This window comes from Erinaceus europaeus, chromosome 6 (assembly GCF_950295315.1).
Source record: "Erinaceus europaeus chromosome 6, mEriEur2.1, whole genome shotgun sequence".
NCBI lineage: Eukaryota > Metazoa > Chordata > Mammalia > Eulipotyphla > Erinaceidae > Erinaceus > Erinaceus europaeus.
In genome coordinates, this window is record NC_080167.1 from 2,595,813 (window position 1) to 2,722,218 (window position 126,406).

The 126,406-nt window shown below is 52.2% G+C and overlaps 2 protein-coding genes and 1 long non-coding RNA gene across 16 annotated transcripts in view; all 3 read right to left on the reverse strand.

Annotated features, from left to right (window-relative positions):
* Positions 1-30,659, reverse strand: part of EMID1 (EMI domain containing 1) — a 47,144-nt gene extending 16,485 nt beyond the window's left edge. The window contains exons 1-12 of one of the 13 annotated variants that reach the window (XM_060192888.1): positions 30,164-30,596; positions 20,077-20,190; positions 19,524-19,621; positions 11,555-11,638; positions 9,150-9,211; positions 6,179-6,299; positions 5,896-5,985; positions 4,696-4,842; positions 3,726-3,815; positions 3,554-3,606; positions 3,089-3,151; positions 2,939-2,983 (exon numbers count right to left, since the gene is read on the reverse strand). In XM_060192888.1, coding sequence (XP_060048871.1) covers positions 2,939-2,983; positions 3,089-3,151; positions 3,554-3,606; positions 3,726-3,815; positions 4,696-4,842; positions 5,896-5,985; positions 6,179-6,299; positions 9,150-9,211; positions 11,555-11,638; positions 19,524-19,621; positions 20,077-20,190; positions 30,164-30,258 — 1,062 coding nt within the window. In that variant the 5' untranslated portion in view covers positions 30,259-30,596. Of the gene's footprint in view, positions 1-2,938; positions 2,984-3,088; positions 3,152-3,553; positions 3,607-3,725; positions 3,816-4,695; positions 4,843-5,895; positions 5,986-6,178; positions 6,300-9,149; positions 9,212-11,554; positions 11,639-19,523; positions 19,628-20,076; positions 20,191-30,163 lie in introns of all 13 variants that reach the window. The other 12 variants (XM_060192887.1, XM_060192886.1, XM_060192899.1 and 9 more) reach the window with 12 other exon arrangements.
* An 8,892-nt stretch (positions 30,660-39,551) lies between these two features.
* On the reverse strand, positions 39,552-45,968 carry LOC132539068 (uncharacterized). The gene is made up of 3 exons (XR_009550364.1): positions 45,881-45,968; positions 43,492-43,581; positions 39,552-39,844 (listed from the first exon to the last, which is right to left on the reverse strand). It is a non-coding gene; the product is annotated as an uncharacterized LOC132539068 (long non-coding RNA).
* A 5,172-nt stretch (positions 45,969-51,140) lies between these two features.
* KREMEN1 (kringle containing transmembrane protein 1) lies at positions 51,141-118,642 on the reverse strand. 2 transcript variants are annotated; one of them, XM_060192911.1, is made up of 11 exons: positions 118,421-118,642; positions 97,712-97,874; positions 92,733-92,824; positions 76,713-76,837; positions 71,860-72,013; positions 69,744-70,076; positions 68,453-68,611; positions 68,103-68,250; positions 65,031-65,187; positions 54,353-54,469; positions 51,141-51,289 (listed from the first exon to the last, which is right to left on the reverse strand). In XM_060192911.1, the coding sequence occupies exons 1-11, from the start codon at positions 118,521-118,523 to the stop codon at positions 51,266-51,268; spliced, it is 1,575 nt and encodes a 524-aa protein (XP_060048894.1). In that variant the 5' UTR covers positions 118,524-118,642; the 3' UTR covers positions 51,141-51,265. The 2 variants fall into 2 exon arrangements, with proteins under 2 accessions (XP_060048894.1, XP_060048895.1); XM_060192912.1 differs by lacking the exons at positions 51,141-51,289; positions 54,353-54,469 and having other exon boundaries at positions 61,305-65,187; positions 68,103-68,187; positions 118,421-118,641.
* Between the last annotated feature and the right edge of the window lie 7,764 nt (positions 118,643-126,406).

Sequence of the window (126,406 nt, forward strand, 5' to 3'; positions counted from 1 at the left end):
ATAGTGCGAGGACCTGCGGGGTGGGCGTGGGCGGAGGCAGTTCACACGCGGTGAAACAGGCCTGCGAGTGTCTTTCCTCTTCCTCTTTATCCATCCCCTCCTCAATTTCTCTCTGTTCTATCCAATAAAGAAAGAGAGAGAGAGACAGAGACAGAGAGAGGAGGAAGGGAAGGAAGGAGGGAGGGAAGGAAGGAGAAAAGAAGGAAGAAAAGAAAGGGAGAAAGAAAGAAAGGGGGAAAGAAAGAGAAAGAAAGGGAGTCAGGCTGTAGCGCAGCGGGTTAAGCGCAGGTGGCGCAAAGCGCAAGGACCGGCATAAGGGTCCCGGTTCGAGCCCCCGGCTCCCCACCTGCAGGGGAGTCGCTTCACAGGCGGTGAAGCAGGTCTGCAGGTGTCTGTCTTTCTCTCCCCCTCTCTGTCTTCCCCTCCTCTCTCCATTTCTCTCTGTCCTAGCCAACAACAACGTCAATCATAACTACAACAATAAAACAAGGGCAACAAAAGGGAATAAATAATAAATATTATTAAAAAAAAGAAAGAGAAAGAAAGAAAGAAAGAAAGAAAGAAAGAAAGAAAGAAAGAAAGAAAGAGGGAAAGAGGGGGCTGGGCAGTAGCACAGAGGGTTAAGCACACACGGTGCAAAGCACAAGGACTGGAGTAAGGATCCGGGTTCGAGCCCCCGGCTCCCCACCTGCAGGGGAGTCGCTTCACAGGCAGTGAAGCAGGTCTGCAGGTGTCTGTCTTTCTCTTCCCCTCTCTGTCTTCCCCTCCTCTCTCCATTTCTCTCTGTCCTATCCAGTAATAACAAAAGCTATAACAAAAAACAATAAAAGCCACAAGAAGGGCAACAACAACAACAAAAGGGGAAAACGGCCTCCAGGAGCAGTGGATTTGTAGTGTTGGCACTGAGCCCCAGCGACAACCCTGGAGGCAAAAAAAAAAAAAAGAAAAAGAAAAAGAAAAAGAAAAAATGTCTATGGGGGGGCAGGGGGTAGCTACGGGAGGCTGGGTGGTGGTGCACCGGGTTAAACGCACAGAGTACTAAGTGTAAAAACCCACGTAAGGATCCAGTTTGAGACTCAAACTCCCCACCTGCGGGGGGTGGGGGGGGGAGGAGGAAGGAAGAGAGACTCGCTTCACAAGCGGTGAAGCAGGTCTGCAGGTGTCTACCTTTCTCCCTCTCTCTTTTTTAAAAAATTATCTTTATTTATTGAATAGTGACAGCCAGAAATGGAGAAGGGAAAGGGGTGACAGAGAGGGAGAGAGACAGAGAGACACCTACAGCACTGCTTCGCCACTTGCAAAGCCTTCCCCCTGCAGGTGGGAATATTCACCACAGAAGAGATCAGAAAGGTCGACAAACATATGAAAAAATTGCTCCAAGTCACTGATTGCCAGAGAAATGCAAATAAAGACACAGTGAGATACCACTTCACTCCTGTGAGAATGTCACACATCAGAAAAGGTAGCAGAGAGGTTGTGGGGACAAAGGAACCCTCCTGCACAGCTGGTGGGAATGTAAATTGGTCCAACCCCTGTGGAGAACAGTCTGGGGAACTCGCAGAAGTCTGGGGGGTTGGACAAAAACAAACAAAACACTCATAGCAATGAAGCACCCTTCAGTAAATTGAGGGCCAAGCTCAGGCAGTGACTTTCAGAGACAAGAGGCAAAAGCACAGTCCAAGAAAGAAGTAATGCACAGACTAGACTTGGTCAAAAATTTGCTCTATGAAAGAAGACGTCTACAAGGAGTAGACTGGGAGGACACACCTGGTAAAGATGTGCTATCCCAAATGCACAAGAGATTCTTTTTAAAAATATATTTATTTATTTATTCCCTTTCGTTGCCCTTGTTTCTTTTTTTTATTGTTGTACTAATTATTGTTGTTGTTATTGATGTCGTTGTTGTTGGACAGGACAGAGAGAAATGGAGAGAGGAGGGGAGACAGAGAGGGGGAGAGAAAGACAGACACCTGCAGACCTGCTTCACCGCCTGTGAAGCGACTCCTCTGCGGGTGGGGAGCCGGGGGCTCGAACCGGGATTCTTGAGCCGGTCCTTGTGCTTTGTGCTGCCTGCGCTTAACTTACCATCTGACTCCCGCACTCCGCACTGCTGAATCTTAGATTCCTAAGATTCAGCAGTGAGAAACTAAATAGCCCAACTTCATTATCTGGCATGACAAAGAAGCCATCAACAAAATGAAAAGAATGAGAGGAAGACTTGAAACCACATATCAAATAAGAGGCTACTATCCAAAATACACAAGGAACTCACACAATTCAATAGCAAAAACAACAAACATGCAAACAAACAAACACCAAGCCCGATTTGGCTATTTTAATATCAACACAGAATTCAAAACAAATGGTATCACCAGAGAGAAAGATATTCATTTTATAAAGGGCCCAAGCACGTTACAATCCTGTGTGTGTGTGTACCTGATAACAAGGTTTTGAAGTAGGCCAAGCAAAAACCAGCCAACCTCTAGGGAGAAACAGACAAATCTGTGATTTCAGTTGGAGAGACAGAAATACAATGTTAGGGAGCCGGCCGGTGGCACAGCGGGTTAAGTGTACATGGTGCGAAGCGCAAGGACCGGCATAAGGATCCCAGTTCGAGCCCCCGGCTCCCCATCTGCATGGGGAGTCTCTTCACAGGCAGTGAAACAGGTCTCAGGTGTCTATCTTTCTCTCCCCCTCTCTGTCTTCCCCTCCTCTCTCCATTTTTCTCTGTTCTATCCAACAACAATGACAGTAACAACAGCAACAATGATAACAGCAACGACAATGATAAACAACAAGGGCAACAAAGGGGAAAAAAAAAAAAAAGAAATACGGTGTCAGAAGGAAAGAGACCCAGAGGGAAAGAGACAGACTGTGGTGCAGACATCTCTGCTTCTGGGTAGCAGAGAGTGACTGCGGTGGCGGGCGGTATCCTCACCTGTTGCCCCATGGAGCCTTGGGGGCCAGGTTCCCCACGAAGCCCCTGTGTGGGATGGAGGACAGGATGGGGAGTCAGGGCTTGGAGCTCTGAACCAGGCCCCCAGGGACTTCCCAGATCCCCCACACTGTAGGGCACCCCAGTACTCACTTTCTCACCCTTCTCTCCTGGGTTGCCAGAGATTCCTTTGGGTCCAGTGGGGCCTGGGGGTCCCTGGGCAACAAGACAGGGCCCCAGCCTTGTGTTAGGACAGGGACTTGGAGGGGGGCTAGCTTGACCTGGGCCTCTGGGCAGTGCACACAGCTCAGAGCCATGGCTCTGGCATTAGACCGTCTCCATCTGGGTCTGGAAGTTGTCACATGCTAGTCACAGACCAAGGGCGAGAATCTCCACCTTTCTTGGTCTCAGCGGAAGGATACTTGTGCTGAATGAGAAGAGTTGCTGGAAATCCATCTGCATACTAATGCTTGAGTGAATGAGTGAAGGAATGGTGGATAGACGGATGGATAAGTGGGGGGGCGGGGTAATCAGTGGATGGATGTATCGATTGATAGGTAGTGGAGTAGGTGGCTGGGTGGATGAACAGAAGTGGAGGCATCGGCGAAAACTACTCACCGTGTGTCCAGGACTCCCAGGGAGGCCCATAGGCCCAGGGGGGCCCGGAGGACCTGGAATAAGACACAGTAACCTCAGGACCCACAGAAGACCACACTCAGCTTCCCCCACTAAACAGTCCCTCTGCCAACCTCCACCTGCTCCCTCTGCCCTAGACCTAGACTCAACTTACCCACGGGTCCTGGGGGGCCTGGAGGGCCAGCAGATCCCTGGGGCCAGTGGCTGCTGGTCTCAGTGAAGGTGTTGGACAGCAAGGGGTCTCCTGTGGCAGGGGGGTGGGGAAGAGGGTGAGACTGGGTGGAGTGGGAAGGTCAGGCTTCACGTTCCACCCCGCTCTGTGGGACGTCCCACTGTGCAGACTCATTCAGGCTGTCTCGCCGCTAAGTCTGCATGGTCACACGGCGGAAGGGGTGATAATAAAAGCCATGACTTATTGATAGCTCCTCTTCTGTGAGTCGGTGTCATGGAGCTGTGGGAGGCCACACTATCACTTTCTCCAGGACACACAGGAAGATCCAAGGCTCGTGGAGCTGAACTCAAACCCTGGCAGCACCCATCTGGGTCTGGTCAGGGAGGAGATGAGGGGCTTGTATCAGGGTCCAGCTGGGCAGGGGGCCGGGGCCTCTCTGAGTACAGGGCCAGGCCATGGCTGTGGAGGTCCAGGGCTGTGAACTTGTGGGGCCTCTGAGGAGCAGGCTCTGGCTGGCTCCCAGCTTGCTGGGAAGGTGATGCCAGTGGTTCTGAGCAGCCTTGGGAGGTGGTGCGGTTTGCTCTGGTCCTGTGACCTCCCCCTCTGCCCTCAGTTCTCCTCATCTGATCACACAGGGGCCTGGGTGACATCCGGCAGACAAAGCCCAGCTCCAGGTGTACCTGGCAGATGGTGCGGGCACTGTGTGCTGTCTTTGCTAGTCATCTTTATTTCATTTACTCTTAAAAAAAAAACTTACTGGAGATAGAGAAGTTAAGAGGGGAGAGGAGCAGAGAGGGGAGAGAGACCTGCAGCACTGCTTCATTAGTCATGAAGCTTCCCCTGTAGGTGGGGACCAGGGGCTTGAACCCTGGCCCTCGCACACTGCACCATGCACTCAACCGGGCTGACTGTCAGTCTTATCCACCCCCCCGCCAGGGCCCTGGGGGCTCACCATGCTGAGAGATCCTCTGATGAGGAGGCCCAACGGGTGCCGGGGGGCCAGGAGGGCCTGGAGGTCCTGGGGGGCCTGGAGGGCCCCTCTCTCCAGGGGCTCCCACAGTTCCAGCCTGGCCAGGGCTCCCTGGGGGGCCCTGGGGACCTGCAAAGGAACCGCGGGTGGGGGCTGGGCGGGCACACCGGAAGCAGGAGGACCACGGCAGACCCAGGGCCAGGTGCTACAAGAGGGAGTCGGGTGGCAGCGCAGCGGGTTAAGCACACATGGCACAAAGTGCAAGGACTGGCGTAAGGATCTCAGTTCAAGCCCCTGGCTCTCCAGCTGCAAGGAGGAAAGTTGCCTCACTGGTGGTAAGGCAGGTCTGCAGGTGTCTATCTTTCTCTCCCCCTCTCTGTCTTCCCCTCCTATCTTCATTTCTCTCTGTCCTATCCAACAACAACATAAACTATAACTACAACAATAAAACAACAAGGACAATAAAAGGGAATAAATAATAAATATTAAAAAAAAAGACAGAGAGGAAATGGAGAGAGGAGGGGAAGACAGGAGAAGAGAAAGACAGACACCTGCAGACCTGCTTCACCACCTGTGAAGTGACTCTCCTGCAGGTGGGGAGCCGGGGGCTTGAACCAGGATCCTTAGGCCGGTCCTTGCACTTTGTGCCACCTGCGCTTAACCCGCTGTGCTGCTGCCCGGCTCCTGGCCTCATACATTTTTACGAGCAAGTGAGTGAGCCAGAGCAGGGCCGCTGCTCCACCCTCCATGGAGCTCCACCTGCCTATCTGTGGTGCTGGGGCTTGAACCCAAAGCCTCCTGCATGGGAGGCATGCCCTCTCCCCTCTGGGTCCCCTCCCTGCCCCGCTTTCCAGGCTTCTGTAGGAGCTACGTCCTATCTATCTGCTCTGGGTCTGGGCCTCCTTCCTCAGGACTCCCACACCTGCAACACCCCCACTGCCAGGCTTTCTCACATGGGGTGCTATCTCCCTTCTACCTGCACCCCTCTGGTCTGGGGACTCCAGGAGGCCGGGTCTGGCATGACCTCCCGAGAGCTCAGAGCCAGCGGAGCAGATGCAAAGGAGCTACATGCAGGCGGGCCAGGCCACCGTGGGCGGGGTGACATCAGGGCCAGGGAGGAAGGCCACAACCGGGGCGTCCTGGCAGGGGAGCTGGGTGCCCGGCAGGGCTGTGGGCACTCACCTGGTGGGCCTCTTGTGACTGCTGGGCCTTGGTTTCCGGTGTCTCCCTTGGGACCTGTGGGGCCGGGGAGACCCCAGGCACCGACCTGATCTGGGGAGAGAACACACCAGCTCTGTGTCTCTGGCTCCCGGGAGCCCTGTGGCAGGAGGGCAGGCAGGGGTCAGCCAGGCAGGGTCTGTGGTCTCCCAGAGCTCTAGGGCTCAGGGCCTGGAGACTGGCTGGGACTGGACTCTCCCTCCCACTCACCCCCCACCCCCCCTGCTTCTCTGTGCCCTACACTCACCTCGGAGGCCTCCATCCCCGAGGCTGCCCTGGGCAGCAGGGGAGCCCCAGAGTGGGGCCGGGTCCTTGAAGGACTCTGGAGACAGGGGCACCGTCCGCTCTGGGACAGTCAGCACTGCCACCTGTGAGAAAGAGGGAGGTGGCACGGGGCAGGGCTGGGCGGCCTAGGAGCCCTGTGTGAGAAGCCAGCAGAGCCTAGAGCGGGAACCTGGGCGCAGGGGTGTGGCGCTCACTCAGATGCCACTGGAGTTTACTCTGCCCGCCTCATCACTGTGCACACCACCACGGCTGCTGAGCGGGGTTGTGGCGGGCATACGGGGGCTGGGCCACGTTTGCCCACACTTGTCTGTAGCCACAGCAGGAGCCTCTCAGTCTGCTACAGCAACGTGGGGTTATGGCTTCAGGGACTGTCACTAGTTGCCCTGAGTTGTTAATTAAGGATGATTTAATTTTATTATTATTATTATTATTATTTGCGATTCTACCACTCCTAGGTCAACTTTTCATACTTTAAAAAATATTTTCTTTACTGAATCAAAATAGAAGTTGAGAAGGAAGGGAAAGATGGAGAGGGGGAGAGACAGAGAGCAGGCCTGCTTCACCACTTGTGAAACTTTCCCCCTGCAGGTGGAGACTGGGGGTTTGAACCCAGGTCCTTGTGCACTGTAACATGTGCGCTCAACTGTGTGATTCACCATCCAGCCCCCATACTTTTAAATTTACTTATCTTTTTTTTTTTTTTTTTTTTGCTTCCAAGGTTATTGCTGGGGCACCTCTGTTACCCTTGTTGTTTATCGTTGTTGTTATTATTATGGCTGTCATCGTTGTTGGATAGGACAGAGAGAAATGGAGAGAGGAGGGGAAGACAGAGAAGGGGAGAGAAAGATAGACACCGCAGACCTGCTTCACCGCTTGTGAAGCGACTCCCCTGCAGGTGGGGAGCTGAGGGCTCGAACCAGGATTCTTATGCTGGTCTTTGCGCTTCGTGCCATGTGTGCTTGACCCTCTGTGCGACCTTCCGCCCCCCCCCCCCTTTTTTTTTCACTAGAGCACTGGTCAGCTCTGGCTTATGGTGGTGCTAGGGATTGAACTCGGGATCTACAAGTCTCAGACTTGAGAGTTTGTTAGCATAACCATTATCTCCCCTATCCACACCATACTTTAAAAAATTTTATTTTATTTTTTACCTCCAGGGTTGTTGCCGGGGCTCAGTGCTGGCACTGTGAATCCACTGCTCCTGGAGGCTATCCCCCCCCATTTTTGTTGTCCTTGTTGTTATTGATGTCATTGTTGTTGGATAAGACAGGGAGAAATCGAGAGAGGAGGGGAAGACAGAAATGGGGACAGAAAGATAGACACCTGCAGACCTGCTTCACCACTTGTAAAGTGACCCCTCTGCAGGTGGGGAGTCGGGGGCTCAAACCGGGATGCTTAAGCTGGTCCTTGCACTTTGCGCCACGTGCACTTAACCCGCTGCGCTACCGCCCAACTCCCTCCACACCATACTTTTAAGTTTAGGTAAAGAGAGAGACACACACACTACTCTTCCCATGGAGCCATGGTGCTCCCATGTGGCATGGGCCCTACTCCATGAGCTATCTCTGGACCGTGTGGAATAAACAGAAGTCAGAATGCTCACTGTCCGCAGGAAAGTCCAAATTTGGGGGCAGCACTGGAACTGATTGCTCTGGCCAGACCCCAGATCCCGGATGGAACAGTTCCTCAGGCTGGCTCCTCCAGAGAAGGGCTGGGCGTGGGGTGGGGGAATGTGGACCTGCCAGGGCTCAGAATGGGTTCCTGTATGGACTGCTTCGAGGACTGAAACCCCTGGGCATCTTTCCTGATGGGGACAGAGCTGCTGGCATGGGGAGGCAGCTCACCAGGGTAGGCACATGGCCTGGCACCAGCCCCAACTCCACACGAAAAGGTGGTTGTGATGCAGCTAGCTGCCTCTCCTGGGGCTGGTTCCCAGCTTCCCCCACCAAAAGTTGACCCTTGGATGAATGTCTTCACATCTAACCTCTTTGAGGTGAAGTCCCAGAGGAGAGAACAAAGAACAGCAGTTAGAGATGCTCGAGGTGTCTGTGTGAACTTAGACAATCTGACATAAAAGACGTTTAAATGTTCCAGGCAGGGTCTGAGAGGCAGCTTACTTGACAGAGTGCATGTCTTACTGTGTGCGAGGCCCCGGCCGCCACTGGGGACACTGTGCAGAGCGCTTCTGTGGTGTCTCTTCCCCTCTCTGTCGCTCTTGCTCTCAGTATCTGATACTAAACAGAAAACAGTCTCCTGGGGGGAACTGGGTGGTGGCGCACCTGGTTGAGCACACATGGTACAGAGCACAAGGACCCAGGTTCGAGCCCCCGGTCCCCACCTGCAGGGGGAAAGATTTGCAAGTGATGAAGCAGGGCTACAGGTGTCTCCCTGTTTTTTCTCCCTATCACCCCCCTCCCCTCTTGATTTCTGTCTGTATCTAATAAATAAATAAAAATTTAAAAAAGTCTGCTGGGAGCAGTAAAACCACACAGGCACAAAAAGCCCTGGTGGTGAAAGAATAATAATAATAATAATAATAGTAATAATAATAATAATAAATGTTATGTGGAGAGGCTCTCTGGGCCGGACCCTGTTGGGATTTCCACATTTCTGAGCTGTGTATGCTTCACAATTGTCAAAGACCTTTTTGTCTTGAAGTAATTTGAGATGTGCAATAGATATTTTGCTTTTGGAAGTGGGAAGAGGGAAGATAGCAGTGTGGGAGAAGGGGTGGAGAACAGAAGTGACAGGCAGGGACAGGTCTGCCTTGAATTCCCAGGCTCCTGCCCACTGCAGGCAGGCCCAGGAGGACAGCCAGGGCAGGCGGAGGGTGGTGGAGGGTGGTGCCTGCGGGGGAGGCTGCCGGGGAGGGGGAGGGGGCCGAGCATAGGGGTGCAGGCAGGAGTGGGGTCGAGGAAGGGCATCGGTTCTCCCACCTTGGCCTCCAGCACCTTCAGCCGCTCTGTCAGCTCTGACACCTTGCTGCAGTTGAGACAACCTGTGAGAAAGCAAGGCTGGGGAGTGGGCTGAGGGGGTCCCAGGTCCCCCAGGAGTGGGGTGGAGGGAGGCGGACAGACACCTAGTGACCCGGACCATGAGGCGGCCCAGCTCTGGGAAGAGTGACCCAAACCCTCTGGGTCTCCTGTGAAGTGGCCACTTCTGTCAGGGCAGGACCAGGGGCCCCCATGGCTGCCACCTCTGTACCTGTACCAAGAGCACCCCCTCCTGGGGGCAGAGTGGGACTCCTGCTGCTTTCCATCTGGGCTTGAGGTTCTGGGGACTGAGACTAAGCAGTTTCCACCCTTCCTGTGGAGGCCCAGGCCAGCACCCGTGGGGCTCCTCTGGGTCACCCAGAGCCGGGCTGGGCACCGGGCTCCCCAGAGCCACCAGGACCCACGTCACCCCGAGTCCACACTGGAGGACGTGAATCTTAGGCCCTGGGGCAGAGCCCCAGTACTGCCCCTTCCTGGTGGCAGGGCCGTCCCCCCTCTGAGGGCCAGCTTCCTCCTCTGATGCCTTCCTGGGGAGCAGGGACAGCCCAGAGCTTCCAACAAGCCAATGACAGCACCTGGCATGGTGCCTCCCGTGGAGCAGGGCACTTGAAAAAAGGGGTTTAGAATTGTTGCGGTGAGGGAGCTGGCATAAGGGTTATGCAAACAGACTCTCCTGCCTGAGGCTCAGAGGTCCCAGGTTCAATCCCTCACACCACCATAAACCAGAGCTGAGTGGGGATCAGGAAAAAAAAAAAAAAAACCCTGAATGTATAATTTTACAGGCAAATAAGAAAAGGAAAGGCTCAGATTTTCCAGAAAGTGTTGCATTCCCTTGTCTCAAGTTATAATTTTAGGGCCTAGGTGGTGGTGCACCTGGTTAAACCTATACATTACAGTGCACAAGGACCCGGGTTCAAGCCCCGGGTCCCCACCTACAGGGGGAAAATTTCAAGAGTGATGAAGCTGCAGGTGTCTCTCTGTCTCTTTACCTTTCTATCTCCCCTCTTCTCAATTTATCTCTGTTTCTGTGTAATAAATGAATAGATAATGGTCCGGGAGATGGCGCCGTGGATAAAGCACTCAACTCTCAAGCATGAGGTCCTGAGTTCAATCCCTGGCAGCACATGTACCAGAGTGATGTCTGGTTCTTTCTCTCTCACCTATCATTTCTCATGAATCAGTAAATAAAATCTTTTAAAAAATTTTAAAAATAAAGCAAATGAATAAATAAACAAAACCTTTCAGGATGGGGAAAGGCATCAAATAGTTCTGCAGAGAGACTCTCCTGCCTGAGGCTCCAAAGTCCCAGGTTCAATCCCCTGCACCACCACAAGCCAGAGTTGAGCAGAGCTCTGGTAAATAAGTAAATAAATTGTTATATAGTGCCAGGGAGAGAACCCAGGGTCTCACATGCATGACACCACAACTGAGTGGCCTCTGCTACCCCCAATTTTTCTTTACTTGGGGGCAAAGGGGAAGGAGAGACATCAGGCACCTCAGCTCCATCTGTGGAGGTCCCTTGGGGCTGCCCATGGTGCTCCCATGAGGTGCTGGGTTCCAAACTCAGGGCCCCATGCACAATAAGGCATGCCCCCTACTGGCTTGGAAAATGGAAGATTTTATTTTCCTTTTTGCCTCCAGGGTTATTGCTAGGGCCAGGATGAATCCACTGCTCCCAGAGGCTATTTTTTAAAAAATTTATTTATTTATTCATGAGAAAGAACCAGATATCACTCTGGTACATGTGCTGCTGGGGATCAAAATCAGGACCTCATGGTTGAGAATCCAATGTTTTATCCACTGCGCCACATCCCAGACCACGGGAGGCTATTTTTTTTCCCTTTTGTTGCCCTTGTTTTATCTTTGTTGTTATTATTGATGTCATTGTTGTTGGATAAGACAGAGAGAAATGGAGAGAGGAGGGGAAGACAGAGAGGGGGCAGAGAAACAGAGACACCTGCAGACCTCCTTCACCGCCTGTGAATCGACCCCCTTGCAGGTGGGGAGGCAGGGGTTCGAACCGGGATCCTTGCACCGGTCCTTGCACCTCAAGCCATGTGCGGTTAACCTGCTGCGTTACCACCCGACCCCCAAAATGGCAGATTTTTAAAAAGGCAACCATCGAGGTTGCCTGAGCCAGCGCCTGCCAGGTCCTGGGGGTTGTGAGTCTTGGGTGCCTGGGCCCAGTTCAGACTGACCCTGGGGGCTTCCTCTCCCACTTGCAGCATGGTCAAGGGCAGGGGGCAATCCTTGACCCAGCTAGCTTTTTGGACAGTCCCCATGCTGCCTGACTCCCTCCAGACCCCAGCCCAAAAGGATCCTTCCCCTGAGGTCATCCCAGGACACACCTGTGAAGGCCGTGGGTCGCAGTGCCATCCGCCGCACGGGGGTGCTCGACCAACCGGGCTCCACAAAGCCAGAGAGGCCTGCAACTGAAGGATGTGCGGCGTGAGGACCTGCCATGCCCCTGCCACTGCAGCCAGAGGAGCAGCAGGAGACTGAGGCTGAGTGTGTCTCACAGCACGGCCTGGAACAACACTGACCACTAGGCAGGGCTGGGGACCGGAGCTGGCTATGAGGGGCCTGAGGTGTCCTGGGAGGACCCCAGCAAGCTGCCTGGGTGCAGGGCTTAGAAGCCACAGGGTCTCAACCCTGGCCCTTGATGACTTGTCTGTGACTTGTCTTCTGAGTCTCCAAATCTGCCTTTAACTTTTAAAAATTTTATTTTTGTTGCTATTATTGTCACCAAGGTTATCGATGGGGCTTGGTGCCGGCACTACGAATCCACAACTCCTGGTGGCCATTTCCCACCCCCCCCTTTTTCTTTTTCTTTCTATTTTCTTTTCTTTGATAGGACAGAGAGAAATTGAGAGGGGAGGGAGAGGTAGAGAGGGAGGAAAACAGAGAGACACCTGCAGATCTACTTCACCTGTCATGAAAACTTCCCCCTACAGGTGGGGAGCGGGGGTTTGAACCCAGGTCCTTGTGCCTGGTAACGTGTGCACTTTACCGGGTGTGCCACTGCCTGGCCCCCTGCCTTTAACTTTAAAACATTAATTTTTAGGGAGTCGGGTGGAAGCGCAGCGGGTTAAGTGCAGGTGGTGCTAAGCATGGACCGACTAAGGATCCCGGTTCGAGCCCCTATCTCCCCACCTGCAGGGGGGGTCGCTTCACAGGCGGTGAAGCAGGTCTGCAGGTGTCTGTCTTTCTCTCCTCCTCTGTCTTCCCCTCCTCTCTCCATTTCTCTCTGTCCTATCCAACAACAACGACATCAATAATAACTGCAACAGTAATAACTACAACAATAATAAAAACAACAAGGGCAACAAAAAGGAAAATAAATAAGTAAAAAATGAAAACCATTAATTTTTAGGAGAGTGAGAGACCAGAGCACCCTGGGCTCTGGCACATGCAAAGCTGGCCCCAGGACAGGTGGGTGTAGCTCCAGCAGTGGCTTCACTGTCTGTGGTTATAAAGGAGAACCAGCAGGAAGCCGGCTGACTGCCTGTGGGAGGTGTCTCCCCTGGCTGCCCTGGCTGGTGTGGCTTTGGGGTCTGGCTTCTCTGCAGCTGGAGGGCAGGCCAAGGCAGAGGCAGGGGTGCAGCTGGAGGGCAGGCCAAGGCAGAGGCAGGGGTGCGGCTGTAAAGTCTCTGGTGCCAGCAGGCCCCCTCCCCCCTCAGCTGGCCTTTTAAGGCCACAAAGTATCTGCTGGGGGGAGAGGAGACCCAAATAAGGCAGGGGTCTGGCAGCTCCACATCAGGCTGTGGGCTGGTGCAGGGAACCAAGAGGCGCCAGAAATTCAAACCAGACGGGTCCTGGGCCAGCCCCCAGAGGAGGCCGCCAGCCCGCGGCGCAGCCCCTGCCCAGCCCCAGCTAAGGCCTGTGTGCAGGCTGGGCCTGGCCTGGGTGGAGGGTGGGGGGTGGGGGGCAGTCACACCCAGGACAGAGGAAGGTCTGGCCAGGGGAGGGAGGGCTAGGGGCTCTGGAGGTTCTGGGGGCTGAGGGAGGGGGTACCACTGAGCTGTGCCCAAGGCTGTATGCCTAGCCTTGCTCCGGCCTACATGGCATGGCCTACCGTGCCAGCTGGGATCCACATTTCATGTGCAGAATCTTTTTTTTTTTTAATTTATTTATTTTCCCTTTTGTTGCCCTTGTTTTTTTATTGTTGTAGTTCTTATTGTTGTTATTGATGTCGTCGTTGTTAGATAGGACAGAGAGAAATGGAGAGAGGAGGGGAAGACAGAGAGGGGGAGAGAAAGACAGACACCTGCAGACCTGCTTCACCGCCTGGGAAGCGACTCCCCTGCAGGTGGGGAGCCGGGGGCTCGAACCGGGATCCTTATGCCGGTCCTTGCGCTTTGCGCCACCTGCGCTTAGCCCTCTGCGCTACCGCCCGACAGACAGGGAGTGAAAGAGACCACAGCACTGAGGCGTCCTTGAAGGCAGTGGGGGCCTGGCTGGAGCCTGGGTCACGCACGTAACAAAGCAGCACCAACCAGGTGAACTATGTCACTGGCCCAATAAGTCAACCTCCAAACACAAAGAAGGGTGGGGGCTGCATGGTGGCTCTCCTGGCTAAGTGAGCAAAGACTTGGGTTCAAGGCCCTGGTCCCCACCTGCAGGGGGAAGCATGACAAGTGGTGAAACAGTGCCGCAGGTATCTCTCTGTCTCTGTCTCTCCTTCTCTCCTTCCCTCTCAATTTCTCTCTATCTTATAAAGTAAGTAAAGTGGGCGGTAGTGCAGCAGGTTAAACGCACGTGGCGCAAAGCGCAAGGACCGGCGTAAGGATCCCAGTTCGAACCCCTGGCTCCCAACCTGCAGAGGAGTCGCCTCACAGGCGGTAAAGCAGGTCTACAGATGTCTGTCTTTCTCTCTCCCTCTCTGTCTTCCCTTCCTCTCTCCATTTCTCTCTGCCTTATCCAACAACAATACTAATAACAACAACAATGATAAACAACAAGGGAAAAAAATAGCCTCTGGGAGCAGTGGATTCATAGTGAGCCCCAGCAATAACCCTGGAGGCAAAAAAAAAAAAAAGGAAGGAAGGGATGAAGGGAGGGGAGGAAGGATAAAGTCAAATGCTATAGTATTCCTCTTTTCAGTGGGCCCCCCATGCCCACCCCCCCAGGGTCATGGGGAAGGCTGGGCTTCCTCGGGCTGAAGTACTGGCTTCCTGCTACCCACTTCCTTTATTTCCATGGTGCTAGGCACCCTCTGGCATCCACTGACAGTGCCAGCTCCCAAGCTCATGGCTGGCTTCTGAGTGACCTACAAAACTGCGAGGCGCTCAGCAGGGCCTCGGCAGCCTCCACGTCTCTGCTGTGGGTGAGAGTTCAGAGCAGACAAAGCCAGAGGCAGAGTCACGCAGACGCACACATGTTGCCCTGTCACACACAGTGTCTGTCCCCAAGTTATTCATCTGTGAACTTGCGGTTGGAAATTCCGTTTCAACCAATTTGCTCCTGGACGGTCCACCAGGAGCCAAAGAGAATTAGGTAAACAAACGAAAACATGGCCTGATCATCAGAAAAGACGCTGTAAGTTCAAACACAAAGCAAAGGGGCCCTGGCGGTGATGGTGATGCAACTGGTTGAGTGCACACATTACCGTGCACAAGGACCTGGGCTCAATCCCCACCTGCAGGGGGAAAGCTTCAAGACTGCTGAAGCAGGTCTGCAGGTGTCTATCTTTCTCTCTCTTAAAAATTTTTTTTTTTAAGATAGGAGGAGAGAGAGGGGAAAAAAGGACCAGACATCACTCTGGTACATGTGCTGCCAGGGATTGAACTCAGGACTTCATGCTTGAGAGTCCAATGTTTTATTCACTGTGCCACCTCCCAGAACCACTCTCTCTCCCTCTCTCCTCTTAATTTCTTTTTTTAAAAAATATTTATTTATTTATTCCCTTTTGTTGCCCTTGTTTTATTGTTGTAGTTATTATTTTGTTGTTATTGATGTCGTCATTGTTGGATAGGACAAAGAGAAATGGAGAGAGGAGGGGAAGACAGAGAGGGGGAGAGAAAGACAGACACCTGCAGATCTACTTCACCGCCTGTGAAGTGACCCCCCTGCAGGTGGGGAGCCGGGAGCCTGAACTGGGATCCTTGTGTTTTGCGCCACCTGCACTTAACCCGCTGCGCTACTGCCTGACTCCCTCTCCTCTCAATTTCTATCTGTACTATCAAATAAAAAAGAGAGAGGGGAAAAAGATGAAGGGGTAGATGTCACAATGGTTATGCAAAGTGACTCTTATTCCTGAGGCTCCAAAGTCTCAGGTTCATGGTGAATTCATCTTGGATGGAGCTTGAAGATACCATGTCAAATGAGATCAGTCAGAAACAGAAGGATGACTATGGGATGATCTCACTCACAGGCAGAAGCTGAGAAACAAGATCAGAAGGGAAAACTCTAAACAGAACGTGAACTGGAGTTGGTGTATTGCACCAAAGTAAAAGACTCTGGGGTGTGTGTGTGGGAGGTTTAGATTCTAGAACAGGATGGCAGAGGAGGACCTAGTGGGGGTTGTATTGTTATGTGGAAAACTGGGAAATGTTACACATGTACAAACTACTGTATTTTACTGTTGACTGTAAACTACTAATCCCCAATAAAGAAATTAAAAAAAAAAAAGGAAGAAAAAAAAAAAAAAAAGAAAGAAGAGGAAAAAAAATGGCCACTGGGGAGTTGGGTGGTAATATAGCTGGTTAAGCGCACATGGCGCAAAGCGCAAGGACCAGCATAAGGATCCCAGTTCGAGCCCCCGGCTCCCCACCTGCAGGGGAGTCGCTTCACAGGCGGTGAAGCAGGTCTGCAGGTGTCTATCTTTCTCTCCCCCTCTCTGTCTTCCCCTCCTCTCTCCATTTCTCTCTGTCCTATCCAACAATGACAGCAATAACAACAACAATAATAACAACAATGATAAACAAGGGAATAATAGCCCCCAGGAGCAGTGGATTCGTAGTGCAGGCACCAAGTCCCAGCAATAACCCTGGAGGCAAAAAAAAAAAAAAAATCAAAACAAAAAAACTGAGTTTAAAGAAATAATGAAATTGGGGGTAGACCGCATAGTGGTTAGGCAAAGAGATTCTCATGCCTAAGGCTCTAAAGTCCCAAGTTCAATCCTCTACACCACCATAAGCCAGGGCTAAGCAGTACTCTGGCAAATAAAAAAATAATAATAATGATAATAATGAAATTCACACAAACAGAGTGTGAATTGTTGGTTCTGAATTCACAAAAATTACCCTGAAATCCATAAGCCTTCTAAGTGACAAGCCAGGATATAAGTGGCCGTGAACACATAGACTCCCAGTGAGGAAAGAAAGAGCTTCAGACTGTGGCAGGTCTCCTGCAGGACAAAAATGTCACCTCCTGGGCCCAGAGAGGCACCTGATCAAGGAGGGCAAGTGGGGGTACGAGCCCCCATGGCACGTGGGGATGCCTTGACACTGGGGCAAGCTCTGGGGCTCTCTGGCCAACAGTGGCCTGGAGGCATGGGAGAAAGCATAGTGGTTGTGGAAGGACTTCCACACCTGACCTGGGAGAGGAGAAACTGCCCGCCGTGCGCAAGATCCTGGCCCCCAAAGAAGAAAAAAATGTCACCTCTCTCCCACTGAAGCAGGCCTGGGGGACTTCGAGACCTTGCCCCAACCAGGTGGCCCATCCTGAAAGGTCCCTCCCAGGACCACAGACTCCAGATCCATCCAGAAGCCCTTCTTGGGTGACTTACCAACACTTGGGATGCCCTCCCCTCCCCTCCACCCCTCCGCACAGCTGCTGTCCCCACATCACCTCTTCCAGGAAGCCTTCCTGGACAGACCAGGGCATCATCAAAGGCCCTCTTGGAACTCTCACTGCTCCCTATCCTGAGCTCTGCAAGGCTGGAGCCATGTGAATTTCTGGTCGTGTGACCACCAGCTGCCCACCTCTGCTGGGGCCTGGGGCCTCTTTCAGGTCTGTAGGTCTAAGCTCCCCAGCCCCAGACTAGGTCCCCTCCTGGGAATTTACTTTGCAAATGTAAATATTTGCTGTTGTGGGCCTGAGCCAGGGCCTGGGGTCACAGCTGGGGCTGGGGAGCCTGAGACTGTTCCCACTCACTTCCTGGGCTCCCACTTCATAGAGAAGCGGCAAGAGGCCGAGGATGGGCACCTCAGTCCTGGAGGTTTGCGGGGTGATGTCAGGCAAGCTTCCACCCTGGCTGGCTTCCCATCATGGAAGCTGGAAAGACAGGTGGGGCCAGCACCGAGACCTCGCCCAGGCCAGATCAGAGGGCTCTGAGTTAGCTCTGAGTCAGCTGTGAGCTCTTCCCGCCTCCATTTCCACATCTGCAACTCCTGTTAACGGCACAGGGCTGGTGAGTCACTGGTCCAGGTGTCAGATGGAGATGCTGTCACCTTTGCTATGTCCCAGGTGGGGAACGACGCTTACACACCACGTGAACCTGTGTGAACCTCGTTCTCACTATCTGGGCAACGGGCTGCATGTCTACAGTAAATCAGTAAGTCAGTAAATCCCAGCTGACTCAGGTCACAGCAGCTCAGGCCACTGGGGGCAGAGGGGACCCAGGCCACTGGGGAGGGAAGGTGGAGAGGCTAGTACCTCCCAGCTCTTCCCCACCACGGTGGACAGCCAGGGAGCAGGGAGCAGGCAGCCAAGCCCCTTCCTGAGGGCCAGCTGTAGCTTTTGGGGCCCAGAGGCACTTGGCCAGGCAGGTGCCAGTGTGGTTCTCACTGGCTCGGTGCCTGCAGGTCAGCCCTTCACCTCTGGCCTCCAGCTTCCCCTGTGTAAGGCTCCTTCAACACAGGATGCTGAAAACATGCAAGTCGGTTCTGTGATTCTCCGGCGCATCTGCAGGTGAGCAAACACTCGGTGAACATCACAAGCTGGAGGCTGAGGAGCTGGCTGTGCAGTGGGTCTCAGATGGTCCCCAGGAACCGCTCAGCATCCCCCGACTCCTCCAGCTCTCCTAGGGGTGCCCCCACACACATACACAAAGTGAAGGGAGGCATTTGACCAGGTTCTGAGAGGGGAAGTGACTTGTCTGGGGTCACACAGCAGGGCCGAGCTGGCCCAGGGCGTTCCCTCTCTCTCTTCGGCCAGCCCCAGGCTTCTGGGAGCTGTTGCCCCTGGCAGTGCAGCTCTGTGGCTGCAGGGTCAGGTCACAGCCCTGGGCAAACTGGAGGACAGTCACCAGTAGGGGAAATAGCCGGGGGCCCAGCCTCAACTGTCAGAGGAAGGGCAGGGCTGGGGCTACCGGCAATGGGTTCCAACGTCCCCTCCTCTCTCCAGGGTCCTGGTGTTGTTTTCCAGAGTGTCCTAGGCCTCTCGAGGCTTAGGTGTGGGGGAGCCACATACAGCAGCTCCACAGAACCCAGCCTGGCGCCCTTGCACACAGGTAGGCAAGTCCCTGGTTCAAGGCCACACAGCTGCATGGTCCCTGGAACCCTGGACATCCTGTCTCCCAGCTGAGCCCTACAGAGGAAGCTGGCTGATGTCTGGGTGGGCCTGGCCCCACCTATCCTGTCCCACCTCGCACCCCCCATCACACTGCCAGCAAGGCCCCAGCCCTTCTCCCGCAACTGGTCTCAAGGGCAGAGGCACTGCTCCCACCTGCCGCTGTCCTCCCCCGCTCTGTGCCCTTGGGAGGGGCGCCAGGGACAGAGTGGCCTTTGTCTGGGGCAGGCCCTCTCCCAGCCGCCCCCCCCCCCCCCATCACGCCTCCACTAGCTCCTCTGTGGCCCCCTTGGCAGCAGGCTGCTGGCTCTCCTCCTGACCCTGGGGCCTTCCCCCCGAGTAGGCGGGGAGTGCTCCCCTTCACACCTGTCCCCCACCCCCTCCCCGACCCCTGTGCAGGAGCCCTACAGGGTGCTGGCAGCTCTGTCTGTCCTCCTCCTCCTCAGCTTTGGTGGGACCCCCCCATATCCAAGCAGCCAGGCCCCACCACTAGGCACAGAGCTCCACAGATGTACAGGCGGCCAGCTCTCCCTCTCTGTGAAGGGGGCTGTCCGTGGGCTGTCAGAGAGGCGGTGGGTCGACCTCCAAGCCCCCCATGAGTGCTGACTTCTGCAGGGTCTTGTTCCCAACCTCCACACTGGTAGTTCTGGGGTCATATCTCAGGACTGGTGTTCACACGGGCAGCGTGCGGGACCCCGCGAGCGAGGGGACGGACCCAGGTTTGATCTCCAGCACCGCGTGTACCAGCTGAGTTACTCCAGCAGCGCCCGCGAATGGAGTCTCTCCAGGACCGCCGGCCGGCCCCACTCTGCGGCCTGGTCCCCATCCTCCTGCCTCCCAGGCTCAGGCTACGGCCAGTCCTACCTTCCTCACAGCTGGCTCCCGCATGCCCAGGGCAGCACCTCCACTCTCGGGCCGTCACCATCTTGTACATCACCTTGTATGTGGGTCTCACCACGGTTCTGTAGCTTGAAGTGTGCGGGGGGGGGGGGGGGGGGGACGAGGAGGGGGCTGGCTCAGACGGGGGCTCCCACAGCCTCTCCCACTGCTGGTGGGAGGCCAGCACCTCCAGGCCTCTGACACCCCCAGGACCCGGTCTGAGTCTCTCTCCTACATTCTGGGAATCGGCCCCTCTGCACCCCCAGGCTCCCATCAGAGGGAGACAGGAAGCCTCCACAAACTGGGTCAGCCTTCCTCCAGCAGTTAGTGTTGGCTGAGAGAAGGCCTGTGGGTGAAGGTGGAATCCCTCCTCCAGGAGGCCCTCCAGGATGCAAGAGCACCAGGGCTGGTGGGCAGAGGGTCAGGGCTCCCTTCACTCTGCACACCCTGGCATCCATGCTCCCTGCACCACAGCTCCTGGGCCTGTTCTGTGCCCGTGTGGAGTACCACTTGCTCCCGCTCCCACGGCTTCACTTACCCGCTCCCTGGACAGGTCATGGGCCAGGGGCAGCTCTGCAGCACGCGCTGGAGGAAGGTGCCATTCTGCACGTGGCACGAGACAGTGCGGGTCACCACGTACGAGCACCAGTTTCTGAAAGAGACGCGGAGGAAGCTCAGATGCCCAAGGCCCAGATCCCCCATGTCTCCAGGCCAGCAGACCCTCTGAACTCTCAGTCTTGAGGGCCCCGGTGGGAGTCTCTGCTGTCATGCTGGCTGAAGGGTGAATTTCCTGCCCCGGAGGGGGCGACCATGCAGAGAATGCTCACAATGTCCTGGGAAGTGGGCTGAGGGGGCAGGGTGGGAACAGGATAGGCGTCTCCCACGGGGTTCTCCCTCCTCATGTCTTCACTCCATACATGGCTACCCAGGCCTCTGGGACCTCCTGCCACCATCAAGGAACAACTGCAGAACTTGTCCTCCCTAAAGAGAGTATCCTCACGGAAGCCTGTCTGTTCCCCTCCCATCCTGCAGCTACCTATTCTCCCTGCTCTCAGACCCCCGTGCCCTCACCTGCTCTCAGACCCCCGTGCCCTCACCTGCTCTCAGACCCCCGTGCCCTCACCTGCTCTCAGACCCCCGTGCCCTCACCTGCTCTCAGACCCCCGTGCCCTCACCTGCTCTCAGACCCCCGTGCCCTCACCTGCTCTCAGACCCCCGTGCCCTCACCTGCTCTCAGACCCCCGTGCCCTCACCTGCTCTCAGACCCCCGTGCCCTCACCTGCTCTCAGACCCCCGTGCCCTCACCTGCTCTCAGACCCCCGTGCCCTCACCTGCTCTCAGACCCCCGTGCCCTCACCTGCTCTCAGACCCCTGTGCCCTCACCTGCTCTCAGACCCCCATGCCCTCACCTACTCTCAGACCCACATGCCCTCACCTGCTCTCAGACTCCTGTGCCCACACCTGCTCTCAGACCCACATGCCCTCACCTGCTGTCAGGCCTATGCCCTCACCTGCTGTCAGGCCTATGCCCTCACCTGCTCTCAGACCCTCATGCCCTCACCTGCTCTCAGACTCCTGTGCCCTTGCCTGCTCTCAGACCCACATGCCCTCACCTGCTCTCAGACCCCCATGCCCTCACCTGCTCTCAGACCCCTGTGCCCACACCTCCTGCTGCCTTCTCACCCCCTGGCTCTGCTCCTGCTGGCCTGCTGCCCCCTCTCTACTTGGCATCTCCTCCTTCCAGTGCCTGCTGCACTGCCACCTCTTCCCTCATCTGTTCCACCCACCGAGCCGCATGCATGGCTCCCAGGCCTGGGCGCATCGTGTGTTCTCTGCTCCTGCTGGGCTTCACGTCTGCCCCCATGCTCCCTGACAAGCAAGGAGAAACCTGCTTTTAGTGTCACAACCCCCATGACAGCCAGGATGGTGGAGAGGCACGGCGGGTGGCCCGTGTGCAAGGCTGGTTTCCCCAAATGCCAGCCAACAGTCACACTGCTCTGCACAGACAGAGAGCCTGCTGTGTGCTGGGGGCGTTCCGCCATCTTCTCTCGGTGGGCCAGGCCCATCCCCCCCTCAGGAGTGAAGGATTGGGGAGACAGCATAATGGTTCTGCAAAACACTTTCAAGCTTAAGACTCTGAAGTCCCAGGTTCAATCCCCAGCACTACCATAAGCCAAAACTAAGCAGGACTCTGGTCTGTCTCTCATGAAAATAAATAACCATGCGTTCAAGGGAGAGAGATGAGGCTGGGAGCGGGGGAGTCAGAAGACCACTCCAGAACGTGCGGTGCTGGGGACGGAACTGGGATCCTCAGGCGTGAAGTCCTGGGCTACTGCCCCCATTTAGGAGGGGAAACTGAGGCCCATGGAGGAACCTGGAAGACTGCTCAGCTGGGGCGTGGCATGGTGGAGCCAGCCAGATCTGAACCCTGGAACGCGGATGGTCCAGCCTGCCCCCCACTCCTTCGCACAGCCTCCGCTCCCAGATCCTCCCACCTCCTGAGCTGTGGCCCATGACTCTGTGAAGGTACCAAGACCCCTGAAGGGCTGGGGCACCTCCCTCAGCCTGGGAACCTGCTGACCGGGGGGGTTTGAGACCACAGAGGGAGTTTCAGGCTGGGAAGGTCACCTGAAACGGCTTCTCCTCCCCCCACAAAGCATGCGGGGCCCGTGACCCCGAGCAGGGCTGAGGGCCACTGAGCACTTGGAATGCCCCGGCCGTCACAGAGGCCCACCTCCCCTTTAGGTAGGCTCCTCAGCAGCTGCCCAAGGGAGAAGGCCGGGCCTGGGACCCCGGGCTGAACAGGCTGCTGGGAAGCCAGGAGCAGGCGGCTTGGCCCTGCTCACAGAGCCCCACGTGACCAGGGCCTGTGGTAGCACTGTGAGGAAGGAGGGGACACTCTCAACAGCGGTGGGACCACTCGTCACAGGAAACCAGATGCTGTGACAGGACCTCAGGTTTCCATGCTCAGGTCACCACACCTGGTTCAGGGGGAAAGCAGGTGCAGAGACATCAACGGAGCCCGGTGGGAGGCCGTTAAACAGGAGAGGGCGTGCACACACCTACACATCTAGCCACATCTGTGGAGTCCAGACGGACTGCATACGAACACCAGAGCTCCCTGGGCGTGTAGAGGAGCTCTCGCCATCAGTCGCTGCCCTCCCAGCAGCCTCTGCTGCATGCCAGGACCCGGCCCAGGCCTCCTTGCACCCAACCGTGGGCGCCACTGTATGGAGGGCAGGGCAGAGTCAGCACTGGATCCCGGCCCCTCTGACCCCAGGGTCTCCATTTCCCGCCCACTCATCCACTCCTCTCTCTCCTCCCTGGTCTCCTTCCCACCGCTGAGATCCCTGTAGACTCCCTGTCTGCATGCTCCCACTCAATCTCTGGGTCTCAGTACCGAGATGTCTGAGAGGCTGGAGCACCTCCCAAGGGACCTGTTGGGGGAAGGGAAATGGCCCCTTTGGGACCCTGATGTAAGCTGTGAGTACATTCTAGAAAAAAGGCACAACATGAGGGCCTCGGTCTTGCCTGGGCCACCAGGTTCCAGATGCTACCATGATGCCAACTGGACCTCCCTGGACAGATGACCCCACCAATGTGTCCTGGAGCCCTGCTTCCTCAGAACCCTGCTCCACTAGGGAAAGAGAGAGACAGGCTGGGAGTATGGATTGACCTGCCAACGCCCATGTGCAGCGGGGAAGCAATGACAGAAGCCAGAACACCTACTGTACTCCATAATGACCCTGGGTCCATGCTCCCAGAGGGATAAAAAATAGGAAAGCTGTCAGGGGAGGGGATGGGATACAGAGCTCTGGTGGTAGGAACTGTACCCCTTTTATTCTATGGTCTTGTCAGTGTTTCTATTTTATAAATAAAAAAAAATTTAAAGGCATATTTCAGGTGTGAGCATCATTGACAGTCGCTACAGAGTGGAAACAACTTAGCTACCTGTTGACAGATGACTGGATAAAGAAGTGATGGGGGCAGTGGGAGGATGCTTCTTGAGTGGTAAAGCAGGTCTGCAAGTGTCTCCCTTTTTCTCTCTCTGTCTGTCTCCTCCTCCCCTCTCTCTGTCCTACCCAATAAGACAGAAGAAGGAAGGAAGGAAGAAAGAAGGAAGCTACGGGATATATACTCCATGGACTACTACCCTGAATCAAAAAAAGCTGATATCATGTCCTTTGGGACTGAATGGATGGAAATGGAGATGATGAAGTAAGGAGATAAAGACGCTCAATATCTTCACTCAAATGTGGAATCTAGAGCTCTGGAACACACAAGCTTGCCAATAACAAACAAACCCCAAACCATACCACAACGCAGAGCACTAACCACTATACGATCACGGCGCCCCAAACCATATCGAATTAAATAACAACAACAGGGAGTCGGGCGGTAGCGCAGCAGCAGGTTAAGCGCAGGTGGCGCAAAGTGCAGGGACCGGCGTAAGGATCCCGGTTCAAGCCCCCGGATCCCCACCTGCAGGGGAGTCGCTTCACAGGCGGTGAAGCAGGTCTGCAGGTGTCTGTCTTTCTCTCCTCCTCTCTGCCTTCCCCTCCTCTCTCTATTTCTCTCTGTCTTATTCAACAACAACCTCAATAACAACAACAATAATAACTAAAACAATAAAACAAGGGCAACAAAAGTGAATAGATAAATAAACAATTAAAAAAAACAGAAGAAGTGAATTTTGAGACTTGTGAGAAGAAGTCTTTGAGACTTGTGAGAAGTATGGTGCTGTGGCTGGGAGGGTGGGGGCACAGGATTCAGGTGTGGAATGACACCCTGTGATCTTACAATCTTGTAAACCACCATTAAATCACTAATACAATTTAAAAAAACTAGCGGGGGAGATAGCCTAGTGTTTATGAAAACAGACTTTTTTTTTTTTTTTCCTCCTCCAGGGTTATTGCTGGGCTCGGTGCCTGCACCATGAATCCACCGCTCCTGGAGGCCTTTTTTTTTTTTTTTTCCCTTTTTGTTGCCTTTGTTGTAGCTTCGTTGTGGTTATTATTATTGCCCTTGTTGACGCAATTCATTGTTGGATAGGACAGAGAGAAATGGAGAGAGGAGGAGAAGACAGAGAAGGGGAGAGAAAGATAGACACCTGCAGACCTGCTTCACCGCCTGTGAAGTGACTCCCCTGCAGGTGGGGAGCCGGGGGCTCGAACCGGGATCCTTACGCCGGTCCCTGCGCTTTGCGCCACATGCGCTTAACCCACTGCGCCACCGCCCGACCCCCGAAAACAGACTCTTATGCCTGAGGCTCCCAGGTTCAATCCCCTGCACCACCATAAACCAGAGCTGAATAGTGCTCTGGTAAAAAAAAAAAAGGGGGGGGGGTGGGTACGCAGCAGGTTAAGCGCACGTGGTGCAAAGCGCAGGGACCGGTGTAAGGATCCCAGTTCGAGCCCCCGGCTCCCCACCTTCAGGGGAGTCACTTCACAGGCGGTGAAGCAGGTCTGCAGGTGTCTGTCTTTCTCTCCCCCTCTGTCTTCCCCTCCTCTCTCCGTTTCTCTCTGTCCTATCCAACAATGACAGCAATATCAACAATAATAACAACAATGACAAACAACAAGGGCAACAAAACAAGGAAAAATGGCCTCCAGGAGCAGTGGATTCCTGGTGTAGGCATCCAGCCCCAGCAATAACCCTGGAGGGAAAAAAAGAAAAAGACAATTTTAGAAAACCAAACAAAACTTCAGGGATGAGGTCAGGGGACCTAGAGGTGCTCTGCAGCCAGTGTGACAGTGCCCCTGCCGGCCCAGGGCTCTGTGAGCAGAGGAAGGAGCCACCCGGGCAGGCAGGGGACAGTCAGAAACTCTGGACACAGGCATGAAGACCCGATGCGGGGACTCCCACCGCTGCACATACTCAAGAGTGTGTCCCATGCGTGTACGTGTGAGCGCACGCATGTACAGATGTCCGGCAGCACACATGCACACGGGCGAACACACACACTTGGGCACACGGTTAGACGGCACATCTGTCAGGACATCGTCTGGTTGTGGGCTCACACCTGCCCTGGACCTACACATAGCCTGGGGACACCCCCACATGCAGCCCCTCACTAGGGCTCTCCTATTTACCTGAACTACCCTTTGCCCCATTCTTCTTGGGGCGTTTACCTCCACCCCACCCTGCCTGGGTCTCTGGCTCCTGCGAGCTGGGGTTTGCCCGACCCCCCTGCTCAGAGGCAGAGCGGATAGCTGCTAGCCAGCCTTTTCAGACAGGCGGGCTCAAGGTCAGATCCTATCCCTCCCCGGGGGTCACCCACAACCGCATCCACTTGCCCCCCTGGCCTCGAAGAGGCAGGTCCAGCGGAAGCACAGACCCTCCTGCAGGTCCCAGCCTGGGCCTACTGCTCTCCTAGCCTCGTGTCCACTTTCCGCACACTCATGCCACTCCTCTCCCCCTTCCTGAGATCTCTTTAATGAATGAGGGAGCAGAGCTGTGGTCTCTCTTTCTCCTTCCTTTCTCCCTCCCTCCCTCCTTCCCTCCCTCCCTCCTTTCTTTTCTCCCTCCCTTCCTTCCTTCCATCCAACCAGAGCACTGCTCAGCTCTGGCTTATGGTGGTGCAGGGGAGTGAACCTGGGACTTTGGAGCCTTCATCCTGAGAGTCTCTTTGCAGAACCATTATGCTGTCTACCCTTGTGCCTTTCTGAGGTCTCTAGACACTCCTCATCTGCTTGACCCCTTCAATCTCTGGGTCTCAGTACCGAGACCTCAGGAGGATTGGAGCACCTCCAGGGCACTGAGCTCCCCTCCACTGCAGGTCTGCAGAAAGACGAGTGACGGACCAGACAGGGCCCTGGGCCCAGTAGGAGTCAGAGATCTGAGAGGGGCAGCCAGAGGCTCCACCCTGCCTCTGTCCTGCTGCTCCCAAGCACCCCTTCCTGAGGTGTGACTGGTGCTCCACTGTCCAGGGCCAGGATCTGGGGCGATGGTGGGGGCCGGAAGGCAGCACTTCCCCCCTGGGTCCTCACTTCTACCCACTCAGCACATCCGGGGCCCCCAGGGGCTCTGAGAGGAGAGAAAACAGGCCAGACCAGCTCAGCCTGGCACGGGCTCCCCCCAGGAGGCCCCCCACTTGCCCTCCAGCCCTCCAGCCCTTGTGCAAAGGGCCCAAGGGACTTTGTCTCCCAGAGCCCAGGGCTGTGATCCGGAACAGTGATAGGGGTTAATTGCAGGAGGCAGCCAAGCGGGCCAGGGGCCAAGGCCGTTACGAAAAGGAGAGGAAAGAAAGGAGACCGGGGGTGGGGGGGGTGGGGAAGGGGGGGTGGGGGTGGCGCTGCCAGTACCCCATCTGGAGGTGACATTCCCGCCAGCTGCCCTTCCACAGGTGGGAAACAGAGTCGCCTCTGATGGGGAGGGCTACACACACAGCGCCCAGCACAACGCCCAGCACAACGCCGGCTAGCCCAGCACTCAAGGTCTCTGCTATAGGTGGCTGGGGCCCTGGGGTTTAGGGGTGCAAGCAGGGACCATTAGCATGAGATCCTTCCCTGCTTGGTAGGCCAGGGCTTACTGCGTTCCACATTTCCCAGTCTCCTGGGAAGACCTGGGATTGAGCTCGTGAGAGAGGCCAGGGCAGGGGCTCCCTCTGAGAATCCCCCGCACTCTCGACCCTGACCCTGTGTGACTGGCTCAGAGTAAGCCAGGTCTGCAGGGGGAAGGTACTAGGCAGGTGGTCATGGTTTCAGTCACAGCACTGAGCCAGAGCGAGCAAGGAAAGAGGATTCTGGTTGGAAGGGGCCGTGCAGAAAACCACCCGACGGGGAGTCAGGGGTGGACAGGCACAGGTGAGCCGGGCCCTTTAGTGGAACCCCTGGCACCCTGTTTCCGGAGGGTCTCAGTCTTGTTCCATACCTAGGGGTGGGGGTGGCACCCTGGATGCCTTCCCGGGCCGCCCCCCACCCAGACACAAAGCCTCTTTTCTGTCTCTGGTCCTCTGGCTGCCAAGGGGTGCCCAGGGTGCTGGGCAGGGGGCAGAGGGAGAGCTGATGGGGAGTGACACCCCTCAGCTATCACCAAGTCAGCTGGGCAGGCGTGAAGGGTGGCCCTGGTGGTGGAGGTCAGAATCCTCAGACGGGGGTCTCTGCCCCCGTGGTGCTAGGGGAGCAGAAACAGGCCCTGTTCTGGACGGCCTTCCCTCTGTGGACTGTCCACTCTCAGAGCAAGCCTGGGTGAGGAAGGAAAGAGGAGCCAGGCCCCAGGGATGGCAAGTGACCTGCCACTGGGCAGGAGTGAAGCCACACTCTGCCCAAGGCTACGGTGCCAACTCCCAGGCATGACAGCACACCTTCTCCAGACCTCCCACCCCGGCTCGGCTAATAGTCCTCTTCCTCCTCCAGGAGGGCCGCTGGGGTTTGGGCACTGGTTGGAGAGTCAGTTCCTCTTAACCATCTTCCTTCCGTGTTATCACTATTTCTCCTCCTCCTCCTATTATTTTGTGGTAGCAGGACCTTGTGCATGAAGAACTTCACCACTCCCAAGCTGACTTTCTCCCTCTCTGACACACACACACACACACACACACACACACACACACACACACACACACACACGACGGAGGGACAGCCCTAGAGTTTCCTGAGGTGCTGTGGTGCTCCTCTGTAGTGCCAGGGTTTGCATCTGGGCCTCGCACATGGAAAGACAGGAGCCCCCCCGCCAGGTGAGTTATCTCCCAGCCTCTATTATTATTATTTTTTGCCTCCAGGGTTATTGCTGGGGCTCACTGCCTGCACCATGAATCCACTGCTCCTGGAGGCCATCCCCCCCCACATTTTGTTGCCCTTGTTGTAGCCTTGTTGTGGTTATTGCTGTTGATGTCATTCATTGTTGGATAGGAAAGAGAGAAATGGAGAGAGGAGGGGAAGACAGAGAGGGGGAGAGAAAGACAGACACCTGCAGACCTGCTTCACCGCTTGTGAAGTGATTCCCCTGAAGGTGGGGAGCCGGGGCTCGAACCGGGATCCTTATGCCAGGTCCTAGCGCTTTGCGCCATGTGCGCTTAACCCGCTGCGCTACCGCCCGACTCCCTTTTTATTGATTTTTATGAGACAGAGAATGGGAGAGGGAGAGGGAGAGAGCAGAACACTGCTCAGTTCTGCCATATGGGGGTGTCAGTGTCTTGAGGAGGGAGCATGTCAGACACGTTCCCTAACGCTGAGCTATCTATCCTCTTTTTAAAAAAATTTAATTTATTTTTGAGAGAGATGCAGAAAGAGAGACACACACAGAGAAACACCAGAGCACTGCTCAGCTCTGGTTTATGGTGGTGTGGGGGATTGAACCAGGGACTTAGAAACCTCAGGCATGAGAGTCTGTTTGCATAACCATTATGCTGTCTCCCCCGCCTGATACCTATCCTCTTGCCCTCAACCCCCACCCTCACCCCGCCGCGCCTTAAGTCGCCACTGGAATTCCAAATTCAGAGTCTGGTCTTAGCAGCTGGGGTGCTGGGACTCACACTCAGGTCCAGGGTAGGTCCTCCACCCTTCTGAGGCTTCAGCTTCCCTCTGTGACACGGAGCAGGTAGGTGCCAGCTGCCTCCCAAGCACAGGCACAACTGCCCCCCTGGCCTCTGCCGCCTCTGCCTTGCTGCCCTCCAGCCTGTCCATGTCACCTACTCTTCTAAGCCAGTGGGGACATGCTGGCCCCCCAACCACTGGGAAAGGGGGCTTTCTGAAAAGAATGAAAAGGCGACTGCCATAGGGGTGGGGCCGGGCAGGCCTGTGAATGAGATGAAAAGCCCGAGAGGCCTGACCCCTCTTGGGGCATTGTCTGTGGACAACGGGCACTGGCCCTTGAGGGGACACAGGCCTCTGGGCAGCGGGAACAGACGCTGTCCCCAGAGTGAGAAAGACACAGACCCACGTGCCAGCCTGGGAATGGCGGTGCAGCCAGAAGGCTGCAGACTCTGGGGCCTCGGTGAGCCCATCCACCAAGTGGGAGCACACGGGCCTGGGGGCGCCCATCAGGGCGGGAGAAGCGGCAGGAAGACCAGCACTCCCTCCCTCCCTCCATGGCGAATGCCAGGTCCCGGGGGACCAACGCTGATCCTTCTCTTCTCCCTCCCTGGGGAATGAATGGCTGGGGGACTAAAAAAAAAGCCTGGAGCAGGGAAAGGGGGGCGGGTGTCCCCCTAAGGGGTGTCCCTGGCAGAGGGCGCCTGGTTTGGGGGGGGGGCGCCTGGTTAGGGGGCTGGGGGTCCCCTTCCCCGGAGGCTCTGGGTGAGGCGGTCGGGGCAGAGGCGGCTGGAGAGTGGGGGACCCGCGAGGGCACCGGGATCCCAGGCTGGGGGAGCCTGCGGGGTGCGGGTGCGGGGTGGGGGTGCGGGTGCTGGGTGCGAGATGCGGAGTAGGGTGCAGGGTGGGGGTGCTGGGTTAGGTTTGCGGGGTGGGGGGTGAGGGATGCGGAGTGAGGGTGCGGGGTGGGGGTGCGCATGCGGGGTGTTGGGTGCTGGGTCGGGGTGCGGGATGCGGAATGGGGGTGCGGGGTGGGGGTGCTGGGTGCGATTCGGGGTGCAGGGTGCTGGGTGCGGGATGGAATGCGGGGTGCGGGTGCTGGGTGCAGGGTGCAGGGTCCCGCCCGTGCAGAGGTGGAAGGGGCGGCCGTACCTGCGTCCGGAGAAGGGTGCTCCGCCGAGGCTCCACGCGGCGCCGCCCCGGAGCAGCAGCGCCCAGAGCAGCGCCCAGGCCCGCGGGCCGCCCATGCTGCGCCTCGCGCCCCGCACCCCGCGCCCCGCGCCCCGCGCCCGACGCGCTGAGCGGCTCCCGGCGGGCGGCTGGCGGCGGAGGCGGCGGAGGCGGGCGGAGGCGGAGGCGGAGGCGGGCCTCGGCCTGGGCCAGGGCGCTCTCCGGGCCGCACCGCCCCCCGCCCCCCGCGCGCCGCCGCCAACCCGGAAGGAGCCGGGGGCCGCCCCCGCAGCCCCGCCAGGTGCCCACCTGCCCGCCGGTGTCCGCCACGCGCTGCGGCGCCGCAGGGACTCGAACCCGCCGCAGGCAGCGCGACCTCGTCTCCACCTGCCGTCACGGGGCGGCCCCACCCGCGGCGGCTCAGAGAGCGGGCACCCACGCTCAGCGCCCTCTCGGATGCAGAAACAGTCACCAGGGGCCCCGTGCAGCAGCGAGCACTCGGCTGGCGGCTGGAAGAATCGGGTTCGAAACCAGACCTGCCTTGGGGGGAGACCAAATGTGGGTGGCCCCTGGGGCAAGGAGGAGAATGTCACAGGCATGGGATGGGGACGCTTCCTGGGGGACACACTGAGCCTGCACCCACACAGGTGTGTGGGGGGGGGAGGGAGAGGGAGAGAGAGAGAGAGAGAGTCAGAGAGAGAGAGAGAGGAGGAGAAGGAGTCAGAGAGAAGAGAGGAGAGAGAGAGGGAGAGAATCAGAAAAGAGAAGGAGAGAAGAGAGGAGAGGGAAGGAGAAGGGAGAGCGGGAGGGGGAAAGAGAGGAGAGAGGAGAGAATCAGAGAGAGAGAGAATCAGAGACAATCAGATAGAGAGTGAGCACGCCAGCTGGTGGTGCACCAGGCTAAGCACGCAAGGACCCTCAAGGATCCCCACCTGCAGGGGGAGATCGATTCACAGGCAGTGAAGCAGGTCTGCAGGTAGGTGTCTGTCTTTCTCTCTCCCTGTCTTCCCTCCTCTCTCAATCTCTCTCTGTCCTGTCCAATAAAAAGGGGAAAAGTGGCCGCTAGGAGCCTTGGTTTCATAGTGCCAGCACCAAGCCCCAGTGACAACCCTGGAGGCAAAAGAGAGAGGGGGAGAGAGAGAGAGAGAGGGGGAGAGAAGGCGCACGAGTACTAGGGGAGTGGTGTGTTGCAGGAGTGTGCCTCTGCTGTGTCTCATTTATGGGGCAGCCCAGCCCTTATCAGAGGGGCCCAGGACACCCCCACCCTTTCCCGTGAGCCAGTGGCAGGTATGTGTGGGCCCAGGCCGGGAGGCCGCTGGGCTGCGAGCAGGCCTGCCCACAGGGTCCCACTGTGCTCACAAGCACAGGACAGGAACTGCTGCACTTCTGACTCCTGGGTCTGCCTGGCCTGGCCTCCCCAGGCCGGGCAGCGCCAGATCCTGGGTCCGAGGCAGGCTGGAAGGCTGAAGGCAGAGGAGGGCCTGACTTTCTAAATTAGCCAGGGCAAACCCTGCTTCCTCTCAAACTCAGCTTCTCTTAGGAAGGAAGACAGATGCATGTCCGTGTGGGGGTGTAGTTTCGATGGAACCAACACCGGTTTCAGGCACTTCCCTCTCCCATGTCCTCTGATGCTGTCATGGCATTGGATCTCCCTGTTTAATGTGGGGGCACCGACTGAGTGCTTTCTGACCCCCACCACTAGAGGAGCCCTCTGGCTAGCTCTTGTTCGTGACACAGTTGGTGACTTTGCCCCGTGGATGACTCGTCACACCCAAGGGGCCATGTCCCGACAGCATTCCAGACCCATGGGGATCCCCAACAAGTGTCTGGGATTGAAAACCATCACCCAACAACAATAACAACGAAAGGGCCGCACAAATAGGAGAAATGGCCTCCAGGAGCAAGAGATACGCAGTGTAGGCACCGAGCCCCAGTCATAACCCTGGAGGCCAAAGGGGGGGGGGTTGGGGTGGGGACGGGCGGTAGCGCAAAGCGCAAGGACCAGCGTAAGGATCCCGGTTCAAGCCCCTGGCTCCCCACCTGCAGGGGAGTCGCTTCACAGGCGGTGAAGCAGGTCTGCAGGTGTCTGTCTTTCTCTCCCCCTCTCTGCCTTCCCCTCCTCTCTCTATTTCTCTCTGTCCTAGCCAGCAACAACAATAATAGTAACAACAACACCGATAAACAACAAGGGCAACAAAAGGGAAAAAAATGGCTTCCAGGAGCGGTGGATTTGTGGTGCAGGCACTGAGCCCCAGAGATAACCCTGGAGGCAAAAGAGAGAGAGAAAAAAAACTTCACTCCAAAGCCTATGCAGCAGTTTAGGAAGGGCACAGGCAGGGACTTCTGTCCTGGGGATGTCTGGGACCCCCAGTAAGTGTGAGGTCAGTGGCAGCATGTTCCAGATGTTTCTGTGATCAGAGGACAGCATCCTGGGAGCTGCGGTCCATTGTGGACTTTCTCCCGCAAGGGACCACCTCAGGAAGAGCTGCGTCAGCATTTGACATCAGAGGGGACCAGGTCCCTCTGCTACAGCCAATCCCAGGCAGGGCAGCCCAGTGGTCCATGCAGAGGCTCAGCACCCCATGGTTCCAGGTGTCAACCCTAGGGCAAGCCATCCCCAGGGAGCTGTGTGGCCCTGGACAATACACTTTCCCTCTCTGAGTCTCTCTTCCTTGCCTGGAAAATCAAGCCATCTTTTAAAACACCCTGGCTCACCAGTCTGTGCTTCTGAGAACACAGGGAAGCTTCAGGTCTCCAGGCAGCGGTCCTGGGGAGCATGCAGCCTGAGGCCCCCTTTCCAGGGAGCGCTTCCTGGGAGCCAGTCTGTCTTCCTCCTTGAACAAGAAGGAAAGCACATGTAGGGGCCTAGGTCTCGACCATTTGAGGTTTCACTGTGGATCCAGATCATCAGTCTGTCCCTGTAGGCAGGGCCCCTCCCGGGGGGCCTGAGTCTCTCCCCTGCCATCACCAGACCACAAGAGCCAGTAATGACAGGAGCTTCCGTTCCCAGCGCTGACCGCTGACTGCTGACCGCGGGCCAGGACTGAGCTCAGCATTTTGCTCTGGTCTCCTGGCTGCCATGCACGGCCTCATCTCTCCAGGTGTGAGGGGCTGGGGGCACTCCTGCCTCGGGCCCTTCCCTCTGGGACCCAGGGAAGCCTCCCCTCCTAGGGGAGAGGTCTGGACTCCCATCTGGGAGCTGGCATGGGGAGAGAGCAAGTGGGCACACACATGTGGACCACACAGAGACAGGGACACACACAGACCCTCCCAGAGCAGCCTGGAGCCGGGAAACAGCCCTTCTGGTGTGGACTCACTGCCATGACCCCCGGGCCTAGTCCAAACAGGAAATGCTGGTCTCCTGCAAACACGCCTGGCTCACAGCCCCCTTCCCTGTGTCCTCTCCCTGGGGCTTCGCCAGGGCCGCCTTCCCCAATCTGGCTCTCTCCCCAGCTTCCCTGGTACTGGGGTGGCAGAGTCTCAGTCCCATCTGATCACCGTCTTGAAGGAGCCCAGGCACACCGTCTGGTCGGAACCCGGAACGTGCCTGTCCTGTAGCCTGAGCTTGTGACAGTCAGTTGCAGAAGCCTGGCCAGCCTGGATGTCACCATGAGAGGGAAGTGACCATGTAAACAGACGTGGCCTTCGGCAGCCTCTGCCCAGACAGAAGGCAGGAAAGGACGCCTGCTCTCCTGCCTTTGATTCCCAGGCCCCACTGCCCCTCAGCCCTAGAGCACAGGGCACCCAGAGAGCCTGCAGCAGCTGCCTGCTGAGTTACTCTTCTCCGTGGAGCTGGCCTTCTCACCCAGCTCATTCCTCCCTCTTGGAGCTGGGGCTGGGAGAGAGTGATGGCAGGAAGGAAGTTGTCGGAAAATCATAAATTAGGCGTCCCAGAGGGCCCTCTCACCCTCCTCAGGAATCCTTGGGGGAGGGCCTTGGGGGTGGGGGTGCTGGAGGCTGGGGAACAGAGACAGTGCATTGGGAGCTGGTGTTGGACCCAGCGTTCCCAGCTGTTCAGGACATCCCCGGGTTGGGCTGGTGGGGGGGGGCGGGCACAAGAAGCTGAAGTTGGTTTTCCCTCCCCTGATCCCAGGAAGGGAGGCAGAGGACGAGTGGGGCAGGAAAGACACAGTGCTAGAGAGAGCGAGAGAGAGAGAGCGAGAGAGAGAGAGAGAGAGAGAGAGAGAGGGAGAGAGAGCAGGATATGGGGGATATGAGAGTGCGTGTGTCAGAGCAGGAAAGACAGCAGTGCTAGAGAGAGCGAGTGAGCGAGAGAGAGAGAGACTGAGAGAGAGAGAGAGAGAAAGAGGGAGAGAGAGAGAAGGATATGGGGGACATGAGAGAGCCTGTGTCAGATCAGGAAAGACAGCAGTGCTAGAGAGAGCGAGTGAGCGAGAGAGAGAGAGACTGAGAGAGAGAGAGAGAGAAGGATATGGGGGATATGAGAGAGCCTGTGTCAGAGCAGGAGAGAAACATACAGAGAAGCTGGAGAGAAACACACAGAGAAGCAGAGTAGGCCTAGCATCAGCGCAGGAGGGCCAGGCTTGCCACAAGGGGCTCAGGTGTGTCAAATAGCTGAGGCCCAGGTGGAGAGGACAGACACCAAGGAGGATGGGGCTCCAGGGGGACGAGGGGCCGGCACTGACCTGCAGACAGGTGCCGTGAGGAGTGGCCATGTGCAGGGCAGGGAGTTTGGGGCAGCCGGGAAGCTGCACAGCCAGCAGAAATGGAGTGGGGCTCCACACTTGGCCGAGGGTCCTGGAGGAGGTCCCAGCTCCAGTGGGACGTTCTCGGGGCTGCAGCGGAGGTGCTTGGACTCCACAGCCAGAAAGGTAACCTGGTGTGAGGAAGGGGCCCAGCACAGGGCTCAGTGTGTGGGGTCCACAGGTCCAAGTTGGCCTGCAGGGGGCTTCAGTTCCACCTGCGTCTTCCTCACTGTGTGGCCTTGGCCGAGTCACTGTATTCTCTCTGAACTTCAATATTTCTCACCTGGAAAATGGAGGTAGCTCAGAGAACATGTGCCTTACCATACACCAGGCCTTGGGTTCTAGCTCTGGGAGCACTGTGAACAGCGTCAGGGGTCTTCCTGGATGGCAAGGCAGTGCTGTGGGATATTCGGCTCCCCCTACCCTTATCTCTAAAGTGAAGAATGAAAAAAATTGACTTGGGGAGGCTGTTCAGTGGTGGTGCCACTCATGCATGGCCTCAGCGCCACATAGAAATGCATGTATTTGAGAGTCGGGCAGTAGCGCAGTGAGCTAAGCGCACATGGCGCAAAGTGAAAGGATGGGCATAGGGATCCCGGTTCAAGCCCCCAGCTCCCCACCTGCAGGGGAGTCACCTCACAGGTGGTGAAGCAGGTCTGCCAGGTGTCTTTCTCTTCCCCCTCTCTGTCTTCCCCTCCTCTCTCCATTTCTCTCTATCCTAACAACAACGACATCAGTAACAACAATAAGTACAACAATAATAAAAAGACAACAAGGGAAACAAAAGGGAAAATAAATAAAATAAAAAAGAAAGTCTTTAAAATAATAATAATAATAATAATAATAATAACAACAAGGGCAACAAAATGGGGAAAATGGCCTCCAGGAGCAATGGATTCATAGTGCAGGCACTGAGCCCCAGCGATAACCCTGGAGGTAAAAAAAAAAAAAAAGATAAAGGAAGGAAGAAATGCATATATATGTTCTTATGAGGGACAGACAGACCAGAGCAAATAGTGGCAGGGCCTTGGGCCTGCAGGTGCTGGTTCTAACAGCACTGAGCTGGCTCCCGGGGCTGCTAGGAGGAGCCTTCAGGTGAGCCCTTTGCCCAGCGCCTCACCCTGCTCAGGAGTGGTGTCTGTGCTGAGTCCAGAGCACATTACCTGCACTTGTGGGATGACAGTTCTGGGAGTCTGGGGACCTGAGGCTTGAGACAGACGAAGGGGTCAGGCATTGGCAAACATTACTGGGGAAGAGTCGGGGGCTTCCTAAGGGCCTCTGCTGCAACTGACTGTCACCTGCAGTGCTGCTCTCGGCCAACGTCTTGGGTTACAGCAAAGAAAACCCATGATGCAATTCAAATTCTTCAGTAGGAAGGTGGAATGTTGTGTTCCTGCGAAACTAGACGGTGTCACTCATCCAGGGCTGCTCTGCTTGGCCTCCTGGATTCAGAGAACCAGTGCTACTTCTCGGGGTTCTGCCTGCAATTAGGGGACCCTGCCAGCAGATGGTGTCTTGGGCTTGTACCGGCACCAAAAGTGTGTGTGTGTGTGTGTGTGTATGTGTGTGTGTGTGTGTGTGGTGGCACTCTGATGTACCCCTGGGAGCAGTCTTTTCAAAAGTCTAAAGGAGAGTAGGGCAGTAGCACAGCAGGTAAGGAACTTGGGACCTCACGGTTGAGAGTCCAATGCTTTATCCACTGCGCCACCTCCTGGACCACAATATCATTCTTTTTCATCAGTGATCCCTCAGAATCTCTTAGAATTTTCTTAGTGGGGAGTTGGGCTGTAGCGCAGTGGGTTAAGCGCAGGTGGCGCAAAACACAAGGACCGGCATAAGGATCCCGGTTCGAACCCCGGCTCCCCACCTGCAGGGGAGTCGCTTCACAGGCAGTGAAGCAGGTCTATCCTATCTCTGTCCTATCCAACAATGACGACAACAACAATAATAACTACAACAATAAAATAAGGGCAACAAAAGTGAATAAATAAATAAAATAAAATATTAAAAAAATTAAAAGAATTTTCTTAGTGATAAAACTTTATCCTTTTTATAATAAAATTTTAAAAAAACTTTATATCTTTTTAAATATTTTATTTTATTTTTATTTATTTATTCCCTTTTGTTGCCCTTGTTGTTTTATTGTTGTAGTTATTGTTGTTGTTATTGATGTCATCGTTGTTAGATAGGACAGACAGAAATGGAGAGAGGAAGGGAAGACAGAGAGGGGGAGAGAAAGACAGACACCTGCAGACCTGCTTCACTGCCTGTGAAGCAACTCCCCTGCAGGTGGGGAGCCGGGGGCTCGAACCAGGATCCTTAGTCGGTCCATGCTTAGCGCCACCTGAACTTAACCCACTGCGCTACCACCCGACTCCCTAAAAATTAATGTTTTAAAGGTAAAGGCAGGGGCCCAGACAGTGGCACACCCAGTAAAATGCACACGTTACCAGGCACAAGGACCTGGGTTCAAACCCCTGCTCTCCACCTGTAGGGGGAAGTTTCATGACAGGTGAAGTAGATCTGCAGGTGTCTCTCTGTTTTCCTCCCTCTCTATCTCTCCCTCCCCTCTCAATTTCTCTCTGTCCTATCAAATAAAATAGAAAGAAAAAGAAGAAAAAAAAAAAGGAAAAATGGCCACCAGGAGTTGTGGATTCATAGTGCCAGCACCAAGCCCCAGCGATAACCCTGGAGGCAAAAAAAAAAAAAAAAGAAAGGGGGGTCGGGCGGTGGCGCAGTGGGTGAAGCGCATGTGGCGCAAAGCGCAGGGACCGGCGTAAGGATCCCGGTTCGAGCCCCCGGCTCCCCACCTGCAGGGGAGTCGCTTCACGGGCGGTGAAGCAGGTCTGCAGGTGTCTGTCTTTCTCTCCTCCTCTCTGTCTTCCCCTCCTCTCTCCATTTCTCTCTGTCCTATCCAACAACGAATTGCGTCAACAAGGGCAATAATAATAATAACCACAACGAAGCTACAAAAAGGGCAACAAAAGGGGGAAAAAAATGGCCTCCAGGAGCGGTGGATTCATGGTGCAGGCACCGAGCCCAGCAATAACCCTGGAGGAGGAAAAAAAAAGAAAGAAAGAAAAGAAAAGTAAGGAGAAGACGTCAACTAAACCTTCACCAAGGAAGAGATCCAGAGGCCCGACAGACATGAAAAAAATGCTCCAAGTCAGATTGCCAGAGAACTACATATTGGCCTCCCAAATAAAAGGATCGTAAAAACAGAAAGAGAGGGAGGGAGAAAGCAAATAGGAGAGAGAAGAGACACCACGGCATGCCTCCACCATCCACGGACCTCCTCTCCGTGCTGTCTTGGTGCCAGGCACTGAGCCCAGGGCCTCACACACAGGAGGCTGTGTTCTACTCACTGGGTATCTTCCAGCCCCACAGACAATACATTTCTGTTGCTTAAGCCACCCAGTTTGTGGCTTCTGTCGGAACAGCCCCAGAGGTGACTATATTCAGGAATAAGCTGAGCCTCTCGGGCTCAGGAAGCTGCGGTTTCAGGGCCTGTAGACACCTGGGGGTCATGCCAGGCTATGGCCACTCACAGTTACTTCCAGGCCTGTGTTCACTGCCGCCCCGGCAGGGCAGTCTGTGGTGCAGATGGACATTGTGGCAGAGGGGTTTAAAGTTCGCTCCCTCCCGATTGGGAGGTGGGATTGCCATCTGGGTCCTGTTTGTTGACTCCTGGCAGGGGGATGTGAGCACAATTGTGGAAAGTGGTTCGGGGGCAGGGGTGCAAAGCGCAAGGACCGGCGTGAGGACCCCGGTTCGAGCCCCCGGCTCCCCACCTGCAGGGGAGTCGCTTCACAGGCGGTGAAGCAGGTCTGCAGGTGTCTGTCTTTCTCTCCCCCTCTCTGTCTTCCTCTCCTCTCTCCATTTCTCTCTGTCCTATCCAACAACGACAGCATCAATAATAACTATAACAATAAAACAACAAGGGCAACAAAAGGGAAGAAAGAAAGAAAGAAAGAAAGACAGACAGACAGAAAGAAAGAAAGGAAGAAAGAAAGAAAGAAAAAGGAAAAATGATGGAGTTAATTCTTCACAGTGATCTTTGTTCTCCAGGGAGAAAGGAGCACAGGGGGAGGAGAACCAAGCATGGGGTCCTCTGACCTGAAAAGGACGTGTCTCCTCCCTTCACCAGCCTAGTCACCTGAGGGTAGACAGGGCTGGGCAGGTGTCTGGAACTCAGCCTGGGCCCTGCGCCCGGTGGTTGGACAGTCCTCTTGCCTTGAGGAGAGGAAAGGGCCTGGACTGGTTTATGCATCAAGACTTCCCCTGGAATGTTTTCTTTCTTTCTTTCTTTCTTTCTTTCTTTCTTTCTTTCTTTCTTTCTTTCTTTCCTTCTTTCTTTCTTTCTTTCTTTCTTTTTTTTTGGATGCATCAGTTCACTTTCAAACCACTGGCCTCTTGTCAAAGTTGCACACAGATAAAAGGTCCCAGTTAATGAGGATTCTGGTTAAAGTTTTAAAATTCACAGCAAGCCCACTCCGCATAATAATGTGTCAGAAACACAACAATCCTTTAATCTGGGAGGAATTAATTGCTGGGCCCAGAAATTCAGGGCACACTGACAGCATCCTTAATTTCTGGAGTCGACAGTTTCAGAGAGCAACTGATTTGAGACTGGCTTTTCTCTATACGTCTAAGACTCCCACAGATCTGACAAAGGGTGAGATTGTCTTGATGTCTTTACTCACTGAGAGTCATGCACGTGGGGCCTGAATTCATGTCAGCTCTGAATTTTTCCTGCTGGGCGGAACGTGGCAGGTCTGAATCCCCGGACTGGAGAATGTGAATCCTCAATGCCGGCACTGTGGTCGCGCATGCCAGGCCCTGCACGGGGGTAATGTCCTCACTTGTCCCACACGCGTATGCCGAGCGCCCACGCGGAGCCCAAGCTCAGGTCGGGTGTTGGCAAGACAGGACTGGGTAGGGCATCTGCAATGGCAGACTGCAGATAAACCAGAGGTCAGGACATGAGAGTGTTTGCTGCGGTCAAGAGATGGCAGGAAAGACGGAGACGGTGGCGTGTGAGAGAGAGATTGAGGCGGCTCTGAAAGTCTTGTGAGCCTCAAGTCAGCCAGTGAGAGCAGAGGGACTGGGCGCTGGCTGGGGAAATGGCCTGTGCAAAGGCCCTGAGATTACAGGAGTCAGGAGCTGTCGGTCACCGGAAATGCTTCCTCTGGCTCCTGTGTCCTGCAGTTCTGTGCCTGGGGAGGTGGGTTTCAGGGTGCTGTCTCCCTGACTCACTGTGTTTCTCCCCCAGTCTCTCTGGAAGCAGTGGCAGCAGGCCTGGGCTCTGGCACATGAAGCTGGACAGGCAGCTGGAGGTTCGAGGTCTTCCCTTCTAGTCCCCAGCCCCAGCAGAACCCTGAGTTATGAGGCCACGGAGAGTGTGGGCAGCACAGCTGACCTCCCCCGGCCGGAGCGCTGGCTGCGAGACGTGTCTGAGTGACCAGAGGCTGGGCTGGTAACAGCAAACTTGTGCTCCAGAGGCTCATCTCAGAGCCCTCGCCCCTGGGAGGCAGGCACTGTGGGCCTGCTCTACAGAGGGGACACACAGCCACAGTCAGTGTGTGGCAGGACTCCCACGCACACCCAGGGGGCCAGAGTCCCCAACGAGCAGCAGTGTCAGGACCCGAGAGATGGGCGGAGCCTGGCTTTGGGATACGTAGGCAGCATCTGGCTAGAGGGTCTGGAGAGATGTGATTTCAATTATGTCTAATTGGCTGCAGGGAGGGGCAGCGCCGTGCCATTCTGTCTCCTAAAGTCTCAGCCGGCTGTGCCCAGAGCCACTGTCCTCAAGCGTTTTGTTACGCCCACCCCAGAGTTCCTGCTGTGTTATCACTAAACCAAATGACCCTCAGGACTTCTGCAGCTTCTTAGGGCAGCAGAGTGTCAGCAAGGCCATCACCCATGGGCGGTAACTTTACTTTTAAGTGGAACCTTGCTCAGCTCTGGCTTATGGTGTTACTGGGGATCGAACCTGGGGCCTTGGAACCTCATGTATGGAAAGTCTTTTGAAGAACCACCATGCTATCTCCATGGACTAATTTATTTATTATTTATATTTATATTTTACTTATTATATTTATTTATTTATATTTAATTTATTTATTGTCATTCCACTGCTCCTGGGAGGCCATTTTCCCCATTTTTGTTGTCCTCATTGTTGCCATTATTGTTATTCTTGTTGTTGTTGGATAGGACAGAAAGAATGGAGAGAGGAGGGGAAGACAGAGAGGGGGAGAGAAAGACAGACACCTGCAGACCTGCTTCACCGCCTGTGCAGCGACTCCCCTGCAGGGGGGGAGTTGGGGGCTCGAACCGGGAACCTTATGCCGGTCCTTGAGCTTTGCGCCATGTGCGCTTATCCCACTGCATCACCGCTTGACTCCCCTCATTTACTTACTTTTAATTTTTTTAGATATCTATTTATTCATTCCCTTTTGTTGCTCTTGTTTTTATTGTTGTAGTTATTGATGTCATTGATGTTGTTGGATAGGACAGACAGAAACGGAGAGAGGAGGGGAAGACAGAAGCAACTCCCCTGCAGGTGGGGATCCAGGGGCTCGAACCGGGATCCTTACGCTGGTTCTCGGACTTTGTGCCACCTGCTCTTAACCCGCTGCGCTACCGCCCAGCTCCCTCATTTACTTATTTTTTAACGAGGGAACATCTCTGTTCTGGCTTATGGTGATGCCGGGGATTAAACCTGGGCCCTCTGGTACCTTATGCATGACAGCCTTGAGCTACTGCTAGTGCTGCCTCTCAGCTCCAGGGGTGGTTGATGATTCGTGATTGTAACAAAACCAAAAATGTTCTATAGATGTGAAGTCAGATTCCACGTGGCAATTCACTGTTGAGAAGTTATCACTTTCGGGGGCCGGGCAGTAGCACAGTGGGTTAAGCACACGTGGCACGAAGCTGAAGGACGGGCGTAAGGATCTTGGTTTGAGCCCCCGGCTCCCCACCTGCAGGGGAGTCGCTTCACAGGTGGTGAAGTAGGTCTGCAGGTGTCTGTCTTTCTCTCCCCCTCTCTGTCTTCCCTTCCTCTCTCAATTTCTGTCTGTCAACAATAGCTTCCAGGAGCAGTGGATTTGTAGTGCAGGCAGAGAGCCCCAACAATAACCCTGGAGGAAAAAAAAAAGAAGTTACTGGGGGCTGGCTGGTAGCGCAGTGGGTTAAGCACACGTGGTCCAAAGCACAAAGACCAGTGTCAGGATCCTGGTTTGATCCCCGGTTCCCCACCTGCAGGGGGCCCACTTCACAGGCAGTGAGGCAGGTCTACAGGTGTCTGTCTTTCTCTCTGCCTCCCTGAGGGGTGGTAGGCAGGTCCTCCTGACCTCGTGAATTGATGATGGATGTTCCTTTTCAGACTGGGTGCTTTCCTGCACATGCTCCCTCATTCCTTTTTTTAAAAAAAATATTTTTGATATTTTATTTATTTATTTATTTCCTTTTGTTGCCCTTGTTGTTTTATTGTTGTAGTTATTGTTATTGTTGTCATCATTGTTGGATAGGACAGAGAGAAATAGAGAGAGGAGGGAAGACAGAGAGGGGGAGAGAAAGACAGACACCTGCAGACCTGCTTCACCGCCTGTGAAGCGACTCCCCTGCAGGTGGGGAGCCGGGGGCTCAAACCGGGATCCTTACGCCGGTCCTTGTGCTTTGCGCCATGTGCGCTCAACCCGCTGCGCTACCACCCAACTCTCCCCTCATTCCCTTCGAACAAAGGCCATGAATTACTGTGTATGGCCAACCTGAAACCCGCCGCAAATATCCTGGCTTTGCTCAACTGCTCCCTTTGCCCCTTGCTTGAGGTGCTTGTAATTTACCCTTAGAGAAAAAGGCCTGCCTCGGCATTGTGAGCTCATGACCAGACCTTATACGGTAACTTTCTAGTTGGTGGTAGGTCCAGATGTAACTCTGCATCGTGTGTAGATTAATGATGACCCTTTTTTTTTTTTGCCTCCAGGATTATTGCTGGGGTTTAGTGCCCGCACTACAAATCCACTGCTCCTAGAGGATATTGTTCCCGTTTTTTTGCTCATCGTTATTATTATTGTTGTCATAGTTGTTGGATAGGATGGAGAGAAATGGAGAGGGGGGGAAGACAGAGAGGGGGAGAGAAAGAAAGACACCTGCAGACCTGCTTCACCGCGTGTGAAGTGACCCCCCTACAAGTGGGGAGCCAGGGACTAGAACCGGGATCCCTACTCCGGTCCTTTTGCTTGTCATGTGCACTTAACATGCTGCGCCACCGCCAAGCACCCAAACCTCAACCTTCTCTCTGAACCTTGGGTGTATCGACTTGCTTGTATCCTTTAATAGGCGAGTTGCCCATGAGGCTTCTCCCGGAGCTGGTCCTGTGTTTCCATCCTCTCTGCGCACTCTACCCTCGTCGCCAGGGCCCCCCTAGGCCCCCCAGGGGCCACCCGGTCTCTGCCGCCAGTGGCCAGGGAGGCGGAGAGCCTCGCCCGGGACGACATGCACTGCACCTGCATGCCGAGGTCCCAGGCCTTTCATAAAACAAACCAACAAGCACACAACTCGGTAGTTAAAGGCGGAATGTTCTTCCTAGTTCCACCGTCATACCTTTGAGGTGGTTTCTTCACACACTTCAACTGAAGACACATCTCACAGCGGACAATCACAAGAGCAGCCAGGAGACGCCGGCTCTCTCTTCTGGAATCCGCCAAACATGGAAAGAGTCATGAAACGCTGAAAACAAACAAGTCTGTCTTTGAAAGATACACAGTTACTTTATATATCTTGACGCTATAAAGGAATGTGTTTCCTCAGTTGGGTGGTAGCGCAGCAGGTTAAGCACAGGTGGTGCGAAGTGTAAGGATCCCGGTTCGAGCCCCGGCTCCCCACCTGCAGGGGAGTCGCTTCCCAGGCAGTGAAGCAGGTCTGCAGATGTCTGTCTTTCTCTCCCCCTCTCTGTCTTCCCCTCCTCTCTCCCTTTCTCTCTGTCCTATCCGACAACAATGACATCATCAACAACAACAACTACAATAACAATAAAAACCAACGAGGGCAACAAAAGGGAAAATACATATTTAAATAAAAGAAATGTGCTTCATGTTATTTTATATTTACTGTCACGGCTGAGACTTCATCACTTCCCACTAGGAGAGGCTGAATCACACGTCTGCCAAAGGATCCAGGTGAACTATCGTTTTTGTATGTTTGTTTTGTTTGTCTATATTGCCACCAAGGTTATTGCTGGGGTTGAGTACCCCACACGATAGTTGACAACTTCCTTCCTTCTTTCTCTCACTCCCTCCACTTTTTAATTTGATAGGACAGAGAGAAATTGAGGGGAAACAGGAGGTAGAGAGGGAAAGAGAAGCACCTGCAACCCTGCTTCAGTGCTCATGAAGCTTCTCCCCTGCAGGTGGGGCCTGGAGCCTTGGGCCTGGCGCTTGTGCGCACTGATGTGTGAGCTCAGCTGAGTGGCCACCACCACTCCACACCCCCAGGTAAGCCAACTCGCTGATGCTTCTGAGAGCTGCCTGCCCAGAATGTTATGGTGCCTGCGTCCACAGAAAGGACCTGGACTATCAGTTCAGATGGTTTGAAAAATCCACGTTCTTTCTGGGTTGGGAATTTACGTTGCTTTGTCCTGCTGACGTAGGAAGGTGTCTGTGGGGTGGGGGAGATAGCATAACGGTTATGTAAAAAAACTTTCTTGCCTGAGGCTTCAAAGTCCTAGGTTCAGTCCCCCACACCACCACAAAAACAGAGCTGAGCAGTGCTCTACTAAAAACAAAATAGGAAAATAAAATTTAAAGGGAGTCAGGTGGTAGCACAGCGGGTTAAGCGCACGTGGCACGAAGCGCAAGGACTGGCGGAAGGATCCCGGTTCGAGCTCCTGGCTCCCCACCTGCAGGGGAGCTGATTCACAGGCAGGTCTGCAGGTGTCTGTCTTTCTCTCCCCGTCTTCCCCTCCTCTCTCCACTTCTCTTTGTCCTATCTAACAAAGATGACATCAATCACAACAACAATAATAACAAGGGCAACAAAAGGAAATAAATGAATACATTTTTTTAAAAAAGCAAAGAAAATTAAAAAAATAAATAAAAAAGGAAGGTGTCTGTACCCCTAGAGACCCAGGCCCACCTGGTATGCAGGTGGAGTGACCAGCCTCCCTCAGCGCCCAGTAAGATGTACGAGGGTCATGAGTCTCTCTCTCAGGCGCTGCTCACATGGGCCCACCCCCAGGCATGTGCTCCCATGCACCCGCCTTGTCTCCTGCTGGGCCTTGTGCCCCTCCTGGTGCCAGAGGCTTGTGGGTGATGTCATGGTCAGTGGTCGCCAGGGCTGGTGTCCAGCTGAAGCCCCAGGAAAGCTGAAACCCTGCTTTCCTTGAGGTTCTGCAGAAAGAGAAGAGCTGGGGAGATGGGAGTCAGGTGGTGGCGCAGTGGGTTAAGCGCACGTGGCGCAAAGCACAAGGACCGGCATAAGGATCCCGGTTCGAGCCCCCGGCTCCTCACCGACAGGGGAGTCGCTTCACAGGTGGTGAAGCAGGTCTACAGGTGTCTGTCTTTCTCTCCCCCTCTCTGTCTTCCCCTCCTCTCTCCATTTCTCTCTGTCCTATTCAACAACGACGACGACATGAATAACAACAACGTTAAACAACAAGGGCAACAAAAGGGAAAGTAAAATAAATAAATAAATAAAAACAAAAAAAGAAGAAGAAGAAGAGCTTGGGAGGCCAAACCCAGTTTGCCTCCAGGGCTGTCAGAGAAGCCTGCAAGGGGCGTGGGGACCTTTGACGTCACCCAGTGACCAGCCCTCCCCTGGGACTAGCTGATGTGAGGAAGCCACATGACTGACTGTGCCCTCCCCCGTGACAGAGCACGTTGCAGCCACGGCTGACAGACCCTGTGAAACCCCCCCCCCCCCTTCCTCTCTGGGTTGTGGCTTTTTTTTTTTTTTTTTTCTGTGTGTTCTTTTGAGAGAACAAAGTAGGACTCACCCGCTGGGGTCCCAGATGAGCTGAGAAAACCCTCTGTCTCCAGTGAGCTTAGCAGCTGCAACTGGCTGTGCTGCCCCCACCTCCGTTTCTGCTTGAGGAGCCTTTGACATTGCGCCAGTTGTGAGAACCTGAGCTAAGGAAGTCCCAGCGCTGGCCGCTGCCTGAGTCAGGAAGTCCCATGGCTGGCAGAAGGCAGGCAACACACACACACAACAACAACCAACCAAACAACAACAAAAAACCTTTCTTTCTTTCTTTTTTTTTTTTTTTTTTTTTTTGGTGTATTGCACCAAAGTAAAAGACTCTGGGGAGGAGTCGGGTGGTAGCGCAGCGGGTTAAGCGCACGCGGCGAGAAGCGCAAGGACCAGAGGAAGGATCCCGGTTCGAGCCCCCGGCTCCCCACCTGCAGGGGAGTCGCTTCACAGGCGGTGAAGCAGGTCTGTAGGTGTCTGTCTTTCTCTCCCCGTCTCTGTCTTCCCCTCCTTTCTACATTTCTCCATTTGTTGCCCTATCCAACAACAACAATAACTACAATTACAACAACAATAAAAAACAATAAGGGCAACAAAAAGGAAAATAAATAAATAATTAAATATAAAAAATATATTTTAAAAAAAAGACTGGGGTGGGAGAGGGCTCAGGCCCTGAAACAGGATGGCAGAGGAGGACCTAGTGAGGGTTGAATTGTTATGTGGAAAACTGGGAAATGTTACACATGTACAAACTACTGTATTTTATAGTCGACTATAAACCATTAATCCCCAGGTTCAATCTCCAGCACTGCCATCAGCCAGAGCTGAACTGGTATCTGTCTGTCTGTCTGTCTCACTCTGATCTCTAACATTAAAATATTAAAAAAAATAAATGTAAATTAAAACTATACTGACGCATGTGGCGCAAAGCGCAAGGACTGGCAGAAGGATCCCAGTTCAAGCCCCCGGCTCCCCACCTGCAGGGGAGTCGCTTCACAGGCGGTGAAGCAGGTCAGCAGGTGTCTGTCTTTCTCTCCCCCTCTCTGTCTTCCCCTCCTCTCTCCATTTCTCTCTGTCCTATCCAACATCGATGACATCAATAGCAACAGTAATAACTACAACAATAAAACAACAAGGGCAACAAAAGGGAATAAATAAATAAATAAATAAATAAATATTTTAAAAAACTATACTGAGATATCATCTCACGCCTTTAGGGAATGGTTTACATCAATAAATCAGGAAATGACAGGTGTTGGGGAGGTCGTGGAGGAAAAGGGAGTCTGCTCCACTATGGCTGGGAATGCAGGCAGCTGCCACCCCTTGGGAAGATGGTAGAAGTCCTTAAACAAATAAGACACTCAGACACCGATTCAAAAGGGCACTCGCAGCCCTGTGTTCATACTACGTTACTCAGAGCAGCCAAAGAGTAGAAGCAGCCTCTGCCATTATCTGATGGCTGGCTAGAGAAGTGATGAGATATATAGCATGTGGAATACTACTCTGCAGTCAAAAAAGATGATATTGTATCCTTTGGGACAAAATGGATGGAACTGGAGGTGATTATGCTTAATGAAATAAGCACATGAATTTGAAAAAAAAAAACAGAAGCAAGCAAACTGTTTCTAAGACTTGTAAGAACTGTGGTGGTTATCTTTGGGAGGGTGAAGGGTGGGGACACAGAGCTGTTAGTGGATGTGGAATTATACACCGTAATCGTAAATCTTGTAACCTACTGTTAATCATACATAAAATTAAATTAAAAGAAAAGGAACAAAAAGAAAGAGAGAGAAAAAGGAAGAAAGAGAGAAAGGAAGAAAGAAAGAAAAGGTGGGGGTAGATAGCATAATGGTTATGCAAACAGACTCTCATGCCTGAGGCTCGGAAGTCCCTGGTTCAATCCCCCACACCACCATAAGCCACAGCTGATTGGTGCTCTGATAAATAATAATAATAATTATAACTGTTTTGAAAGAAAGGAGAGAGGCTTGGAAATTTGAGAGGATGCATGTGCAAACGCTTTTTTTGGCTCCACCAAATATAAATATTGATCAGTCTGTTCTTTGACCAAATCTACCCTGTCTTGATTCACTGTAACTTTGTGTAAGTATTTTTTTTTTCCTCCAGGGTTATTGCTGGGTTTGGTGCCTGCACCATGAATCCACTGCTCCTGGAGGCCATTTCCCTCCCCCCTTTTTGTTGCCTTTGTTGTTGTAGCCTCGCTGTGGTCATTATTATTGCCATTGTTGATGTTGTTTTTTGTTGGATAGGACAGAGAGAAATGGAGAGAGGAGGGGAAGACAGAGGGGGAGAGAGAGACAGACACCTGCAGACCTGCTTCACTGCCGTGAAGCGACTCCCCTGCAGGTGGGGAGCCGGGGTCTCGAACCAGGATCCTTACACTGGTCCCTGCGCTTTGCGCCACGTGTGCTTAACCCGCTGCGCCACCGCCCAACCCCCTGTGTAAGTCTTGACGTCAGGTAGCCCCGATCCCCCAGCTCTGGTCTTCTCTCAGTACTGAACTGGCTATGCTGAGTCTTCCATCTCTCCACATACACTTTAGAATCAGCCTGTCAGTCTCCACAAGGTAGCCTGGTGGACCTCGATGGGGACTGCATTAAATCTGCAGACTTGTTTGAGAGGAACCAACACCTGAGCTTGTGCTATTAGGTGTCCCTGGGCCTGGCGGGTGGGAGTGCAGACAGTTGCAGCCCTGTACTCTGCAGCGTCTCGTTCCTCTCCTGACACGGCAGGCCCGATGTAGGTGTGTGAACTACACAGAGCTTAACTGCAAAGCTGTGTCCTCACCAAACAGACTGATGGGGGACAGTGGATGTGACTTTTGAAGTCTGGAAGATGTAGGTTTCGCCTCAGCTTTTGCTGAAGCTCACAGTTTGAAGACCTCAGGAAAGGGCGCTTCCCACCTGCAGAGAATCTATCCAGTCAGGAGTTTTGTCTAACACTGTGAAGTGTGACTATAGCCCACCAGAACCGCCTGGGGGGGCTATTGGGAGGGTCAGGTGGAATACCGCACACTTGGGGTTCTTAGCACTTAACGCTAAGAACCTCGTCGACAGGGCTAAGTCCCCGCAGTTCAGCAAAGGTTGGCTCTGTGGCACACCTGTCCCCTTCCCGCTCTGTGTGCAACCTACCGCCAGGGTTCTTGCCCAGAGTGGTCTAAACGCTGCTTGCGATCCTTCCCCTCGAGTGGGCACGGGGGGCTTCCTGGAGGTAGGTCCCTAGCATCTGACTCAGAATCTTAAAGATGTAGTTGGCAGGCATCCTTTCTGGAGAGCATCCCTAAGCCTTGAAGGCCCATCAAACACAAAGTTATCGCACAACCCCAGATCAAAATCCAGCCTCCACCCCCACCCCAACCTGCTGCAGAACCACTGGCGGGAGATCAGACGCCCCGCTGCTGAGGGCTAATTGCGACTTGGCGCCCCTCTGCTCAGGGAGGACTCGCAAGAGCCTTTTTTCTCTTTCCAAAGGCATAAACATTGGTGTAGCAAGTGGCCCTGGGGCCTGGAGATGTTTGCTTTGTAGTTAACAAAGAGAGTGACCTTTCTCTGTCCTGCTGGCCCCAGGGAGAACCCTTTAGGAAGGTCTCTGCTACAGGCCAGGTGGTGGCACACCTGGTTGAGCACACACTACAGTGCTCAAGGCCCCAGGTTCAAGCCCCCAGCCCCCACCTGCAGGAGGAAAGCTTCATGAGTGGTGAAGCAGGGCTGCAGGTGTCTCTCTGTCTCTCTCCCTCTCTCCCTCCCCCCTACCCTCTTGATTTCGGACGGTTTCTATGCAGGGCTGCAGGTGTCTCTCTGTCTCTCTCCCTCTCTCCCTCCCCCCTACCCTCTTGATTTCTGATGGTTTCTATGCAGGGCTGCAGGTATCTCTCTGTCTCTCTCCCTCTCTCTCTCCCCCCTACCCTCTTGATTTCGGACGGTTTCTATGCAGGGCTGCAGGTGTCTCTCTGTCTCTCTCCCTCTCTCTCTCCCCCCTACCCTCTTGATTTCGGACGGTTTCTATCCAATAAATAAAGATAATAAAAAAAATTTTTTAAAGGTCTCTGCCCTAGCAGGAGTCTCTAGGGATGTGTGAGTGTGAAATGGGGCACCAGGTAGGTGGTCAGTCCCCCCCTCCCCGAGACCCTAGGTGGCTTCTTCCAGTCAGGAACGTGGTGCTCCCAGTGCGGGGGCCATGGCTCAAGCGTCCCGTCTAAACCGGCAGCACCCTTTCCTGTCCTTCACCTTTGTCCCCAGAGTAGCCTTCCAGAACCCGTGCGTGTGTGTGTGTGTGTGAATGCCCCTCCAGAGTCTGGCAAGGTTGGGGTCGTGCCTTGTCCTGTGTCTTGTTTCTTCACTTAGACCAGATCTGTTGAGGAGTGTGGAGATGTGAACGGAGACAGTTTTTGTGTAGAAGTGGGATGACACATCACCCCCTGCCGGTGGATGAGCTCCGTGTATGAGCAGGAAATAAAAAGGGGACTTTAAAAAAATTTTTAAAGTTTATTTTATCTTTTGTTGCCCTTTTTTTTTTAAATTGTTGTAGTTACTGTTGTTGTTATTGATGTCGTCATTGTTGGACAGGACAGAGAGAAATGGAGAGAGGAGGGGAAGACAGAGAGGGGGAGAGAAAGACACCTGCAGACCTGCTTTACCGCCTGTGAAGTGACTCCCCTGCAGGTGGGGAGCCGGGGGCTCGAACCAGGATCCTTACGCCGGTCCTTGTGCTTTCCGCCGTGTGCACTTAACCCGCTGCACTACTACCTGACTCCCATGAGGATACTTAAAAATTTTTTTTTAATATATTTATTTTCCTTTTTGTTGCCCTTGATTTTTTTAATTGTTGTTGTAGTTACTATTGTTGTTGTTATTGATGTCATCATTGTTAGAACAGAGAGAAATGGAGAGAGGAGGGGAAGACAGAGAGGGGGGGAGAGAAAGACAGACACCTGCAGACCTGCTTCACCGCCTTTGAAGCGACTCCCCTGCAGGTGGGGAGCCGGGGGCTCAAACCAGGATCTCTACACAGGTCCTTGTGCTTTGCACCCCGTGCACTTAACCCGCTGTGCTACTGCCCGACTTCCCATGAGGATACTTTTAAGTAAAGCTCTTCCTGCTGTTGGTCCTGTAGGGATGAGGGTCTAGTGGGCTTGTCTGCTGGGCAGACAGTCTGCAAGTCCATGTGACTTCTCGGTGTCTCCGCGGGAGTGAAAGTGGTGGCTTACTGACCCGGGTTAGGTCTTAGGCAGCCTCCCTGCTTCTGCAGCTCTCGGGCTTGCCACTGGGCGGCACTGGTGAGCTGTGAGGAGGGAGAGGTTGGCGGGCGCGCGGCCACTTGGCTTCTGCCTTGTGGAGGGGGCGGGGGGCTCACCCTGCTTCTTTGCCCACCTAGGGCCAAACTTTGAGGACATTCAAGTTGTGAATTTGCTCCTGACCTGAAGCAAGAAATCAGTGAACCTGGGGCAGGCAGGATGCCCACAGAGAAAAGCATTTCCACCCTAGACATGTACTCAGGGTGCATTATGGGTTGATGAGCTTAGAAAAAATGGGTCCATGAGGGCAACAGAAGGGAATAAATAAAATAAATAGATATTTATTAAAAAAATAAATAAAAATAGGTCCACGTGGGAGGGAGAGAGCTCCCCTGGCAGAGTCACACTTGGCCGTGAGTAAGGACCCAGATTCCAGCCCCTGGTACATGGGATCAAGCTGCCATGAATAGCACTCAGGGAATCTCCAGCAGGGGTGGGTAGCACTCTGGTATCTTTCCTTCTCTCTCTCTCTCTCTCTCTCTCTGAAACTGAAAAAGAAAAGGGGTGGGGAGTCTCCCAGGAAGCAGTGGAATTACACAGGCAAGAGGCTCTGGCAGGCATAAAACACAAAATAAGCAAACAAAAGCAAGGGCACATATTGAATGTATTGGGGGAACTATTAGCTACCAACAGGAACTGAATCAGGAATTTCTCTCTCTCTTTCTCTTTCTGCCTCCAGGGTTATTGCTGGGGCTTGGTACCAACACCATGAATCCACTGCTCCGGGTGGCCATTTCCCCCTTTTTTATTGGATAGAACAGAGAGAAACTGACAGAGGAGGGGAAGGCAGAGAGGGCAAGAGAGAGAGAGAGAGAGAGAGAGAGAGACATCTGCAGACCTGCTTCACCGCCTGTGAGGCGACTCCCCTGCAGGTGGGGAGCTGGGGGCTCGAACTGAGATCCTTGCACGGGACTTAACGCAGTGAGCCACCATCCAGTCCCCAGAATTCTTCTCTTTATATTTGTCATGTAATATATAAACATATACTTGAGAGAGAGAGAGAGGGGAGGGAGTCAGAGCCCCACTCTGGTACCTGCAGCACAGAGGTCTGAACCAGGAGCCTCAGGGATGCCAGTCCTGCATCACCAGCTGAGCTACTTTTCCTGGCTGCTGGAATTCTTTTCTTACATTCATATGTATATTTAATTTTTAAAAATATTTATTTATTCCCTTTTTGTTGTCCTTGTTGTTTTTACTGATGTCATCGTTGTTGGATAGGACAGAGAGAAATGGAGAGAGGAGGGGAAGACAGAGAGGGGGAGAGAAAGACAGACACCTGCAGACCTGCTTCACCGCCTGTGATGCGACTCCCCTGCCGGTGGGGAGCTGGGGGCTCGAACCGGGATCCTCATGTCAGTCCTTGTGCTTTGTGGCACCTGTGCTTAACCCGCTGCACTATCGCCCGACTCCCTGGAACTCTTTTCTAAGGAGATGACTAATTGTGTAGATATTGTGTGCCTGGAGGCTGACAAATGGGCTTCTCAGTCCTGCAGGCAGGCTGCACTCAGGCCTGTGCTCCCGGTGACGCCCACATGGTCTGGTCTGAGAACCATGTGATGCGGCGGCTCACTCACATCAGCCCCGTGATGTGTGGGCTGTGGGTTAGGGCCTTGACAGGCTAACTTTTTCTTGAACCTTTGTGGTTCAGAAATCATGAAATCGGGGGGCGGGCGGTGGCGCAGTGGATTAAGTGCATGTGGCGCAAAGCACAAGGACCGGCGTAAGGATCCCGGTTCGAGCCCCCGGCTCCCCACCTGCAGGGGAGTCGCTTCACAGGCGGTGAAGCAGGTCTGCAGGTGTCTGTCTTTCTCTCCCCCTCTCTGTTTTCCCCTCCTCTCTCCATTTCTCTCTGTCCTATCCAACAACGAATTGCGTCAACAAGGGCAATAATAATAACCACAACGAAGCTACAACAAGGGCAACAAAAGGGGGAAAAAAATGGCCTCCAGGAGCGGTGGATTCATGGTGCAGGCGCCGAGCCCAGCAATAAGCCTGGAGGAGGAAAAAAAAAAAAACAGAAATCATGAAACCATAAGAATGCCGGTCATACGGCCGGTACTATTCTTGCTTTTCTAACCACTCTACGCGGGATGATTATAATCCCTACTTATTTATTTATTATTATTATTACTATTACCAGAGCTCAGCTCTGGCTTATGGTGGTGATGCTGGTGGGGGGATTGAAGCTGGGACTTCGGAGTCTCAGGCATGAGAGTCTGTTTGCCTAACCATTATGCTATCTACCCCCACCTCCCGCCCTATAATAGCTATTTTATGGATGACTGAAATGAGGTGAGAAAGATAAATTGACAAGGTCTGGGAACTAGTGAGAGCTGAGCTGAGCCTGTGGGGCACTCCCGCCCCACGTCCCCAGCAGTCTAGAACTCAGTCTTGTTGTTGTTGCTGGGGCTTCACTGCTCCAGGCCATCTATTTCCAGCTAGAAAGAGACACCAGAGCTCCCAAACGTCCCCCAGTGCTGTGGGGCCAGGTCAAATACAGGGCAAAGCAGGCCGCTCCCAGGTGAGTCCTCTCTCCCACCCAGAAATCCTAAGCTGGCACCTTGCTCCCATCCCTGTCCTCCAAGGGACCCCCACGTACACCCACGTGTTTTGGGGAGAGAGAGGTGGGAATGGAGCAGTGCTGCAGAGCATGGAGAGGAAGTCTCGCCAGGAAGGTAGGGGGTCTGTCTCCCCTCTGACTAGGAGATTAGGGTGGCTATTCTCAGCCAAGGGAGGTCTTATGCAAAAGGACCGGCAAGCCTGCCTCACAAGACTGAGAAGAAAAGAGTTTCTAAGAGACCAGGGCTCCCTGCATGGGGAAGGGAAGTGAGCTTGGCTGGATCTCTGGCAGTTCCAACTCATGGGCTGTAGCAAAGGACAAGGAATTGCTGAGGGCGGCAAACTGGTTATAATTAAGAGAACCTGGGAGGCACACAACAATGTCAGGGCCACCAGCTGTCCTGGAGCTGGGGCCTGTTTCCCTGCCCTGGAGGGAAGGCTCAGGGAACCAGCCGGCCTCCCCTCCCCTCCCCTCCCCTCCCCTCCCCTCCCCTCCCTGAGGGTGGGGGAAGCAGCAGCCTGTGCTACCCCCCACATACACACTCCCAGGGCCCACAGTGCTACCATGCAGTTAGGGCCCCTGCCTGCTCTCTGGGTCCCTTCCTTTCCTCCGCAGGGTCAGCTCACCGGTGCCTCCTCTCTCAGGAGAGCAAACAGGCTCCCGTGAGTCATTGGAGCTCTCTGAGCCTCCGTGTCTTCGTCTGACAGATGGACAGTGAGAACAACGCCTAGTACATGCAGCAGCTGTGAGTGAAGAATGGGAGCTTGAGCAGCGGTTCAGGGGGCGGTTCAGGGGGTGGCGCAGCGTGGCCGGCAGTAAACTGAGCTTAGTCTTCACTTTTTTTTTTTTTGCCTCCAGGGTTATTGCTGGGGCTTGGTGCCTGCACCACGAATCCACCGCTCCTGGAGGCCACTCCTTTCACCTTGTTGCCCTTGTTGTTTTATCATAGTCGTTGTTGGATAGGACAGAGAGAAATGGAGAGAGGAGGGGAAGACAGAGAGGGGGAGAGAAAGACAGACACCTGCAGACCTGCTTCACCGCCTGGGAAGCGACTCCCCTGCAGGTGGGGAGCCGGGGGCTCGAACCGGGATCCTTACGCCGGTCCTTGCTCTTGGCGCCACGTGCGCTTAACCTGCTGTGCTACCGCCCAACCCCCTATTTTTTACATTTTTAACTGGCTTTTATTCACTTTAAAAGTATTTTATTTATTGGATAGAGATAGAGAGAAATTGAGAGGAAGGGGGGGAGAGAGAAGGAGAGAGACACCTGCGGCCCTGCTTCACCACTTAAGAAACTTTCCCTCTGCAGGTGGGGATGGGGGGCTTGAACTTGGATCCTTGAGCATTGTAACATGTGTGCTCAACCAGGTGCGCCACGGCCCGGACCCTCCACATTTTTTAACAAGTCAGAAGAACAACATTTGATGGCACGTAGCCACCAACGATAATCCAAGTATGAGAACTCATGAGGCATGTGTGATGGGGACACACTGCCACTGTTTACACTTTGTGGCTGCTTATGTGGGGGCCTGGGTGCCCCTCGCGGACCCACCCCCAGTCACCCAATGACTCCAGGACTTAGGGGAGCCCTAAGTGAGGCCCGTGAGGACCCCAGAGGATGAGCCATGGTTTTAAAAGCCACACTTGGAGTCGGGTGGTAGCGCAGCAGGTTAAGTGCAAGTGGCGCAAAGCACAAGGACCAGTATAAGGATCCCAGTTCGAGCCCCAGGCTCCCCACCTGCAGGGGAGTCGCTTCACAAGAGGTAAAGCAGGTCTACAGGTGTCTGTCTTTCCCCTCTGTCTTCCTCTCCTGTTTCCATTTCTCTCTGTCCTATCCAACAACAACGACAGCATCAACAACAGTAACTACAACAACAACAACAAAGCTGCCCTGCCCAGTGAGGGCAGAGTCAAGTTCAGAGTTAGAGCAGACCAGAGATGGAATGGCCCATGAAGCTTACAACAGCCACTCTGCAGCCCTGTACAGAGCTCTGCTGACCCCCGCAGAAATGCCTGACACTTAACACATGATGATATGTACTCACCCATGGTTGCTATGTTACCATCTTAAAAAAAGACTCTATTGGGAGCCGGGCGGTAGCACAGCGGGTTAAGTGCCCGTGGCGCAAAGCATGAGGACTGGCAGAAGGATCCCGGTTTGAGCCCCAACTTCCCACCTGCAGGGGAGTCGCTTCACAGGCGGTGAAGCAGGTGTGCAGGTGTCTGTCTTTCTCTCCCCCTCTCTGTCTTCCCCTCCTCTCTCCATTTCTCTCTGTCCTATCCAACAATGACAACAGCAATAACAACAACAATAGTAACAACAACAAGGATAAACAACAAGGGCAACAAAAGGGAAAAAAATAGCCTCCAGGAGCAGTGGATTTGTAGTGCAGGCACCGAGCCCCAGCAAAAACCCTGGAGGCAAAAAAAAAAAAAGACTATTAATTTCTTTTCAAAATCTCATTTATGTAGAATAGAGACAGAGAAATTGAGAGGGGGCCAGGGAAGGTAAAGAGGGAGAGACAGAGAGACACCTGTAGCTCTGCTTTACCACTCCTGCAGCTTTCTCCCTGCAGGTGGGGAACCTGGGACTTGAACCCAGGTCTTTGCGCACTGCAATGTATGCGCTTAACCAGGTGCATTACTGCCTGGCCCCACTATTGTTAACATTCTTCTCTGTGTCCTCATGGCCTAGTTCTGCCTTTCAGGTAAAGCTGCCAGTGTTTTAATGGAGACACTCTAAGCTCATAGTCCACGGAGAAGTCTCAATTGGTCTTTGATTCTCTAAAATGTCAGCAGACTTTGGCAGGTTGGTTGCTCAGAGGGAGAGGCTTGATAACATTCACTTGATTCTCGGGGTGGGGGGTCTTTGTTTTCTTGTTTTTTTTTTAAATTTTTTATATTTATTTATTTTCCTTTTTTGTTGCCCTTGTTTTTCATTATTGTTGTAGTTGTTATTAATGTCGTCATTGGATAGGACAGAGAGAAATGGAGAGAGGAAGGGCAGACAGAGAGAGGGAGAGAAAGACAGACACCTGCAGACCTGCTTCACCGCCTGTGAAGTGACTCCCCTGCAGGTGGGGAGCCGGGGGGTCGAACCGGGATCCTCACGCCGGTCCTTGTGCTTTGCGCCACATGTACTTAACCCTCTGCGCTGCCGCCCGACTCCTGTGTTTTCTTATAGTAGAGAATTCTAGGTTTGGTGCCTTCCCCTGTGTATTCTCCCGCTGTGGGATGGTTGGTCTTGGGGACTCCCAGGCCTCCCTCAGAGCCCACCCCCTGCTTGGAGGGAGAGTGCTGGTATTAATCACCTGTGGAAAGCAGCCCGAGCTTTGCAGTCCACAAAGGCTGCTGGTTCCTGGCCCTGCCCATATCTGGCTGGGCCCCTTCTCTGGGCCTTGCTTGCCAGGCAGGCCAGTCTGCAGGATGACTTCAGCACGGCGCTCAGGGTCTGGCACAACCCACGTAGACCCCGCAGAAGTCACTGTTGCCACTAGTCCACGTTCAGTGGCACAGTCCTCGGCTCACCCCAGCCCCATCAAAAGCTGCTCCATGTCAATAACTCCCCAGAGTGTATGCAAGCTTGACCGGGTGCTGCTGTTGGTTCTAGCAACTCAGGCAAGTTCAAGCAACATGTTCACTGGATCCCTGTGCAAAACAGCAATCCCCCCCAGCAAGTTCTGAGAGTTCAGAGGTTTCATCTGAACAGAGACAATGGGAAGGACTCCTAAGAGGGGAGCTGGTGGAACTTGCCGCTCCCAGGTTGTGAAAGCTGTGGCTGTCTCAGCCTCACTCTGTGTCTCCTGAGGAGTTAGTTCTAGATGACAAGCTTGATCCTGCTTCCCCTTGAAAATGCTTTTTCTGTGGAGCTGGGGCCCCCAGCCCAGTTGTCTACTGCTGGCAGGCTCATCTCGGATCCCAGGGACCACCACTGGGGGCCGAGGGTGTCCCCACTGCCAATCTGTCCTGGAGATGGGCCCCCTGGACACAGGCTGGTCCCTGTTCAGCCCAGATCCGTGCTGCTGGGTGTAGCTCTATTCAGTGGGGGCCTGGCAGCTCCAGACAACAGCTGGTGACCAGAAATGAAGACTTCCAGCTACAAGCAAATGTTGCTGCTTCTTGAGGTCGAAATGTTCAATCCCCAGAGTGTCCTTTCAGCCAAGCAAAAACAATCCCCCATAGGGACCCGACCCCACCAGAGGGAAACAAAAGCTCTCCAGTTCTCTGAGTTCCAGACACTGTCTGCAGTTTCAGGCTCGCACAGCCCAGTGGGGGAGAGGAGGTGGTCATGTGACTTCCAAGCTTGGAGACAAGGTCACCTTTGTCCGGCCCTTCTCATCTCCTCCGGATGAAGGGCCTTTGATTGTCTGACAAAGAATGAGACCAAGGCTGCCCCAGGTCTAGGGAAGTTTACAAAGTCCACGTCACTCAGATTCAGAACAAGGAGATGCGGGCAAGGTTAGTGGCGCTCCAAGTCCACACAGCAAGGCAGGGTGACGGCCCACTCTGCCTGCATTTATCTAGCTTTCGGAATATAACTTCTTGTCTGTTTCTAAGAAATTCGCCGGCAAGGCTGCCACATTCGTTTTCCACCAATCATTAAAAACATTTTCCGGGGGCCAGGTGGTAGCGCAGCGAGTTAAGCGCACATGGCATGAAGTGCACGGACCGGAGTAAGGATCCCGGTTCGAGCCCCCGGCTCCCCACCTGCAGGGGAGTCGCTTCACAGGTGGTGAAGCAGGTCTGCAGGTGTCTGTCTTTCTCTCCCCCTCTCTGTCTTCCCCTCCTCTCTCCATTTCTCTCTGTACTATCCAACAACGACAATAATGATAATGGCAACAGCAAGGGCAACAAAAAAGGGGGGCGGGAAATGGCCTCCAGGAGCAGTGAATTCATAGTGCAGGCACTGAGCCCCAGTGATAATTCTGGGGGGCGGAAAAACAAAACAAAACAAAACATTTTCCATCATGGAAGGAAAGAACCTTTGGAGAAGAGAGAAGGAATGTTCGAAATAAATAAATAGATAGACAAAATAACAGATAAAATAAAATAAAAAGCCAAGTGAGGCTGGCCTGCCAGGTTCCAGCTGGCATGTTGCAACATTCACCAGTCACAGCAGCGTTAGGCTGAGTGCCCCGGAGGACAGTGCCAAACAGGTACAAGCACCATGTCAGGGGGATGCTCTTTCTGTCTTAGTTTTCTTTTCTTTTCTTACAGAAACAGAAATAGAGGAGAGAGAGAGAGAGAGAGAGAGAGAGAGAGAATGCACAGTACCAAAGCTTCCTTCAATGCAGCGGTGGCCAGGCTTGAACCTGGGTCACACACATGGCAAAGCGGCTCGGCACCCAAGTGAGCCGTTCTGGCCCAGTAGTGCTTCTCCTGGAGAAATCTGCCTTTACTTCCAGCCAGGTCTGGCTAGAGTGGGAGATCTCGCCCAACACACCACCTCCCGAGAACGTGGCCTACAGAGCCTGCAGAGTGTGGGCCTCACCCAGTCAGGTTACATCCTAGGGCAGCTCCCCCTCCTGCCTCCCACCCCAGCGCCAGTTCTAGTCCTACTTTGACTTCTCTTCATCCTACCCCCCCCCCCCACTAGAGCACTGCTCAGTTCTGGCTACTGGTGGTGTCAAGGATTGAACTTGGGGCCTCTTGCAAGCAAGTGCTGTGTGCTACCACTGCATATCTCCCTGGCTCCCTCCACGGTCCTGAGGTACTGTCCTCAAGCAGCCTCCTGGGATGGCCCCAGACACACACCAGATGTCACTGGAGCCAGATGTCACTGATGCCATGGACTCTGCCCCCAGGCCTGGCCTCCACGGACCTGCCCAGTGCCTACCTACTAAGCTGCTCTCTGCGGCCTCGGTGTCTCACGGTGACCTCTCTTAGCCCGAATGGAACCCAGCCACACGCTCTCTCACACGCGGCATCCTTTACATTCCTTATCTCTGAGGACCCTCCCTGGAAAATTAGAGTACGCGGGCATCAGCATGGACACTCGGATGCCTCTTGGTTCCCAGACTGCCCTCTCCAGCCCCCCCCCTTGTAGAGTACCAAGGGACAGGAACTATCTAATTGCAATGGGGGATAACTCATCGCAGTTCTATGAGGCAGGCACTGTAACTGCCCCCATCAATCAAACCGGAGACAGGCACAGGCGCACAGCTGGGTCACTGGCAAATACTGGGCTTGGGCTGTGGGCCTACAAGTCAGTTCCCCAGCAAGTGCCGTGGCTATGAGCATGGCCCGCTTCCTCGGCCAGGGCCCCCTCCCTCCATGCTAGTTTGGGGGGGTCTACAGCTCTTCCCCCCATATCTTTCATCTGGACCTTTATCTCTACAAACTTCTGATCTGCCTCCCCGACCCCCTTCAGTCCTTTTTTCCCAGGCAAGTAGGAGGAAGTGGTTCTAAACTGGGAATGTGATGTCACTCCTCCACAAAAATCTTTCAAAGGCTCCCTGTTTTACCCTCCCTGGTCTCTGGGAATGAAAGGTGGGAGCTGAACCCAGGCTTGGGTTCTCAACTACTCTCCCACATCCCTCTCTGAGCCTCGGTTTTGTAGGTGGGAAAACAGGGAGGCTAGAGCCCTGAAAATGTGGTGAGGGTGTGCATGGCCCTGAGAGAGGGAAGCTGCTGGGGACAGGATGGGTGCCACATGCCCAGGGCTTCCGTACTATTCAGACGGGCACCGGGAGACGGTCGGGGTGACAGGGAGACCTGGCTGTGCTGAATTCACACGTGATAACCATGACGTTAGCATCTTGTTATTATTTTCGTTGTAGGGATTCATTGCTCCAGGCTGATTTTTTTCAGACAGAAAAAAATCAGACTGAGGCACGTGGCGCAAAGCACAGGGACCGGCTCAAGGATCCCAGTTCGAGCCCCCGGCTCCCCACCTGCAGGGGAGTCGCTTCACAAGTGGTGAAGCAGGTCTGCAGGTGTCTGTCTTTCTCTCCCCCTCTGTCTTCCCCTCCTCTCTCCATGTCTCTCTGTCCTATCCAACAACGACGACATCAACAGCAATAATAGCTACAACAACAATGGAAACAACAAGGGCGACAAAAAAAGGAAATAAATAAATAAATATTTAAAAAAAAATCAGACTGAGACAGAGAGACATGGAGAAAAGGAGAGACTGTGGGGCCAGGACGGAATCTGGGTCTTGCGCATGGCGAAGAAGGCTCTCCCGCCAGCCTGACACTGACACTTAAGATATATCTTCTCACGAGCTCTTCCGAACCCTCGGAGTTCTAGACACTGTGAAGTTTTTTTTTTTTTCCAGGTAGGGAAGTAAAGGCTGAGACACGGACTGGTTCAAAGGGAGGCCTTTCTGAGTGCAAAGCCCTGGACTTGCCCCCCTTGTGTGGCGTGGTGATTTGAATCCCAGCTGTCTCAAATCTTACTGGCAAAGATCACTTGCGGGTCATAGCTTTGATGAGCCTACAGAAATCTGGACACATGAACAGGAAAAGCAAAGCAAATGCCGAGCCTGGTGTTTGCATAGTTAAGAAGGACACACCGTCTCCGGCGCAGACATGTTCCTTGTAAATGTACCCGCAAAGAATGACAAGCAAGCACCCACCACATTTCTACCACAGTGAGAATATTTATTTTCTCCAGACAGTAAAAATAACTTTTTCTTTCTTTTGTAAAAGTTAAGTACCATTACATTCCATTTCCTTAAATAACAAAATCCTAAAAATATATATTAAATTGTACACAGTGCGTCAAACTTCATTTCATATTTTAAAATACGTGATGTCTCTATTTTATCCTCAAAGTCGCATATTAAGAGCTTATGTACAAGTAAAGCCTTGTTATTCAAAGTCAAGATCCTCACAGGAGGGTGAACCTGGATGTGGGTAGGTCTTGAAGCTGACGCCCTGTGAAGGCAGGGCAAGAATTAACCCCACTATGTGTTCCCAAAGACAAGGTCTTTCTGGAACGTAGATTTACCTCCACGCCCTGCTTCTGCCTCATGAGTACGCTCAGCCTGGTGAGAGAGGGACCACCTGTCTGGGGTCTGCAGGCAGAGAGTGGGGTCCCGTCACCCCGGAGCCATCCGGCCTGAAGGGGAGGCAGCTGTGGCTGGAAGGTCTGAAAAACACTCCACGCCAGGGCCGCTGAGCTGAAAGCCGGGCCAGGAGGTAGAGCGGTGAGGAAGGTAAACGAGGCACCAGAGGAAAAACCAGAGGTTGAGTACATTCCCAAGGCAGTAAATCAAAGCAGACATCAAACACCAAACTGGAGATCTGAAATCCAAGAAGGCACCAGTTGACTGGGCTGTGGAGTGAGGGGGTCGGCCTGGCTTTGTCAGAGACCTGGCTGGTTTCATCAGACAAGGAGACAGGGCTTCCACTGGTAAGAGACTGTGATGGTGAAGTGCCCAAAATGCACTGTGGCTTGGTGATGGCCTGGCCTGCTCCTGAAGCAGGTGAGGCCAACTCCTGCCTCCGGGTAACCATGGGGTGTGAGTGGGTGGGGGGGCGGAGTGCCTTGCCCAGACACGCCCCATGGGTTTGGCCTGCAGGTCAGGACAACTGTGCTTGCTGGCGCTTTGATCTTTGGGAGTTTCTGGCCGATAGGAATCTTGAGCCAGAGCCCACAACTTGAGAAATTACAGCAATTGGGTTACCTTGCTCACACCCAGGAGGCCACAGCCCTGTTCTGACAGTGGGGACGGCGCCAAGGGTTCATTTCTGGTCCTTCTCTGGTCTGCAAAATGACTGGGCCACATGCAGTCCTGCCAGCCTTCTAGAAAGACCCAGGACACTGAGACACACAGACTAGAGACAGGCCTTCCTTTACGACGCTGGATCCCACACTGAGGAGGCGGGCCTGGGCCCCAGCAGTGAGGGCTGAAAGGTGGACAGGCCTCCTCCACTCTATGCCAGCTTGGGGCAGGGGACAGAGGATTTGGACAGCCTGGTGGTCCTCAAAACCCCCCTTCCCTCTTTCATAATCCTCTGCGCTGTGACCTGTAATAATCTCATTCTTTCTAATTACCACCCACCCTGCTCTGTTTCTTCTAAAGTCATTTCTTAAAAATGCTTCCTCCCTCGGAGTTCCTGACAGCGTGTCTTATCTCTTGTGGGTCAATTTCTTTCTCAGGTGTCTGCTCGGCTGCAGGGGACCTTCTGTGGGGTGCTACTGTTGGCTGCCAGCCCCAGTCATGGCATTTACGGAGAGCCAGCCCTCGGTGATTCACAGCCCTCTTGCACCACACCGTCCTGAGGCTGGTGTGGGTTTCTCACAGTCGTCCATTTGGGCAGTTAGGTGGTCCTGGTAGTACTGGCCTGTGCCAGGCAAGTGGGAGAAGGGCACTGCCAGGGCATCTGTGATCTCTGAGAAAGGGCTTTCCTGGCTGCAGGTCAGGTAACACCCAGGCTTGGGGCCGGGTCTCTGACCTGAAGTATGAGGTGGGTAGGAGGGTGGGTGGTCCCTTGGGAGCCTCCAAAGGCCAGCAATCAGTGTAAGCCCTAGGCAGCTGACCAACTATCCCTCAGCAGGGCAAACCCTGCCCGGGGCCAGATTCCCCATGCCCCTGGTGTTGTGAGGGGGCCCCTTTGTGACAGCGCACACCTGCCGCTAGTGCTGGAGAGGAGATTCCACGGGAGCCAGGAGGAGCTTGGGGGAGGCTGCGCGTGGGGGCGCATTCCCAGCGGTCCCTGGCTCGCACATGTCTCTGTCTCCGGATGCGGGGCCTGCAGACAGCTGTTCCGGGGCCTCACGCTCTCCGGGTCAGAGCGTGACGACCACACCAAGCTGCTCCAGCCTGCGGCAGGCCCCTCCCATGGACACACTGGCCCCTCTCCCTCTGCCTGCCTGCCCCTAGTATCTCTCCTAGTGTTCCAGGAACCGCTTTTCTCCACAGACACCTGGTCTCATGCAGCCTCCATCGTAACGGGAGAGGCCGGGTACAGCAGGAGTCACTGTGGCAAAATCCTGGGCAGGGAGGGACACAACCAGCTGTGGCTTGGGGACTTGAAGGAGGTAGGCAGAGCGGCCCAAAGACAGAGCCTGTGAGGCACCACAAGCCCAAGGCCAAGTGCTCTAGGGACTCTCGCTCTGACAAAGGCCCAGACCACTCTCCCCAGCTGTTGCAGCCTGCTGCCCGTGGCAGGGACTTCTAAAAATGAGGGATGGCACCGGCTCTCACCACAGCGGCCCCCGCAGCTGCAGCTCTCAATCTTAGGACGCTTATCCTCTGAGGGTCTCCAGTTCCCAAGTCCTCCTCCTTACTCCTCACACTAATCTCATTTCCCCTGCTGAGGAGAGGGCGGTCTGGGACCAGAGATAAGAGTCTTTTCTTTTCACACTTGTGAGTGACCCCGGTTGGCCCCATAAAAGGGGGTAGAGAGGGCTACAGAATAATGGTTTAGGGTTTTTTTTTTCTTCTAATTTTCCCTTAAAATGAGGGCTTCCTAGTGGAGGCACTGCTGGCTGTGTCTCATAAGGCCGCTCGAGTGCTGAAGCACAACGTTTATACTCCCTGTTCTGAACTGAGAGTCGACTTCGGGAATGATGTAGAGACAGGGACTGGTCTGGCCCCATGGGACCCTGGCCGCTTGGGGTCGAGGCCAGACACACCCGATCCAACATGGAGTCACTGAGTGCCTCTGAGAGCGTCCCGTGAAGAGTGCTGCGTAAGTGAACAAGTGCATGAGTGTTAGAGAGGAAGCCTGTGCGTGCAAGGTGTCAGCTTAACGAGAATGAGGAGCTCTGGACCCGGCCCTGATCCATCAGCCCTTCCCAGCTGGAGAAGGCCATCTGGGTCCGGAGCGCCAAGTCCCAGAGTCAGCACTCAGTGGGAGCCGCCTTGTGGGCTTTGTGGAGCTAATGTCCAAGAGTATAGCACCTCAGCCCTCAAAAAAACCAAAACCAAGCCAAGAAGCACAACTCAGCCTTCTCCTCTGGCCCTCAGGCAACAGAGAGAAGAAAAGTGAGGTACAACGCACACTACACCTACCCACCACCTGACCGCCGTCTACCACGGACAGGATGGAGACCAGCCTTATGCACAGCCAGCTCGGCCCCACTGTCCTGATACACCCGGTTCCACAGTGAGAGACAGAGACAGACAGAGACAGAGATGGGGACGACTTGAGGCCTGGAGCCTCTTTCCTAAGTGCAGCTGACCGAGCACGACCAGTCCCTGTGACTCCTGCCCCGTCTGCAGGGGGGGCGTCTCTGCAGAGGCTGCGGGAGCCAGGGGAGAGTCAGCTGGAAGGGGCAGCCCCCAGCAGCCTGGAGCTCGCAGGGACCTTGCATCCTGGGCGTGGGGTTGGAGGGGCTTTTAGTCACTCACAAGAGGATTTCTGTCATCTTGTTGGCTCTGACCCTTGAACTTCTTCTTAAAGATGGAAATGGAAGTAGAAGGCTCATAGAAAATGCTCCAGATTTCCCCAGACGCCCCTGACTGGTGACAATCCCTAAAGTTCCCTGAAGCAGGAACACGGTGAGACCTGCAAAAAATATATACATATTTTCAAGTGGAGTAGAACAGTATCCAAAAAGAGCAGCATCTGTGAGATACCAGTGCCTATGAAATGGGGCTCCCACTGAGGGAATGCCTTGGGGAAGACGGAAGAGCTCATTTCAGAGATCTGAAGGCCGACTATGTGGACAAGGACAGGGTTGTGCGGGAGAAGATTCTAGCTCAGCATGACAAAGAACTTTCTCATTTATTTATTTATTCCCTTTTGTTGCCCTTGTTGTTTTTATTGTTGTAGTTATTATTGCTGTTGTCATTGATGTCGTCGTTGTTGGATAGGACAGAGAGAAATGGAGAGAGGAGGGGAAGACAGAGAGGGGGAGAGAAAGACAGACACCTGCAGACCTGCTTCACCGCCTGTGAAGCGACCCCCCTGCAGGTGGGGAGCCGGGGGCTCGAACCGGGATCCTTACACCGGTCTTTGCGCTTAACGCCACGTGCGCTTAACCCGCTGCACCACCGCCCAACTCCCGACAAAGAACTGGCTAAACATTCAAATCTGCAGTCTTGGTTTGAGAGATTATAAATTTTGGAATTCTTTTATTTTTTATTTATTTTAATATATATTTATATATTTTAAATAGTTTATTTATTTATTAATGAGAAAGGAGGAGAGAGAGAGAGAAAGAACCAGACATCACTCTGGTACATTTGCTTCCAGGAATCAAACTTAGGACCAACACTTTTACCCACAGCATCACCACCTCCTAGACCACAAGGAATTCTTTTATTTTTAATTAAAAAAAAAACAAAAAACCTCTTTCTTTAACTTAAAGCAAGAAGCCCATCTAGCTGAAGCAGGATAAAAGCAAAACCATTCTGCTAGAAGTTTGTCCTTCCTTGCTATCCACGCCTGCCCCTGTCCCTGTCTGTCAGTACCTGGGCAGGAAATGGCAGAGAAGCTCCCATGTCAGATGGGGCCTCTGTGTGCTGTGAGGGGCACGCCCTACAGAAAGTCTGCTCTCCTGCTGCTGTAGGGGACAGTGGATAGGCCTAAGTCTGCGGGGCTTCCTCAGAACATGGGAATTACAACTTCAAAAAGGTGTGTATGACAGGAGTTGGGCGGTAGTGCGACAGGTTAAGCACACGTGGCACAAAGCGCAAGGGCCGGCATAAGGATCCCGGTTCGAGCCCCCGGCTCCCCACCTGCAGGGGAGTCGCTTCCCAGGCGGTGAAGCAGGTCTGCAGGTGTCTGTCTTTCTCTCCCCCTCTCTGTCTTCCCCCCCTTCTCCATTTCTCTCTGTCTTATCTAACAGCGACAACATCAATAACAACAAAAAAAAACTACAACAACAAAAAACAAGGGCAACAAAAGGGAAAATAAATAAATATTTTTAAAAAATTAAAAAGGGGTGTGTGTATGGCATTAGTGAGCTAAATATATATATTTAATATATATATGTATATATATATATATTTTGTCCACTAAAAAATGTGAAGTGAGGGTGGAGAGCTGCATGGGTGGCCCCAGAGTGGCCAGTGATAGTCTTTTAGGGCTGGAATTAAGTGTGTAAGATCATCTGTGACAGAGGGCATAACACACAGTCAGGAAAAAGGGTGTGTGTCAGAGGACGCCAACACTCAGGAATGGAGAGCCCATGGGACAGGAGCTGCAGCAAGGCAGACGGGGGTCCGGAGTAAATGAGACTCCTCCTTCCCTGGTGAACATCAAGCACCAGGAGCACGAGCCGTCGCCTCTTAGCAGACAGGACTGTTAGTCCTGAGCGGTGAAATGAGGAGATAGGTTTCTCCGAATCAGTACCCCTTGACGGTCAAAGTGTCTATACATATATTTGTTTCTTTTTTTAAAATGTTATTTATTTATTCCCTTGTATTGTCTATACATATCTTAACCAGCTGTCCTAAAATGCCCAGTGGGTGACCTGTGGCTGGCACAGTAGATCAAGCACTGGACATTCAAGAATGACTGTCCAAGTGCTGTTGCCAGTGCTGCCCGTGCCAGAGTGATGCTCTGGTTCTCTCTCTTCCTCTCTCACCATAAACAGATATTATTATTATTATTTTGATAGGACAAAGAGAAATGGAGAGAAGGGGAAGACAGAGATGGGGAGAGAAAGACAGACACCTGCAGACCTGCTTCACCGCCTGTGAAGCGACTCCCCTGCAGGTGGGGAGTCGGGGGCTCAAACCAGGATCCTTACGCTGGTCCTTACGCTTTGCGCCACGTGCACTTACCCTGCTGCCTGACCCCCCATTTTATTTTTATTATTATTGCCTCCAAGGTTATTGCTGGGGCTCGGTGCCTACATTACGAATCTGCTGCTCCTGGTGGCTATTTTTTCTGTTTTTTGGACAGGACAGAGAGAAATGGAGAGAGGAGGGGAGACAGAGAAGGGGAGAGAAAGACAGACACCTGCAGACCTGCTTCACCGCCTGTGAAGTGACCCTCCTGCAGGTGGGCAGCCGGGGGCTCGAACTGGATCCTTGCCTGGGTTCTTGTGCTTCCTACTATGTACGCTTAACCCAGTGTGTCACCACCTGGCCCCCTAAACAAATATTTTAAATTCACTTCTAAGAATGCTTTCCAATTTCTTGAAGTCACCCGAAAATATGTGTATTTTCACCCAAGGAACTTTTTGCTCCTGTAGAGAAATCTCTAAGGAGTCAGCACAAGCCAAAACACAGCAGTCACTGCTCTTCTGTACAGACTAGAACCCCTGCAAACTGCACCCTCTGGCCTCAGGGGTAAACACACTCCCTTCGTCCAGCCGCACGTTTCACTTTAGAGAGGGTCGGGGGGGGGGTCTACTGTCTAGACTCAAGGGTCTTGGAACCGTGCTCTTGCCATTGCAGCTGTGCCAGGCAGAGGGGCCGCAGCAGGAGAGACGCAGCTGTCCCACGCCCACACCGCTCTGTCCTACTCACTTGAAGGTGACGTGCAGCAGGATTTTGGCAATGACGGCTGTGACTGTGAGGATGAGGAGAGTTGCGAGGCCGTACACTGTCCACCCTGCAAATGCAACAGGCAGGTTTTCAGACAGGGACTCAGATGCTGGTTCACCGGGGGAGCTGCCTGTAGGTGCAGGTGGGGGCAGTCACCAAGTGGGACAAACTGTCCCCTCAGAGGCCAGGGCACACTGTGAGTCACAGGGCCAATCCCCCCAACCCCGCTCAGAATGGGAAACATCCCAGAGTGCTCAGTTTCTGTGACTGCTGAGAACACTGCCCTCACGACCCCCCCACTCCTATGGGTGGATGGAGCCTGAAACTGCTACCTGGCACGGTCTGGCGTGGGTGGCTGGGGCTGGTGGTGATGACGTAGAGAACTTTGGAGGACCGCGCAGCGCTGATGCTAAGGTTGGCCTGCTCTGTGATCACCTCAGCCAGCGTCTGGTTGGCAGTAGGCTTCTCTGGCAGTGGCTCTTCCTTAACAGCTGGAAAGTCAGAAGTAAATTAACTGGGGGGTGGGGGGGAAGCTGGCAGAGACGGCAAGAGCTGTGGAGGCAGCACTGACTAAGACGTGAAGGCCATTTTCTCTGATTCAGTGTTTCTTTTTAAATTTTTAAAATATTTATTTATTTTCCCTTTTTGTTGCCCTTGTTTTTTTTTTTTGTTGTTGTTGTAGTTATTACTGTTGTAGTTACTGATGTCATCGTTGTTGGTTAGGACAGAGAGACAGAGAGAAACGGAGAGAGGAGGGGAAGACAGAGAGGGGGAGAGAAAGACAGACACCTGCAGACCTGCTTCACCGCCCGTGAAGCGACTCCCCTGCAGGTGGGGGGCTGGGGGCTTGAACCAGGATTCAGTTTTTGGTTTTTTTTTTTTCCAACCAGAGGACTGTTCAGCTCAGGCTTATGGTGGTGGGGGGGGGGGGAGGGAGATCCTGGGACTTCAGGGCCTCGGGCATGAGAGTCTCTTTGTATAACCATCACGCTGTCTGTCCCCACCCTCTGACTCAGTTCTGTAGGTAGTTCTCCTCACTGGCCCCTAGACAGAACCTGCCGGCTCTAGCAGCTGTTTGTGTCTGGTCTGACAGGTCTTTTTGTGGACATGTGAGCTCGCTTTACTGGATTCCTGCCACCGAGTCTCTGGCCGGAAGGTCCTAGTCCTTTGCATCACGGGCCCAGCGCTACCCGCTCTTCCAGGCCGCTCCACACGTGGGAAGGCCTAGTCCCGCTGACTTCCTGCAGCACACACTAGCCATGCTGCTCTCATCTCTCCGGCATGCAGGAGGGGACCAGGTGCCAGGCACTGCCTGTGCTTGCTGTGTGTTGTCAGAGCTTTCTCTAGCATGTCTGTGTTCTGGTGAGAATGGCAGAGTGTGCTGCCCCTTAGGAAGTCTGGGAAGCCAGCGTTGTGGGGCCTCCTTAGAACCTTCTCAGTCTACCGGTTCCAGGTCTTTCAGCTCCCATCAGCACTATCAGGACTACTGAGGTAGTAGTCCTTTCCATGTATCACGGGCCGTATATACTCGTGATGAACTGGGAGAAGGGAAAGTCTACACGGTGAGTTCGTAGCCGTTCTGCGGGCGTGAAAGGCAAGGTTCTGCAGGTCAGCAAGTCTTACCTTGGTATAAGACTGCGAATCCCTGGGCCTGGTTAACACGGTCAGAGAAGAAATACAGAATGACAAAATCCAGCGAGACGTTGAAGGACAGAGGCGGGCGGCTCCTCCCGTTGAAACGGACAAGGACACGGTGGGTGTAACCGTCCAGCAGCTCCACCATGTCCGCAGAATCCCTGATGTCAAACAAGGTGAAGTTGAAATGGATGCGGGAGGCCCCCGGGACCCGGATGGTCCAGTAGCAGACTCTCCCCGTGGCATAGGCGTCAGGGAAGTCAGGAGAGTAGACCACGGATGTCATGGCTGAATAATTGCCACCGCAGGTACCCACGAGAGCTGCAGAGACAAAAGGGACACAGGCCTCAGGCGGCGCTCAGCTGTGAAGCCTGCTTCTCACACGGTCACAGAGGAAGCTCTCCCCAGCGAATTCGCTCCCACGTGGGGGATGTTGTTTGTCTGCAAAACCAGTCTGTCTTATGTTTCAGGACTGTATAACAGAGTGAATTGCTTAAGCCCTGAAAACAAATGCTTGTGGAGTTCTTTCTTTCCTGCTTCCTTTCTTCCCTCTTTCATTTTACCCCCTGCCCAGGAGACCTTAGTGTGAGCACACAGCGCAGTGGTGCAGCCGAGGTGGGGCCAGGCTGGAGTCTGAGAGTCTGGGTTTAGCACCAGCCGGGTCACGTAATCCTGGGGGCTGCACGTCACTCCTGGGCATCTCGCCTCTCTGTTCTGGGAGTGTGGTGACCACCACCCGCTCCTGTCCCACAGGAATGCTTCCGGGCAGACAAGATAAAGCACATGAAAACACTGCAACCTTGTGGCAGGGAGGCACTTATGGTACAGCTGGGAGACAGAGAAGGGCTTTGACAGCTTTTCTGATGTCTCTGACATGCAACGCACACGGGAAGGCCCGCAGTGACTTTTCAACGGGAGACCGTAGCACAGGAAATGACTTTCTGTCCACAGGAGGTGGTAGATTCTGTTCACTCTGCACTGGACACATCTCGTTTCTTCAGACTCTGATGTCTGACCGTCAGGTCCTAGGGAGGGGCTCAAACACTTCACCGTATCTTAACTCAGTAAGGTCTGAACAACACCTAAGAAATGAAAGTTCACGGGAGGGAGTTGTAGGGCGGTGGTTTACAAAGTAGGTTTGGCGAGAGTTTTGTTTCCCTAACAAGAAAAACCTCAAACCTGCCCTCTCAACCATCACAAAGTTGTGACCTCAAGACAACCAATGGAATTTAATTCTAAAAAAGGAAGTCACACCACATCAAATGCTTTATCTCTGACAGAACCCTACAGGAAGAGATGGGCACCGCACAAGTGACCAAGAAGAACGCAGCTAACAGCTACTGCGGGTGAGGCTCTCCACCAGGGAAGGCTGGGCAGGCGGGAGTCTGCACTCACCTGGAAACAAGTCCGTGCCCATGAGGATGACTGGCTTAGGGCAGGAGACTGAAGAGTCTCTCCCTGCAGATGTGGGGTGACACGATGATGCCTGCTGCTAGGCCCTCCCTTCAAAAGCAACAAAGACTTTAAGGGGAGGAGTGGCAAAGCTTCCTGCCTAGAGGGGCACCAGGCTAGAGAAGTCTTTGGCTCTGGGGAGTCTGAAACTTTCTCCTTCCTGCCAAAATATTCAGGTAAAAACAAACAAGCAAACAAACAAACAAAATAAATTCTTGTATTTCTGTGGGAGAGCTGAGGTAAAAGCAAGTAGCCTCTTGGGGGCAGGAGTCACTGTCTCCTGCCATGTGTGGGGACCCAGGCTTGGGCCTCCTGACCACCACACGCCAGCTTCATGCACAGGGGGGATTGAACCTAGGACTTTGGAGTCTCAGGCATGAGAGTCTCTTTGCATAACCGTTATGCTACTACCCCACCCTGTCCTCCTTTCTAGAGGCAGGAGCTGAATCGTCTTTTTCGGTGCTGTGTCCTTGTCTTCTGGTTGATGCTTTGCCTGCAATAATGCTCCGTAAGTATTCTCAAAATGAATGAATGAATGAATGAATGAATGGATGGATGGATGGATGGATGAACAGAAGGGAGGACAACAGATAGGCTTACTCTCTGGCAAAGAGCTTCTGCTCTGGGCAGTGGTAGGCCTGGGCATACTCACTGTCAAAGAGGATGATCTTGCCATCACCACCACAAGGCTGGGCATGGTCCCCAAAGCAGACGCCGTTGCACTCAGTGCTGCCCGCCTCCCCATACTTCCAGTAATCGGGATTGTTCCCACAGAAGCAAGCGTAGCCTGACTCCATCCCGGCAAACTGTCATGAGAAAGAAGCGAAGATTGGGAACTACTGATATGGGGTCCGTGACCTGCACGAGCCGGGCAGAGCCAGCGTCAGCCAGCTCACAGCCTCATCTTTGTCGCCCTCTGTCCTGGGGGCCTCTCTCTACTCACAATACTTCACGGCTCAGGGACTGGTCATGATATCTCCCCTTTTCTTTTTCTTTTAAATATTTATTTTCCCTTTTGTTGTCCTTGTTTTATTGTTGTTGTAGTTATTATTATTGTTGTTATTGATGTCATTGTTGGACAGGACAGAGAGAAAGAAAGACAGGAGGGGAAGACAGAGGAGGGAGAGAAAGACAGACACCTGCAGACCTGCTTCACCACTTCACTTGTGAGGCGACCCCCCTGCAGGTGGGGAGCCGGGGACTTGAAGCAGGATCCTTAACGCTGGTCCTTGCGCTTTGCGCCACATGCGCTTAGCCTGCTGCGCTACCGCCTGGCCCCCGATGTTTCCCCTTTTCAGTGTTTGTGCTTTTGCATTCCAGTAAGTTACAAAGGACTGGGACCCCGTAAATGTGAGACATTAACAACAGTGACAGTTAAACATCTAACTGGATATTTACTGTGTGCAGGTGTCAAGGGCTTTGCAGCTGGGCCTCACGGCAGACTCCTCATCGGCTCTATTTAGACCTTGTTTGCTTCCAATTTGGCATGCAGTAAACTGAATTGTGTGAACCTTAGCCCTGTGTAGGTGTGTGCATGCACTACTTGTGTAGTTGGGGCCGGGGCTAGGGGCATCACCCCGCAGCCTCCCTTCTATAACCCCGGGCAACCAGCAATCAGTTTTCCATAAGTATAATAAACCTCCTTTAAGGGGAGTCGGGTGGTAGTGCAGCGGGTTAAGCACAGGTGGTGCAAAGCGCAAGGACCAACAGAAGGATCCCGGTTCGAGCCCCCAGCTCCCCACCTGCAGGGGGGTCACTTCACAGGCAGTGAAGCAGGTCTGCAGGTGTCTGTCTTTCTCTCCCCCCTCTTCTTCCCCTCCTCTCTCCATTTCTCTCTGTCCTATCCAACAACGACGACATCAACGACAACAATAAAAACTACAACAATAAAACAAGGGCAAAAAAAAAAAAGGAAAATAAATAAGTATAAAAAATAAAAAATAAAAACAAAAAAAAAATCTCCTTTAGCTTGCAGTGGGGTTCCACTGCAACAAACCCCTGTAAATAGCAAATATCCTTATGTCAAGAATGTCTGCAATACACCTAGCCACACTGGACATCCCAGCTTTGTCTGGCCTGACTCACACATGTCTAGAGCAGAGGTCCGGGAGGCGGCACAGTGGCTGAGGTCCTGAGAGCGATCTCTAGCGTCTTGTGTGACAGAGTCACACTCTGGTTCTTTATTCCTCCCTCCTTTATGTTGACAAACAAATCTTTAAAAAGCAAATACACTTAGAATAGTGACCATTAACCCACACTTGAACAGAATCAGCTAACACAAAGTGTACTTTAGAACAAAAGCTTGGGGTGATATCTTGTGTAAGTGACTGAGGGCTGTACTGGGTGGGGCAGAAAACAGAACGGCACATAGTTTTTGCACTGCTGAAAATTCCCAATCAGACCTCTGTGAAGTCGGGGCCCCTTTCAATTGCTCTTCTCAAGATGCTACAGGCTTTAGCCTGGCTGTCTGCGTTTGGCTGAAAACCACCTCTCGATGTGACTGTCTTTGGAGATGGCCTTCAGGGTCATCAGCGCACGAGGGCACAGCCTGGTGCCATTCAGAAAGAGACCCCAGAGTGCTCTCTGGCTTCTGCCGCCAGCTGAAAGGACACAGGAGGACGGCCATTTGTGGACCATCAGCCAATCAATCCAGACTCCGCATCTCCCGATGCTTGGCCTTGGACTTCTCAGCCTTCAGAAGTATGAGAAATAAATGTTTGTTGTTTAAGCTGCCCACAGAAATGTAAAGCTGTGAGACCGGCATCCACTCGGCATCTCGGAGGCTCACCCAGACGGTGCAGCAGAAGCGGTTCACTTCTCACCGCTGAGTCTCTTGCGTGGAGGTCACACAGCTCATCTGCTAATGCTTCTAGTTCCTGACTGTGAATGGAGTTCCTACAGGCACTGTGCGGATACAACATCATCTTTTTTTTTTTCTTTCTGCCTCCAGGGTTATTGCTGTGGCTCGGAGCCTGCACTACGAGCTCCTGGAGGCCGTTTTTCTCCATTTTGTTGCCCTTGTTATTATTAGTATTGTTGCCATTGCTGTTGTTGTTGGATAGGACAGACAGAAATGGAGAGAGGATGGGAAGACAGAGAGGGGGAGAGAAAGACAGACACCTGCAGACCTGCTCCACCACCTGTGAAGCGACTCCCTTGCAGGTGGGCAGCCGGGGGCTCGAACCAGGATCCTTACGCCGATCCTTGTGCTTCGTACCACATGCGCTTAGCCCGCTGTGCTACCGCCCGGCCCCCAATAACATCGTTTTAAATTGCAGAGTAGTGTTGCATTGTATGTATGTCCCTTAGCCTCCTCATCCCCGTCTGTCAGTGGGGTCGCTCCCAGCCCCTGGCAACTGTGAATACGGTGTCTAGAACACAGGAGCGTTAAGTCCCTCTGAATCAGTGTTTTCGTGTCCCCTGGACATATGCTCAGAAGAGGTGCTGCAGGACCAGCAGGCATTTCCAGCTTTAGTGTCTGCGGACTCCTCACACTGTTCTCCAGAAGGGACACCCAGTTTGCGTTCACACCGGCAGTGAAGCTGAGTCCCTCTTTCTGAGGCAGGAGAGCCTCTGCGTAGCCATTCTGCTGCCTGCTGACATGGTTCCTCTTTTTGCTGATGTAGGCTATCCTTGTGGGTGTGACGTGGTGTCTCACTGTGGTTTGAATTTGCATTTCTGTGACAAGTGAAGCGTAGTATCATTTTCATGTCTGCAGGTCATCATCTCTCTGTCCTATCCAACAACAACAACAACAACAACAACAACCAGAGATCCCAGGTTCATTCCCCCAGCACCACTATAAGCCAGAGCTGAGCAGTGTTCCGGTGAAAACAAAAGCAAACAAAACTATTCAGATCTTTTGCCACTTCTAAAGCGAGCTATTTTGTTGTTGCTGCTAAGTCAGGGGAGTTCTTTGTAGCTGCTTGCTATCCGTCTGTTGTCAGAGAGACACGTGTGATGTGCAAACACCTTCTTCCAACTTCTGGACCGCTTTCTAGCCCTGTGGGATGTCCCTCTGATGTGCAGAAGCGTTTTCAGTTTGATGTAGTTCTTTTTATTGGGTTCTGTTTTAGTTTCACTTGCTTACGGGGTTGAGTCTACAAATACACCTTTGATGTTAGTTCTTAAAGCGTCACTGATGTTTTCTTCTGTGTGTTTTATAGTTTCAGGTCTAATATCCATCCATTCTCTTTGGTTCATTTTCAGTTACTCTGTGTATGCTGTTCAGTAGCTTCATTTTTCTATATGTGACTATCCAGTTTTCCCCGTTCCATGGACTGAAAAGATATTTCCCCCTCCCGCCCCTGCTGAGTGGTTTTGGACCCTTTATCATATATTAAGTCCGTCAGTCACTTTCATTCTGGAATAGTTTGCCGATCTATCCTGGACAGTTGTGACCTTAACATTTCTTGAGAATAAAGGCCAGCAGTTTGATACAATGTTCCTCATTTGGTTTTTCCTGATGTTTCTTTCTGATTCAGTGTTGGCAGAAACAGAGCGTAGTGATCTTATGCCCTTGCTGGATAAAGTAGGATCACAGTACCCAGGTGTTCTGTCACCAGTGGTGTCACCACTGATCACTGGTAAGGTGGTGCGTTCCAGCTTGCTGGCCTTCCACTAAAGAGCTCTCTTTCCTTTGCAGTATTACTTGGGAGGTCTTTGGAGAATGAACAAAGAGATACTATCCAAGTGTACTATCTAGCTGCCCCCCAGCCCCCCCCCCCCCACACACACACACACTCTGGATATAACCAAGGACAGCATCACTGAACCTGAAAGACCAACAAATGCAAGTCAGAGAAACTGATGGCAAGAAAAGAAAATATTTACACCGGAGCCCAGGCCAGGGCTCCAAAGTGTATTAAGGAAGTAACCACTACCTTGGCTTACTCCCAAGCTCCCAGAGTAAGAGGCAGAAATCTGCCTGTTTATAAGCAAGAAGGGCAACTGATAACCCTGCCACAGGTCCAGTGCGGAAGTCAACAGCAGGGGTTCTCCTCCCCTTTTCTCTTAGTACTTGGACAGGTGTGCTGACTCCTTCAGCGCATGCCTCCGTCTTCCCTTCAGCTTCTCCTTGACAAAAGAGTAGGCTTGTATAGCTTGACAGGTTATATAAAAAATGTACATCTGCTGGGAGTTGGGCGGTAGCACAGCGGGTTAAGCGCACGTGGTGCCAAGTGCAAGGACCGGCGTCAGGATCCTGGTTCGAGCCCCCGGCTCCCTACCTTCAGGGAAGTCGCTTCACAGGCGGTGAAGCAGGTCTGCAGGTGTCTGTCTTTCTCTCCCCCTCTCCTCTCCATTTCTGTCTGTCCTATCCGACAACGATGACATCAATAACAACAACAACAATAATAATAACCACAACAATAAAAACAACAAGAGCAACAAAAGGGAGTAAATAAATAAATATTTTTTAAAAAGTTGTATATGTGTTTGAAAGTCATCTCAGGAGAATGTGTGTATATCTTTACCCTTCTCTTTGGCCCCTGAGCTTGTCATTACCTTGAACCTCTGACTCCGACAGAAGCTGATACAGGTCTGTATGGTGAGCTTGTTGGACGTTGTACTGGCACCAGTAAGAGGAGGTGGGTTTCCATGATCCTTGTAGCAGCCAAGGTTTCCAGGCACTGGGGGGGGAGGAGGGGGGGGAAGAGAAAGGCAAAATAACTTCACAACATCTGGCCACAGAACAATAAGGAAAAGTGATTTGTGCTAGCTATGCTCCCCTCAGTCAATATTTCCACCCCTAAGGCGCAGATAAATCACAAGCAACAGCTGCCACGGAAAGCCCCGCGGCCTCTCGTACTGCTCCACCCCGTAATACGCCGAGTAAGACACACTGAAGTGCCCCTCCCGGTTTACTTTGATTTACTTTGTTTTTTAATTTTTTTTTTATTTGTTATTGGATAGAGACAGAGAGAAATTGAGAGAGAAAGGGGAGATAGAGAGGAAGAGAGACAGAGAGACACACCTGCAGACCTGCTTCACTCCCCTGCAGGTGGGGAGCCGGGGGCTCGAACTGGGATCCTAACTGGTCCTTGTACTTTGCGCCATGTGCACTTAACCCGTGTACTTGTTTTAATGAGAATGAGTAGATACAGAGGGAAAGATACTGAGAGAAAGAGACCAGAACCCTGCTCAGGTCTGGTTTATGATAGTGCTGGGGATTGAACCTGAGACCTAAGATCTCAGGCTTTTAAGGCATTTGCATAACCATTATGCTATCTCCCTGGCCCTCCTGGTTTACTTTGAAAAGGCAAATCAAGTTCCGCATCTCCGTTTTCCAGCTGTGACTTTAATTTATTCGTCATTCTATACTATCATATGAAGTCCCTTCCTTTTACTCTACAGATTTGGTCAGATATAAATGAGATCTGCTTCCAGAAGTGCTTCCTGACCAGGCATGGGCTACATGGCATCAGTGGCGTGAGGAACAGTTCACAGGGTGGGGTTCCCGCCCTGTCTTGTGCATGGCCCTGGCATGCTACATGGTGGGGGGGGGGGGTGTCCTGGCCCCAGGGGAAGCTTCGATGCAGTGGTGTCTCCCCCTCTTTTGGTCTCTCCTTCTTTCTGCTCCTCTCTGCCCCTCCTTTGAAAAAGTCAGCCTAGAGTGGTAAAATTGTGCAAATGCAAGGCCCCAGTGACGACAACAACAAGGATAACGACAAAGGAGAAGAAGGAGGAGGAGGAGGAGGAGGAGGAGGAGGAGGAGGAGGAGGAGGAGGAGAAGAATGGGAATGGGTAGGGGAAGGCAGAGGAGGAGGAGGAGAGGGGCTGGTGGTGGCACATCTGGTTAAGCGCACATAGTAGGATGTGAAAGGACCTGTGCAAGGATGGGGGTTCGAGCCCCCGGCGGCTCCCCACCTGCAGGATGTCTGCTTCATGAGTGGCGAAGCAGGTCTGCAGGCGTCTGTCTTTCTCTTTCCCCCTCTACCTCCTCCTCCCCTCTCAATTTCTCTCTGTCCTATCAAAAAATGAAAAGGGGAAAAAAAGAAAGGCCACCAGGACCAGTGGATTGGTAGTGCTGGCACTGAGCCTCAGCAACTGGAGGCAAAAAAAAAAAAAAAAAGGAAGAGTTAGACATTACTCGATTCCAAAATGAATCATACAGACTCTTAGAAAACATTGTTTTCATTAGGTTTAAGATCAGAAGAGAGCAACATCCAGTTTAATAGATGCCGACTTTTCTGACACATAAACTACATACGTGTGCAAGGGTGTGTGAACACACACAAAGAATTCTGCCACCATCTCTGTTTAATCTGTGGAGGGAAGATAGCATAGTGGTTATGCAAATAGATTCTCGTGCCTGAGGCTCCAAAGTCCCAGGTTCAATCCCCTGCACCACCATAAGCCAGAGCTGAACAGTGCTCTGGTAAAAAAAAAAAAAAAAAAAGTTTGGACCATCTCTGTCTAATCAGCAGGAAGTACCTCAACTAACCCTCCTCCTTTTAAGCCCAGTGGTCACATACAGTGCGAAACACAAGGACCGGCTCAAGGTTCCCGGTTTGAGCCCCCGGATCCCCCCCTGCAGGGGAGTCGCTTCACAGGTAGTGAAGCAGGTCTGCAGGTGTCTGTCTTTCTCTCCCCTTCTCTGTCTTCCCCTCTCGATTTCTCTCTGTCCTATCCAACAACAATGACAGCAATAATAACAGTGATAAACAACAAAGGCAACAAAAGAGGAAAATGGCCTCCAGGAGCAGTGAGTTCACAGTACAGGCACTGAGCCCCACCGATAACCCTGGAAGCAAAAATAAATAAATAAATAAATAAATAAATAAAATAAAATAAAAATAAATGTGGCACCAGGGTCTCAAGTCTATCTGATCTAATAAACCTAGGTTGTTTTCATTATTTAATTTTTAAAAAATATTTATTTATTCCCTTTTGTTGCCCTTGTTGTTTTATTGTTGTAGTTATTGATGTCGTTGCTGTTGGATAGGACAGAGAGAAATGGAGAGAGGAGGGGAAGACAGAGAGGGGGAGAGAAAGACAGACACCTGCAGACCTGCTTCACCACCTGTAAAGCAACTCCCCTGCAGGTGGGGAGCTGGGGCCTCGAACCAGGATCCTTCCGCCGGTCGTTGCACTTTGCACCACCTGTGCTTAACCTGCTGCACTACTGCCCGACTTCCTCATTATTTAATTTTTACAGATACAAAAGAAAGAGAGAGAGGTAGGAGAGGTACCACAGTACTCCTCCATTTGTGGAGGGGTCACCCATGGTATACCCCATTCACGAAAGGTATGTGCTTCACCGGGGGCGATCACCCACCCAGCGCCCAACACAACCCTTCTAAACTCAGTTTCTTCAACAGTGAAATAAATGACAATGTAGTTTTTGTTTCTCTTATTGCAATCAGTGTCCTCGTTGGGGCTTGGTGCCAGCACTGCGAATCCACCGCTCCCCGTGGCCATTTTTCCCTTTTTATTGATTTTTTTTCTATTTTTATTGGATAGAACAGAGAGAATGAAAGAGGGGGGGGGGAGGGAAGGAGACAGGTCCCTGCAGTCCTGCTCCACCGTTTGTAAAGCGCTCCCCCTGCAGGTGGGGAGTGGGCATTCGAACCTGGGTCCTCGCATATGGTGTTAGGTGCGCGTAACCAGGTGCGGCACCACCCGGCCCCCAACAATGTTTTGTCAAAGGAACGTTCCGAGAATTAGAATGAGAGCATGCAGATAAAGTGGACCCCGCAAGGCCTGGCGAGATAGGATGCGCGAAGTAAAAGCTGGGCTTGTTATCGTCTATAAGAAGGCTTTCGCCACTGGCCATACAAGCAAGCACAACTTGCTCAGTAATAGGGCAGTAAAGTAGCACTCAATTAAAAGGCAAAAATCAAAGGCAGCAATTCCGGAAAGCTGGATTGGAGTCTAGAGATTGAACTACTGATGCCTCACATGTGGCCAGCACACAGCGTGCTTTTCGCATAAGCTTCTCCCGTGAATCACATTGCATTTCAGAAGGGCAGGACAGACGGTGTTCTCCTATGTGACAGGACCGTCACAATTCAGTCATGTTAAGGATCTGGCACTGGGAGGCTGAAGAGAGAGCCTCGGAACAAAGGCAAGGTCCAGGGCCCCAGACCTTCCTCCCTCCCTCCTTCCTCCCTCCCTTCCTTCCTTCCTTCCTTCTTTCCTTCCTTCCTCCCTTCCTCCCTTCCTTCTTTTCTTGGCATCCCTAACCCTCTTTTCTAAAAGGGCCAGCCTGGGGAACTACACACAAGTGACTCCCTGAGATCACACGTCAAGCTCTGTGACCAGGATCCTGGCCAGCCTCTGAGACAGTGGTTAACCTCTGAGGGATGCCGCTGCCCCCTGGCTCACACTGGAAAGTGTGACTCGCCAGAGATGTCTCGCCAGAGAAGACACGTCAGAGAGCTTTCAGTGCGTTACTGGTCAGCTGAGTGGGTTTCCAGACTGTGTCCCACCCTCAGCTCTTCCCAGAAGGGAAGACAGCAGAAGTCAATTTGGAAAAGGATATTTGCTCTCAAATTCCTTCTAACTTGCATGCCCACTTTAAAGTCCTATGGCTTTGTCATGCATTTTTCCTCTTACCAAAGAAGCTTCAGAAAACATCTTAGATGTAAATGGACCCCTTGCTTATCATCAGAGATGTTGATTTCCTGTGTCAGTTATTAACACTCTTTTTTTTTAAGTTTATTTATTTACTAATGAGGAGACATCTAACTAGGAGAGACAGAGAACCAGACATGACTCTGGCACATGTGCTGCCGGGGACTGAACTCAGGACCTCACGCTTGAGCGTCCAGTGCTTTATCCACTGTGCCACCTACCAGACCACGCTATTAACACTTTTCAGATGTTCAGGGATCTTAACAAACAAAGGTTTCAGAGGTGGGCATGGAGAGACAGGCCTCTGTTCAGATTAACCCGAGAACTATGGTTCTTGTCTAGTACAGGGGGTAGTGGGAAGTAGTAAGTTAAGGCTGACTAAGTCCCGTTACATCTGGACATGACTGTGCCCTCACTGTGATGGTTACGCAGTCCCTCGCCCACCCCCAGGACTCTGCCCCTTTCTGAGATCACCACAAAATTCCTTCTCAGAGGATCTGCTGCACTGGCTGCTACTGGGTGGGGGCAGGTCAGGGGAGATGGAATTGGGATTCCGGTCCATGAACTACAGGCACTGAACACGTGAGGTTCTGTCAGAGGGGTTAAAGCAACCTGTTATGTTTTCACTACACAAGCTGAAAAGTGAGATGATTCTATTGATCCACAAAGAAGAAGGACGGCTAGATACGCGGCTGAGAGAGGCAGAGAGGGGAGACCTTGTGCCAGAGAGAGAGAGACACACACACATATGGCAAGAATGGGTATTTCCCCTGCACGATCTTGGAACACAAGAACTGGCTTCTGCGATATAAATTCAACGTCCTTTTAGTAAATTCCTCTTGTTCAAGCTAGTGTGGGCGAGCTCCGTTCCTGGCAGTCGATTACTACAAGGCAGAAATTTGCCCATCGTGGTAAAAACTCGCTTCGGATACAAACCATCAGATGGTGATCTGTCGAGGAAGTGCTGACTGTGTTTTCTCTTCTAGTGCTCTGCCCAGGTCGGGAGAATCTGTTTCAGAAGTCAAAACAACACTCTTGTGCTGCGTTTTTTGAGAACTTGTTCCTGGTTCTGCGGAATTCCTTTGCCATTCTCTTTTAAGCTGAGACTTGCTTCTTCAGAAACAACGGCACTCCTCTGTTTATCTTAAATGCCATTCCGACCTTGTGTTGAGACCTTTTTGTGTCTGAGAATTCTGTAATTCTCTGGGGGCAAGGTCTGTACGTTAGATGCTGCTCCCATCGTCCTTCCAGGGGGCTGGTGGTCTAAGAGCCTCCTTCAGAGCACTGCTTCTGGTGTGAATTCATCCACGCTCATCCTTAACTAAGAGTGCAGGACACCCCATCCTGTCTACCTGTGATTTCTACCCCAAATCTGACAGCTGCTATTCTGGTCCAAGTACTTTTGTACTGTGTTCCTACCCTGTCTCTGTATTTTTATATAAACATAAATTTTTTCTTTCTTTCTTTTTTTAAATATTTATTTATTTTCCCTTTTTGTTGACCTTGATTTTTTTTATTGTTGTCGTAGTTACTATTGTTGTTGTTATTGATGTCATCATTGTTAGATAGAACAGAGAGAAATAGAGAGAGGAGGGGAAGACAGAGAGGGGGAGAGAAAGAGAGACACCTGCAGACCTGCTTCACTGCCTGTGAAGCGACTCCCCTGCAAGTGGGGAGCCGGGGGCTTGAACCGGGATCCTTACGCCGGTCCTTGCGCTCGTGAGCTTAACCTGCTGCGTTACCGCCAGACCCCCCAAATATAAAGTTTTCTTACAGTCACCCTGGCTCTTCAAGGAGCCCAACTTCTGACTCTGAGCCTCCCATCAATGAAGCCAAATAAATAATCAGTACAACCTTTTATTCCTTATAGGATTTTACCATCAGGGGAGGGGGGAAGCGGGCCTAAGGGCCAGGCTGGCGGAGCAGTTCACTGGGATCTTGCACAGTGTGTGTGCTGAAGGAAGTTTTGCTGTTGTGATCTCTCTCACTCTGTCTTCTCTGACTCTATTTTAAAAAATGGGGGAGGGGGGCGGGCGGACGGTGGTGCACCTGGTTGAGCGCACATGTTGCAATATTCAAGGACCCAGGTTTGAGTCCCCGGTCCCCACCTAAGGGGGAAAGCTTTGCGTGTGGTAAAGCAGGGTTGCGGGTGTCTCTCTGTCTCTTTCCCTCTGTCTTTCCTTCCTCTTGATTTCTGACTGTTTCTATGCAATAAATAAATAAAGATAATAAAAATTTAAAAAAAAATTTTCCCCCCTGAGGCTCCTTACCCCTCTATGGCCTCCATGTGTCACCCTTGTTGTGGGAGTTCCTTCTCTGAGATGTGGTCTCTGGTGGCATCTCCCCTCTTGCTGCACGTGTATACAGCACCGTGTTTTAAGAGAGTTAGATTTGACTTGCTGTCCTCTGGGCAGACTTGTGCTCACCAGAGCAACGCATAGACTAAAACTGAACGTGGGCTGGCCCGGTAACTCGCTGGGGCCCAGACAATGTGGCTCCTTCTAGAGGTTCCTCCTGCTTCCTTTCTCCTGGAACCAGCTGCCATACCAGGGGTCTGAACACCCAGCTGGAAGGAGAGGTCACACAGACAGAGCCTCAAGTCATCAGGGATGTTCCGGCCCGAGCAAAGCTCCCAGGTGAGTGCCGTCCGCTGGTGGAGACCAAGTCAGCATCGCAGAGTGGCCGTGTGGTTCAGACTCAGCCAACTCACAGGTTGCAGGGAAGGGCGGGTGGTGTTATGAACCGCTGGGCTTGGAGTCACCTTACTTGGCAAAAGGTCGGTCCAAGTTCGAGGAGAATGATAGAGCTGTGTCTCTGGGAAGAGCTCAGTTTGTTGACTTTAACTTTTTTTCCCCTTCAGTAACATCACAAATAACCAGGCAAGGCACCCGTCCCGCCGCTGTGCCCCTTACGTGGTTCACTTGTCAAGTGGGGTCTTCTTCCTAAGGCGCCTTGTACATAACCCTTCATTCGTGTCCTGTCTCCATGTAGCCGTCACAACCCAGGCTCTTGTCCACTGGATTTGGGGTCCACGTCCATCCTCTCCTCAAACTTCCTCTGATCAAGCCTATTACTGGGTTTTGGACTCTTTCTCTTTTTTAAGAATTTATTTATTTATTCATGAGAAAGACAGGAGAGAGAGAAAGAACCAGACATCACTCAGAATTTATTTATTTATTCATGAGAAAGACAGAAGAGAGAGAAAGAACCAGACATCACTCTGGTGCGTGTGAGGCCGGGGATTGAATTCAGGACCTCATGGTTGAGAATCCTGTGCTTTATCCACTGCGCCACCTCCCGGACCACTGGACTCTTTTTCTTAAACTGGCATTTTGAGCATGTCAGGCCCCACCTAGCCAGTTCTAGCTTTTAAAAAAAATTTTTTTAAATATCTATTTTTTTCCCTTTTGTTGCCCTTGTTTATTGTTGTTGTTGTTATTGATGTTGTTGTTGTTGGATAGGACAGAGAGAAATGGAGAGAGGAGGGGAAGACAGAGAGGGGGAGAGAAAGACAGACACCTGCAGACCTGCTTCACCGCCTGTGAAGCGACTCCCCTGCTGGTAGGGAGCCGGGGGCTCGAACCGGGATCCTTACACCATTCCCTGCACTTGGCTCCATGTGTGTTTAACCTGCTGTGCTACCACCTGACTCCCAAGCAGTTCTAGCTTTCAAGATTCAACCTGGATCCTCTCTGGCCCCTCTTCTCCTCCGGCAGCTTGGATCCCAGTTAACAAGACACCAGACCCATGTCCTTACCAGTCCCTCCCACCTTCTCCCTTCACGACGCCTCCAACTTCCACACGCCTGCCTACTGTGTCTCTCAGCTCAGTCTCTCATGAGTGAAAACTTAAACATGGAATTGGTGGGCAGGCCCCCAACTTTCTCCTGTGTTTGTAACTCAGCTTTCTAATCACAGCCCGAGATGCGATGGCTGTGAACACTCCTTACGTACGCAGGGGTCATTGTGAAGGTCTGCAGCAAACTTGTCCTTACTGATCTCAAAGCTTTCCCCCTTTATGAGTCATGATGCTGTGTACAACTGTGCTTTAGGACATTTTTTTAAGGACATAGTGGCGTGTGTGTGTGTGTGTGTGTGTGTGTGTGTGTGTGTGTGTGTGTGTGTGTCTGAGAAAAATTGATATTTGGTCTAGAAAGTCTGTATTGTTTTTGCCTCCAGGGTTATTGCTAGGGCCCGCTGCCTGCACTATGAACCCACTGCTCCTGGAGGCCATGGTTTTTCCCTTTTGTTGCCCTTGTTGTTTATCATCGTTGTTGTTATTATTACTGTTGCCACTGCTGTCGCTGTTGCCTGCAAGAACACTCACGCTGCATTGCCACTCACTCTTCACACTGACCCTGAGAGGCACAGAGGATGAAACTGAAGTCTGGGAAGGCCATTTTGTCAGAAGCTAGTAAGCTGCTGTGGCTCTGCATCTCCCATCTTTGTCTCCCAGCTGGAGCTGTCTCCGTTCTGGGAAGAGACAGGGCAGCACGCACAGCAGCCTTGGCCGTGTCAGGTGCTGTGGAGGACCGCGGTGACACGCGGTGCTTTTCATGGCTGCCACAGAAGAGGCTTGAGGGGGCTCAAGCCTCCACGAACTCCATCAGCACTTCCATAAGTAAATATACAATCTCAGTAAAACAAGGGTGCCCGCTATGTAAATGTGGTTTTAGAAAGAGATTTATTTATCTTTCTGAGAGACCAGAGTACCTCTCTGGTATATGCGGTGCCAGAGATCGAACCTTGGACCTTGAGCCTACAAGGAATGTGCTCTACCCACTGAGCCACCAACACAGCATGTGCAGCTTGAAGAGAAACCCCCTGTTCTCCTTCCTAACCCACGTCTCGCCTTCACAGGACTTCCAGGGCGGCCACTGCTCCCGTCCTAGGACAGTTCGTTCTGCTCACGGGCAGGAAAGCAAAGCGAGGACCCAGATTTGAGCCCCCCCCCCCCCGTCCCCACCTGCAGGGGGAAAGCTTCATGAGTGGTGAAGCAGGGCTGCAGGTGTCTCTCTGTCTCTCTCCTTCTCTGTCTCCCCTTCCTCTCTCAATTTGTCTCTGTCTCTATCCAATAATAAGTAGATAAAGTATTTTTTTTTAAAAAAAATCCCATTAAATAGAAGTCCTAAGTAATAGATCAGTAAAGAGAAAAAGTAAAAAGAGAGAGAAAAGGGCAGGGTTAGATAGCATAATGGTTATGCAAAGAGACTCTTCATGCCTGAGGCTCCGAAGTCCCAGGTTCAATCCCCTGCAACCACCATAAGCCAGAGCTGAGCGGGGCTCTGGTAACAATAACTCAGAAAAAGTCTGCACTAATGTCATTTCAACATCGCTCCAGATTTTGGCGAAAGTATGGTGTTTCACTTAGCTCTGAAGCACACAGATGTGCTACACACAGATGTGCTTTTTCAAGAAGTCCGGCCTGTGCAGTGAAGAAATCAGGAGAGTGAGTCCCCGAGTCTGGGACAAAGCTGCCAGCGCAGTGTTTCGTGCGGAAGGCCCAGCTCTGGGGCAACCCCGTCTCCTGAGAACCACTGGGCTGGGCCCCGCAGAGGCAGCCCACGCTGTCAGCACTTTCTGGATACCACCATGCCGCCCGACTCCTGGAGCCTGGGATTCCCCAAACTCAGAGGAAGAAAATGACTCCAAACTAACAGCTTGCACCGCAGACCCTCTGTCGCCACTGAGTTAATCCCTTGGTTTTCACCATGTCAGAAAGGCAATCTTAATAATTCAGCGTATTATCGGAATGTCAGACTCTAATTCCTCCCAAACAATCCACAAAGAGAGTTCTCAGGAATGGCCTCATCCTCCAGCCCCCATTTTCAAGGAAACAAAGGAAGTGTGGCCACCCTCCAGGACTGGAAGAAGGACACTGCTCCTGCAGTCGGGAACCCTAGGCTCAGATCCCACTTGGCCCAGAGCACAGACCCCAGAGCACATATGGGGAGCAGGAGTGAAGGGCCGTCTGCTTTACAGGCTGCTGGACAGGGGCAGATGATGTAAGGAACTGTGCTCGGTGAGGGCCAGGAGCAAGCTCGCCCATGAGAGCACCTCACATGGGGAGATCACAAGAGTGCAGCTGTGCTGTGCTGCCTCTGCTCTCTCTGCATCACCTTCCGGATTTGCGGGGGGGGGGGGGGGTTGTCTGGCAGGTGGCATAATCACATGGGCACAAAGCCCCAGTGAAGTCCTGACAGGAGAGAGGGAGAGGGAGAGGGAGAGGGAGAGGGAGAGGGAGAGGGGGAGAGAGACAGCGACAACCCTGGAGGCCAAAAAAAAGGAAAAAGTTTTTTAAAAGGTGACCTGAACACTGCTTCATCCTAGCACATGAGCTTCTAGAGGTCATACCTGGCCCTGTGCATTCAAAATTCCTTCCGTGGGTGGCCCCAGAGATGGTACACTGGATAAGGCATTGGACTCTCCAGCATGAGGTCCTGAGTTCAATCCCTGGCAGCACATGGACCAGAGTGACGTCTGGCTCTTCTTTCTCTCCGCTCTTTCTCATAAATAAATAAATAACATCTTTAAAAAAAATTCCTTCTATGAAGAAAAAATTGTCCTGTGTCCTGCCTGCCGACTCACTTCCCTGACTGCTGAATAACTTTAAATAGAAAAGTTTTAATAAACTTAATAAGTAAAACTTTAATCAATAACTTTAATAACTAACTCAAATATCTGTGACCTACATGATGATACATTACAATTCAGGTAAATTGCATTGCATGTTTGAATTCCGACATTTTAATGCTGTGTCTATGCAGTTTTAATATTAAAAAAACACTAAATATAAAAACATAAATTGATTTAAGATGCAAACTTTCAAACATACACAAAAGTAATAAAAAATAACAAGTGTCAACAAGGGCAACAAAAGGGAATAAATAAAATTAATATTTAAAAAAATTATTTAAAAAAAAGGGAATAAAAAATAACAAGTGTGTGGCCCAAAAGGTGGCTCGGTGGACAGCGTACATGGCACAAAAAGCACAAGGACCGGTGTAAGGATCCCGGTTCGAGCCCCCGGCTCCCCACCTGCAGGGGAGTCACTTCATGAACAGTGAAGCAGGTCTGCAGGTGTCTGTCTCTCCCCCTCTCTGTCTTCCCCTCCTCTCTCCATTTCTCTCTGTCCTATCTGGCAACAACAATGACAGCAACAATGACAACAATGATAAACAACAAAGGCAACAAAAGGGGAAAATGGCCTCCAGGAGCAGTGGATTCATAGTGCAGGCACCAAGCCTCAGCAATAACCCTGGAGGCAAAAACAAAGCAAAACGAAACAAAAAAACCACAGAACTCTGACCAAGAACCTCTAGATGAAATCATGAAATGGACTCAAGCAAAATCATACTGAGACCTACAGAGGCCTGTGCCTCCAACACAAGGACATTCATGTGGTCAGTGCAGTGAGGATAGTCACTTAGCACTTACTTATAAGACAAAGACACTCAAAGGGTGGATATTGATTTTTCTCAACAGCAAGACCAACAGGACTTAGAGGGGTGGTAAACTTGATCTGGGGGCCAGTTGGTAGCACAGTGGCTTAAGTGCACGTGGCGCAAAGCGCAAGGACCCGCATAAGGATCCCGGTTTGAGCCCCTGGCTCCCCCACCTGCAGGGGAGTCGCTTCACAGGCGGTGAAGCAGGTCTGCAGGAGTCTGTCTTTTTCTCCCTCTCTGTCTTCCCCATCTCTCTCCACTTCTCCCTGTCCTATCCAACAGCAGCGGTAACAACAATAACAATAACAACAAGGGCAACAAAATGGAAAAAAATGCCTTCCAGGAGCAGTGGATTCAAGGTGCAGGCACTGAGCCCCAGTGATAACCCTGGAGGCAAAATAATTATAATAATAATAAAAAAAAGTTTTTTCAAAATCTGCATTTTCTTCTGTCTGTAGTAAGAAGGTGGGATTTCTGTGACACATACTGACAAAAGTGGTTTGAAGATCAACCCAGTTACTTCTGAGTTGTTTCTCATGTAGCAGGATGTTCTGACTCACGTCCCAGAGGTCAAGAGGCCGGCTCCGATTTCTTTTTGGCTCCTTTTTGAGTCATACTGCATCTCTGCAGCCCTGATCACTTCAGCTCTCTACAAACACTGGAGGGCAGAGATGCCAGTGTCTACACAATAGCCCACCATTCAGCCCCATTCTGCTTTGTCCCAGAATGCTCACTGCCCACCCCACCCCCCGCCCAGCTCCCACTGGGGCCGTCACATTCAGATATAAGCTTTCCAAGAACCTGATCATGTCACAGGTCTTCCTGTGAGACAAGTCCAGTGCCAGTCATGAACAATGGGTCCACCTCAAGCATCGGCATCAGTCGTGAAAATGATGGCTCCCCACCACACAGCGCAACGCTGACGAGAATCTCAGTGGAGCCCGCCAGGCAATTACCAAAGTCTCTTGCACAGAGAGGGCAGGAGCTTTCCCCAGGTGTGTTATTGAGACACGTGGGAAATGCAGTGTTTGCCAGACGTGAGGTCTACAGCCTGGCTTGTCCAGGAGCCCTGTACCTACCGAATGAATGGAAGGTTTTCCAAAGAACCAGAATCTCTCTCTCTCTCTCTCTCTCTCTCTCACACACACACACACACACACACACACACACACACACACACACACACACACACAGGTACACTTTAACTTTCATTCCTAACTTCTGTAAGTCTCTATATCCAGATCATCTCAAGGATTTCATTAGAGGTTGAGAGGGGGGGAGTCGGGCGGTAGCGCAGCAGGTTAAGCGCACGTGGCACAAAGCGCAGGGACTGGCGTAAGGATCCCAGTTCAAGCCCCGGCTCCCCACCTACAGGGGAGTCACTTCACAGGCAGTGAAGTAGGTCTGCAGGTGTCTGTCTTTCTCTCCTCCTCTCTGTCTTCCCCTCCTCTCTCCACTTCTCTCTGCCCTATCCAACAACAATGACATCAATAACAACAACAATAATCACTACAACAATAAAACAACAAGGGCAATAAAAGGGAATAAATAAGTAAATTAAAAAAAGAGGTTGAGAGGGTCACCATAGAGTCATAAGAAGAATAAACGATGTTTACTTTTCCTTTGGGGGACAGAGTGCTGCATCTGGCAAATACTAGGAATTAGGAGGAATTCTCTTTTCTGGAACTTAGTTTCAGTGACCACATGAGTCAGTCCCTTTGATCCAAATCACATTTTATAAACGTGTAAGTTGAAGATTATCTTTCCAAATAAAAAGCTCTCAGACTGAACCCCCTTTTTAGCACGGCTGAGAGAGTGGCATATGCTGGCACTAAAAGACCGTCTTTGTGCGGAACAAATGGGCTGAGGAAAATCTGCTTCCCTCTCCCCTGCCCCTTTCTTCTTTACATAACTAGAGCCAAATGAGGTGGTTTTCATTTTTAAAAAAAATTAAGTAGACTGAGCAAAAGCCTATTCTTCTGGCCTTTGACTGAGTCAAAGCACAGGCAGGTTGAAAGGCTAGTGTAGCCAGACGTAACTGCCAGGCAGTGGTGACCCACGGAGGCTTAATTTACAAAGGTGAGCACTTCCCCTCAGGGCATCAGATCCAGACTGCTGAGGAAGGCGCGAATGGAGGAGCCCACAGGAGCCTCAGATCAGTGTAGAGTCAGGGCTTCCTCACTGGAGGCGTGAGAAAGGTGGCAGGGCAAAGAACAGCTTTAAAGGATAAGGGAAAAGAAGGCGGGTAGGAGGTCAGGAGATGACTCGGTGGAGCTCGTAGTGTGTGGGGATCCAGGTTTGGGCCCCTGGCTGCCACCTGGGAACACCCCTGCCTGGGGAAGGCTTGGTGAGCATTGGGACAGTGACATGGTATCTCTCTCCTTACCATCTTTGCAAAAAAAAAATAAATAAAAAAAAAGGAGAGGCACACTGGTAGCAGTGGGATCACCCAGGCGCAGAGCTCAGTGTTGACCCTGGGAGGAAAAAGGAGGAGGGAGGGGGAGGGGAAGGAGAGCCAGGCGGCGTGGTCTCTCCTCTCTCCCTTTCTCCTGTTCTCGCTCTCTTCCTTGCTTCTTTCTCTTCAATTCCAACATCAGTTTGCTGAGGAAATGCTGACTTATGTGGTTTGTGTTGTCACAAGGGTATTATGTCCACATGACCTGTCCTCTACTTCAGCCCTCGCTGCTGAGACAGCCTACTTCTTTGGCATCATTGGAGATGTTATAAACACTACGTCAGTCAGAGTACTCCAGAAAGGGTCATGTCTAGTTCTGTCTTCTGTGCTTTAGACCTTCTTATAATATCTTTCTCTTTCATCAGGGACTTTGCATTTGCACATGCATGACTTATAATATTTCTTTTTTTTTTTTTTTTTTTTTTACCAGAAGCCCTGTTCAGCTCTGGCTCATGATGCTGCTGGGGAGTGAACCTGGGACTTCAGAGTCTCAGGTATGAGAGTCTCTTTGCACAACCATTATGCTATCTACCCCCTAATATTTCCTATCTTTTAAAAAGGATCTTAAGAGTCTCTGACATACTGCATAATCCATAAGGGGCCAGGGAATCTTTTCTGCATTTGTATTTTGTATATGGTAAATGCTGAATATCAGATGAGTGAAAGTTGGAAAAGAGCCCTTGGAATAAAAGGCTGGGTTTTCAGTATTAGAGATGGACAAACTGAGTTGTAAAAACAAAACAAAACAAAAATCTTTATGCTAACAAAAGGAAAAGATTGACCACACTGACTCTGGAGGGTACCTAGCAAGAAATGGATTAAGTACCTTAATGGGGCTTGGTGCCTGCACTATGAATCCACTGCTCCTGGTGGCCATTTTTTTTCCATTGTTGTTGTTGGACAGGACAGAGAGAAATGGAGAGAGGAGGGGAGACAGAGAGGGAGAGAGAAAGACAGACACCTGCAAACCTGCTTCACCACTTGTGAAGTGGCCCCACTGCAGGTGGGGAGCTAGGAGCTTGAACCGGGATCCTTGTGCCAGTCCTTGTGTTTCGCAGTATATGTGCTCAACCCGCTGCTAGACTACCGCCCGACCCCTGGGTCAAGTATCATTTTTCAAGGAACCACGATGTCCAGCTGGATTAGTAAGAAGCAATGGCACTTGGTGTTAGTGTCTCTGAAGTGGCCCTTCCTTCAGAGAAGTCGCGTCCCCAAAGTACGCTCTGCATTCTTCTCCAGTCTGCTGGTGGGCTGCTGGCATCTCTACCCACGGGAGAATCGATACCTTCAGCAGAGAGCTCAGTGGGCAGAGTGCCTGGTTACAGGGATGAGGTCCGAAGTAATGCTCCGGTGCTTTTCTCTCTCATAAACAAATAAAACCTTGCCCTCAACGTGGATCAACAACAGCAGAGAATGTTCCATCCTCCAAAGGGAGGCTGGACAACATATTCTGTGCTTTACCTGAGGAAGATGAGTCCTGAAATCAGGGCAGCTTGGAATGTTCCTACTTGTGACCACAGACTGTGAGCTCAGATCTACAGGGATGCAGGGGTCACATAGGCTCCTGTGCTGAATATGGGCCCCAGATCACATCAAATTGACGGGGTTTACAGTCAACAGTATTTATACCCCTTTCCCATTCTAAGGAGCTACTCTCTTCCCTGATCCAGCTTTCTGGTCCTTTTTCCAGCCATGACATCATCCACCCAGACAATAACTTGGATCCACCTGCATATCAGATTTCAGGCTCAGGGGGAAAAAAAAAACTAGTATAGTCATAGACTCTTTGGAATATAACTGAAATAGGCCTACTAACTACATAAACAAACATTTAAGAAAGATTCAGTGAGGGATAAGTAGACGCAGACACTGGGCTAACTTATTCGGCAAGGGGATGGAGTAAAGGTACTGGCGTTCCCATTTCGAAGAGCCTCCTGAAGGCAGGTGAGAACCCCCGCTCCACAAGCTCCTCCTTTCCCCTGCCGAGGCTGCCTGGCCTCTGGGAGTGGCCTCCACCCTCCGTTGTGCGTGGCCTGCACTAGGAACTCACTCTGGCAGGTGGGGATCTCGCAGTACTTCCAGTAGACGCCATCCTCGTGCTCCGTCACGTAACACCAGGGGCTGACATCTCCGTCTGGGTTTCTGTTGGGGAGAAGAGCACAGTCAGTCAGCACTTTCCTTGGGCTAAGTCACCAAGTCTACCGGTTTTTTGTTTGTTTGTTTGTTTGTTTTAATTTTCCCTTTGGTTGTCCTTGTTTTATTGTTGTAGTTATTGTTGTAGTTGTCATTGATGCTTTCGTTGTTGGACAGGACAGAGAGAAATGGAGAGAGGAGGGGAAGACAAAGAGGGGAGAGAAAGACAGACACCTGCAGACCTGCTTCACCGCCTGGGAAGCGACTCCCCTGCAGGTGGGGAGCCGGGGGCTCGAACCGGGATCCTTAGGCCGGTCCTCGTGCTTTGCGCCTCCTGCGCTTAACCCCGCTGCGCTACCGCCCAGCCCCCGCAGTGTCTTTTTAAACAATAATCTATAAACACACGTAAATGCCACTGACAAGCTTTCATCAGGAACTCATCCCTGACAGAAATGGGTTCAACCTCCCAACTCCCAACTCCCAACTCCCTTCTTGTGATGAAACCTGGACCAAGGAGCCACAGTTACAACACTGTGTAAATCTTTAATTCTGGCGCTGGCTTCTGACACAACAGTTGAATTTTTGTTTTTAACTGGGGACGCAATCGTTTGTTTAAAAAGTTAATTTCACAGTTCTCAATGAGTGTCTCTGAATAAGTGTTCTTTGAGGTCTTTTCAGCTCAGAGAATGCCTGGTGCTACTGGACGATACCCCTGAAACAGACCAGTGGACACACAGAAAAGCCTTGCTTCTCTTCACTGCTTCCCAAGCTCCCTTTATTCAGACTCAGAACACTGGAAACCCGACACTCCGGTTAGGCCGGAAATGGGTATAAAGACGCTGCAGCAGGGCTCTGGAGCAAACCTATGGTGTGGCCCAGAAGATAAGCCGCCCAGAAGCACAAAGGCTCCTTTCATTTTTTGTGCCCAAAGGCAGGTGCCAACACCAACTCTGCTCTTTCCTGGCCTCAGCCTTCCCTTCTAATCCACATATGTCACACCCGGAGAAGTCTGTTCCCGTCACTTGCCATCTCTTTGACATCTCAAATGGGATGGGTCTGGAAACATCCCGTAAGACAAACATGGTGTCGGATGTCCACTGAAATATCAAAGTGGGGAACTTGTACAAAGCCCTTCTTTAAACAGCATTTCACGGTCACCCTCCTCCCTCTAGCCCACGTCAGCTTTGATGTCGCATTCTGTCAAGACCTTAGAAAACAACTGTTTATGATCAATGTCAGAACCACTCTGAGAAGCATCAGAATAGCTTAATAAAGAACAAGCCGACTTATCTTTGACTTCTCTGCAATGCCAAAACAAAAAGGCTGGGCTCTCTGATGTGATAACATCGAGAGTTTCAGCTGCTCTTTTTTTGAAGTATGAACTGGTAATTCAGGTTTGGTACATTCCATCAAGTCAAAGGAAAATGGTCGTGTCAGTCCGACAGAGGAGGAAGGTGTCTGCCCCGGCTCTTCCTGCTGTGTTCTCTTAATGAATGTCTACTGGGGTGTTTCCGGGGAGCTGCGAGCAGAACTGATCTTTAAGAAAAGAAAATTCTCATAGAAAAGTGAACCTCACTGGAATGTTGAAAGTTTATTTAAAATCAGACTTAAATATAGGAACTCCTCGGGGGCTGGGCGGTAGCACAGCGGTTTAAGTGCACATGTCACAAAGCACAAGGACAGGGTCTCAAGGATCCCGGTTCGAGCCCCCAGCTCCCCACCTACGGGGGGGGGGGGTGTCACTTTGCAAGCAAGAGGTGAAGCAGGTCTGCAGGTGTCTGTCTTTCTCTCCCCCTCTCTGTCTTCCCTTTCTCTCTCCATTTCTCTCTGTCCTAACCAACCAACAACAACAGCAACAACCACAACAAGGGTAACACCAAGGGCAACAAAATGGGAAAAACAGCCTCCAGGAGCAGTGGATTTGTACTGCTGGCACTGAGCCCCAGCGATAACCCTGGAGGCAAAATAATAATAATAATAAAATAAAAATAGGAACTCCTTTGAGAAGACTTGCTTGAAAGCAAGCAACATGTAAGTAAAAGAAGCCAGTAGCCCATTGCCAAGAGACACTTTAGAACAAGATAAGTCACTATGTAAAAAAAACTGGCTTCCCAAGCACTCTTCCCAACCTAGCCCAAAGCTTAAAGAAACAAAGAGATAAGGCCAGCTTTTAAATCTTTTTAAATCACATTGAATGACCATGTATAAGTCTGAAAATAAAATAAAAAGATCAAACACCGTCTAACTAACTAAAGAGAAAGGCCAGGAGCTCTCTCAGGTCACTGCATACGACACACAGGTCTGGGACCCAGAAGCCCCAGGTTCAATCCCAGGACGAGAATACACAGAGCTGGGCAAGGCCCCTGGTTTCTCTCATGGCACTTTCTTACACATCTTGTGAAAATAAATACATTCTTCTTCTTTTTATTTTATTTTATTTATTTATGTAGTACCAGAGCCCTGTTCAGCTCTGGCTCACGGTGGTCCAGAGGACTTTGGAGCCTCAGGCATGAGAGCCTCTTGGCAGAACCATTATGCTGTCTACCCCCGCCCAATACATTTTTCTAAATAGAATAAAAAGACAGCAAAATATGAAACAGCACAGATACAGTTGTTGCTCCCAGGAGCGTGATTTAGTGGGGAGGGCTTGGAGGAGAGAGGTGTGATGAGGGGTTTGGTTTAAACACTACGGACCTGCGGAATCAATTTTTCATAGTAACAAGTGTGTTAAGTAAGCAACAGAAACTAGGGGACAGTCGGTCAGCTGGAACAAACTAGAGCAGAAAGGGAGGAAAGAGCTAAAGGCACCCAGGTGAAAATAAGATGACTCACAGGCCTGGTGACTCCAGACACCTACAAGGGTCTAAGCCTTAGCAAGGTCGTAGGGGCATCAAAAGGGAGCCGGCGTGGACCGCGCGCGCTGCAGGGGTTCAGCTGTGTCAACAGCGTTGGCGTGGGGGCGTCTAGCGCCTGGAGAACCAGGGAAACGGTATGTTGGTCAGAATGCAGAATGTAGCCCTGCGACCTTTTCTTACCCCAGCGGCTCAGGGGCTGCCTTTGCACCCCCCCCCCAATAATAATTAAACTTTTCAGCGGGAAGCAATTACAGAAGCCAGACCTTGCACCTTCTGCACCCCACAATGACCTCGGGTCCATCCATGCTCCCAGAGGGATAGAGAATAGGAAAGCTGTCAGGGGAGGGGCTGGGATACGGAGTTCTGGTGGTGGGAATTGTGTGGAGTTGTACCCCTCTTATCCTACGGTTTTGTCAATGTTTCCTTTTAATAAATAAAAATTTAAAAAAAATTAAACTTAACCCATTCTTAAGTCATGAGTTACATTACCAGGAATTTAGGTATAAATAGCTAAAACGCAGATATGACACAAAGACTCAGAGCAGCAGACAGCCTGGAGAGTCTTCTCAAATCCACGGACCACCTGCTGAGAACATGGCGAGCACTCAGGTTCAGAGCCTGTGCTGGAGTCGGGCAGAGGTGGGAACAAACCGGCGTGTGCATCCAGCGGGACAGAGGAAACAGCACACTTCCAAAGGGAGGTTTCCCCGGCTGCAGAGGGTGGGCTAGGAGCAGGGGGGCCTCCTCCACTCAGACAGGAAGCACCTATGATCCTCTGCCTGACTATTGCTATGTCATGGCGACGTGAGAAGCTTCTCCGCTTGTGTTGCTCACTGGTGATAGGGCCTCCTGAGAAAACCCTCCCAAAGAGGCATGAAGGGACCAGACAGAGAAACAGAACTCTGGAAAACCCAACGGGGGGGGGGGGGGGGCAGTGGCACACCTGGATAAGCACACCTGTTACTGTGCACAGGGCCTGGGTTCCAGCCGCTGCTCCCCACCTGCAGGGGGAAACTTCAAGATTGGTGAAGCAAGTACTGCAGGTGTCTCTCTGTCTCTCCCTCTCCCTCTCCCTCCCTTTCTATCTTCCCCTCCCCACGCAATTTCTTTGTGTCCTATCCAGAAAAAAGAAAAAAAAGAAGAATGTGGGAGTCGGGCGGTAGCGCAGCGGGTTAAGCACAGGTGGTGCAAAGCACAAGGACCGGCGGAAGGATCCCGGTTCGAGCCCCCCGGCTCCCCACCTGCAAGGGAGTCACTTCCCAGGCGGTGAAGCAGGTCTGTAGGTGTCTGTCTTTCTCTCCCCCTCTCTGTCTTCCCCTCCTCTCTCCACTTCTCTCTGTCCTAACAATGACGACATCAATAACAAAAACAATTATAACTACGACAACAATAAAAAACAACAAGGGCAACAAAAAGGAAAACAAATAAATAAATAAATATAAAAAAGAAAGAATGAGGGAGTGGGTGGTAGCGCAGCGGGTTAAGCTCAGGTGGCGCAAAGCACAAGGGCTGGCGAAAGGATCCCGGTTCAAACCCCCGGCTCCCCACCTGCAGGGGAGTCGCTTCACAGGCGGTGAAGCAGGTCTGCAGGTGTCTGTCTTTCTCTCCCCCTCTCTGTCTTCCCCTCCTCTCTCCATTTCTCTCTGTCCTATCCAACAACAACATCAATAACAACAATAGTAAGTACAACAATAAAACAATAAGGGCAACAAAAGGGAATAAATAAATAAATTTAAAAGAAAAAGAATGAGTGGCCACCAGGGGTGACGCAGACACTGAACCCCAAGGGTAACCCTAGTGGCGGAAAAGACAAAAGGAAACGAGAAGGCAGAATAGGCAGAATGGCGTGTGTGCGCGTGTGCGTGTGCGCGCGCGCGTGTGCTTGTGCGTGTGCGTGTGTGTGTGTGTGCGCAAACAAGTGCAAACACTATATTGTGATGGTGTGTAAGGTGTAAGAGAAATGCTTTTAAAATTGTGCCAAGGAAGGCCTTCTGAGTTGTGAAAAGGCTGGCGGGGCCGGGCGGAGCGCAGAGCCTCTTACCTGCAGTAGTTATGTGTGCCCAGGCCTCCCTCCCCGTTGGGGTATCTCAGCGTGTTGTACGGGTGCTGCAGCGTCTCGTTCCAGTACAGGCATGGCTCCCCGCCTCGTAGGGCCGTCCAGTTCTGCACTCCCCTGTAATCTACACCGTTGGCTGTGAAACATTCTAGGAGAAAGAAAAGACAGAGTGAACTAATACTCTGGCAACATCTGTAGTCTCCTCCTTCTCTGGTTAATGTTTTGCTTGGACCACGCTGGGAATGGAGAGTGCGGTGCTAGGTCCCGGACACGGCGACGATAGCAGTGCTAGGGCTGAGTCAATCTGAAACGGGGTGCCCTCTAGCTGCTGGGCTGAGTCTTGGCCCTCGCTTGGCAGCCGACACGAGGACATGTCCCCTTGGCGTACGCAGATGCCAGCTAGGGTATAAACAGGCAGCACTGAAACCCCCAAATCTGGGAACAGTTGGTGACAGCCATCCATGAGGACTTCTGGGTGCTCGGAGGGGGATCACCGCTCTTGCCAGCGTCTCTGTGTGGTAACCAGAACCAGGTCGCCGGCTGAAACAGGACTCTCCCCCACAGTCTGAAAGGCTGCACGGACACTTGGATTTAATCAGAGCATCGGGTTCAGCAACGCTTTGGAATCCCAATCACACGAGGCTGGGAACGACTCACATTCCCCAGTAACGAGGAACAGCCCTCTCTACACTGTTTGAAATAGAGGTGCAAGAAAACAGTCAACAACAGGGCAGGAAGGGCCAGGTTGTCATTTTCCGCACCTTTCCGGAATTCCGTCCAACCAGACACACGGAGCACAGGAGCCTTGCATGCGCGCTGACGTGCTTCCGAAGCCTGCTGCTCAGACCGGAGGGGGTGTGGGAACTACGGCTGACGGACTCCCCCCACACGCGAGCATCAAACCCCCAGAGGTTCATGAGAAAGGCACAGTACAAAGAGCAATCTTCGCAAATGAGCTTAGTTGAAACTGACAGAGAGCAGCACTTCAAACACGCCTCTAAGATGCATCACTAAGTATCTGACCGTCTGGGGGGAGTCACTCTACTATCTTAGCTTTATTTCTTCTCTGCCCCTGGTGCGTCCTGACCTATAACTTCCGGTATGGAGAGCACTTTAGGCTGTGCCCTGTGGCAATGCGAGTGGCATCTACTGCACAGCATGAGCACGTCTGTATTCTGGAAGGTGTCTCTTTCCACATCTAAAATCCATCTCTAGAACGTGTCTCCTCTGATACCGCTCCCACCACCCTCTGGGCCTGTGTTATGTCTGGAATTGCGCCGTCTCCCGGCCAGCCTAAATAAGCTGGCGTCCTGGGATGCTGTCTACTGTGCGCCCCGCTCTGAGTCACGGCGAGCAAACCCATCAAGTGCCTCGACTAGCAAACCCTCTACCAGAAGTGTGCGCAGAGCAAGGTTCAAAGGCAGCTGACGGAAACAACTCCACGTGGCATAAAACAGAGCGAACCATGAAGCCTCATCCCAGCCGCTCTCCTCAGTCCACACACGTCACCACGGGACATGTCACCGTCATTCTGCTGTGGGCACGATGCCAGCTCTGTTCCTCGAGCTTCATGGCATCAGCTCAACGCAGGGCAATGTGAAGCTTCCCTCCAGCCCCGACTGCAGGCAAGGCCGCTGGGGTTCCCCGTCTCACTCCACTGGGACCCTGGCTGTCCCCATTCTCCCCTTTGCCTGGCTTGCCACTCAGTGAGCCCTGCTGACTTCCTCCCTTCCTTCCTCCTCTTTCCCTCTCCCCCTCCTCCCCTCCCTTCCTCCCTTCCTATTGCCACAAAGGTCTTTGCAGGGGCTCAGTGCCTGAGCTATGAAGCCATCACTGCCAGCAGCCATTTTCCCTCTTTTATTATTATTATTGTTGTTGTCACTGCCTCCAGGGTTACTGCTGGGGCTGGGTGCCTGCACTGTGAATCCGCTGCTCCTGGAGGCCATTTTTTCCATTTTATTGGACAGGACAGAGAGAAATTGAGAGGGGAAAGCAAGACAGGGAGACAGACAGACAGACAGACACCTGCAGACCTGCGTCACCACCTGTGAAGCGACCCCCCCTTACAGGTGGGGAGCTCTGCACTCACGGGGCCCCACGGCCCAACCCCCCTCTTTTCTTTCTTTTTTATTAGGGAGGGCAGAGAGAAAGTGAAAGGGCAGAAGGAGGTAGGGAGAGAGGGAGAGAGGGAGAGAGGGAGGGAGAGAGACACCTGCATATCTGCTTTACCTCTTGTGAAGTCCCCCCCGACCCCCCGCAGCTGGGGACCACGGGCTCAAACCCAGTCCCTTGCTCATGGTAACAGCTATGCTCAACTAGATATGCCACCACCTTGAGGGTTTTTTTTTTGTTTTTTGTTTGTTTTTGTTTGTTTGTTTGTTTGTTTTTGCCAGAGCACTGCTCAGCCCTGGCTTTTGGTGGCGCTGGAGATGGACCCTGGGACCTTTGGTGTCCAGAGACGCAAGGCTCTGTGCATCGTTAATGCTGTTTCTTCCTCTCCATCTTGGATGCCACCGCTTCGGTGTCATTCACCGTCAGAAGACAGGGCAGTCGCCTCCTCGTCTATTTCTGCTTGTTCCCATTGCAGTCTAGTCTGTTCTCTATAGCACCCAAAGCTCTCAAGAAGATATAGGCACTCAAAAAAAAAAAAAAGGGGGGGGGGGAGTCAGGCAGTAGCGCAGAGAGTTAAGTGCATGTGGGACAAAGCGTAAGGACCGGCGAAAGGATCCCAGTTTGAGCCCCCGGCTCCCCACCTGCAGGGGAGTCGCTTCACTCCCTTCTCTGTCTTCCCCTCCTCTCTCCATTTCTCTGTCCTATCCAACAGTGACGACGACATCAATAACAACTGCAACAATAAAAACAACAAGGGCAACAAAAGGGAAAATAAATATCATAAAAAAAACACCAAGCCTGCTGTCCCTGCCAGCAAATGCTCCAGCAGGCGGGTAACCCAGTTACCTCTCCCCCACAGCACCCAGCCAATGCCCCTGGTTTCATGCTGTGTTCCAGTCACACTGCTCAACTTTCAGTTCTGTGGACACATCAGGATCTTTCCCAGAGCTGAGTGTTCACCTCCTCAGAAGACCCTTCCTCACCATTTTTCTGCTGCCCTTTGTGCACTTCACACCACTTATACTGTCACAGGAATGCATGTCATCTATGAGAGACGAAAGAGGAAAAGGTAGGGAGGAGAGGGAGGAAGAAAACACATACGGAGGCCAGGCAGGGGCGCACTGGGTTAAGTACACACAGTGTGAAGCGCAAGGACCCGTCCAAGGATCCCAGTTCGAGCCCCCGGCTCCCCACCTGCAGGGGAGTCGCTTCACAGCTGGTGAAGCAGGTGCCTGTCTTTCTCTCCCCCTCTCTGTCTTCCTCTCCTCTCTCCATTTCTCTCTGTCCTATCTAACAACGACAACAGCAATAACAACAACAACAATAATAATAACAATGATAAACAACAAGGGCAACAAAAGGGGAAAACAGCCTCCAGGGGCAGTGGATCTGTGGTGCAGGCACTGAGCCCCAGCAACAACACTGGGAGGCAGGAAAATAAAAAGACATTTGAAAGACCCCCTTATTGTTCATTATGTTTGGAATTTAGAAGGATTTAATATAAACAAATAAAGTTAACAGGCTACTATCAGAATAGTAAACATGTATTATTAAATTATTGTTGTTGTTATTGATGTTATTGTTGTTGGATAGGACATAGAGAAATGGAGAGAGGAGGGGAAGACAGAGAGGGGGCGAGAAAGACAGACACCTGCAGACCTGCAGACCTGCTTCACCGCCAGTGAAGCGACTCCCCTGCAGGTGGGGAGCCAGGGTCTCGAACCAGGATCCTTCTGCCGGTCCTTGTGCTTTGCACCGACTGCACTTAACTCTCTGCGCTACCGCCCAACTCCCAAACATGCATTATTTTTATGTATATATAACGTGTGTGTGTGCTGAATACTAGAATGAATCCTAGAGTTCAATGACTAAGAAGGAAAAAATAGGTTAAGGGAAATGAAATTTTTTAATCAAAATTTCAACTATAAATGTATTAAATGCATCTTTGTTTGCAGACACTACTGAGGTCACATGATCAATATTTGTAGTTATTGTGAAGAAAATGTCAAAATAATGAGGTCCTAGGCAATTTACCTTTGCCAGATAAACATTCACTACACTTGAAAAAAAATTCATGTTTAAAACTACAGTGAAATGCTCCTTTAATATAATTTAAACTTGACACATGAACTCTTGGCAAGAAAGCTGCAGTAAATTAACTGAGGGTCAGCAAAATAGATTCCTTGTGCAGTGAGCCGGTTTGCCTTACGCATAAGCCAGGTTCAAACCTGGCCCCTGCCACACTGAAGGAAGCTTCAGTGCTCTGGATTCTCTCACTCTCTCCCTAACTCTAACTGAAGAAAAAAAAAAAAAAGCTTAGAGTGGTGAAGCTCCGGGGGTAACAACAACAACAACAAAAATTAATTGTTTCCTAAGATTTATTCCTAGTTTTCTACAAGACATACCTTCAGATGTCTGCGTATAACATTTGTAAAAAAAAAAAAAAAAAATCACTATTTTTTAATCCGCCAGAGTCAACTCCATTCTATGCAAGAGCATGTAACATCTTTATTCATCCTATGTTGGAAGAATCTGGCTGGTTTGGGAGTTATTTGGAATCAACGTTCAATTCAGTTGTAGCACCTTAGGATAAGACATCATGAAATGTCTTTCAAAGGAGAGGTCTTCTCTTCTTCTCAAGGTGTCCATGGAACTTGGTAGGTGGGATGATATGGAGAGAGAAGGCCTAGGTGCACAAAGGCCTAGGTCACTCTTTAGAGGATGACACCGGTGGCTCTTGTTGGGCTGTCAGTACAGACAAGCGGCAAATGAGAACCAAAGGACAATTTCGCTTGGTAACCCTGTAGAAAGGTGCACCTGGTTGAACGCGCACATCACACTGCGCAAGGACCTGGGTTCAAGCCCTGGTCCCCACCTGCAGGGGGGCAGCTCCACAAGCGATGAAGCGGGTCTGCAGGTGTCTCTCTGTCCTTCTCCCTCCCTCTCTCTTCCCTCTAAATGTCTCTCTGTCCTAGCAAATAAAATAAAGTTAATATAATAAAACGGACTTTTTAAAAGTCTGGAGTGACGTAACTAAAAAAAAAGATAATAATCAAAAACCTCCTCCAGGCTTAAAATCCTCAAATTCTACTAGATTGTTAGAAAGGCTATGACCCAAGACAGAAAAAAATATATCATGACTTAACTGACAACCTAATACACGTTTCTCTTAAAAAGAGAGAAAAAAGAAAAAAAGAAAGGGAGTCGGGCGGTAGCACAGAGAGCTAAGCGCAGTCGGCACAAAGCACAAGGACCGGCGTAAGGATCCTGGTTCGAGCCCCCAGCTCCCCACCTGCAGGGGAGTCGCTTCACAGGTGGTGAAGCAGGTCTGCAGGTGTCTGTCTTTCTCTCCCCCCTCTGTCTTCCCCACCTCTCTCCATTTCTCTCTGTCCTATCTAACAACAATGGCATCAATAACAATAATAACTACAACAACAATGAAAAACAACAAGAGTAACAAAAAGGAAATAAACAAATAAATATATTTAAAAAATTTTAAACCCTTATAGGTCCTTTTTCTGAAGAGATTCTTAGGCTCTCTTTTTGCATAGAAGGAATTTCAATTTCAACAAATAAATTACAAAGAAAAATATTTAATCCCTAGTACCACCATAAACCAGAACTGACCAGTGCTCTGGTGTCTGTCTGTCTGTCTCTCTCCCTGTATCTCTCTCATTACACATAAATAAGTAAGGGTGTCGGCGGTAGCGCAGCGGGTTAAGCACAGGTGGTGCAAAGCGCAAGGACTGTAAGGATCCCGGTTCGAGCCCCCGGCTCTCCACCTGCAGGGGAGTCGCTTCACAGGCGGTGAAGCAGGTCTGCAGGTGTCTGTCTTTCTCTCCCCCTCTCTGTCTTCCCCTCCTCTCTCCATTTCTCTCTGTCCTATCCAATGACAACAGTAATAACTACAACACAAAACAACACGGGCAACAAAAGAGAACAAATATTTTAAAGTTATTTTTATTTATTTCCCTTTGTTGCCCTTGTCGTTTTATTGTTGTAGTTATTATTATTATTATTGATGTCATTGTTGTGGGATGTTGTCATCCCTGGAGCAAAACCCTTTCACACTGCCTGAAGCTCCTCCACAGGCTGAAAGCAGATAAAACAAACTGATATTGGGGCCAGCCGGTGGCATACTCGCTAAGCACACGTAGTACTAGGCACAAGGACCCGCACAAGGATCCGGGTTCAAGCCCCTGCTCCCCACCTGCAGGTGTCTCTGTCTCTCTCCCTCTCTGTCTCCCCCTCCTCTCTCAACTTCTCTGTCCTACCCAATAAGATGAAAAGATGGCCACCAGGAGCAGTGGGTCCTTAGTGCCGACACCGAGCTAACCCTCAAGACCAATATATATATATATCACCCCAGCTTCTGGATCTATTTCATCAGTACTGCATGTCCCCTACTTGAAATTCCAAACTGCAAGAAATTCACTAAGAATGGAGTCCCAGGGTGAGTGGAGGCCCCGCTCTGGGCTTTTCAGCTTCCGGTGGTTAACATGGGATGGTCAGACTAGAGTTCTTGAGTGGGGAGGTGCCTGTCAGGCCAACAACATACCTCCAGATCACACTGTTAAGGTCAAATCTGAAGCAACAAAGCGGCCTTTTATGAACTTACATGGGGATACCTACTGGGTCAGCATTCGATAAGCCCTTGTTAGTCAGCCCCAAGATAAAAATATGACTCAAGCAACAAGTCTGAGACATTCTCGCCAAGAAAATGGTTTTGGGCAGGAGGAAAGACTCAGTGTAGCAGTGATGCACAGATGGAGACAGGCAGTGCTGCCACCTTTGAGCACTCAGGACAGTCAGGGTGGACGGCAGGCAGTGGGCTGCTGTGACAGTCACAGGTGCGAGGTTCCCCGTCACGCTCCCTGGACCTGGAGCAGGCTGCCAGATCCGACAAACGCAAGGGCAGGATGCTCAGTTAGATCTGGATCTCAGATTAACAGCAAATAACGGTTTTGGTGACAAGTAACCCCAGATATTGCATGAGACAGAACCCAGCATTACACTTCTTCATTGTTAATCGGGAAATCAAATTTAACTCTGGCAATCTGACTCGAGTAAGCAGAAACCATGAGTCCTAGTCACCCTTATCCCATTATGGCTTCTGAAACGGTGTTCACGGAAATGCCTAAAGAAGCTTATGCACTGGGAGTCGGGCGGTAGCGCAGCGAGTTAAGCATGGGTGGCGCAAAGCGCAAGGACCGGCGGAAGGATCCCGGTTCGAGCCCCCGGCTCCCCACCTGCAGGGGAGTCGCTTCACAGGCGGTGAAGCAGGTCTGCAGGTGTCTGTCTTTCTCTCCCCCTCTCTGTCTTCCCCTCCTCTCTCCATTTCTCTCTGTCCTAGCCAACAACGACAACAACAATAATAACTACAACAATAAAACAAGGCAACAAAAGGGAATAAATAAATATTTAGAAAAAGAAGCTTATGCACTAAAGATTGTAAGAGAGAAAGACAGAATGCGGCCATAGGCTAGCTAGCCAATAGAGGGCATGTCTTGCCCTATGTATGCCCAAGATGAAGACACAGCCTCGCTCGAAACAAGAAGACACTCCAGAGCTGTGGTACCTCTCTGTCTCCCTCTCTATCTGAAGAAAAATGAAAAAAGTCAGTCCGAAAATCATGCATGTGTGAGACTATGGTGCTAAAAAATAATAACAAAAGGGAGATAGTTCAGGAGTAGAGCAAAAGGACCCAGGTTCAATCCCTGGTCCCACCACTCCATCACCAGAGCCAAGTAATGCTCCGGTCAAAAGCAAAACAAACTAATAAGTGAGAAGAGGCCGCCAGCCTGAGTTGCCCACTCCTGGGCCACGGTGACAGGGAAGGTAAAAGCACTTTATGAGTGAGACGGACTTCTCCGTGTTACGGACATTCTGGGAAGGAGCATTCTTTGGTATGGGGGCTGCTGGCATACCCCGGAGAGTGAGAGAGCATCCCTCCGCACAACAGATGCCGGCAGCCCAGCCCAGCCTACCCCAGCCCACTGTTGTGACCATCCCAAATGTCTCCAGATATTGCCAAATATCCCCTGGAATCTCCTCTAGTTTCAATCACTGGATTAGAAGCAATGGTCAAATAAACTGAAAATGTCATGTTCATTAGTCAGTGGTCACAGGATGAAAGACTTCTCAAAGGAGAAATCTCCAGCCTGTCTCGGGCCCTTAAAGCCCAGAGCAAGGGTGTGAAGGCCCGGCCATTTCAGCGAGGGTGAGCCGAAATCCTCCTGCCAGAAACTCCAGGGAGGAGTCTGCACGGAGCCAAGGCAGCGATGCTGCCCTCCCCGGCAGTGCCAGTGTGCACATGGCAGTGAGCAGGGTGTCGCGCCCAGCCTTTGAAGATGTTCCTTTCAAGTTAACCTCCCTTCCTACTCAACTTTTCCCAAATCTCTTCCTGCCGTTTGGAAGTTGAGTGATTCTCAGCTGAAGAGGGCTGTGTATATGAGGTGCAGATGACAGCGGTTACAGTCCTCACCAGATGCTGCAGTCTCTAATTTGATTGAAAGGATATAATTAGACAACAGAAACACTTTAATGAAAGAGCAAAACATGGAGGGAGGAAGGATTGAAGGCCCTTAAGTGATGCCAAAACACCCACCAGTAATGGAGGCTTTGAGTCCAGGGAGAGGGAAGGGGAAAGCCCCTTAAAAGGATAGTCCCCAAACTGTTTATTTCCCCACAGACAGAGGAGTGGGGCTTGTATTCTTGTAGATTTCCACTGTATTTTATGTGGGAACTATCTGATTAAAACCAGAAGAGTCTTCGGAAGAACATCAAAGAAAAACAAGCATGGCTTCTGTGGTCATTATTAAAAAATATTTTTACCAGCCCAATAATCTTCTTTGAAGATGAATTTTTATAGATTGAACAGCAACAAGTGATTTACATACTGGGATGGCCTGGCGTTAATCTTTACTATTCTAGAAGAGAAAGACCTGGAGACCATGTTTCCATCTAACTTTAGGACACCAAGGCACATAGACAACGAATGGTATAAAGAAACCTAGACGCTAGATACTAACACTGTCGCCATTCTGAATCCCGTCTAAAGTCGTCCGTGCTGGGAGCACGCCTATGTACACGGCCATGTGTACAGCACAGGTTCGCAGCCGGCCGGCCTCACACTGGGGGCAGGTTTCAGTGCTGTGGTGCCTTTCCCTCTGTCTCTCTCTATCTGTGAAAGCTGTGACGTGCCAGTGACAAAAAATGAACAGTAACCCCCCAAAAAAAAATTTGCTGTTTTTACTTTTTCCAGCTTTCAAAATGTTCAGTGTGAGTACACTGTTCTGGTTCTAACCAAGAATCCAACCAAACGGAAAAAAATCCAGCCCTCAGTATCTAAGGTTGTTAATGTGGTGTGACATGGGTTTGGAAGTGGCTCCGGCCTCCTCAGCCCACTAGAAGCAGTGCCCTGTTCTTATGGCAAACTCAACAATGAAAGTTGAATGCTTTGGCTGCTTGCCAGGGATTAAATCAGTGGCAAGAGAACTAGAAGTTGGGTCTGTCCGTGGGGCAGCCCCAAGCAGTTTCAACTGTGAGGGAGAGAAGCAGCCATGCGTGTGAGGTGCTTCTGAGCACCCGACTTCATTTCTCTTTTCAAACTGGTCCAAGTCCAGGCGAGGGGAGGGCTTACCTACAAGGCGGATAACAAAGTGGGAGGTAGGGTTCCCACTGAGTAAGAGAGGGCCAGTTTCCTTATCACATTTCTACGATGGCCTTCTTCTTGTCCCTGCCCAAGTCCAGGGTAAAGTCTCAGAGGTGACTGCTATATATTTTAAAAAATATTTATGTATTTATTCCCTTTTGTTGCCCTTGTTGTTTTATTGTAGAAGTTAGCATTGTTGTTGTTATTGATGTTGTCATTGTTAGATAGGACAGAGAGAAATGGAGAGAGGAGGGGAAGACGCGGGGGGGGGTGGGGGGAGAGAAAGACAGACACCTGCAGACCTGCTTCACCGCCTGCAGGTGGGGAGCTGGGGGCTCGAACCGGGATCCTTACAGCCGGTCCTTGAGCTTTGCGCCACCTGCGCTTATTAACCTGCTGCGCTACCGCCCAACTCCCGTGACTGCTATTTTGAAATGAAGATACTGACTGCAACAGAAAAAGGGGAGGAAAGAGTGACCCAGGTCTTCCCTTCCTAGACACAAACTTGTGGGTTCTAGCAAGATTCCCAGAATCACGCTAACATGGAAGACGTGCAATCCCTCTGCTCTCCCATTCAGACAGAGTCCAAAACTAGCCCCCGAGGTGGCCCAGGGGCTCGAGAAGATCCCACCTCCAACAGCTGCACAGGACACGCTCGCTCGACCTTGTGCTGTCCTTACTCAGAGGCGAAAATTCCAGCCAAAGCTACTGATCCAGACTTCCGGCCCCTCTCAAGTGTTTCGCATTAACTGTTCCGCAGTACAAACACAATCAGCTTGGTATGTTTAAATGTTTTCTTTTGTTTTTTTTCAAAAAAGTTTTAATTAAAACAAAGTAATCAGCCATACTAAGCACTTTTTTTTTTTTTGCCTCCAGGATTATTTCTGGGGCTCAGTGCCTGCACCATGAATCCACTGCTCCTGGAGGCCATTTTTCTCCCTTGGTTGCCCTCGTTGTTGTAGCCTTGTTGTGGTTATTAATGTTATTGTTGATGTCGTCATTGTTGGCTAGGACAGAGAGAAATGGAGAGAGGAGGGGAAGACAGAGAGGGGGAGAGAAAGACAGACACCTGCAGACCTGCTTCACCGCCTGTGAAGTGACTCCCCTGCAGGTGGGGAGCCGGGGGCTCGAACCGGGATCCTTCCGCCGGTCCTTGTGCTTCGCGCCACCTGCGCTTAACCCGCTGCGCTACTGCCCGACTCCCTGTTTGCTTTTTTAAAGGCCACTTGAAAAATGACGATGGAATCATGGAAATAAAATTCAGCTGTTTAGGAAAGTGACATAAGTTGTTTTCTTCTTTCCCGGATGCTTTTCCAGATCCGGGGCTGGTGCCACTTGCTGCCTGGCCTCCGTCTGTGAAACAGACCTGTCGACGGCTTGTTCCGAGCAACATCGGCACAGCTGAGCGAGCCATGGGCTAGTTTCCAGGAAGGCAACATTTCTTTCTGTAGTGCAGACTGAGCCATACTGGGTTTCTCTGAAAAGAATTTTTAGGCTGGGGAGATGGCATAATTGTCTGCAGAAGACTTTTCGTATGCTTGAGGCTCTGAGGTCCCAGGTTCAATCCTCAGCACCGTGATCCAGAGATGAGCAGTGTTGTGGTCTTTCTCTACATATCTTCATCTCTCTGCATCTTTCATTTACATAATAATAATAATAATAATAAATGGGCTGGGGGTGGCACTTCTGGTTCAATGCACACATTAGCATGTGCAAGGACCCAGGTTCGAGCCCCTGCTTCATACCTGCAAGGGGGAAACTTCAGGAGTGGTGAAGCAGATCTGCTAGCTTTCTCCCTCTCTCTCTCTCTTTTAAATATTTTATTTATTTATTAATGATAAAGACAGGCGAGGGAGAGAGAAAGAGCCAGACATCACTCTGGTACATGTGCTGCCGGGGATTGAACCCAGGACCTCCGGTTTGAGGGTCCAGTGGTTTGCCCACTGCGCCGCCTCTTAGACCACACGCGTCGCTTTCTCTCCCCACCTCCTCCTCCTCCTCCCCTCTCAATTTCTCTCTGTCCTATCAAGCAAAATAGAAAAGGGGAAAAAGAAAGATGGCTATTAGGAGCAGTGGGGTTACACCACCAGCACTGAGTCCCGGCAAGAATCCTGGTGCCAAAAAAAGTAAAATAGTTTTTTAAAAAAATAATTTTTAGGGGGTCAGGTGGCAGCTCAGCGGGTTAAGCGCAGGTGGCGCAAAGAGCAGGGACCGGCATAAGGATCCCAGTTCGAGCCCCCGGCTCCCCACCTGCAGGGGAGTCGCTTCACAGGCGGTGAAGCAGGTCTGCAGGTGTCTGTCTTTCTCTCCCCCTCTCTGTCTTCCCCTCCTCTCTCCATGTCTCTCTGTCCTATCCAACAACGAACAACATCAACATGGCAATAATAATAACCACAACGAGGCTACAACAACAAGGCAACAAAAGGGGGAAAAAAATGGCCTCCAGGACCGGTGGATTCATGGTGCAGGCACCGAGCCCAGAAATAACACTGGAGGAAAATAATAATAATAATAATAATAATAATAATAATAATAATTTTAAAAAGTCTTATTAAAAACGCAAAAGCAAGTAGGCCAGGCAGTGGCATGTCTGGTTAAATGCACACTAGTTGTACAAGAAGTGACGTAGGTGTACAGATGTCTCTCTTTCTCTCTCCCTTTCTATCTCTCCCTCCCTTCTCAAGTTCTCTCTGTCCTATCCAATTAAATAGAAATAAATTAATAAAATAGAAAAAAGAAACAAAGAAAATAAACGGCCACCAGGAGTGGTGGTTTTGTAGTGCCAGCACTGAGCCCCAGCAAGAACACTGGAGGCAAAAAAAAATTCCAAAGTGTGCTGGTTAAATAAAATAATATAGGGGGAGTCGGGCGGTAGCGCAGCGGGTTGAGCGCAGGTGGCGCAAAGCGCAAGGACCCGGTGTAAGGATCCCGGTTCGAGCCCCCGGCTCCCCACCTGCAGGGGAGTCGCTTCACAGGCAGTGAAGCAGGTCTGCAGGTGTCTGTCTTTCTCTCCCCCTGTCTTCCCCTCCTCTCTCCATTTCTCTCTGTCCTATCCGACAACGACAACATCAGTAACAACAACCACCACAACAATAAAACAACAAGGGCAACAAAAAGGGAATAAACAATTTAAAAAAACTAAAAAAAATAATAACGGGAGTCCGGCAGTAGCGCAGCGGGTTAAGCGCACGTGGTGCAAAGCACAAGGACAGGCTTAAGGATCCCGGTTCGAGGCCCAGCTCCCCACCTGCAGGGGAGTCGCTTCACAGGCGGTGAAGCAGGTCTGCAGGTGTCTGTCTTTCTCTCCCCCTCTCTGTCTTCCCCTCCTCTCTCCATTTCTCTCTGTCCTGTCCAACAACAACATCAACAGCAACAATAAAAACAACAATGGCAACAAAAGGGAAAATAAATAAATTAATTAATATAATAAAAATAATAATATCAACTGCATGGTTAATTTTCATGTATAATCAGTCCTTAAAAATAAAAGTTGGGGTGGTTCGGGAGGTGGTTCAGTGGCTACACTGGACTCTCAAGCATAAGGTCCCGAGTTCGATCCCCAGCAGCACATGTACCATAGTGATGGCTGGTTCTTTCTTTCTCTCCTCCTATCTTTCTCATAAATAAATAAATTTTTTAAAAAGATGTTTAAAAATAATAAAAGTGGGGTCAGAGGTTAGATAGCATAATGGCTATGCAAACAGGCCCTCGTGCCTGAAGCTCTGAAGCCCCAGGTTCAAGCCCCCACACCATCAGAAGCCAAAGCTGAACAGGGCTCTGCTAAAAAAATAAATAAAAATAATAATAAAAGTTGGGGCTAGGCAGTGGTGTACTGGGTACAGCGCACACGTTATCATGCACAAGGATCAGGGTTCGAGCCCCCGGTCCACATCTATAAGGGAGAAGCTTCATAAGCTGTGAAATAGTGCTGCAGTGTCTTCTCTCTTTTCTCCCCCCTTTCTCCCTCCCTGTTTCTACCAGAAAACAAAGAAAGAAAAAAGAAAGAAAGAAAGAGAGAAAGGAAGGCTCCCAGGAGAGGCAGAGTCATTGCGTAGGCACTGAACCTCAGCAATGACCCTACTCACAACACTTTTTAATTAAAAATGAAACTACGTGAAATTCAAAGTACAGCACCCCCCAAAGGCTCACTGCAACAACCCACAGTCACCCAGTGACATGTCGTAGCTGCTTCAGCCCCGCAAAGTCGGAGCCGACGGACGGCAACGAGCACATGGCCCACGACACCCAAGTCACTTCTGCTTCTTTGCCAAAGCATTTGCTGGGGCTTGGGCACACGCACGGCCATGCGTGAGCCCTCGCCGTGCACCTGCACAGGGGAGGCTTCACAAGCAGTAAAGCGGAGCTGCAGGTGTTTCTCTCTCTCTTTCTCTCTCTGCCCCTTCCCTCTCAATTTCTCTCCGTCCTATCAAATGAAAAGAAAAAGGACCCATCCAAAAAGATCTGTGTACAGAGAATTTAAAGTAATGGGAGGCAGAAGGTAGTTAAAGATACTAAGTTATTAAGCCTATGTTCATAGCAGCACAATGTGTAATAGCCAAAATCTGGAAGCAACCCAGGTGTCCAACGACAGATGAGTGGCTGAGTAACTTGTGGTCTAGATACACAATGGAATACTACTCAGCTATTAAAAATGATGAATTAATTTTCTTCACCTCATCCTGGATGGAGCTTGAAGGAATCATGTGAAGTGAGATAAGCCAGAAAGAGAAGGGTGAGTATGGGATGATCTTACTCATGGACAGAAGTTGAAAAACAAGGTCAGAAGGGAAAACACTAAGCAGAAAACGGAAGAAAAAAAAAAAAGGTCACTGGGAGAAGTGGATTCATGTGTCTGCTGTGGCAATAAAAATAAAATCAAAACATTTGCCAACACCTGATCTAGAGCCTCAGAAGACATTTTAAATTGGCATATTTCTCAAGAACAGTCCCTAATCTGTGCTGTGTAGAGCTAGGAGAAGCACTATTTAACAAGACAAAGACTATTTGGCAGGGGAGGTGGCAGCATAGCTAACCTGGGAAGGAGGCCACCCAAGGCCACCGCAGACCCCACTGCAGTGTGGGAAGCCTCCATCCTGTGGTATCTTTCCCTCTCGGCCTCAGCGTCCGTGGCTTTCTCTCTCTGAAAAAAACCTGTCCTGGAGCAGCGATGCCCTGGAAACAGCAAAGGAACATCCGGACGTTTGAAACTGGCAGGATAACAAGGACCAGCGTAAGGTTCCCGGTTCAAGCCCCGGCTCCCCACCTGCAGGGGAGTCGCTTCACAGGCGGTGAAGCAGGTCTGCAGGTGTCTGTCTTTCTCTCCCTCTCTCTGTCTTCCCCCTCCTCTCTCCATTTCTCTCTGTCCTATCCAACAACAATAACAACAATAATAACTACAACAATAAGGGCAACAAAAGGGAATAAATAAATAATAAATTAATTTAAAAAAAAACCTAATCCAGATTGTAGTGCATGTTTATATTTACATTCTGAGTCATGTAAATACTCAGGAAAAAAATCAAGTTTGATTGTGCTATAAGCAATTCACTTCATTTCACCAAAGAACTCCATTGGTTTATCCTACCACACATAATACCCAAAATATGGGGACTGAGTGCTTGAGCCCAGGACTTTGTCTACAGTAATAATGTGTGCTCAGTCGGGAGCAACAGCATCCAGCCCCTCCAAAAAATATAATTTCTAAGTGGTTATCTAACTACTGTCTTATCAGAAGTTATATGCACACACTTACAAAGCTAAAAAAAAAAAAAGAAAGAAAAGAAACTGGCAGGATAGCTCCTCTGGAAGGATGCCTGCCTGCCTTGCCTTGCCATGTGCCAGACGCAGGTCGGAGCCCCTGGCACCGGTGGGGTGCTACAGCGTGGGGCAGCTTCCGTGCTGTGGTGTCTCTCCCTCCATCTCTACCTAGAGTTAGCCTGCAGTGGTGGGACAGAGCACACGAGGTCCCAGCAATGGCAGGAGGAGGAGGGAGAGGAGGGGGAGGGGAAGAGGAAGAAGGAAGTGGAGTAAAGAAAAGAAAGAGGAGCCGGTGGTGGTGCACCTGGTTGAATGCACATGTTATAAATGTGCAAGGACCCGGGTTCAAGCCCCCAGTCCCCACCTGCAGGAGGAAAGCTTCACGAGTGGTGAAGCAGGGCTGCAGGTGTCTCGCTCTGTCTCCCTCTTCCTCGCGAAGAGGCTGGCTGCCTCTATCAAATAACTAAAGATAATTAAAAAAAAATTTTTTTTTAAAAAGAGGAAAAAAAAAAGAAAAGGGATTATGCATGTACAAACTATTGTATTTACTGTTGAATGTAAAACATTAATTCCCCAATAAAGAAATAAATTTTAAAAAAAAAGAAAAGGGAAATTTTTTTTAGCAGCTCAGGTGGTTGGTTCTCAGTGGATGAAACACTAGACTTAACAACCGTGAGGCCACGAGTAAGATCCCTCGAATCTCGTATGTCAGAGACACACTCTGGTTCTCTTACATCAGGAAAAGAAAAAAAAGAAAAAAGAGTTTTAAAATTTTTTTAAGTATTTATTATTTATTCCCTTTTATTGCCCTTGTTGTTTTATTGTAGTCATTATTGATGTCGCTGTTGTTGGATAGGACAGAGAGAAATGGAGAGAGGAGGGGGAGACAGAGAGGGGGAGAGAAAGACAGACACCTGCAGACCTGCTTCACCGCCTGTGAAGCGACTCCCCTGCAGGTGGGGAGCCGGGGGCTCGAACCGGGACTGACTGACAAGAGAAATATCATTTATCTGGTGCTTTGCACCACCTGCGCTTAACCCGCTGCTCTACCGCCCGACTCCCAAAAAGAATATTTTTTAAAAGATTTCTATACTTGGGGGTCGGGCGGTAGCACAGTGGGTTAAGCGCATGTAGTGCAAAGTGCAGGGACCGGCGTAAGGATCCCGGTTCGAGCCCCCAGTTCCCCACCGGCAGGGGAGTCGCTTCACAGGCGGTGAAGCAGGTCTGCAGGTGTCTGTCTTTCTCTCCCCCTCTCTGTCTTCCCCTCCTCTCTGCATTTCTCTCTGTCCTATCCAACAACGAACAACATCAACAATGGCAATAATAATAATCACAACAAGGCTACAACAACAAGGGCAATAAAAGGGGGAAAAAATGGCCTCCAGGAGCGGTGGATTCATGGTGTAGGCACCGAGCCCAGCAATGACACTGGAGGAAAAAGAAAAAAAAAGATTTCTATACTTATTGAGAGCGAGAAAGAGTGAATCGAGTAGCACCCATCGTACTCAAAGCAGATCAAACCTAGGACCTGCCGCACAGAAGGGCAGAGCTCCACCCCCCATGCCGCCTCCCTGGCTCCAACAGCAGCTGACGTGAAGCCTGGTGCTGGAGCAGCGAGGGGAGCACTGGCCGCTCAAGCATGAGGTCCCAAGTTCATTCCACGGTGCTGAGCATCTCAGTGCGACGTTAGAAGGAAACCTGAATCGTCCAGGCTTCCTGCGGCGGCATTAGGGTTTAGCACCTGTGGGGCTTCTGGTGCAGCTGAAGGCCCGTGATGAGGATGTGGAACCAGTCAGTAAAAGGTAGCAAGCAGGAAAACAGAACCAAAAGTGTGTTTCTTTTTTTTAAAAAAAATTTATTTATTTATTCATTCCCTTGTGTTGCCCTTGTTTTATTGTTGTAGTTATTGTTGTGGTTGATGGCGTTGTTGCTGGATAGGACAGAGAGAAATGGAGAGAGGAGGGGAATTCAGAGATGGGGAGAGAAAGACACCTGCAGACCTGCTTCACCGCCTGGGAAGCGACTCCCCTGCAGGTGGGGAGCCGGGGGCTCGAACCGGGATCCTTACTCTGGTCCTTGCGCTTCGAGCCACCTGCGCTTCACCCGCTGCGCTACCCCCCGCCTCCCAAAAGTGTGTTTCTTAAAAGATTCAAAGCACAGGAGTAACTGTAATGCCTGTGGGCCCAGACGCTGTCAACATTACTGAAGTCACTGCCAGGAAGGCCCGGGCTCTGCAGACAGCATGAAGCCTTCGCTGTCAAAGGAGCTCATAATGGAGCGAATGAAACACATTCTAGGTCGTCTACTAGAAGAGGTTGTCCACGGCAAACACAATCTGAAGCACGCCGAGCGGTGCCCAGATGCAGGGACGCGCCCCAGGATGCATCCAGTCAGCCTGCCCGTCTCCCCTTCCTGTCTCTGCCCTGCCGGTCAGAAGGCCACACGGGGAGGCTCGGCAGTGCCCTGGCCCTGGCTGTCCTCCTCCCTGGAAAGGGAGTCTCCATTCTGCCGTCAGTGTCTGTCTTCCTTCTTATCAGTGTGAAGGACAGGAGGGACTCAAAGGAAAGATGGACAGAAAGGAGGTCGCGTGGGGCAGCATACACGCTGCAATTAGAAGTAGCACTGATGGGGAATGAGTGAACCGTTTTGACAAAGTCAGCATTCAGAAATGCAAACCACCAGCAATTTAAATATTACCAAACTGTGTAGAATATAAGCAATGAAATCATTTTTCCATCCACAAAGTTTGAGAGAAAATTACAGTATCGAAAAATATGAAGCGGTAAGTCTGGCACCCCCTCAGAGTAAAGCGTGTTTTTATTATTATTACTGGAAAGAATTCTGAAAGCTAGTGGGTAGACTCCTGACAGGATGCGATGCTGGAAATCATGTAGTTTCTCCCTGAAGCCACTTCTGAAACTAGAAAAAGTCACGGAAGTGCTGACACACCAGGAGGATTGGAAAAGAAGTCACCAGGAGGACTGGGAAGAGAGCCGGTGAGTTCTACTGAAAGTGAGAACGTCATAAATCACTTCATGATGATTCTTTATTTGGCCCTACCTCAGACTCCCAAGTAAAAAATGCACCCAAGTTGAGGTCAGAACTGCCGAAGAGTGATGTCATCTGACCCTTTCTCAGCGAAGCTCTCAAGGCACAGAAGGCGGCAGCTGGCTACCTAATGCTTCTCAGAGCTCTCTCTCTCTCTCTCTCTCTCTCTCATCCTGCCCTTTTCAGAAGATGACTTTCACTCCTGTCTCTCTCTGCAGATGGCACAGGCGAGCCAGAGGGTTACTAGGTTACAGTGATGTTGACATACTCTGGCTCTGCTCGGGTTCCTCTTCATTCCTGCGGGTAGAAGTGAGCAGACAGGAAGCCCCCTGGAAGGCCTCCCTGTAGGAACCAACCCTGATGTCAAGGCGAGTGTCATGAGCCTGCAGACTCACACGGTCCCGGGGACAAGGGAGGTGCCTGGCACTTGGTGAACCAAACGTGCAGCGCTATATAAAAAGATTAAAATGTGCCTTCTCTGGGAGTCGGGCGGTGGCGCAGCGGGTTAAGCGCAGGTGGCTCCAAGCGCAAGGACCAGGGTAAGGATCCCGGTTTGAGCCCCCGGATCCCCACCTGCAGGGGAGTCGCTTCCCAGGCGGTGAAGCAGATCTGCAGGTGTCTGTCTTTCTCTCCCCCTGTCTGTCTTCCCCTCCTCTCTCCATTTCTCTCTGTCCTATCCAATAACTACAACAATAATAACTATAACAATAAAGCAACAAGGGCAACAAAAGGGAAAATAAATATAAAATATATATGCCTTCTCTTGGCGGGTGTGCCACCTGCAGTGGCCAGTCTTCCTCCCATCCTCCGTGAGGACGGGCAGCCTGGGGCTCCGCAGCCCAGGGCCCGCGCTCCAGGACGCCGGGTCTGAGTCCTGCAGCCGCACAAGCTGGCGACCCGCCGCTCTCCCGCCCCAGAAGCAGAAGCCAAGGCTGCGGGGCGCCGGCTCCGGCTGCTGGGGAAGGTGCGGCCTGCCCTCGCCCCCAGCCCGCACCCAGCCCGCCCCCAGCCCGCTCCCACCCCGCCCCCAGCCCGCACCCAGCCCGCCCCCAGCCCGCTCCCACCCCGCCCCCAGCCGGCCCCCAGCCCGCCCCCAGCCCGCACCCAGCCCGCACCCAGCCTGGAGGCTCCAGCCGGAGCGGGTGTCGAACGACCCAGGACCCAGGACCCGCACCGGCCGGGGTGGCGGGTGGGGAGCGCAATCAGGGTGGGGTGGGGGGGTGGTTAGGGGCTGGGCAGCCCGGGCCCTGGGGATCCTCAGGGGGAGTCACTGAGGGGCTCTGCTCTGGGGTTCGGGCCGTCGTGGGGGGCGGGCTGACGTCCAAAGGCGGGACGGGGCCGGGGTCCCTGAGGCGATGGGGCCCCCGGGGTCACAAAAGGACTTTGGGGTCCCGGGTGTCCTGGGCTTTGGGGTCCCAGGTCGCTTAGGGCTCAAGGTCCCGGGTCGTTTAGGGTCTGGGGTCCCGGGTCGTTTGGGGTCCCGGGTCGTTTGGGGTCTGGGGTCCCGGGTCGTTTGGGGTCTGGGGTCCCGGGTCGTTTAGGGTCTGGGGTCCCGGGTCGTTTAGGGTCTGGGGTCCCGGGTCGTTTGGGATCTGGAGTCCCGGGTCGTTTAGGGTCTGGGGTCCCGGGTCGTTTAGGGTCTGGGGTCCCGGGTCGTTTGGGGTCTGGAGTCCCGGGTCGTTAAGGGTCTGGGGTCCCGGGTCGTTTGGGGTCTGGGGTCCCGGGTCGTTTGGGGTCTGGGGTCCCGGGTCGTTTAGGGTCTGGGGTCCCGGGTCGTTTGGTGTCTGGGGCCCCGGGTCGTTTGGGGTCTGGAGTCCCGGGTCGTTTGGGGTCTGGGGTCCCGGGTCGTTTGGGGTCTGGAGTCCCGGGTCGTTTGGGGTCTGGGGTCCCGGGTCGTTTGGGGTCTGGGGTCCCGGGTCGTTTAGGGTCTGGAGTCCCGGGTCGTTTGGGGTCTGGAGTCCCGGGTCGTTTCGGGTCTGGAGTCCCGGGTCGTTTAGGGTTCGTGGTCCCGGCTGGCCGAGGTTGCGGGGCCCGCTGTCGCCGAGCGGCCTGCGAGGAACCCGGGTCCCGAGGTTGGTCCCCGGGGCCGGGAGCCGACGGCCCCCGCGCGGTCGCGCACTCACCGGGTCCGGGTCCGAGTCCGGGTTCGAGGCCGAGCGCGGGCCGGGTCGCCAGCGTGAGCGCCGCGGCGGAGAGCAGGGCGAGGCGGGCGGCGGGCGGCGCCATGGGCGGTCAGTGCGGGGCCCCGGGGCGCGGCCCGGGGGAGAGGGGGCAGCACCGGGAGCCGGGGGCGGCCATGGGAGCGGGACTCTGGGCGACGACGCCCCGCCCACCCAGCTCCGCCCCGCCCACCCAGCTCCGCCTCCGCTCAGCCCTGGCCGCCCGACTCCACCAGCAGGGGGCGTGGCGTGAATGGGGCGTGGCCTCCGTCGGGGGCGGGGCCACGTTCGGCACGGTTCGCCGCGCACGCGTGCCTGCCATTCACGCCAGCTCCGCCCGCGCCCTTACCTGGGCCCGCCCCCGAGGATTCTCAGCCAATCCGAGAGAGGGGGCGGGCCGGGCAGGTGAGGGGCGGGCCCCACGCCGAGAGCCGCTCCGGGTGACCACCGCCCCACCTTCCGCGGGGTCGTGACCGGCCGGAGCCTGCACCGCACAGGCCTGGATGAGAGCAACAGCTCGCAGACCGCTGTCCGGCCTAGTGGAGCGGTGAAAGGAAGGGCACTGGAGTCCACCTGCCTTGGCCTCCCCTGTGCACCCTGCAGCAGGTTTATAGGAGAAAACTGGGGGTGTGAGGGGGACCAGGGGCTTAAACCCGGGTCCTTGAACACTGGAATGTGATCGCTCAACCAGGTGCGGCACCGCCTTGGTTTCTGGCCTCTCTATGATTTTTCTCCTGGAAAAAAGTTAGGGGGCGGGGATAGATAGCATAGTGGTTATGCAAAGAGACTCTCATGCCTGAGGCTCCAAAGTCCCAGGTTCATACTCCCGCACCACCATAAGCCAGTTCTGGTAAAAAACAAAAAACAAAAAAATGGTGCAAAGCGCAAGGAACAGTGTCAGGATCCCGGTTCGAGCCCCCGGCTCCCCACCTGCAGGGGAGTCGCTTCACAGGCGGTGAAGCAGGTCTGCAGGTGTCTGTCTTTCTCTCCCCCCTCTCTGTCTTCCTCTCCTCTCTCCATTTCTGTCCTATCCAACAACAACAACAATAACTACAACAATAAAAAAAGGGGGGGGACAAAAAAAGTTAGGGTCCAGGAGGTGGCGCACCTGGTTGAGCGCACATGTTACAGTACACAAGGACCCAGGTTTGAGCCCCGTCCCCACCTGCAGGGGGAAAGCTTTGTGAGTGGTGAAGCAGAGCTGCAGGTGTCTCTCTCTTCTCCTATCTCACTCTTCCTCTCAATTTCTGGCTGTCTCTATCCAATAAATAAAGATAAATTAAAAAGAGAAAAATTAAATAGAGAGAGAGAGAGCTGTGACACCACTCCACCATGCATGAAGCTCCCCCGTGCAGGCACTCATGCTGTGGCTGAGGGCTCGAACCCAGGTCCTCGTGCATGGTAAGATGTGCGCTCTACAGAGTGAGCTGCCCACCCCACCTGCCGCCCCTAGCTCTAGGCTCCCCGTCTGTCCTCCAGGATGAGGAGCCTCTTCGCACCAGAGGACGTGGAGTCTTGTGTGTGAGAGGTCCCAGGTTTGATCCCCGGGCACTGCCAGTGGCAGGGACTGAAAGGTGCTTTGATGCCTTCCCCCATCCTGCCCCACCAAAGACAAAAAAATAGCTCTGGAGTGTCTTCATCTGGAAAATGGAGGCAAGGACACAAGTCCTCCAGGAGGGGAGGAGCTGGTCGAGGCCATGCAGGGAAACCTTGGAAAGGTGGACTTCCTCCACCAGCCGGTCCCTGCAGCTGGAAAAGAGGCACCTTCTTGCGTCCTGGTGCACCTGCCTTGGCTCTGCTCGGCCTGGGCCGGCTCCAGGTGACCCTGGCATCTACACAAGGTCAGAACAGTGCCAGGCCTGCAGGGTGAGGGGAGACACGCCGGGGTCTCACCATTCTGGATGACGTCATTGTTGGATAGGACCGAGAGAAATGGAGAGAGGAGGGGAAGACAGAGAGGGGGAGAGAAAGACAGACACCTGCAGACCTGCTTCACCGCCTGTGAAGCGACTCCCCTTGCAGGTGGGGAGCCGGGGCTCGAACCGGGATCCTTACACTGGTCATTGCGCCTTGCACCACTGTGCTTAACCTGCTGTGCTACCGCCCGACTCCCGGTGACACCTTTCTTAATGTAATACTTGAGTACCTCCAGTTTATTTGTAAATATCCTAATACTGAAGATTTCACATCAGAAATAGTGTTCATATAAGGGAGTAGAAAGCAAGAAATATTTGTTAAGTGCACACATTACAGTGTACAAAGACCCAAGTTCAAGCCCCTGGTCCCCACCTGCAGGGGGTAAAGTTTCACAGGAGGTGAAGCAGGTCTGCAGGTGTCTGTCTTTCTCTCCCCCCACCCCCCGTCTTCCCCTCCTCTCTCCATTTCTCTGTCCTATCCAACAATGACAACATCAATAACAACAATAATAACTACGACAACAATAAAAAAACAAGGGCAACAAAAGGGAAAATAAATATTAAAAAATTAAAATAAAAACACTTGTGGGGGGGCAGATGTAGCACAGCGGGTTAAGTGCACATGGTGCAAAGTGCGAGGACCCGCCCAAGGATCCCAGTTGGAGCCCCCAGCTTCACAAGGAGTGAAGCAGGTCTGCAGGTGCCTATCTTTCTCTCCCCTCTGTCCTCCCCTTCTCTTTCGAATTCTTTGTCCTGTTCAATGACAGCAATAACAGCAACAACAAGGACAACAAAAATGGGGAAAATGGCCTCCAGGAGCAGTGCATTCATAGTGCAGGCACAGAGCCCCAGCAGTAACCCTGGAGGCAAAAAAAAAAAAAAAAGCTTATTTATTTTAGGAGTGAGAGAGTGTCACAGCATCATGGTGGTGGTATATGCAATATGCAGTGTCTGGGATCCAACCCAGGCCCACCGACCTGCCATCCTGTGCTCCACCGAGGCAGAGGCTGCTCTGGGGCCCGGGGTGCACGGGCCCCGCCAAGCCTCCAGGTCCCCGCCCTGCAGACCTTGCCCCCCACCCCCTGGCGGCCCGGGCTGGGTGGGGGCCTCCCTCCTCCGCACCCCCCACCCCTGCAGACTCTCCCGGGGCTCCCGCCGAAAGCGCCTTGGTGACGCCCCGCGGGGCAGGTCCGGGCCGCGCGGGCGGCGCTTTCAAGCCCCGAGTCCCCGGCTGCAAGTGCGGGCCTGTTCCTCAGCCCCAAGGCGCCCAGAGCGGGGCTGGGGTCTTGGCTTCCACCCCCCCACCCCCACCCCAAGGTGCACCCGCCCCTGGAGCCCTGGCCAGCACCCACCCGTCCCCAGCTGCTTCCCTCGCCCACCCCCCAGAACCAGCCTCCCCGGTAAGGTGCCCGCCCGCCCTTGCCCCTGGCTGCACCCAGGGCCCCACAGGCTGCGCCGCCTCCCACCGGCTCCCGCGGGCCTCTCCACCCACACGGGCGGGCGAGCAAGAAGAATCTTGTCCTGTCGCTGTTTTTCCGCGGTGTCATTCCCCGGATCCTCACTGGGGCGGCGGGACCCCCACCCCAGCCCCCGGGCAGGCACGGTCTCCCCTCCCGCTGCAGCCGCCTCCCAGCCTGGCTCACTCCTTCACTCTTTCCTCCGCACTGTTCCGGCCTTTCCTGGCTGCCTCCCAGCGAACCAGGGGCCCTGCACCTCGCATTTCCCAGACAGACGAAGGAGAAAGTTCAGGACGCCAGCTCCCCATGGAGGCCAAGCCTCCTCGTTCCCAGAGGGATGCAGGGAGGATTGGACCCAACAAAGCCCTGAGAAGGGGCCCCTTCCTCTTAGGATCTCTCTCTCTCTTCCTTCCTTCCTTCCTTCCTCTTTTTAACTTTTTAAATTATCTTTACTTATTTACTGGGTAGAGACAGCCAGAAATTGGGAGGCGAGAAGGAGAGAGACAGAGAGACATCTGCAGCCCAGCTTCCCCACTCGGGAAGCTTTCCTCCTGCAGGTGGGGACCGCGGCCTAGAACCCGGATTCTTGGGCCCTGTAGTGTGTGTGCTCAACCAGGTGCACCACCACCTGGCTTCTATTTATTTATTACTGGATAGAGACAGAGAGAAATTGAGAGGGGAGGGGGAGATAGTGAGGGAGAGAGAGACAGACACACCTGCAGACCTGCTTCACCACTCAGTCCACCAACCCAAAAATAAATAAATAAATAAAATGTGGATTTCAGAAAGCAGGAAGTCCCACAAAGGCAGGAAAATGATACTGCAGATAGAGCCTTGGGTGGGGAGCCGCATGGGGGAAACTAGGCAGAGGTCTTTGACGAAGTAGGGCAAGTCTCTGTAGTGTGCAAGTCTCTTTCATATCTCATTCCTTTTTTTTTTTTTTAAGATTTTATTAATTTATTTATGAGAAAGATAGCAGGAGAGAGAAAGAACCAGACATCACTCTGGCACATGTGCTGCCCCGGATCGAACTCGGGACCTCATGCTTGAGAATCCAAAGCTTTATCACTTTGCCACCTCCTGGACCACTCAGATCTCATTCCTGTTTGGGTAGAAGGATGGACAGCAATGGAGATGCTCCGTAGATGGTGGAGTGGGGCTGTGCTGTCTCTCCCCCACCTCTCTCTCCCTCTGTCCTCTCTTTCTCCTAAAATAAATAAAAATTAAAAATAAAACTAGGGCAGGGGAGATAGCATGATGCTGATGCAAAGAGACTCTCCCACCTGAGGCTCCAAAGTCCCAGGTTCAATCCTCAGTACCACCATAAGCCAGAGCTGAGCAGTGCTCTGGTAATAAAGAAATAAATATTACAAGCAGCAACATAAGAAAAACTGAAAAAGAAAAAAAAAAAACAACAACAAACTGGGCTGGGGAGGTTCATGTCCCAGGGCTACAAAAATAACACATAAAAGACTTTCAATTTTAAATAATAATAGCCAGGCATTAAAGCTAGCGTGGAACTCTACAAAGCTCGGGGGACCTGTGTCACATGCCCAGACAGCTGGCTTGCGCAACGGAACTCAAGAGTGTCTAAGCCACTGCCTCCACAGGCTCTAAGAGGCCTCTGCTAGCGTTCCCTGGGCCTCCCGCCCCCTTTCCAGCACAGGTGATGGGAGACAGCGTACAGAGGCTAAAAATACAGACAAGCAGGTCTAGGTCAGGGCACACTGCTGTTCAAGGTCTTTGCTCAGCACGTTTCCGGCCCCGTGAGGAACTGTGTGAGGCATCTGTTTCCAACCTCTTGGGCAAGTGTGGGGACAGTGACTGCAGCCCCTGGGCCTCCTGAGGGGTGTCTGTCTGCCCGTGGACAGTCTATGCTGCTGTCCGTGGACAGTCAGGCACTTAGAATCTGAAGGTGGCAGGATTTGCCCAGTGCCTCTGACCACCACCACCACCCCCCGCCCCAGCCAGGGGGCGCTTTGTGCCCTGAGGGTGGTCCTGTGACGGCAGAGAGGCTTGCTGAGGTACCAGGAAGCCCCATGCAGGGGGCAGGGCCGGCCTTCCCCTTTGAGACTTGCCCCCATGCCCATGACGGAGGCACCCTGACCACCCCTGAGACAGAGCGGTCACAGAGGGTGAAGCTGGGCTTTGAACCCGGGCAGTAGGACCCCAGGACTGCACTCTGCACCAGCATGGGCAACTGCTTGTCACAACTAGGGCTTGCTGCATGACATGGGCTAGTGCTGGCAGAGAGAGGAAGCCATCAAATGGAAGAGCCCCCAGACTCAGAGGTCAAGATAGCTATTATTTAATGCATTCCCAACTGCATTAAACGGGATGCTCACACAGTGCTTAAAGATATTTTAAGAATGCTAAATGAGGGAGGCACTCTGGGGAGAGTGAGTCATGCACAAGGCCCTACGTTCAGTTCCCGGCACCTTATTGCTAGAGCCGTGCTTGCCCCACTTCTGATAAAAAAAGATCAGTTACAGGAGTCGGGTGGTCATGCAGCGGGTTAAGCACAGGTGGTGTAAAGTGCAAGGACCGGCGTAAGGATCCCGGTTCAAGGCCCCGGCTCCCCACCTGCAGGGAGGGTTCGCTTCACAGGCGGTGAAGCAGGTCTGCAGGTGTCTCTCTCTCTCTTTTTTTTTAAAAAATATTTTATTTATTTATGAGAAAGACAGAGGGAGAGAGAAAGAACCAGACATCACTCTGGCACATGTGTTGCCGGGGATCAAACTCGGGACCTCATGCTTGAGAGTCCAAAGCTTTATCACTGCGCCACCTCCCGGACCACGGTGTCTGTCTTTCTCTCCCCCTCTCTGTCCTCCCCATCTCTCTTGATTTCTCTCTGTCCTATCGAACAATGACAGCAACAACAACAATAACGACAATGATAATAAACAACAAAGGCAAAAAAAGGGATTTTTTAAAAAAAAAAAACTAAATTAAATCAAACTTTTGAAAAAAAGATAAATTACTTAAAAAGGAAAAACAGTGGTCCACGAGGTGGCACAGTGGCTAAAACATTGGATTCTCGAGCATGAGGTCCCAAGTTCAGTCCCTGGCAGCACATGTACCAGGGTGATGTCTGGTTCTTTCTCTCTCTCCTCTTATCTTTCTCATTAACTAGTAAATAAAATCTTTAAAAAGAAAAGAAAGAAAGAAAGAAAAAGAAAAACACAGAGGAGCCAGGCGTTGGCAAAAGGACCCACACAAGCGTCCCACCTGCAGGGGGGACGATTCATAAGTGGCAAAGCAGGTCTGCAGGTGTCTTTCTCCCTGTCTCCCTCTCCCTCTCAATTTCTTTCTGTCCTATTCAGTAAAATGAGGGACAAAAATGGCCGCCAGGAGCAGTGGACTCGTAATGCCAGCACCGAGCCCCAGAGATAACCCTGAAGACAGAAAGGAGGAGGAGGAGGAGGAGGAGGAGGAAGAGGAGGAGGAGGAGGGGGTCGGGTGGTAGCGCAGCGGGTTAAGCGCAGGTGGCGCAAAGCACAAGAACCGGCGTAAGGATCCCGGTTCGAGCCCCCGGCTCCCCACCTGCAGGGGAGTCGCTTCACAGGCGGTAAAGCAGGTCTGCAGGTGTCTGTCTTTCTCTCCCCCTCTCTGTCTTCCCCTCCTCTCTCCATTTCTCTCTGTCCTATCCAACGACGACAACAAAAATAAAACGGCAAGGGCAACAAAAGGGAATACATAAATAAATATTAAGAAGAAAGAGCTAGATGAATGCCAAGAAAAATTAATGACCAACGAAGTCTCAGCATCCGACGTCCAGATAGACTCCTCTTCCTGACGGGCCCCTGGCCTCGGGCTGGGTCCACGACTGGTGCTATATGCCAGGCTTCTGGGGCAGGCAGCCGGTGGTGGGAACTTCAAGAGGAAGGGGACCGTTCATGTTCTGGTAGGCTGAGGGGAGAGACAAGACTGTTTTTTGGACACCATGAGTTAGGGGGTCTGCGGGACATCAGATGACCATGTCCAAGCTGTCGGAGTCAGGGGGGGAGGGACGGCAGGCCGGGCGTCCCATTCCATCTGCCCGGCCTGTCCTAGGTGGGCACTCAGCAGAGGGGTCTAGACCACTGCTCCTCAGAGTTGACTTCACGGTTCAGGAATCTCCTCAGATTCTCTCATCCTGAGTCTCTCTCTTCTTTCCTGAACTACATCACTGACCTCAGATATATTCCCATGTGGGTGTGGCGGTTTTTTTGCTTGAGTATTAAAGCAAAAACATCCCAGAAGGGAGTAGGGCGGTGGTGCAGCCGGGTTAAGCGCACGTGGCACAAAGCACAAGCACCGGCGTCAGGATCCCGGTTTGAGCCCCCGGCTCCCCACCTGCAGGGGAGTCGCTTCACAGGCGGTGAAGCAGGTCTGCAGGTGTCTGTCTTTCTCTCCCCCTCTGTCTTCCCCTCCTCTCTAAATTTCTCACTGTCCTATCTAACAACAACGATATCAATAACAATAACTACAACACCAGTGAAAAACAACAAGGGCAACAAAAGGGAAAATAAATAAATAAATAAATAAATAAATAAATAAATAAATAAATATTTTTTTAAAAAAGAAAGAAAAACATC

Excerpts from the sequence above, each read along its gene's own strand:
- KREMEN1 (XM_060192911.1), bottom strand. The coding sequence starts at position 118,523 with ATGGCGCCGCCCGCCGCCCGCCTCGCCCTGCTCTCCGCCGCGGCGCTC. Across the intron at positions 92,825-97,711 it reads GGCACACATAACTACTGCAG|AAACCCAGACGGAGATGTCA; the intron begins GTAAGAGGCTCT and ends TCTCCCCAACAG. Across the intron at positions 68,612-69,743 it reads ATTCGCAGTCTTATACCAAG|CTGTTAAGGAAGAGCCACTG; the intron begins GTAAGACTTGCT and ends CTGACTTTCCAG.